Source organism: Oncorhynchus gorbuscha, linkage group LG01 (assembly GCF_021184085.1).
Source record: "Oncorhynchus gorbuscha isolate QuinsamMale2020 ecotype Even-year linkage group LG01, OgorEven_v1.0, whole genome shotgun sequence".
Taxonomy (NCBI): domain Eukaryota; kingdom Metazoa; phylum Chordata; class Actinopteri; order Salmoniformes; family Salmonidae; genus Oncorhynchus; species Oncorhynchus gorbuscha.
The window spans coordinates 41,047,554-41,171,518 of NC_060173.1; the positions used below are offsets into that span (position 1 = coordinate 41,047,554).

Genomic DNA, 123,965 nt, shown 5'->3' on the forward strand with positions numbered 1-123,965 from the left:
ACTCCCAATAAATACAAACCCCAATACGAAATACAACATATAAACCCATGTCACACCCTGGCCTACCCAAACATATAACAAAAGCACAAGATACAATGACCAAGGCGTGACAATCTCTATATCCCTCATATACAATTATCTGTGAGGTCCCACAGTCAAGCAATGAATTTCAAACACAGATTCAACCACACAGACTAGAGAGGTTTTCCAATGCCTTGCAAAGAAGGGCACCAATTGGTATCCACAAATTTCTTGTCAACAAACTATAGTTTTGGCAAGTCGGTTAGGACTTCCAACAATTGTTAACACACAAATGATTTCACTTATAATGCACTGTATCACAATTCCAGTGGGTCAGAAGTCTACATGCACTAAGTTGACTGTGCCTTTAAACAGCTTGGAAAATTCCAGAAAATTATGTCATGGCTTTAGAAGCTTCTGATACACAAATTGACATAATTTGTGTCAATTGGAGCTGTACCTGTGGATGTATTTCAAGGTCTACCTTCAAACTCAGTGCCTCTTTACTTGTCATCATGGGAAAATCAAAAGAAATCAGCCAAGACACAAGTCTGTTTCATCCTTGGGAGTAATTTCCAAACGCCCGAAGGTTCCACATTCATCTGTACAAACAATAGTACGCAAGTATAAAAACCATGGGTACGCAATAGTACGCAAGTATAAAAACCATAAAAACCAACCACGCAGCCGTCATACTGCTCAGGAAGGAGATGCATTCGGTCTCCTTGTCACGACTTCCGCCGAGGTTGGCTCTCCTGCCCGTTCGGGGCGGTGCTCGGCGGTCGTCGTCACCGTCCTACTAGCCACTACCGATCCCTTTTCGTGTATCTGTTGGTTTTGTCTGATTGGTTTCACCTGTGTGTTGTTTAGTTAATTAGTGTCTGTATATAATGTAGGTTGTCCCGCCCTTGTTTTGTGCGGGATTGTTTATTTTGTCATTCATTTCGTCTGTCGGTGTTATTGTATTTCTTGTTCTCCGGTTACCCTGTTATCCTGTGTTGGATAATTTCACCCTGTGTGTATTTGGGTTGTCCGTGTTTATTTTGTTCACCGGAGAATAAACTATATTATCGCTATCTGCTCTCTGCGCCTGATTCCACCCACCTTGACTAGACGTGACACTCCTAGAGATGAACATACAAAAAAAGTGCAAATCAATCCCAGAACAACAGCAAAGGACCTTGTGAAGATGCTGGAGGAAACAGGTACAAAAGTATCTATTTCCACAGTAAAACGAGTCTTATTTAGAGTCCATTTCAGCTGCTCAGCAAGGAAGAAGTCACTGCCAATAAAATTGCCATAAAAAAAGCCAGACTACAGTTTGCAATTGTACATGGGGATAAAGATCATACTTTTTGGAGAAATGTCCTCTGGTCTGATGAAAACAAATAGAACTGTTTAGTCATAATGACCATGTTTGGAGGAAAAAGGGGGAGACTTGACGCACGGGGGTGGCAGCACCATGTTGTGGGCGTGCTTTGCTGCAGAAGGGACTGGTGCACTTCACAAAATAAATGGTAACATGAGAGAGGAAAATGATGTGGATATATTGAAGCAACATCTCAAGACATCAGATCAGATGTTAAAGCTTGGTCGCAAATGGGTCTTCCAAATGGTCATTGATCACAAGCATACTTTCAAAGTTGTGGCAAAATGGCTTAAGGACAACAAAGTGAAAGTATTGGAGTGGCCTTCACAAAGCCTTGACCTCAATCCTATAGAAAATTTGTGGGCAGAACTGAAAAAGCATGTGTGAGCAAGGAGGCCTACAAACCTGACTCAGTTACACCAGCTCTGTCAGGAGGAATGGGCCAAATTTCACCCAACTTATTGTGGGAAGCTTGTGGAAGGCTTCCCAAAAGGTTTGACCCAAGTTAAACAATTTGAAGGCAATGCTACCAAATACTAATTGAGTGTATGTAAACCTCTGACCCACTGGGAATGTGATGAAATTAATAAAAGCTGAAATAAATCATTCTCTACTATTATTCTGACATTTCACATTTTTAAAATGAAGTGGTGATCCTAACTGACCTAAAACAGGGGACTTTTACTAGGATTAAATGTCAGGAATTGTGAAAAACTGGGTTTAAATGTATTTGGCTAAGGTGTATGTAACTTCAACTGTATGTATGTGTATATATATATATATATATATATATATATATATATATATATATATATATATTAACATTAATTATACTTTCGGTGGTGTATCAATACACCAAGTCACTACAAAGATAAAGGCATCCTTCCTAACTCATTTGCAGGAGAGGAAGGAATCTGCTCAGGGATTTCACTATGGACAAAATCCTATGTCTCGGATCCCCCTGGTACTGATGCTCATTCTGTTCACCAGTTCCAGAGGTCTACGTCACTTTCTAGGCTTCACTGAATGGGATTCATTATCATCAACCCCGGACTGTCTTGTCTGATCACACACACCTGGTTCCCATTTTCCCTGGTTAGTATGTTATATATGTGCCCTCTGTTCCCTCTTGTCTTTGTTGGTTATTGTTCCCATGTCCGTTGGTGGTGTGAATACCTATGCATTGATGCAGCTGTTATCCTACGTACTTTATTTATTGTGTATTACGGATATCGTCCCATGTCAGTCAACAAGGTTTACCCTTGCTCTTTTGTTTGGGAACAGCCCAGTGTTTTTGTATGCGTGTCTGTTTTGGGTGTATTAAAAACACCTATTGTGTATTCCTGCACCTGTCTCCAAAATCCTTTATACCAGCATGACATCCTAAAGGAAAACCTGGTTCAGTCTGCTTTCCAACAAACACTAGGAGATGAATTCCCCTTTCAGAAAGAAAACAACCTAAAACACAAGGTCAAATCTATGCCGGAGTCGCTAATCAAGACGACATTAAATGATCCTAAGTGGCCTAGTTACAGTTTTGACTTAAATCGACTTGAAAATCTATTGCAAGACATGAAAAATGTCATGTTTTGTCATTGATTATCATGCCTTGTCCCTGTTCTTCTCCTTCTATTCGTTTCCCTCTGCTGGTCTTATTAGGTTCTTTCCCTCTTTCTATCCCTCTCTCTCCCCCTCCCTCTCTCACTCTCCCGCTCTCTCTTCTCTCTATCGTTCCGTTCCTGCTCCCAGCTGTTCCTATTCCCCTAATCAATCATTTAGTCTTCCCACACCTGTTCCCGATCCTTTTCCCTGATTAGAGTCCCTATTTCTCTCCTTGTTATTCGTTTCTGCCCTGTCGGTTCCTTGTCTAGAATTCACCGTGCTGTGTTTGTGTATCGCCCTGTCGTGTCGTGTTTTCCTCAGATGCTGCGTGGTGAGCAGGTGTCTGAGTCTGTTTGGTTCAAGTGCCTTCCCGAGGCAACCTGCTGTTCACCTGCTGTTCAAGATCGAGTCTCCAGTTTGTCCTCGTCATTTCGAGTGAAAGTTGTGTTTTTTGATTGTATTTACTTTACTGGATTAAAGACTCTGTTTTCGCCAAGTCGCTTTTGGGTCCTCTTTCACCTGCATGACAGAAGGAACCGACCAAGGAATGGACCCAGCGACTTCAGACGCTCGTTACACTGCCGTCGAGATCCAAGGAGCCATGCTCGGCAGACACGAGCAGGAATTGTCTGCTGCTCGCCATGCCGTGGAGAACCTGGCCGCTCAGGTTTCCGACCTCTCTGGACAGTTCCAGAGTCTTCGTCTCGTGCCACCTGTTACTTCCTGGCCTGCCGAGCCTCCAGAACCTAGGGTTAATAACCCACCTTGCTACTCCGGGCAGCCCACTGAGTGCCGCTCCTTTCTCACGCAGTGTGAGATTGTGTTCTCTCTCCAACCCAACACATACTCTAGAGAGAGAGCTCGGGTTGCTTACGTCATTTCACTCCTTACTGGCCGGGCTCGAGAATGGGGCACAGCTATCTGGGAGGCAAGGGCTGATTGCTCTAACAAGTACCAGAACTTTAAAGAGGAGATGATTCGGGTTTTTGACCGTTCAGTTTTTGGTAGGGAGGCTTCTAGGGCCCTGGCTTCCCTATGCCAAGGTGAACGGTCCATAACGGATTATTCTATTGAGTTTCGCACTCTTGCTGCCTCTAGTGAGTGGAACGAGCCGGCGCTGCTCGCTCGTTTTCTGGAGGGACTCCACGCAGTGGTTAAGGATGAGATTCTCTCCCGGGAGGTTCCTTCAGATGTGGACTCTTTGATTGCTCTCGCCATCCGCATAGAACGACGGGTAGATCTTCGTCACCGGGCTCGTGGAAGAGAGCTCGCATCAACGGTGTTTCCCTGCTCCGCATCGCAACCATCTCCCTCCTCTGGCTCAGAGACTGAGCCCATGCAGCTGGGAGGGATTCGCATCTCGACTAAGGAGAGGGAACGGAGGATCACCAACTGCCTGTGCCTCTATTGCGGAGTTGCTGGACATTTTGTTAATTCATGTCCAGTAAAAGCCAGAGCTCATCTGTAAGCGGAGGGCTACAGGTGAGCGCAACTACTCAAGTCTCTCCATCAAAATCCTGTACTACCTTGTCGGTCCATCTACGCTGGACCGGTTCGGGTGCTACATGTAGTGCCTTGATAGACTCTGGGGCTGAGGGTTGTTTCATGGACGAAGCATGGGTTCGGAAACATGACATTCCTTTCAGAGAGTTAGAGAAGCCTACGCCCATGTTCGCCTTAGATGGTAGTCATCTTCCCAGTATCAGATTTGAGACACTACCTTTAACCCTCACAGTATCTGGTAACCACAGTGAGACTATTTCTTTTTTGATTTTTCGTTCACCGTTTACACCTGTTGTTTTGGGTCATCCCTGGCTAGTATGTCATAATCCTTCTATTAATTGGTCTAGTAATTCTATCCTATCCTGGAACGTTTCTTGTCATGTGAAGTGTTTAATGTCTGCCATCCCTCCCGTTTCTTCTGTCCCTACTTCTCAGGAGGAACCTGGCGATTTGACAGGAGTGCCGGAGGAATATCATGATCTGCGCACGGTCTTCAGTCGGTCCCGAGCCAACTCCCTTCCTCCTCACCGGTCGTATGATTGTAGTATTGATCTCCTTCCGGGGACCACTCCTCCTCGGGGTAGACTATACTCTCTGTCGGCTCCCGAACGTAAGGCTCTCGAGGATTATTTGTCTGTGTCTCTTGACGCCGGTACCATAGTGCCTTCTTCCTCTCCGGCCGGGGCGGGGTTCTTTTTTGTTAAGAAGAAGGACGGTACTCTGCGCCCCTGCGTGGATTATCGAGGGCTGAATGACATAACGGTTAAGAATCGTTATCCGCTTCCCCTTATGTCATCAGCCTTCGAGATTCTGCAGGGAGCCAGGTGCTTTACTAAGTTGGACCTTCGTAACGCTTACCATCTCGTGCGCATCAGAGAGGGGGACGAGTGGAAAACGGCGTTTAACACTCCGTTAGGGCATTTTGAGTACCGGGTTCTGCCGTTTGGTCTCGCCAATGCGCCAGCTGTTTTTCAGGCATTAGTTAATGATGTTCTGAGAGACATGCTGAACATCTTTGTTTTTGTCTATCTTGACGATATCCTGATTTTTTCTCCGTCACTCGAGATTCATGTTCAGCACGTTCGACGTGTTCTACAGCGCCTTTTAGAGAATTGTCTCTACGTAAAGGCTGAGAAGTGCTCTTTTCATGTCTCCTCCGTTACTTTTCTCGGTTCCGTTATTTCCGCTGAAGGCATTCAGATGGATTCCGCTAAGGTCCAAGCTGTCAGTGATTGGCCCGTTCCAAGGTCACGTGTCGAGTTGCAGCGTTTTTAGGTTTCGCTAATTTCTATCGGCGTTTCATTCGTAATTTCGGTCAAGTTGCTGCCCCTCTCACAGCTCTTACTTCTGTCAAGACGTGTTTTAAGTGGTCCGGTTCCGCCCAGGGAGCTTTTGATCTTCTAAAAGAACGTTTTACGTCCGCTCCTATCCTTGTTACTCCTGACGTCACTAGACAATTCATTGTCGAGGTTGACGCTTCAGAGGTAGGCGTGGGAGCCATTCTATCCCAGCGCTTCCAGTCTGACGATAAGGTTCATCCTTGCGCTTATTTTTCTCATCGCCTGTCGCCATCTGAGCGCAACTATGATATGGGTAACCGTGAACTGCTCGCCATCCGCTTAGCCCTAGGCGAATGGCGACAGTGGTTGGAGGGGGCGACCGTTCCTTTTGTCGTTTGGACAGACCATAAGAACCTTGAGTACATCCGTTCTGCCAAACGACTTAATGCCCGTCAAGCTCGTTGGGCGTTGTTTTTCGCTCGTTTCGAGTTTGTGATTTCTTACCGTCCGGGTAGCAAGAACACCAAGCCTGATGCCTTATCCCGTCTGTTTAGTTCTTCTGTGGCTTCTACTGATCCCGAGGGATTCTTCCTTATGGGCGTGTTGTCGGGTTAACAGTCTGGGGAATTGAAAGACAGGTTAAGCAAGCACTCACGCACACTGCGTCGCCGCGCGCTTGTCCTAGTAACCTCCTTTTCGTTCCTGTTTCCACTCGTCTGGCTGTTCTTCAGTGGGCTCACTCTGCCAAGTTAGCTGGTCATCCCGGTGTTCGAGGCACTCTTGCGTCTATTCGCCAGCGCTTTTGGTGGCCGACTCAGGAGCGTGACACGCGCCGTTTCGTGGCTGCTTGTTCGGACTGCGCGCAGACTAAGTCGGGTAACTCTCCTCCTGCCGGTCGTCTCAGACCGCTCCCCATTCCTTCTCGACCATGGTCTCACATCGCCCTAGACTTCATTACCGGTCTGCCTTTGTCTGCGGGGAAGACTGTGATTCTTACGGTTGTCGATAGGTTCTCTAAGGCGGCACATTTCATTCCCCTCGCTAAACTTCCTTCCGCTAAGGAGACGGCACAAATCATTATCGAGAATGTATTCAGAATTCATGGCCTCCCGTTAGACGCCGTTTCAGACAGAGGCCCGCAATTCACGTCACAGTTTTGGAGGGAGTTCTGTCGTTTGATTGGTGCGTCCGTCAGTCTCTCTTCCGGGTTTCATCCCCAGTCTAACGGTCAAGCAGAGAGGGCCAATCAGACGATTGGTCGCATACTACGCAGCCTTTCTTTCAGAAACCCTGCGTCTTGGGCAGAACAGCTCCCCTGGGCAGAATACGCTCACAATTCGCTTCCTTCGTCTGCTACCGGGTTATCTCCGTTTCAGAGTAGTCTGGGTTACCAGCCTCCTCTGTTCTCATCCCAGCTTGCCGAGTCCAGCGTTCCCTCCGCTCAAGCGTTTGTCCAACGTTGTGAGCGCACCTGGAGGAGGGTGAGGTCTGCACTTTGCCGTTACAGGGCACAGACTGTGAGAGCCGCCAATAAACGCAGGATTAAGAGTCCTAGGTATTGTTGCGGCCAGAGAGTGTGGCTTTCCACTCGCAACCTTCCTCTTACGACAGCTTCTCGTAAGTTGACTCCGCGGTTCATTGGTCCGTTCCGTGTCTCCCAGGTCGTCAATCCTGTCGCTGTGCGACTGCTTCTTCCGCGACATCTTCGTCGCGTCCATCCTGTCTTCCATGTCTCCTGTGTCAAGCCCTTTCTTCGCACTCCCGTTCGTCTTCCCTCCCCCTCCCGTCCTTGTCGAGAGCGCACCTATTTACAAGGTACATAAGATCATGGACATGCGTCCTCGGGGACGGGGTCACCAATACTTAGTGGATTGGGAGGGTTACGGTCCTGAGGAGAGGAGTTGGGTTCCGTCTCGGGACGTGCTGGACCGTTCACTCATTGATGATTTCCTCCGTTGCCGCCAGGATTCCTCCTCGAGTGCGCCAGGAGGCGCTCGGTGAGTGGGGGGTACTGTCATGTTTTGTCATTGATTATCATGCCTTGTCCCTGTTCTTCTCCTTCTATTCGTTTCCCTCTGCTGGTCTTATTAGGTTCTTTCCCTCTTTCTATCCCTCTCTCTCCCCCTCCCTCTCTCACTCTCCCGCTCTCTCTTCTCTCTATCGTTCCGTTCCTGCTCCCAGCTGTTCCTATTCCCCTAATCAATCATTTAGTCTTCCCACACCTGTTCCCGATCCTTTTCCCTGATTAGAGTCCCTATTTCTCTCCTTGTTATTCGTTTCTGCCCTGTCGGTTCCTTGTCTAGAATTCACCGTGCTGTGTTTGTGTATCGCCCTGTCGTGTCGTGTTTTCCTCAGATGCTGCGTGGTGAGCAGGTGTCTGAGTCTGTTTGGTTCAAGTGCCTTCCCGAGGCAACCTGCTGTTCACCTGCTGTTCAAGATCGAGTCTCCAGTTTGTCCTCGTCATTTCGAGTGAAAGTTGTGTTTTTTGATTGTATTTACTTTACTGGATTAAAGACTCTGTTTTCGCCAAGTCGCTTTTGGGTCCTCTTTCACCTGCATGACAGAAAAAGATCAGCAATCAACTTGATAGAGCTTGAAGATTGTTTGAAAGAATAATGGGCAAATACTGTACAATCCAGGTGTGCAAAGCTCATAGAGACTCACCCAAAAAGACTCACATCTGTAATCTGCTTCTACTGTCATGCCTGCGCCTGTGCTCCCCCCCACCCCTGGAGCTCGAGGGCGCCAGGCTCCCCAGCATTACTCACTCCTGCCACCATCATTACGCACACCTGCCTTCCCCGGCATGCGCATCAGCGATTATTGGACTGACCTGAACTCACCTGGACTCAATCACCTCTGTCATTACCTCCCTTATATCTGTATGTTCCCCCACTCTGTTCCCCGCTTCAGTATTGATTGTCATATGTCCTTGTATACCCGTGTGTTGGCACTGTTCCCCTGTCTTGTTTCATGTCTGTTCTTGATTAAATGTTTGGTGGTGATGTCTGGTCCGGGGGCCGCCACTGATGGAACCGGGGGTGCCTAAGCCAGCTCGTCGGGCTGTCACTCCCTACTGGCTCGAGAGGTTTCATGCCCCGGTTGGCTCGGAAGGTGCCCATCCCGCATCAAGCCTCAGCCTAATTTTCAGGTTTTTACGCCCAGCTGGCTCGTCAGGCTACCACGCCTCCGCCTGACCAATGGGCTCCCACACCTCAGCGGGATCGACAGGCCTTCATGCCTCTGCCGGATTGTCAGGCTCCTATGCCTCAGCCGGCTCGCCATCCTCTCACTCCTCTGCCGGTTCATCGGGATTTCACGCCCAGCCGGCTTGTCCAGCGCCTGTGCCTCGGCCAGCCCATCAGGCTCCCGCTCTTCCCCCCTGGCGCTTGAGGGCACCAGGCTCCCCAGCATTACACACCTGCCTTCCCCAGTACCTACCAGATAATTGCATGTTCAGATAGTAATTACATAATAGTTACCTCATAATTACCCATTCTTTATATAGACCTCATTAGATGAAGTATCATTGTGTAAAAGATTTAGCTATAGCTAGAGCATTAGTTAGTTAAAGTTCATTATGTCCCATTTGTCACGCAATGTTGTATTTATTACCTTTGAACTGAATCATCTGTTCTCTGAATTAATAAAGATAACTACATGGCCTCCGGCTAGCAGGGCTCCTGCAGTAGCCTGTTTCCACCGGTCACCTGCCCACCAGCCTCCATCCTCTTAATCTGAGTAATGACACATCTGCTTTGAGGGCAATTAGCCTGATCAGAACATGCAGAGGGATCAAATGTATGCCAGTCAGAGTGTGGGTCTTTGGGCTGCCAAAGGCTTTTCAGAGATTACTGCACTCATACACAGTGCCTCATGGCTCATCAGACCCCTGCTGTTCCAGCATGCTTGCTGTTGCGATCTCATCTCCCCGCTGCTGGGGATTAGGGCCTAATCCCTAGGATGATTTTATCTATCAAACCGAGGATCTCTGTTTTGCCGGCGTCACTGGCTACCGTCCCTCTAATGAGGACACCCACAATGCACGGCTGAGAGAGCAGGGGGCCAGAGTGGACCCCTGGAACATCACCATTTAGGTGTGTGTGTGTGTGTGTGTGTGTGTGTGTGTGTGTGTGTGTGTGTGTGTGTGTGTGTGTGTGTGTGTGTGTGTGTGTGTGTGTGTGTGTGTGTGTGTGTGTGTGTGTGTGTGTGTGTGTGTGTGTGTGTGTGTGTGTGTATGTGTGTGTATGTCTGCCTATATATCTCTCTGTAGGTATATGGAGCTACCATCCAGTTCTATGAGCCATACCGAGTGGATGTCTGAGTGTGTATGAGTCTGTTTGTTTGTGTTTGGTGGATGGGCAGAACGGTGGAGATTGCATAATCTGTTTCCCTCTCTCTCTCTCGCTCTCTCTCTGCCGCACCTGTTGTCTCGATCTCTGAATGCTTGGCTATGAAAAGTCAAATGACATTTACTCCTGAGGTGCTGACCTGTTGCACCCTCTATAACCACTGTGATTATTATTTGACCCTTCTGGTCATCTCTGAATGTTTGAACATCTTAAAGAACGATCTGGCCTTAATGGTCATGTACTCTTGAAATGTCCACCGGGCACAGCCAGATGAGGACTGGCCACCCCTTAGAGCCTGGTTCCCCTCAAGGTTTCTTCTTAGATTCCTGCTTTTCTAGGGAGTTTTTCCTAGCAGCCATGCTTCTACGTCTGCATTGCTTGCTCTTCAGGGTTTTAGGCTGTGTTTCTGCATAAGCACTTTGTGACATCTGCTGATGTAAAAAAGGGCATTATAAATACATTTGATTGATTGATTGATAATGGTCAGACAGAATGAAAAGGAGAGGTATTGTGAGGCATACAATCTATTTAACTGTGTGTTATTTGCATAGCTCTTTTCCTTTGTCACAAAACACTGACATGAAACTTACAGTGTATGTGTGATTAGTCTTGTGTTTCCTATACTAACCCCCCGGACACATGGAGGGGACAATAAGGTGTGCCTGGGTCACTGTCTGTCTTCCCCACTCTCACTTCTCATCTCCCCCACTAATGTCTCCACTCCCCAGCTCAGCCTGTCAGCCATGAGAATTTATAAAAATGGTTTGCTTGTTTTAGCATTTCCTCAGGCATTCACAACCTAATGAGCCCTCTCAAAGACAAAGTGGGTGTGGGCACAATTTCCCCTGCAACACTTTGTTTGTACAACTGCACCTTGTGCATGCATAGACTACTATACTAAACAAAATTATAAACATAACATGTAAAGTGTTGGTCCAATGTTTCATGACCTGAAATAAAAGATCCCAAAAATGTTCCATATGCACAAAAAAACGTATTTCTCTAAAATGTTGTGCAGAAATTTGTTTACATCCCTGTTAGTTAGCAATTCTCCTTTGCCAAGATAATTCATCCACTTGACAGGTGTGGCATATCAAGAAGCTGATTAAACAGCATGATCATTACACAGGTGTACCTTCTGCTGGGGAAAATAAAAGGCCACTCTAAGATATGCAGTTTTGTCAACAACACAATACCACAGATCTCTCAAGTTTTGAGGGAGTGTGCAATTGGCATGCTGACTGCAGGAATGTCCACCAGATCTGTTGCCAGATAATTTAATGTTAATTTCTCTACCATAAACCGCCTCCAACGCCATCTTAGAGAATTTGTCAGTACATCCAACCGGTCTGACAACCGCAGATCACGTGTAACCCCGCCAGCCCAGGACCTCCATATCCGTCTTCTTCACCTGCGGGATCGTCCAGAGACCAGCCCCCCCGGACAGCTGATGAAACTGTGGGTTTTCACAACCAAAGAATTTCTGCACAAAATGTCTCAGGAAGCTCATCTGCGTGCAGTTCAATGTCGTAACCAACTTCAGTGGGCAAATGCTCACGCTGGAGAAGTGTGCTCTTCATCGATAAATCCCAGTTTCAACTGTACCGAGCAGATGGCAGACAGCGTGCATGGCGCAGTGTTGGCGAGTGGTTTGCTGATGTCAATGTTGTGAACAGAGTGCCCCATTGTGTGGTTTATGGTATGGGCAGGCAGGCATAAGTTACGGGCAGTGAACACAATTGCATTTTAAAAATGGCAATTTGAATGCACAGAGATACCGTGACGAGATCCTGAGGCCCATTGTCCTGTCATTCATCCGCCACCATCACCTCATGTTTCAGAATGATAATGCACTGCCCCATGTCGCAAGGATCTGTACACAATTTCTGGAAGCTGAAAATGTCCCAGTTCATCCATGGCCTGCATACTCACCAGACATGTCACCACCCATTGAGCATGTTAGGGATGCTCTGGATCGACATGTGTTCCAGTTCCTGCCGATATCCAATAACTTTGCACAGCCAATGAATGGGAATGGGATAACATTCCACAGGCCACAATCAACAGCCTGATCAACTCTATGCGAAGGAGATGTGTCGCGCTGAATGGGGCAAATGGTGGTCACACCAGATACTGACTGGTTTTCTGATCTACATCCCTACCTTTTCTTAAGGTATCTGTGACCAACAGATGCATATCTGTATTCCCAGTTATGTGAAATCCATAGATTAGGGTCTAATGAATTTATTTCAATTGACTGATTTACTTATCTGAACTGTAACTCAGTAAAATCTTTGAAATTGTTGCATGTTGCATTTATATTTTTGTCCTTGGTGAGTGAGGATGTGACGTTTGCATAATGCTGATAAAGGTAAGATAAAAAAAAAAAGGTGTACTGTACATCACAATGAGTGTCTGGATTGTATTTTGTACTTTTAGGTGTATGATAGCAACATGATGAGGTGTGTGTGTGGTTGGCTAGATGACTGTAGCACATGCACATAGGCTTAGCTATCCATAATATAGGTTTCTGTGAATAAATAATTGTTAGGCTATTGACTTCTTGCTGTTGGTGATGATCATGCAATGTTTCCTGGATCTGCCTGCCAGGTACAGTAGGTGATGGTTTTCGTGTTCTTTCTGTTCTGTTGGGGAGCAGTGCTGATGTTGATACACTGACAAGTGACTAAACTAACTGTATAACCCATGTTGACTGTAATAAAGACACATCCTAAACATAGGTGGTAAGACATGATGAAACCCTTTACCAGAACTCACCACATTGACCATTCCTTTAGAATGATTTGATGATCATAGGCTACCTCATACTCCTGCTAAATATGTTACATTTGATATGAGCTTATCTGTACCTATAGGTCTATATCAGATTAATGCCTAGTATTATCAGACTAAGGACCTTATTTCCCACTGCGACCATGATCCACCGCTGCATAAAAACATTATTGGGATCGAAATGATCCGCGCTCCCCAGTGTGAGGTATGAAGAGTAACAAAGCAGCAGAACCGCTTGCTGGCTACGGGATGGGAAATGTTAGCTTGGCGCCGGAGTTTGTCAGTCGATGGAATTACCCTATTGCCCGCAGAACAAGACTAGCATAGGCAGTGCTGCACTGAAAACCAAACACTACATCAGGATAGCCTACATTTGTTTTTTTGTTGTTGCTGGGGCTGTATGGTACGAGGGGGTCCATCGAATCTATCGCATTGTATTGTCGTAGCAATTAGCAGTAAAGGGAAAGGCAAAATGTGGTACTCAAAGTTAGGCTTTATGAGGTGACTTAACTGGTAAGGGAAAGGCACTTAAGCTACTCACGACACTCACCTACTCTTCGCAAACTTGGGGTAAGCTATACCCTACCCGTGCTCATCTGTGGAGCGCGCGCATCGCAACGCCTCTGCAGTACGGATCTTGTAACGGGACACTCCGCTTGTCTCATTTTCTCTCTTCGTATTTTGAAGACTTTTTAATCGCGTTTACAGGTTGGGACACTGTGGATCCCGTGGATACAACATGTAGCATCTGGTATTTTTCGGTGAGAGTGACTGATGTTGAATGATCAAACGGACTGAGAACTAGAGAGCTCTTCTCTTCACTAATATGGTACGTGACAAGTTTATTCAGTCTTCATTCTTATTATTCAACGTTCACGGTCAAATAATGTAGGCCTATTTGTCATGGTCATTGTGCTTATTGGAGTTTAATGTCAACTACAAATCTGATCATATCTTGGAAATAATAACATGAATATGATAGAATAGTAAATAGCTTAGATGTTATATAAAGTACAATCACCTTTACACTCCTCCTTTGATAAATTGCAATAACCAAAACAGCTGTTTGATCTGTTTAAAAATAAATAACCAATAGTCTATATGATATATAGTGAGAGCAGCCTCCGCTGTTTAACATGATGTAGCCTACAGTATTGTACAGTGACAGCCAATGATTTAGTGGGACGTTCAAGACAATAAGACAAGGCATTCAACACATACGGATAAGCTTTATAATAAAACATTAAAAGACGATTAGGCTATGGGTTTCATAAAATAGGCTACTTGTTATAATAGTCTGTAATAGCCTATTATTGTCGCCATGTAGCTTTGTAACTTGACGTAGAAATTCCTTGACTTTTTAAAGATTACTTCTATGCAGAATCACCCGTGTGTGTGTGTGTGTGTGTGTGTGTGTGTGTGTGTGTGTGTGTGTGTGTGTGTGTGTGTGTGTGTGTGTGTGTGTGTGTGTGTGTGTGTGTGTGTGTGTGTGTGTGTGTGTGTGTGTGTGTGTGTGTGTGTGTGTGTGTGTGTGTGTGTGTGTTCTGGGGGCCCATGCGCCTGTCATCGTTGTACATTTATTTTACATAGGCTATATATAAATAATTTTGATAGTAACCCTCCAAAAACGAATTCATAAACCTTTTTATTTTCCATATGTAGGCTACTAGGAAAATAAGTGTTTGTTTCTTGGGCTTCAGGGATGTGACTGAAAAAGTGACTCGGGCCTTTCAAAAGAAACAATTCAACAGTTTGAAAGAATAGGGGGATATCGGTGAAGAAATGCCGTGGTCAAGGTTATGACGGCGCCAGTGCAATGAGCGGAGCTTACTCACGTGGTCAAAGTACATATCAGACTGATAGACTCGTCCTTTTTAGGTAGGCCTAGTTCTTTATGAGTTTTAGTTTATAAAACGATCAGTTCGCAGAAGCGACAGTTACGGTGATGTAAGAACAGCTTGATTGCCATAGCAACTTCAGGTAAACTGGGTTGTGCTTCAAATGCAGCATCTCATTCTCCTTAATTGCCGGCCTCAACACGTTACAGAAAGAGATTACATGCATAGGAAGCTCTGGGGTCAGGTCGTCTGGATTCTGGACAGCCATTAAATTGGCAGATGCAAACAGATTATATTTAGCGGACAACAGTTCTTGAGGGCTTGAACAAAAAAAGTGGTTTGTGCTTTCGTGCTACTGGTGAATCGGAGTTTGAGTTGTGTGGTTGCAGTATCAACAGTCTATGCTACATCTTAGCATGCATCATGCAATTTACATTTTGCGCAGCGCAATGGACATATAATGCACAATGTCTCAGGAAAGACTGTCTGGGTCTACATTATTGCCACCTGCCCACAGTCTAAAATTTGCAGCATTGTCAGACAGTTTCGTGAAATGTTAGGCTTAACATTAGAAAATGTTGACCAAATAGGCCTGCCAATAAACATGTATCCATTTAGTAAAGCAAGTATATACCTGCAGTGGCAACACAGAAAGCCTATAATCCATTCAATTTCAGAACCATGAACAGCGATTGGTGGTCTATACGGGCCTAACTTCGTCCTCACAGGATTCCAGAGAAACTGCGTTATGCCGGTGGTGTGTGTGTGTGTATGTGTGTGTCTCTCAGGCTACATGGTTCTTAGGCTATTTCATGAAATGGCACGCAATGGATTTGTAATGGACCTATAGCAGATGGGAACTTGTGTCTCCTGTGTCTGTCACTAGTGAGCGCAGTGGAGGGAATGTTCCTGATAATGCCACTGCGCCGCTAAAACACTTATTTCAATTAACTTTCCACTCGGCAAAGCAACCAACCATCAGACGGGAATACTGTATTGCCAGTTATTCTATTAATAAATAGTGTATAATTCTCTCCCACCACGATGGAAATGAAACACCTTGACAGGAGTGATTTATTGAATCCCCTATGCAGAACTAGAGGAGTTACATTATGTAGCCCACCGCTGATTTAAACTGTAATTATCCACCAACTATTATCCACCTCCCTAATGTTCTCGAAGGTATATGCTAATAGCCCCACATGCTAAATTGACGGTGGCATTTTATATCACAATTCAAATGTGCAGTAGTAGAGGTGTGAAAAGCACTCCACTGTGCAACAAATCTAAGTAGTAGTCAGATCAGTTGGAGTCATAAACATCTTGAGAAAAGAGTAGCCCTGTTAGATATCTGTCACTATACCATATGGCATAAACATGACCACGCATTTCAAGCTTAATCCTCAGCTTTACTCATCCTCACAGGTAGAGATTCATACCCATTCATTTTGACAGGAAGAGTAATTACTCTGATGAGGATAGTCAGTGACTCTACTGACCATTTTCTTACATTTTTTATTTTATTTATTTAACTAGGCAAGTCAGTTAAGAACAAATTCTTATTTTCAATGATGCCCTAGGAACAGTGGGTTAACTGCCTGTTCAGGGGCAGAATGAGAGATTTGTACATTGTCAGCTCAGGGATTTGAACTTGCAACCTTTCAATTACTAGTCCAACACTCTAACCACTAGGCTACACTGCCGCCCCGCACCATACTACTGTACTGTACTGTACTACAGAGCATACCGCCATCCACATTGTCAGTGCTATAATGGAGCGCGTCAAGAGTTTCAAGTTCCTCGATGTCCACATCACTAAGGAATGGTCCACACACACCACCACAGTAGTGAAGAAGGCACGACAACGCCTCTTCCCCCTCAGGAGGCTGAAAAGATTTGGCATGTGCCCTCAGATCCTCAAACAGTTCTACATTGAGAGCATCTTGACTGGCTGCATCATCGCTTGGTATGCAACTGCTTGGCATCCTACCACAAGGCGCTACAGAGGGTAGTGGGGATGGCCCAATAAATCACGGGGGCTGAGCTCCCTGCCATCGAGGACTTCTATACCAGGCGGTGTCAGGGAAAGGTCCTAAAAATTGTCACCCAAGTCACAGACTGTTCTTTCTGCTCCCGCATGGCAAGTGATACTGATGCACCAAGTCTAGAACCAACAGGATCCTGAGCTTCTACCCCCAAGACTACTAAATAGCTAACCAAATAGCTACCCGGACCCCCTGCATTGACCCTCTTTGCACTCGTTTGACTCATCACATACGCTGCTGCAACTGTTTATTATCTATCATTATCTAGCATAGTCACTTTACCCTTACCTATATGTACATATCTACCACAATTACCTTGTACCCCTGCACCTCAACTTGGTACTGGTACCCCGTGTATACAGCCAAGTTATAATTACTCATTGTGTATTTATCCCTTGTGTTATTAATATATTTTTTTCTTCTGAACTTTGGAAAGTAAGTAAGCCTTTCACTGTTAGTCTACACCTATTGTTTACGAAGCATGTGACAAGTACAATTGTATTTTATTTGACAGTGCAGTACTGAGCTCTGATCCATTATGGAGTCACTGATGTCAGTGTCTGGACTAGGGATGTACTATAGATGAGGAGGAGCCTCTACACCACTGCAGAGATTTAATGGCCTTCTTCTCTTCTCTCTCTCTTTCAGTGTCTGCATGACACCACCAGCCTGGGACCCACTTGATCCTTCTGCAGAGCCTGAAGGGACTCACCTGATCCCCAGCCCCGGGATGCCCAACACCAAGACCAGCCACTGAGCCCCAAGTGTGACCAGCCCAGCCGGCCACCCACCCCGATGCCGCCATGCCTATCATCAGCAATGCAAACCACGACTTCAGCAACCTCTCGGCCAGCGATGATAGCAGCCTCGATGCCATCTTCACCCAGATCCCTGAGACGGAGACGGTCAAGGGTGTCTACTACCAGAGGGCCCAGTTCATCAGACGACCAGAGGACCTACTGTCGGTGGACCACGGTCTACTAGCGGTCATCAACGTGGGAGGCAACCGCTACACTTTTCCCTGGAGCACGCTGGAGCAGTTTCCCTTGACCCGGCTGGGACGGCTCTGTGGCCTCAGCAGCCCAGAGGAGATTGCCGGCGTGTGTGACGACTACGACGAGACACGGCGAGAGTTCTTCTTTGACCGCAGCCCCTCGGCCTTCCGCGTCATCCTCAACTTCCTGGCGGCAGGGAAGCTGCGCATGCTAAGGGAGATGTGTGTGCTGTCGCTAAATGATGAGCTGCTCTACTGGGGCGTAGAGATGACCTACATGGAGCGCTGCTGCAAGAGGAAGATGTACACGCGCATCGAGGAGATGAAGGAACACGAGCGGCAGGAGGAAGAGCAAAGGCAGAGGCACGCCATGCTGCGCCCCCCAGTTGAGGAGACACGCTATCGCAAGTTCATGAACCAGCTGAGGGATATGGTGGAGAATCCCCAGTCTGGCCTGCCAGGAAAGATCTTTGCCTGCCTGTCCGTGGTGATGGTAGCAGTGACCGTCATCAGCCTGTGTATCAGCACCATGCCAGACCTCAGGGAGGAGGAGGACAGGGTGAGTGAGGCCAATCCCCCGCAACCCCCAAAACATTAACAATGACCTCCATAGTGCCATTAAGGCTGTAGCTTTAGAAATATCCACCAAGGTAACTTACATTTGTCACCCTCACTGGAGTGTGTCTCGTTTATGTGTGTGTGTGTGTGTGTGTGTGTGTGTGTGTGTGTGTGTGTGTGTGTGTGTGTGTGTGTGTGTGTGTGTGTGTGTGTGTGTGTGTGTGTGTGTGTGTGTGTGTGTGTGTGTGTGTGTGTGTGTGTGTGTGTGTGTGTGTGTGTTTGGGGCCTCCTCGACAGGTTAGTTTTCCTTGGACTCGTGATTCCTTGTGATTAAGGACATTGCTTTAAGCCACAGTGATTCATCCTCACATCAGATTTATTCTGAAAGACAGTATGTCCATTAACAACAATTATCAATATGCTGGCAATAGCACAAACAGGGCATGAACAAGCTCCGAAATTACTTCTCACTTTATTACCCTGCACCCAATGTCAGGTGTGTGTGTGTGTGCGTATGTGTGCGCGTGTGTGTATGCATGCATGCGTGTGTGTGTGCAATATGTGTATAGTTTTTGTCGTGTTTGTGTGCATTTCAACTGATTCATATTCTTCTCAGTTGGCTGCATACAGTATAATGCAGCTAAATTGGTCTTTCAGTCACTGACCATCAAAAGTTGCATGCAGGACACGCTTTCCTTCACGCACACACAGACACACACTCTCCCTCTCACACACACATTGACACATGCTCTCCCGCACACACACACACACACACACACACACACACACACACACACACACACACACACACACACACACACACACACACACACACACACACACACACACACACACACACACACACACACACACACACACACGGACTGGGATATGTTCCGGGTTGCCTCTAAGAATAACATTGACGTACACACTGACACGGTGACTGAGTTCATCAGGAAGTGTATAGGGGATGTTGGCAGGGAGTCCAGACAATCAGGGATTACAAGTGGAAAACCAGCAACGTCGCGGACACCGACGTCTTGCACCCAGAAAGGCTAAACACCTTTTATTGAGGATAACACAGTGCCAACAACGCGGGCCGCTCCCGAGGACTGTGGGCTCTTGTTCTCTGTGGCTGAATTGAGTAAGACGTTCAAGCGTGTTAACCCTTGCAAGGCTGCTGGTCCAGACAGCATCCCTAGCCGCGTCCTCAGAGCATGTGCAAACCATCTGGCTGTAGTGTTTACGGAGATTATAAATCTCTCCCTATCCCAGTCTACTTGCTTCAAGATGTCCTCCATTGTTCCTGTCACAAAGAAAGCGAAGGTAACTGAACTAAATGACCATCGCCTCGTAGCACTCACTTCTGTCAACATGAAGTGCTTTGAAAGACTAGTTAAAGATCATATCACTTTGTCGTGACTTTACTTTCATTAATCTGATGACTATTATTTATCATATCAACTAACTATGTTTAATTGTTACCTGATTAACTTGTTGAGTGTAGGGGGGGCAGTATTTTGATGTTTGGATGAAAAACGTACCCAAATGAAACTGCCTATTTCTCAGGCCCAGAATCTAGAATATGCATCTAATTGTCAGATTAGGATAGAAAACACTCTAAAACTGTCAAAATATTGTCTGTGAGTATAACAGACCTGATATTGCCGGTCGAAAACCTGAGGAAAATCCAACCAGGAAGTGTTTTTTTCCTGAAAGTTCTCTGTTCAGACATAGTTTCAGGCTTTTATTCTGAAAAAATTAGAGAGAAAGATCACAATTGCATCATTGGATGGCTGGGTGCCAGCAGCGTTTTGCATGCGCCAACAGAGTAGAGCAGACATTTTCTCTCTCTCTCCTGTTGAAGAAGCTACAGTCCGGTTGAAATATGATCGATTATATATTGTAAAAACAACCTGAGGATTGATTATAAAAAACGTTTGACATGTTTCTACGAACTTTACGGATACTATTTGGAGTTTTCGTCTGCCCGGTCGTGACTGCTCGAGCCTATGGATTTCTGAACATAACGCGCCAACCAAATGGAGGTATTTTGGATATAAAAATAATCTTTATTGAACAAAAGGAACATTTATTGTGTAACTGGGAGTCTCGTGAGTGCAAACATCCGAAGATCATCAAAGGTAAGCGATTCATTTTATTGCTTTTCTGAATTTTGTGACCAATCTACTTTGCTGCTAGCTGTTTGTAATGTTTTGTCTGCTGAGAGAGATGTCCTTACATAAACGCTTGGCATGCTTTCGCCGAAAATCTTTTTTGAAATCTGACATGCCAGGTGGATTAACAACAAGCTAAGCTGTGTTTTGCTATATTGCACTTGTGATTTCATGAAATGTAAATATTTTTAGTAATTTAATTTGAATTTGGCGCTCTGCAATTCAGCGGATGTTGACGAAAATGATCCCGCTAACGGGATGGGTGCGTCAAGAAGTTCAATTAATCATGTAACAATTAACTCATTAGGAATTTGGGGCACTTACAAGAGCGATTCTTTAAAGAGTTACCCATCTCCCAAATTAAACTCTAAAGGTCTTTACCTATCACATCCATCAAACAGTCAAGGTATTAAATCATAATCTCTTATCATATCATCCTGAACAGTCGTAATCTTCTAGGATCTGCAAAATCCCCAGACTTACTCATGATTCAGTACTACACAAATCGGTTTAATTATTTATTTACTAGCTAACTAAATAATAACACACAATAAACATACACACATAATACTTGAGAAATAGGTCCCAAATAGACGGACAACATATGGCGGCTTGTTACATAGAAAATGAAGAGGGGGGAAAGAGAGAGAAAAAAGGACACTCATTGTTGATAGATTTTAGAACTATTCCCACAGTAATCATATACTTTGCACACGAACCGCCGCCCATTTTAAGTATGAAATCATTCATGTATTTAACGTTAAGTGTGAATGCCTTCGTTCGCCGTTTATCTCTGTCGGAACCAGCCCTCCTTAGGAAGGTTGTTGGTCTTTCAGCGGCAAGCTTGTATGGCTCCGAATGTCCGAAAGGGGTCTCCCCTTTTCTACTGTTGTTCACTCTGGAAGATAGCTAGCCAGCCATGTCGACGGTTCCCATTGGTGATGAGTGTAGTAAGATACTGTGATTTAAGAAGAGTAATACAGTAGGATGATTTGAAGAGTAGTAGGATGGTCCAACTTAGATTTGCTTTTCTAGATATTTGACTTAGGAACAGCTGATCAGCCGTACCAGTGATTGTCTGTTCTAATGTTAATCTCTGTTGGCAATCCTTTTATGCACTCTGGCCAAAGGGGACATCTCCGTCAGTCTGACACGCTCTCTGACCTCACTCGGGGTGCGGCTACTTACTATGCACAGTTTTTAAGAGATAGATTCTCTTATGGCTCCTAAAATCACATTCATATCTTAACAAAACTACTTTCTACATTTTTCATATTTCATGTACAGTATTTCCTTTATAACCTTTTAAAAGATATCACAAAATAAAAACCAATAGGACATTATTTTTCTTCAGATCCCCTCTGAACATTCCCCACATTCTTATGTTAGAAATATTTTTCCAGTATTCACTTTTTGAACGTGTTAGAGTTTCAGCGTGAACAGCCAAAGTCATTCCTTTGGATCACACTGGAGGGGAAAGAGAGGGCCTGGCTACTGTCATCCACCGCCAAGCTGATCTGACCCATCCTGATCCTCACAGGACAGTCATTATAGTCCTCCTCTGGTGGGTTCAATCTTGGAAGGATTCTGCAAGTTGCAACTTACCATAAAAATGATCACGGGATGTCCTGGTTTGTGGATCATCGTAGCAGTCCCCCTCTGCTGGTTTACCTTGGTAGGATTTCTGCAAGCTGCAGACCCCCACAAGAATGGCCACGGGATGTCAAGGTTGTGGATTGTCGTTCCGGACCCGTCGTCCGGTTGTCCAGGCTGGTGGATCTAGGCAGTAACTTACTTAGACAGACGTTATTAACACACAACATTAACATTGGGGCAGCATTGGGGATGCAGGTAGCCTAATGGTTAGAGCGTTGGGCCAGTAACCAAAAGGTTGTTAGATCAAATCCCTGAGCTGACAAGGTAAAAATCTGTCATTCTACCCCTGAACAAGGGACTTAACCCACTGTTCCTAGGCCATCATTGTAAAAATGATTTGTTCTTAAACCTGTTATGGCTGCAATCCTGATACTGGGGTCAATATGACAACTACCAGTGAAAATAGAGGGCGCCAAATTCATTTCTTTGTATTTTCTTCTACCAGATCTATCGTGTTATATTCTCCTACATTCAATTCACATTTCCACGAAATTCAGAGTGTTTCCTGTCAAATGATACCAAGAATATGCATATCCTTGCTTCTGGGCCTGAGCTACATGTCATGGAGGTGAAAGAGGACCCAAAAGCGACTTGGCGAAAACAGAGTCTTTAATCCAGTAAAGTAAATACAAACAAAAAAACACAACTTTCACTCGATATGACGAGGACAAACTGGAGACTCGAACTTGAACAGCAGGTGAACAGCAGGTTGCCTCGGGAAGGCACTTGAACCAGACAGACTCAGACACCTGCTCACCACGCAGCATCTGAGGAAAACACGACACGACAGGGCGATACACAAACACAGCACGGTGAATACTAAACAAGGAACCGACAGGACAGGAACGGAACACAAAGGAAGAAATAGGGACTCTAATCAGGGGAAAGGATCGGGAACAGGTGTGGGAAGACTAAATGATTGATTAGGGGAATAGGAACAGCTGGGAGCAGGAACGGAACGATAGAGAGAAGAGAGAGCGAGAGAGTGAGAGAGGGAGGGGAGAGAGAGGGATAGAAAGAGGGAAAGAACCTAATAAGACCAGCAGAGGGAAACGAATAGAATGGGAAGCACAGGGACAAGACAAGATAATAAATGACAAAACATGACAGTACCCCCCACTCACCGAGCGCCTCCTGGCGCACTCGAGGAGGAATCCTGGCGGCAACGGAGGAAATCATCAATGAGTGAACGGTCCAGCACGTCCCGAGACGGAACCCAACTCCTCTCCTCAGGACCGTAACCCTCCCAATCCACTAAGTATTGGTGACCCCGTCCCCGAGAACGCATGTCCATGATCTTATGTACCTTGTAAATAGGTGCGCTCTCGACAAGGACGGGAGGGGGAGGGAAGACGAACGGGGTGCGAAGAAAGGGCTTAACACAGGAGACATGGAAGACAGGATGGACGCGACGAAGATGTCGCGGAAGAAGCAGTCGCACAGCGACAGGATTGACGACCTGGGAGACACGGAACGGACCAATGAACCGCGGAGTCAACTTACGAGAAGCTGTCGTAAGAGGAAGGTTGCGAGTGGAAAGCCACACTCTCTGGCCGCAACAATACCTTGGACTCTTAATCCTGCGTTTATTGGCGGCTCTCACAGTCTGTGCCCTGTAACGGCAAAGTGCAGACCTCACCCTCCTCCAGGTGCGCTCACAACGTTGGACAAACGCTTGAGCGGAGGGAACGCTGGACTCGGCAAGCTGGGATGAGAACAGAGGAGGCTGGTAACCCAGACTACTCTGAAACGGAGATAACCCGGTAGCAGACGAAGGAAGCGAATTGTGAGCGTATTCTGCCCAGGGGAGCTGTTCTGCCCAAGACGCAGGGTTTCTGAAAGAAAGGCTGCGTAGTATGCGACCAATCGTCTGATTGGCCCTCTCTGCTTGCCCGTTAGACTGGGGATGAAACCCGGAAGAGAGACTGACGGACGCACCAATCAAATGACAGAACTCCCTCCAAAACTGTGACGTGAATTGCGGGCCTCTGTCTGAAACGGCGTCTAACGGGAGGCCATGAATTCTGAATACATTCTCGATAATGATTTGTGCCGTCTCCTTAGCGGAAGGAAGTTTAGCGAGGGGAATGAAATGTGCCGCCTTAGAGAACCTATCGACAACCGTAAGAATCACAGTCTTCCCCGCAGACAAAGGCAGACCGGTAATGAAGTCTAGGGCGATGTGAGACCATGGTCGAGAAGGAATGGGGAGCGGTCTGAGACGACCGGCAGGAGGAGAGTTACCCGACTTAGTCTGCGCGCAGTCCGAACAAGCAGCCACGAAACGGCGCGTGTCACGCTCCTGAGTCGGCCACCAAAAGCGCTGGCGAATAGACGCAAGAGTGCCTCGAACACCGGGATGACCAGCTAACTTGGCAGAGTGAGCCCACTGAAGAACAGCCAGACGAGTGGAAACAGGAACGAAAAGGAGGTTACTAGGACAAGCGCGCGGCGACGCAGTGTGCGTGAGTGCTTGCTTAACCTGTCTTTCAATTCCCCAGACTGTTAACCCGACAACACGCCCATAAGGAAGAATCCCCTCGGGATCAGTAGAAGCCACAGAAGAACTAAACAGACGGGATAAGGCATCAGGCTTGGTGTTCTTGCTACCCGGACGGTAAGAAATCACAAACTCGAAACGAGCGAAAAACAACGCCCAACGAGCTTGACGGGCATTAAGTCGTTTGGCAGAACGGATGTACTCAAGGTTCTTATGGTCTGTCCAAACGACAAAAGGAACGGTCGCCCCCTCCAACCACTGTCGCCATTCGCCTAGGGCTAAGCGAATGGCGAGCAGTTCACGGTTACCCACATCATAGTTGCGCTCAGATGGCGACAGGCGATGAGAAAAATAAGCGCAAGGATGAACCTTATCGTCAGACTGGAAGCGCTGGGATAGAATGGCTCCCACGCCTACCTCTGAAGCGTCAACCTCGACAATGAATTGTCTAGTGACGTCAGGAGTAACGAGGATAGGAGCGGACGTAAAACGTTCTTTTAGAAGATCAAAAGCTCCCTGGGCGGAACCGGACCACTTAAAACACGTCTTGACAGAAGTAAGAGCTGTGAGAGGGGCAGCAACTTGACCGAAATTACGAATGAAATGCCGATAGAAATTAGCGAAACCTAAAAAGCGCTGCAACTCGACACGTGACCTTGGAACGGGCCAATCACTGACAGCTTGGACCTTAGCGGAATCCATCTGAATGCCTTCAGCGGAAATAACGGAACCGAGAAAAGTAACGGAGGAGACATGAAAAGAGCACTTCTCAGACTTTACGTAGAGACAATTCTCTAAAAGGCGCTGTAGAACACGTCGAACGTGCTGAACATGAATCTCGAGTGACGGAGAAAAAATCAGGATATCGTCAAGATAGACAAAAACAAAGATGTTCAGCATGTCTCTCAGAACATCATTAACTAATGCCTGAAAAACAGCTGGCGCATTGGCGAGACCAAACGGCAGAACCCGGTACTCAAAATGCCCTAACGGAGTGTTAAACGCCGTTTTCCACTCGTCCCCCTCTCTGATGCGCACGAGATGGTAAGCGTTACGAAGGTCCAACTTAGTAAAGCACCTGGCTCCCTGCAGAATCTCGAAGGCTGATGACATAAGGGGAAGCGGATAACGATTCTTAACCGTTATGTCATTCAGCCCTCGATAATCCACGCAGGGGCGCAGAGTACCGTCCTTCTTCTTAACAAAAAGAACCCCGCCCCGGCCGGAGAGGAAGAAGGCACTATGGTACCGGCGTCAAGAGACACAGACAAATAATCCTCGAGAGCCTTACGTTCGGGAGCCGACAGAGAGTATAGTCTACCCCGAGGAGGAGTGGTCCCCGGAAGGAGATCAATACTACAATCATACGACCGGTGAGGAGGAAGGGAGTTGGCTCGGGACCGACTGAAGACCGTGCGCAGATCATGATATTCCTCCGGCACTCCTGTCAAATCGCCAGGTTCCTCCTGAGAAGTAGGGACAGAAGAAACGGGAGGGATGGCAGACATTAAACACTTCACATGACAAGAAACGTTCCAGGATAGGATAGAATTACTAGACCAATTAATTGAAGGATTATGACATACTAACCAGGGATGACCCAAAACAACAGGTGTAAACGGTGAACGAAAAATCAAAAAAGAAATAGTCTCACTGTGGTTACCAGATACTGTGAGGGTTAAAGGTAGTGTCTCAAATCTGATACTGGGAAGATGACTACCATCTAAGGCGAACATGGGCGTAGGCTTCTCTAACTCTCTGAAAGGAATGTCATGTTCCCGAACCCATGCTTCGTCCATGAAACAACCCTCAGCCCCAGAGTCTATCAAGGCACTACATGTAGCACCCGAACCGGTCCAGCGTAGATGGACCGACAAAGTAGTACAGGATCTTGATGGAGAGACTTGAGTAGTTGCGCTCACCTGTAGCCCTCCGCTTACAGATGAGCTCTGGCTTTTACTGGACATGAATTAACAAAATGTCCAGCAACTCCGCAATAGAGGCACAGGCGGTTGGTGATCCTCCGTTCCCTCTCCTTAGTCGAGATGCGAATCCCTCCCAGCTGCATGGGCTCAGACTCTGAGCCAGAGGAGGGAGATGGTTGCGATGCGGAGCAGGGAAACACCGTTGATGCGAGCTCTCTTCCACGAGCCCGGTGACGAAGATCTACCCGTCGTTCTATGCGGATGGCGAGAGCAATCAAAGAGTCCACATCTGAAGGAACCTCCCGGGAGAGAATCTCATCCTTAACCACTGCGTGGAGTCCCTCCAGAAAACGAGCGAGCAGCGCCGGCTCGTTCCACTCACTAGAGGCAGCAAGAGTGCGAAACTCAATAGAATAATCCGTTATGGACCGTTCACCTTGGCATAAGGAAGCCAGGGCCCTAGAAGCCTCCCTACCAAAAACTGAACGGTCAAAAACCCGAATCATCTCCTCTTTAAAGTTCTGGAACTTGTTAGAGCAATCAGCCCTTGCCTCCCAGATAGCTGTGCCCCATTCTCGAGCCCGGCCAGTAAGGAGTGAAATGACGTAAGCAACCCGAGCTCTCTCTCTAGAGTATGTGTTGGGTTGGAGAGAGAACACAATCTCACACTGCGTGAGAAAGGAGCGGCACTCAGTGGGCTGCCCGGAGTAGCAAGGTGGGTTATTAACCCTAGGTTCTGGAGGCTCGGCAGGCCAGGAAGTAACAGGTGGCACGAGACGTAGACTCTGGAACTGTCCAGAGAGGTCGGAAACCTGAGCGGCCAGGTTCTCCACGGCATGGCGAGCAGCAGACAATTCCTGCTCGTGTCTGCCGAGCATGGCTCCTTGGATCTTGACGGCAGTGTAACGAGCGTCTGAAGTCGCTGGGTCCATTCCTTGGTCGGTTCCTTCTGTCATGGTGGTGAAAGAGGACCCAAAAGCGACTTGGCGAAAACAGAGTCTTTAATCCAGTAAAGTAAATACAAACAAAAAAACACAACTTTCACTCGATATGACGAGGACAAACTGGAGACTCGAACTTGAACAGCAGGTGAACAGCAGGTTGCCTCGGGAAGGCACTTGAACCAGACAGACTCAGACACCTGCTCACCACGCAGCATCTGAGGAAAACACGACACGACAGGGCGATACACAAACACAGCACGGTGAATACTAAACAAGGAACCGACAGGACAGGAACGGAACACAAAGGAAGAAATAGGGACTCTAATCAGGGGAAAGGATCGGGAACAGGTGTGGGAAGACTAAATGATTGATTAGGGGAATAGGAACAGCTGGGAGCAGGAACGGAACGATAGAGAGAAGAGAGAGCGAGAGAGTGAGAGAGGGAGGGGGAGAGAGAGGGATAGAAAGAGGGAAAGAACCTAATAAGACCAGCAGAGGGAAACGAATAGAATGGGAAGCACAGGGACAAGACAAGATAATAAATGACAAAACATGACACTACAGGCAGTTAGATTAGATTAGGGTATGTATTTAGGCGGAAATTGAGAAGAAGGGGGGTACCCCAAAGCAGTTAATTATAAATAGTAATTGCTATTAGCATATTGTAGTTCCATGTCAGCTGAGTGTTCTAAAAATATGACTGCTTGTGTTGTCAACCTTTCCTCAGTTAGCGCTAGGACAAATGTAGCCTACATATTTCCGGTTTGGATGATTGTGTTATGCTGAAGCTACTGCTGTGAATGTCTGAACATTGCATCCAAAAATAAACTGCTCACATTCTGGATATAACTTTGTAAGGACTGTGTTTGTGCAAAATGTTTCTGAAAAAACAGTGTGGCCAGCTCAAATGCTGATTGTTGAGTCATTCGAAACTGGACGTTCTAATCACACCGGTTTGATCTTACGCTACAGGGACCACTGTAGAATGATTACACCCATGTGTTGGTACTTGAGAAACGGTTAACCATCAGAAGAGTGTTTTGGAGATTCCCTTCTATGTGTTGCAATCTGAGTGACTACTACCTCCTCTGTCGCTGTTATCAAGGGCAATTTGTTCGGTCTCTAACCTTCTTACTGACTGTGGCCGGACTGACCATTGCTGGCATTGGTACTGGTACCCAAGGGGACCAGATATCCTACCAATTCATTCAGAAATGTTATCCTATCGGAACACATGATTAGAGCATTTTACTAGTTACATTATAGTTGACACTACGCATGGCAAGGAACGATTATTGTTACCATTTGGTTTTGGAGGTGGAAAGTCCACTGGACTTCTTTTACGACCAGTGTGGTACACATCAGTAATATCTCAGGTATATTCTAAGGTTATCCCCGTTGAGGGACTTGTCGGCCCGCTCCTCTCTGTTCTCCTGGGGAAGTTTACAACTGGATTTGTTTCCTGATCGGGTGGCCTCGTGAAGTGTTGCACATAGTCTCGAACCCCCCCACCTCCACTGGCCTAGTATCCCCCCCAAAAGTAGAAATCAAAATAATGGGGTGCAAAGGAGCTAAATAAATTAAATACAGAAGGGACAGAGGTAGTTGTTTGGGCTAAATTATAGGTGGGCTATGTACAGGTGTAGTAATCTGTGAGCTGCTCTGACAGTTGGTGCTTAAAACTAGTGAGGGAGATAAGTGTTTCCAGTTTCAGAGATTTTTGTAGTTCGTTCCAGTCATTGGCAGCAGAGAACTGGAAGGAGAGGCGGCCAAAGAAAGAATTGGTTTTGGGGGTGACTAGAGAGATATACCTACTGGAGCGTGTGCTACAGGTGGGAGATGCTATGGTGACCAGTGAGCTGAGATAAGGGGGGACTTTACCTAGCAGGGTCTTGTAGATGACATGGAGCCAGTGGGTTTGGCGACGAGTATGAAGCGAGGGCCAGCCAACGAGAGCGTACAGGTCGCAATGGTGGGTAGTATATGGGGCTTTGGTGATAAAACGGATTGCACTGTGATAGACTGCATCCAATTTGTTGAGTAGGGTATTGGAGGCTATTTTGTAAATGACATCGCCAAAGTCGAGGATTGGTAGGATGGTCAGTTTTACAAGGGTATGTTTGGCAGCATGAGTGAAGGATGCTTTGTTGCAAAATAGGAAGCCAATTCTAGATTTAACTTTGGATTGGAGATGTTTGATATGGGTCTGGAAGGAGAGTTTACCGTATAACCAGACACCTAAGTATTTGTAGTTGTCCACGTATTCTAAGTCAGAGCCGTCCAGAGTAGTGATGTTGGACAGGCGGGCAGGTGCAGGTAGCGATCGTTTGAAGAGCATGCATTTAGTTTGACTTGTATTTAAGAGCAATTGGAGGCCACGGAAGGAGAGTTGTTTGGCATTGAAGCTTGCCTGGAGGGTTGTTAACACAGTGTCCAAAGAAGGGCCAGAAGTATACAGAATGGTGTCGTCTGCGTAGAGGTGGATCAGAGACTCACCAGCAGCAAGAGCGACCTCATTGATGTATACAGAGAAGAGAGTCGGTCCAAGAATTGAACCCTGTCGCACCCCCATAGAGACTGCCAGAGGTCCCGGACAGCTGACCCTCCGATTTGACACACTGAACTCTATCAGAGAAGTAGTTGGTGAACCAGGCGAGGCAATCATTTGAGAAACCAGGGCTGTCGAATCTGCCGATGAGGATGTGGTGATTGACAGAGTCGAAAGCCTTGGCCAGATCAATGAATACGGCTGCACAGTAATGTTTCTTATCAATGGCGGTTAAGATAACGTTTAGGACCTTGAGTGTGGCTGAGGTGCACCCATGACCAGCTCTGAAACCAGATTGCATAGCAGAGAAGGTATGGTGAGATTCGAAATGGTCGGTAATCTGTTTGTTGACTTGGCTTTTGAAGACCTTAGAAAGGCATGGTAGGATAGATATAGGTCTGTAGCAGTTTGGGTCAAGAGGGTCCCCCCCTTCGAAGAGGGGGATGACCGCAGCTGCTTTCCAATCTTTGGGAATCTCATACAACACGAAAGAGAGGTTGAAGAGGCTAGTAATAGGGGTGGCAACAATTTCGGCAGATAATTTTAGAAAGAAAGGGTCCAGATTGTCTAGCCTGGCTTATTTGTAGGGGTCCAGATTTTGCAGCTCTTTCAGAACATCAGCTGAACGGATTTGGGAGAAGGAGAAATGGGGAAGGCTTGGGAGAGTTGCTGTGGGGCAAAGTAAAGGTATTGGAGTGGCCATCACGAAGCCCTGACCTTAATCCTATAGAAAATTTGTGGGCAGAACAGAACAAGCGTGTGCGAGCAAGGAGGCCTAAAAAAGCTGACTCAGTTACACCAGCTGTCAGGAGGAATGGTCCAGAATTCACCCAACTTATTGTGGGAAGCTTGCGGAAGGCTACCCAAAACATTTGACCCAAGTTAAACAATTTAAAGGCAATGCTACCAAATACTAATTGAGTGTATGTCAACTTCTGACCCACTGGGAATGTGATGAAAGAAATAAAAGCTGAAATAAATCATTCTCTCTACTATTATTCTGACATTTCACATTCTTAAAATAAGGTGGTGATCCTAACTGACCTAAGACAGAGAATTTTTACTAGGATTAAATGTCAGAAATGGTGAAAAACTGAGTTTAAATGTAGTTGGCTAAGGTGTATGTAAACTTCCGACTTCAACTGTATATACACACAGTGCATTCGGAAAGTATTCAGACCCCTTCCCTTTTCCACATTTTGATAAGTAACAGCCTTACCCTATAATGGATTTAATAAAAAATAAACATCATAAATAGACACACAATACCCCATAATGACAAAGCAAAAACAGGTTTTTAGATTTTTTTTGCAAAAGTATAAATAAAAAAAACTGAAATATCACATTGACATGAATATTCACACTTTACTCAGTACTTTGATGAAGCACTTTTGGCAGCGATCTTCTTGGGTACAAGCTTAGCACACCTGTGTTTGGGGATATTCTCCCATTCTTCTCTGCAGATCCTCTCAAACTCTGTCAGGTTTGATGGGGAGCGTTGCTGTACAGCTATTTTCAGGTCTCTCCAGAGATGTTAGATTGGGCTCAAGTCCAGGCTCTGGCTTGACCCAAAGCCACTCCTGCCTTGTCTTGGCTTTGTGTTTGTCCTGTTGAAAGGTGAACCTTTGCCCCAGTCTGAAGTCTTGAGTGCTCTGGAGCAGGTTTTCATCAAGGATGTCTCTGAACTTTGCTCCGTTCACTTTTCCCTCAATTGTGACTAGTCTCCCAGTCCCTGCCACTGAAAAACATCCCCACAGCATGATTCTGCCACCACCATGTTTCGCCGTAGTGATGGTGCCAGGTTTCCTCCAGACGTGGCGCTTGGCATTCAGGCCAAAGAGTTCAATCTTGGTTTCAGCAGACCAGAGAATCTGGTTTCTCATGGTCTGAGAGTCCTTTAGGTGCCTTTTGGCAAACTCCAAGCGGTCTGTCATGTGCCTTTTACTGAGGAGAGTCTTCCATCTGGCCACTCTACCATAAAGGCCTGATTAGTGCTGCAGAGATGGTTGTCCTTGTGGAAGGTTCTCCCATCTACACAGAGGAACTCTGAAGTGCTGTCAGAGTGACCATCGGGTCACATCCCTGACCAAGACCCTTTCCCCAGATTGATCAGTTTGGCCGGGCGGCCAGCTCTAGGAAGAGTCTTGGTGGTTCCAATCTTCTTAAATTTAATAATGATGGAGGCCACTGTGTTCTTAATGACGTTTAACCTCTTGCTCCTACCTGGCACGCAGGCGTCCCATCTAGAGCTCTGGAAATGCAAATGCGCTACGCTAAATGCTAATAGTATTAGTTAAAACTCAAACGTTCATTAAAATACACATGCAGGGTATTGAATTAAAGCTACACTCGTTGTGAATCCAGGCAACAAGTCAGATTTTTAAAATGCTTTTCAGCGAAAGCATTGGAGAAGCTATTATCTGATAGCATGTAACACCCCAAAAGACCCGCAGGGGACGTAAACCAAATAATTAGCATAGTCGGCGCTACACAAACCGCACAAATAAAATATAAAACATTCATTACCTTTGACCATCTTCTTTGTTGGTACTCCTAGATGTCCCATAATCACTATTGGGTCTTTTTTTCGATTAAATCGGTCCATATATAGCCTAGATATCGATCTATGAAGACTGTGTGATAAACGGAAAAAAATAGCGTCTTATAACGTAACGTAATTTTTTAAAATTAAAAAAGTCGATGATAAACTTTCACAAAACACTTCGAAATACTTTTGTAATGCAACTTTAGGTATTAGTAAACGTTAATAAGCGATCAAATTAATCACGAGACGAAGTGTTTTCTATAGGGGTCCGTCTGGAAATAATGTCCGTGTATTTCTCAACCAAAATATCTGGTCGGAGACCTGAAGAAAAAGCCTGTCTCTTGTTCGTTTGACCAAGAAACAAAGAATTGGCAAATGACAAGACTGTTGACATCGTGTGGAAGCTGTAGGTACTGCAACCTCAGCCCTATTTAATGTCGTTCGCCCATAACAATGGGTTGAAGCGGCGGATGGATATATTTTTCCACTTTCAGTGATCAGATTTTCCTGCACTTTTCGATGAAACGCACGTTCTGTTATAGTCACAGCCGTGATTTAACCAGTTTTATAAACGTCTGAGTGTTTTCTATCCACACATACTAATCATATGCATATACTATATTCCTGGCCTGAGTAACAGGGCGCTGAAATGTTGCGCGATTTTTAACAGAATGTTCGAAAAAGTAGGGGGTAGGAGTAACAGGTTAATGCTGCAGAATTGTTTTGGTACCCTTCCCCGGATTTGTGCCTCGACACAATTCCTTCAACCTCATGGCTTGTTTTTTGCCTTTCCGGATCATGCTCAATCAATTGAAATTACCGTTGACTCCAATCACGTTGTGGAAACATCTCAAGGATGATCAATTTAATTTTTAGAAACGGGCTGTAACGTAACAAAATGTGGAAAAAGTCAAGGAGTCTGAATACTTTCCGAAGGCACTGTATATACTCCGGACTCTGACACTGCTCGTGCTAATATTTATATATTTCTTAATACCTTTCTTTTACTTTTAGACTTATGTGAATTGTTAGATATTACTGCACTGTGGAGCTAGGAATACAAGCATTTCGATACACCTGCAATAACATCTGCTAAATATGTGTATGCGACCAATAAAATGGAATTTCATTTTGACACACACGCCACTCTAATGCCCCAGCAAGATTGCCTGTGGAGGTCTGTTCCCTAGCTTAGCGTGTGCTCCCATCTGTGTCTGCTCATAGCAGCAGGGAATAATAAAGTCAGCCCAGCGAGACCTCCCCAATGTCAGTCAACAGTGGGAAGTAATGAACTGGGCCCAGCCAGACCTTCCAATGTCAGCTAACACACACACGGCTAATAATGAACTCGCTGCATTGTAACCACAGCGGGTGCTGACACACTGTGGTTTCCTCAGACACTGGAGCTCTATGGGCAAAACTATCACATCATCACGGCAGAAGTCACATTCACAATCATATCATAGTATTCTCTGGCAGTGTCGCCAGTATTGGGCAGAGAGCGAGAGAGAGAGAAAGAGAGAATGTTCAAAGTTTGTGTGTGGTGTGTATGCTTGTGTGCCAGCGGGGTGTGACGTACAATTGAGGGAAGCTAGAGAAGGTCCAGCCGCAATTGGTCTTGCAGGAGCTGCCGGCATGTAATATTTAATTCACACAGTAGGGCTGTTAGTCACTGTCTCTGGCTGGCGTGGTGGCATGGGCCGAACTACCCTAATCACTCAGGCATCTCTACTCTGTGTGTATGTGTGAGTGTGCTATTGAGGGTAGTGCATGTGAGAGAGAGAGAGAGAGAGAGAGAGAGAGAGAGAGAGAGAGAGAGAGAGAGAGAGAGAGGGGGAGAAATCCATACACAGAATTATTAACTATTCACAGGCATCTCTACTCTGTGTGTATGTGTGAGTGTGCTATTGAGGGTAGTGCGTGTGTGAGAGAGAGAGAGAGAGAGAGAGAGAGAGAGAGAGAGAGAGAGAGAGAGAGAGAGAGAGAGAGAGAGAGAGAGAGGGAGATAGAGAGGGGGAGAAATCCATACACAGAATTAATAACTATTCACTCAGGCATCTCTACTCTGTGTGTATGTGTGAGTGTGCTATTGAGGGTAGTGTGTGTGTGTGAGAGAGAGAGAGAGAGAGAGAGAGAGAGAGAGAGAGAGAGAGAGAGAGAGAGAGAGAGAGAGAGAGAGAGAGAGAGAGAGAGAGAGAGAGAGAGAGAGAGAGAGAGAGAGAGAGGGAGAAATCCATATACAAAATTATTAATCATTTGACCAAATATTTAGGAAACCATATGGAAAATGTGGTAAGCAAGTAATGTCGAAAAAAATGATTTTCAAATGAATGTATTGTGTTAAGAGTTTTGATCATGCTTGCATCTAAACCAAAGTAGATACTTTTAAGTTTGTTATATCAATCATTTGGAGTCTCTATAAGCTTGAATATGAGGTCCTAAACCTAGCATGAAAGTGCATCCTTGTATTCTTTGGGGCTAATATAGTCCAACTGTTTGCCTTGGGGTAAGTTGAGCCCACTGGAGGCTCCTCGGAGGAAGAAGGGGAGAACCATCCACCTCAGTAAATTTCATAAAATTACAAAGAGTGAAACATTAAAAAAGTTATCCTTTCTAGATAAAACTATACTAAATATATTCACATCACCAAATAATTGATTAAAACACACTGTTTTGCAATGAAGGTCTACAGTAGCCTCAACAGCACTCTGTGTGGCAGCACCATGGTGTAGGCAGAGGACAGCTAGCTTCTGTCCTTCTCTGGATTCATTGACTTCATTACAAAACCTAGGAGGCTCATGGTTCTCACCCCCTTCCATAGACTTACACAATAATGATGACAACTTCCAGTGGTCCACCCAATCAAAGGATCAAAGAATGAATCTAGTACTGAAAACATAAGCTACAGCTAGCTAGCACTGCAGTGCAAAAACTGTGAGTAGAGTGTGTACCTAAGTGTATGTAAACTCCCGACTTTAACTGTAGCTAGCAAATGCAGCTAGCTAGTTTAGCCTACTCAAACACCCGGCGCAAAGAGCGGGATGCTATGTTAGCTAGCTGGCTATGGCTATGCAACACTGGAACTCTTCCAAGGCAAGGTAAGCTTTTGGTTTATTTATAAAACGGGCCCGCCGGTATAACTGCTAAACTGCACACTGTACCACATGATTGTAGCGGGTTTACTAACACATTAGTTATATTTGCTATGTTGACTATAATGTTACTTTAGCTAATATGGTGACAACAATGTAGGCTGTGTGTAGCGTTCAGCTGTTATGATATGGTTTGGCTTGGAAAGGTTTTTTGCCTTGTGTTGTGCATTGAAGTCCACAAGTGAAGGGAAAAGGTGAGTGGAGAAGAGCGCGTAGATGTGAGAAGGAATACAACATGGCTGCTATGAAAGTGAACTGTGCTTACGTGTAATCCGGGGGGGGTATTCATTCCACCGATTCTGTTGAAAAACATTTCTTAATTGGAAGGAAACGGAACAAAACGGGGATAGACATAGCTGAATTTGGCCAATAGAAACTGTCGTTTGTAACTGTTGGTCTAATGATTACACCCTTGATCAGCTAGATTCAGGCAAGAGTGTGCAAGGTGAATGTGTCACTGTTTGACCATGTGTCACTGTCTTTCACCTCAACTTTTTCTCTCAACCTGTGTGCACCTACGTTCATAGGCTAGGTTGTAGCAACCTCATGATGGGATGGAGACAATTTGAGTATCATGTTGCAGTCTAAAGCTTTCGATGTAACATTGAACTGGATGAATGGACTATGAATGACAGTCATCTAGTATGCTATAATAGAAATAAAGCCATATTCATAAAACAATTATCGTCCTCCCTCAACTTAAAAGGTGCCGACCTCAACTGGTTGAGCCAATGGCCAAGTTGAGACAATGGTTTAGCCAATGGCAAGTTGAGCAAATGTTCTCTTCCCAGGCGTAATGCAAGGCATTATCTCTGGGATATGAGGTAACAACAGGGCCTGACCAATATTAGGTGTTAAACAAAGGTACAAAGTGTTAAAATATGCTCAAAATTATTTAAAGACAAAAAAGTGATTGTGTTGAATTGTGTTTGCGAAATAAAGATAGGCATGAAAAAGGTAGTAGAAATATTTAATTCAGTACAGAAATGTACAGACACTTTTTCTGGACAAGCTGTTTTCAAAACTAATGTTAACATGAATTCGGATTATTTCAGGGAAAAATAACATCCTCAAATATATACAGATATGTTTGTTAGGAAAAAAATCCTACATTTCCCTTGAAAAAATGATGCTGAATTTAAATAATTGCTCAATTTAACCTTTATTTAACTAGGCAAGTCAGTTAAGAACAAATTCTTATTTACAATGACAGCCTACTCCGGACAACGCTGGGTCAATTGTGTACTGCCCTATGGGACTCCCAATCACTGCCAGATGGGATACAGCGTGGAATCGAACCAGGGACTGTAGTGACGCGTCTTGCACTGAGATGCAGGGGACTGTAGTGACGCGTCTTGCACTGAGATGCAGTGTCTTAGACCGCTGCGCCACTCGGGAGCCCAGAAATTCAACATAGTAAGACTTTGAGGAAAAGGCGGGCATTCCCTGATGTATTTATTAAATGCAAATGCATAGCGTATAAATTCAGGGAGAGTCAATTGAGTGTGGTTGTGTAAACCCCCAGTGAGTCCGTAGCAGCTAAATAAAAAATCCCAACAACACCCACAGGGCCAGAATGCTTAACCACGCTCTGACCCCAACAACACCCACAGGGCCAGAATGCTTAACCACGCTCTGACCCCAACAACACCCACAGGGCCAGAATGCTTAACCACGCTCTGACCCCAACAACACCCACAGGGCCAGAATGCTTAACCACGCTCTGACCCCAACAACACCCACAGGGCCAGAATGCTTAACCACGCTCTGACCCCAACAACACCCACAGGCCCAGAATGCTTAACCACGCTCTGACCCCAACAACACCCACAGGGCCAGAATGCTTAACCACACTCTGACCCCAACAACACCCACAGGGCCAGAATGCTTAACCACACTCTGACCCCAACAACACCCACAGGGCCAGAATGCTTAACCACGCTCTGACCCCAACAACACAAACCTTGATTGAATCCCACTTTGTCAGACAATGTTGGAATGCTTTGGATTATATTGAAAAACTATTATAATTTGATCACACAGACAAAGAACTATGTCTATTCTCAGCATGTCCAAGTGAACATTTTATTTCCTATGTCAGACAACTATTGGCCTTTTCTCAAGTTATTTATATTTTTGCAGGCCAGTGTGTGTAGGACACTAAAGTATCTCTCTGATTCATGTCTCCTAACTGCATGGCCTTGTAGCACCAGAAAAGCTCCTAAAATATGCTCCTGTATTTAATTCAGCAACTCAGACAGAGGGAGTAATTGAATGGTGGTTTATGTTCTTATTTGCAGTATATTTGAGTGGGATTATATGTGAAGTTTAATAGCATTTAATAGCATCCCAGGACATTAATCAGAAGAGGCCAAGTGTAAACCAGACCTGCATCTCTCCATCTCCGCAGAGCTGTTTTTTTTAACGACTGTCTCTATCAGAAATAGCCTTCTATCACCTGTGCACCACAAGCTCTATGGTAGTAACTCTGACCTGAGCGAGAAGCAAGCGTCGAAGCACACTTACAGTCACTGAACAAAAACATAAACGCAACCGTTTCAAAGATTTTACTGAGTTACAGTTCATTTCAAGAAATCATTCAATTGAAATAAATTAATTTGGCCCTAATCTATGGATTTCACATGACTGAGAATACAGATATGCATCGCTTGATTGCAGATACCTTGGAAAAAAGGTAGGGGCTTGGATCAGAAAGCCAGTCAGTATCTGTTAGGACCACCATTTGCCTCATGCAGCGCGACACATCTCCTTCCCATAGAGTTGATCAGGCTGTTGATTGTGGTCTGTGGTATGTTGTCCCACACCTCTTTGCTGTGCTTAGTTGATGGATATCGTCAGGAACTGGAACATGTTGATCCAGAGCATCCTTAACATGCTCAGGGAAGTCAGGAACCAGTACACACAGTCGGTTAGGAAAGCAAAGGCTAGCTTATTCAAACAGAAATGTGCATACTGTAGCTCTAACTCCGAAACGTTTTTGGACACTAAAGCCCATGAAGAGTAAGAGCACCTTCTCCCAGCTGCCCACTGCTCTGAAGCTAGGTAATCGAGAATTTCAATAAGAATTTCTCTACGGCTGGCCATGCATTCCTCCTGGCTACCCCAACCCTGGCCAACAGCTCCGCACCCCCCGCAGCTATTCGCCCAAGCCTCCCCAGCTTTTCCTTCACCCAAATCCAGATAGCAGATGTTCTGAGCTGCAAAACCTGGACCCATACAAATCAGCTGGGCAAGACAATCTGGACCCTCTCTTTCTAAAATTATCCGCCGCCATTGTTGCAACCCCTATTACCAGTCTGTTCAAACTCTCTTTCATATCGTCCGAGATCCCTAAAGATTGGAAAGCTTCCGCAGTCATCCCCCTCTTCAAAGGGGGTGACACTCTAGACTCAAACTGTTATAGACCTATATCCATCCTTCCCTGCCTTTCTAAAGTCTTCAAAAGCCAAGTTAATAAGCAGATCACTGACCATTTCGAATTCCATCGTAGCTTTCCACTGTGCAATCCGGTTTCCGAGCTGGTCACGGTTGCACCTCAGCCACGCTCAAGGTGCTAAACAATGTCATAACCGCCATCGATAAAAGACAATACTGTGCAGACGTCTTCATTGACCTTCATTGACCTGGTATTCTTATCGGCAGACTCAACTGCCTTGGTTTCTCAAATGACTGCCTCGCCTGGTTCACCAACTACTTCTCAGACAGAGCTCAGTTTGTCAAATTGGAGGGCCTGTTGTCCGGACCTCTGGCAGTCTATATGGGGGTACCACAGGGTTCAATTCTGTATACATCTGGCCCTTCTTTGGACACTGTGTTAACTAACCTCCAAACGAGCTTCAATGCCATACAACACTCCTTCCGTGGCCTAGTGCTAGTAAAACCAAATGCATGCTTTTCAAGCGTTCGCTGCCCGCACCAGCCCGCCCGACAAGCATCACTACTCTGGACGGTTCTGACTTAGAATATGTGGACAACTATAAATACCTAGGTGTCTGGCTAGACTGTAAACTCTCCTTCCAGACTCATATTAAACATCTCCAATCCAAAATTAATCTAAAATTAATCTAATTCATCTAGAATCGGCTTCCTATTTCACAAACAAAGCATCCTTCACTCACGCCGACAAACATACCCTCGTAAAACTGACTATCCTACCGATCCTCGACTTCGGTAATGTCATTTACAAATAGCTTTCAATACTCTACTTTTCCCTACTGTGTTATTGAGTGTACGCTTGCTTATTCCATGTGTAACTCTGTGTTGTTGTTTGTGTCACACTCCTTTGCTTTATCTTGGCCAGGTCGCAGTTGTAAATGAGAACTTGATCTCAACTAGCCTACCTGGTTAAATAAAAGTGAAATAAATACAAAAAAATACATAAAACACACAAACAGTAAACCCTCCATATGATCTCATAGGACTTATAGTAGAACTCTTTTTACTTGCAAACAATATAAAAAATATTTAAAAAACATCCTCACTGTCAACTGCGTTTATTTTCAGCAAACTTACCATGTGTAATTATTTGTATAAACATAAAAAGATCAACAACTGAGACATAAACTGAACAAGTTCCACAAACATGTGACAAACAGAAATGGAATAATGTGTCCCTGAACAAAGGGGGCGTCCAAATCAAAAGTAACAGTCAGTATCTGGTCTGGCCACCAGCTCTTCCACCAAGGCACCTGTAAGTTCCCGGACATCACCCTCCGAGACCAACAGGTCCCAGACGTGCTCAATGGGCTCGAGATCCGGGCTCTTCGCTGGCCATGGCAGAACACTGACATTCCTGTCTTGCAGGAAATCATGCACAGAACGAGCAGTATGGCTGGTGGCATTGTCATACTGGAGGGTCATGTCAGGATGAGCCTGCAGGAAGGTTATCACATGAGGGAGGAAGATGTCTTCAATGTAACACAGTATTGAGATTGCCTGCAATGACAACAAGCTCAGTCCGATTATGCTGTGAGACACCGCCCCAGACCATGGCGGACACTCCACCTTCGATCCCGCTCCAGAGTACAGGCCTCTGTGTAACGCTCATTCCGTCGACAATAAAGGCGAATCCGACCATCACCCCTGGTGAGACAAAACCGTGACTCGTCAGTGAAGAGCACTTTTTGCAGGTCCTGTCTGGTCCAGTGACGGTGGGTTTGTGCCCATAGGTGACGTTGTTGCCGGTGATGTCTGGTGAGGACCTGCCTTACAACAGGCCTACAAGCCCTCAGTCCAGCCTCTCTCAGCCTATTGCGGACAGACTGAGCACTGATCGAGGGATTGTGCGTTCCTGGTGTAACTTGGGCAGTTGTTGTTGCCACCCTGTACCAACCTGTGATGTTTGGATGTTCAGATCCTTTGCCGGTGTTGTTACACGTGGTCTGCCACTGCGAGGGCGATCAGCTGTCCGTCCTGTCTCATTGTAGCGCTGTCTTAAGCATCTCACAGTACAGACATTGCAATTTATTGCCCTGGCCACATCTGCAGTCCTTATGCCTCCTTGCAGCATGCCTAAGGCACATTCACACAGATGAGCAGGGACCCTGTGCATCTTTCTTTTTGTGTTTTTCAGAATCAGTAGAAATGCCTCTTTAGTGTCCTAAGTTTTCATAACTGCGACTTTAATTGCCTACTGTCTGTAAGCTGATAGTGTCTTAACGACCATTCCACAGGCGCATGTTCATCCATTGTTTATGGTTCATTGAACAAGCATGGGAAACCGTGTTTAAACCCTTTACAATGAAGATCTGTGAAGTTATCTTTGAAAGACAGGGTCCTGAAAAGGGGACTTTTCTCTTTTTGCTGAGTTTAGATGGGTCGCCCTGTCCTGTCCCTCGGGGTCCAACACCCTGCAGCGCCCAAACCCAACACACCCCACTCAGCTTAAGGATCTTATCGAAACATTCATTATTGGTTCGGGTGTGTTAGGCCAAGGCCAGAGTGACAACACAGAGGACGGCAGAACTCCAGGGCCAGGACCGAGCAGCCCAGCAGCTAGGTATCTCCGCTGACGTGGGCATGTTTTCAATACAGACTTCTTTAGTCGTACTGTATTCCATATAAGGTATCCAGACCTTATGAATATTGCCCAGTATACCTTTAATCTTGTAACAAATAAAATCTAGTCATACATAACTTGACATTGTGGAAGGATAACCAATCTTCCATTTAATGGCAATATCTGTTAATTTAACCTATTTCTTAAGATATTTTTGTGCATTTGATATTGCCTATAGGGTGCAACATTTCTGGGACCATGGCTTCGTCACATACACCTAAAAAAGAACATTGCAGGACTGCGGTCTGGTTTGGGCGGACAGAAAGCCAGAAGGTGGGGTGTAGCGGGATGAAGAAATTGGTCCAGCTTAGACCTCTACTGTGCACCATGACAGTGAAGACTGTAAAGTTAGAGCTGTTTATTACGGTGTCAGTGTGAAAAGTAGGGAATTAGCTTGGGAAACTGCCAGATCAACAATGTTACATTGCCATACTGACTCATAAACTCACATTGCACTGAAAAAACATCATAATATCTAATTTTTGGGCGATGGTTTCATCATTTGATTCAGGTCTATTGTGATTGAGGCAAAAAGAATAGCTAACGAATAGCCAACTTTTGACCAGAACTCTCTCTAATGGTACATCAATGGTACATCAACTGGCGAAAGCTAGCCAAGACAAAACATTTCCATACAAACAACAGCTGTTAGATAGCGATATGAGGTGGCTATTATTACTATCTGACAGATAACTAGAGGCTAGAGCTGACCTGGATGAAGTAGCTACTAGCTAGTGTAGCTTATTCATTCACCTCAGTCGAGAGATGAAACATTAGCTAATGTTACATGTCAGTTACAATACTAGCTCAGCACTACAAATAAAATGTTGTTTATCTCTGTTAAATTAAACAGCAGTTACTTTGCCAGCTACATCAGTCAACTAAATAGTAGCCATATTTTTTCTCTGCTTTCTATTACAACTCGTTGAAAGAGCGCAACACACACACACTGAATTATGCTCAACTCTCCCATTCTGGTCCAGCCAGTATCACATGCGTTGAAATGAGCAGACCAAGCAGCGTGTGTAGAGTTCCACATATTTTAATAAATCGAAACTCACCAAACAAAACAAACAAGCACAAACGAAACGTGACGTTCTGGGCTGCTCACAGGCAGCTACACAAAAACAAGACCCCACAATCTAAGGTGGGAAAAAGGGCTGCCTAAGTATGATCCCCAATCAGAGACAATGATAAACAGCTGCCTCTGATTGGGAACCATACTAGGCCAACAAAGAAATAGAAACATAGATTTGCCCACCCAAGTCACACCCTGACCTAACCAAATAGAGAAATAAAAAGTCTCTCTAAGGTCAGGGCGTAACAGCCAGCCTTCCAGAAGCTTTGCCCTCACACAGCCTGTCATCCTGCTCTGTGTTGTCTATGGTCCTAAATCCAGCTGACTGAACACTTCAAACAGCCTACCTGTCCGCTCTGAGGTGTCCGCATGGTCCTAAAGCACACGGTTGTGTCACGACTTCTCCAGAAGTCGTTGCCTCTCCTTGTTCGGGCGGTGCTCGGCGGTCGACGTCACTGGTCTTCTAGCCATCATCGATCCATTTTCCATTGGTTTTGTCTTGTCTTCCCACACACCTGTTTTCAATCCCAGCCATTACCTGTTGTGTATTTAACCCTCTGTTTCCCCTCATGTCTTTGTCAGAGATTGTTTATTGTCAGTGTAGTGTAATTTGTATAGGTGCCCGACGGGGTCTTCGTACCCATATTTGTTTATATTCATTTTTTTCTTAATAGTCTTTTACACTCCGTTTGACTCTCCTGCGCCTGACTTCCCTGCCACCTATAACCAAGTCTCTGACAGAATCTCGGACCAAAATATATGAAGTCAGCAGGAGAGGACACTACTCTCATGGAGCTGCATTGTCCAGAATATGGACCGCTGGGAGAGACAGGGAGTTTCTCCAGCGCCTCCACCACCACAACCGGAATCTCCCTTGAACGCTTTTTCCCCTCCCGAACCGAACAAAATCCATTTACCCCTACCCATGGGATGCAACGGAGATACTGCCGGCTGCCAGGGTTTCTCCTTAAACTGAGTTTGTATCTGGCTATGGTCTCCCCAGTACCATCGGACCGTGAGAAGAGTTGCACCCACGTCTCATGCTTCACCGGGAAAGCCCGGGAGTGGGCCAGCGCTGTGTGAAGAGAGGAGGATGCGGCGTTGGACCATTTTGAGGAGTTCACCCGCCATTTCCGGATAGTATTCGACCACCCACCCAAAGGCAAAGTGGCGGGTGAGCGCCTCTATCATCTGAGGCAGGAGACGAGGAGTGCACAGGAGTTTGCTTTGGAGTTTAGGACCTTGGCTGCTGGCGCTGGATGGAGCGACAGGGCCCTGATCGACCATTACCATTGTAGTCTAAGCGAGGACGTCTGTCGGGAACTGGCCTGTAGAGACACCACCCTCAACTTTGACCAGCTGGTGGACATGTCCATCAGGCTGGACAACATGCTGGCTACTCATGGACGTCTAGATCGGGGTTGTTCCATCCTCCCGCACCCTCTCTCCCGAACCTATGGAATTGGGAGGGATGGTGCGCAGGGAGACCGGAGGGGGTTCCCGCTCGAGCACCATCTATGGACGCAGAGATCACACTGCTGGTTGGTGCCGGGTTGGTTCCTCTGGGAATAGAGAAGGCAGGCAGGGCACTCTGGCATCACCCCAGGTGAGTAGGCACCATTCTCATTCAGAACCCTCTGTTGCACTAATGTTTGTCTCTGTCACTCTTCCGGATTATTCCCTGCATTCCCAGTATAAGGCGCTAGTAGATTCAGGCGGCTGGGAATTTCATTAATAAACATTTTGCTCATAGTTTAGAGATCCCTATTGTTTCTGTGGATATGCCTTTCCCTATTCATGCCTTAGATAGTCAACCATTAGGGTCAGGGTTTATATCAGGGAGGTCACCGCAACTTTGTGTATGATAACACAGAATGGTCACAAGGAGAAGATGAGTCTTTTCCTTATTGATTCTCCTACGTATTCTGTGGTGCTAGGCCTACTCTGGTTAACTTGTCATAACCCCACTGTTTTTTGGCCACAGAGGGATCTCACGGGGTGGTCGCGAGAGTGCTCAGGTAGGTGTTTAGGGGTTTCCGTTGGTGCTACTATGGTGGAGAGTTCAGACCATGTCTCCACCGTGCGCATTCCCCCCGAATATGCCGATTTGGCTCTCGCCTTCTGTAAAAAAAGAAGGCGACTCAATTGCCACCCCATCGACGAGGGGATTGTGCGATAGATCTCCTGGTAGATGCTGCATATCCCAAGAGTCACGTGTTATCCCCTGTCGCAAGCGGAGACGGTGGCTATGGATACATATGTTTCTGAATCCCTGCATCAGGGGTACATTCAGCCATCCATTTCACCCGTCTCTTCATGTTTCTTTTTTGTGAAGAAGGATGGCAGGTTACTCCCGTGCGCTGATTATCGAGGTCTAAATAAAATCACGATGAAATATAGTTACCCGCTATCTCTGAATATGGTTATTGAGTCAATGCACGGGGCACGCTTCTTCACAAAATTGGATCTCAGGAGTGTGTACAATCTGGTGCGTATTCGGAAGGGTGATGAGTGGAAGACGGCATTTAGCACCACTTCAGGTCATTATGAGTACCGTGTCATGCCATATGGGTTGATGAATGCTCCATCAGTCTTCCAATCATTTGTAGATGAGATCTTCAGGGACCTGCACGGGCAGGGTGTAGTGGTGTATATCGATGATATTCTGATATACTCCGCTACACGCGCGGAGCATGTGTCCCTGGTGCGCAGGGTGCTTGGTCGCCTGTTGGAGCATGATCTATATGTCAAGGCTGAGAAATGCTTGTTCTTCCAACAATCCATCTCCTTCCTAGGGCATCGGATTTCCACTTCAGGAGTGGAAATGGAGAGCGACCGCATTACAGCCATGCGGAATTGGCCGACTCCAACCACGGTAAAGGAGGTGCAGCGTTTTTTTAGGGTTTGCCAATTACTACCTGAGGTTTATCCGGGGTTTTGGTTAGGTTGCTGCTCCCATTACCCTACTACTAAAGGAGGGCCCGGTGCGCTTGCAGTGGTCGGCTGAGGCGAACAGGGCTTTTGGACACCTGAAGACTCTGTTTACCTCGGTACCTGTGTTGGCTCATCCGGCTCCCTCTTTGCCATTCATAGTGGAGGTGGACGCATCCGAAGCTGGGATAGGAGCAGTGCTCTCTCAGCATTCGGGTGTTCCACTGAAGCTTCACCCCTGTGCTTTCTTTACTGTCACGACTTCGGCACCTCTCCTTGTTCGGACGGTGCTTGGCGGTCGACGTCACCGGTCTTCTAGCCATCATCGATCCATTTTTTATTTTCCATTGGTTTTGTCTTCCCACACACCTGTTTTCTATCCCACCCATAACCTGTTGTGTATTTAACCCTCTGTATCCCCTCATGTCTTTTTCAGAGATTGTTTATTGTCAGTGTAGTGTTATTTGTGTAGGTGCGCGACGGGTCTTCGTACCCATATTTGTTTATATTCATTTTTGTCTTAAGTGTTATGGAGCATGTTAATTGGACATTTATTAAAAGACTCCATTTTACACTCCATTTGACTCTCCTGCACCTGACTTCCCTGCCACCTATACACACGTCACAATGCAATGATAAAACTGTGGGGGGGAAACTTCAGAATGTGTGAAAGTTGCGCCCCTGCTAAACAGTGCCAAAGTGGAAAAAGCAACATGCTGGGAGCTCGACTGTGGTTTAATTTCCTCATTGAACAGTGATGATTCGCTAACTGAACATCAATATGCATGCAATATGATAACATAATCTATAGCAAGACGCGTGGTCAAATAAAAAAAAATGCATGGATAAAAGCGACAATCGATAAAGCACAAAGGAAAATGCATTTTTTTTAGCAAATTGTTTTATGAATTAATAAAGTGTCACTATCCTGTAAAAGTAGCCTAAAGAGTATTTTGTATTGAAGCCTACATTATATTGGGCATTGGCTTCGCTCATGCTTACAGAAAGCCATGTGCCTTTATTTACAGTTTGGACGTCTTCTGCACTTTATTGATAGCTCTGCAAATGCTAAAATATTCACAGAATATAATGGAATAAAATCGAAAAGGATTGCATTATGTATTATTTTCATATCTGATATAGCAACTGAAAGACTATTTCACCAGCCGCCCACTGTTCATAATGGCTAGATCTAATGGTAGGCTACAGGTGAAAATTAGGCCTATGCATTATACCTTGCCATACACTTGTCATGCACTGCGCTCTATAGTCCGTCCCATGCATCCACAATACATTTGTAGTTTATTTTAAATTTTGCTATTAGTCCTTGGCCTTTCTTTAGCCTACAATGTTTTCAAATATTTGATTTTGCGCAGGCATTGGAGGGAACTGGAGAACCCTTTTCCTATCATTTGGGACAATATCTCTTCACAGATATCTTTATTTCTACTATGTATGCCTATTTTATTCAGAGTCAGACGTGGTATTGCACTGTGGCATTCAATCACAGTGCCAGTAGGCACTTGGTTTCTAATGAACTATGATCTTAACTCAAATTGCCAATCTGATTGTTTTGATAGGACTTGCCAACTGTGACATTGGTCAAATATACAGTTGAAGTCAGAAGTTTACATACACTTACGTTGGAGCCATTAAAACTAATTTTTCAACCTCTTCACAAATTTCTTGTCAACAAACTATAGTTTTAGCAAGTCGGTTAGGACATCTACTTTGTGCAAGACACAAGTCATTTTTCCAACAATTGGTTAGACAGATTATTTCACTTATAATTCACTGTATCACAATTCCAGTGGGTCAGAAGTTTACATACACAGCTTACATATTAAAGTATGCCTTTAAACAGCTTGGAAAATTCCATAAAATTATGTCAAGGCTTTAGAAGCTTCTGAAAGGCTAATTGACATAACTTGAGTCAATTGGAGGAGTACCTGTGGATGTATGTAATGCCCGGGTTGAGGTGGAGGAAGAAGTCAGGCGCAGGAAACGGAGAGTTCAGGGTAGCGATACTTTTAATTCACCACACAGGTGAAATCAACGCCAACCCAAACAAATGCTAAAACACATGGGGAACTAAACAGTCCAGAAAATACACACATACACGGACAACCGTGACCTACAGTCGTGCACAAAATGTACACAGTGAATAATCCCGCACACCTAGTAGGCGGGCCGGCTGGATAATAAAGCCCCACCAATAAACCTAATTAATAATAATAATAATATATGCCATTTAGCGGACGCTTTTATCCAAAGCGACTTACAGTCATGTGTGCATACATTCTACGTATGGGTGGTCCCGGGAATCGAACCCACTACCCTGGCATTACAAGCGCCATGCTCTACCAACTGAGCTACAGAAGGACCATAGGTGTAACACAGGTGTAACTAATAAACAGACAAGGGGGAAAAAAGGATCAGTGGCAGCTAGTAGGCCGGTGACGACGACCGCCGAGTGCCACCCGAACGGGAAGGGGAGCCACCTTCGGTAGGAGTCATGGACGCGCAGCTCCCACAGCGTGCCGACACCGGCCTTCGAGGGCGAGGCGCAGGGTGATCCGGATGGAGGCGATGGAAATCCCTCAACATTGACGGATCCAAGATGTCCCCCACCGGTACCCAGCACCTCTCCTCCGGACAGTACCACTCCCAGTCCACCAGGTACTGCAGGCCCCTCACCCGGCATCTCAAGTCCAGAATGGCCCGTATTGTGTACTCCGGGGACCCCTCGATGTCCAGAGGGGGAACAGGGACCTCCGGCACCTCATTGTCCTGCAGGGGACCAGCTACCACTGGCCTGAAGAGAGACACATGAAACAAGGGGTTAATACGATAATAGGAAGGGAGTTGTAATCGATAACACACCTCATTTATCCTCCTCAGGACTTTGAAGGGCCCCACACACTGCTGCCCCAGCTTCCGGCAGGGCAAGTGGAGAGGTAGGTTTCGGTTCAAGAGCCAGACCCTGTCCCCCGGTACAAACACGGGGGCCTCACTGCAGTGGCGGTCAGCACTCCTCTTCTGCCATTCACTGACTTAGAAAACTGATCCACAACCACCAAAACCGTAGTGTTCCCCTGAGACGGGGTAAGATCGGTCAGGAAATCCACTGATAAGAGAGACCATGGTCGTTGTGAAACGGGGAGGGGGTGTAACTTCCCTCTAGGAAGGTGCCTAGGAGCACACTGAACAGGAAGAGAGATAAACCCTAACGTCCCTAGCCAAAGTGGGCCACCAATACTTCCCCCGGAGGCCCCGCATTGTCCTCGCCACCCCAGGATGACCCGAGGAGGGTAGGGTGTGAGCCCACCGAATCAGTTGGTCCTGAACACCAAGCGACACGTACTTACGCCCAGCCGAACACTGAGGAGGCGCAGGCTCCGCCCGTAACGCCCGCTCGATGTCCGAGTCCACCTCCCATACCACTGGTGCCATGGAAGGATGGGAGTAGGCTCGGTGGACTGCTCCTCCATGTCATAAAGACGGGACAGTGTGTCAGCCTTTACGTTCAGGGAGCCTGGTCTATACGAAAGAGTAAACCTGAATCGGGTGAAGTACATGGCCCACCTTGCCTGACGTGGATTCAGTCTCCTAGCTGCCCGAATATACTCCAGATTCTGGTGGTCGGTCCAGATGAGAAAGGGGTGCTTAGCCCCCTCAAGCCAGTGTCTCCGCACCCTCAGGGCCTTGACCACCGCTAACAACTCCCGGTCCCCCACATCATAGTTAAGCTTGTGGCGTACCAGAGCGCTGTGATAGCACGGCAACCACCCCAGCCTCGGACGCATCCACCTCCACTATGAATGCTAGAGAGGTGTCCGGGTGTGCCAACACAACCATCAACCTATTGGAGGCTCTGTCCACCTCTGCCGACCACCGCAAACGCACCGCCCCCCCCCCCTCCTTCAGCAGTGAGGTAATGGGGGTTGCTACCTGGCAAACACACCGGATAAACCTCCGGTAGAAATTGGCAAACCCCAAAAACCGCTGCACCTCCTTCACCGTGGTCGGCCAAATACGCACAGCCTTTAATGTGGTCACACTCCATCACCACCCCCGAGGTGGAAATGCGATAACCCAGTAAGGAGACGGCTCGTTTGGAGAACACACACTTCTCAGCCTTGATGGATACGTCATGCTCCAGCAGTCTACCAAGCACCTTGTGTACCAGAGACACATGCGCGGCGCGGGTGGCGGAATAGATCAGAATATCATCGATATAAACAACCACGCCCTGCCCGTGCAGGTCCTTGAGAATCTTGTCTACAAACGATTGAAAGATGGCTGGAGCATTCTTTAACCCATATGGCATCACGGGGTACTCATAGTGGCACGATGTGGTACTAAACCCGGTTTTCCACTCGTCTCCATCCCGAATGCGCACCAGACTGACTATACGTGCTCCTGAGATCCAGTTTTGTGAAAAACTGTGCTCCATGAAATGATTCCACCGCCGTAGTGATGAGAGGTAGTGGGTAACTAAACCCCACTGTGATGGCATTTAGACCTCTATAATCAATGCACAGACGCAGACCTCCCTCCTTTTTCTTCACAAAAAAAGAAACTCGAGAAGACGGGTGAGATGGAGGGCCGAATGAGGGCCCTGTCCCAGAGATTCCGTGACATATGTCTCCATAGCCAAAGTCTCCTCCTGGGACAATGGGTACACATGACTCTTGGGAAGCGCAGCGTTTACCTGGAGATCTGTCGCACAACCCCCCCCCCCCCCCCTCCGGTCGATGAGGTGGTAGTTTAATCGCACTCTTTTTACTGAAAGCGATGAAAGGGGATGCGCACCGTGGAACCCTGGTCTGGACTCTGGCACCGATGGAAACTCCCAGACACCTTCCAGAACACTTCTCTGACCACCCCTGGAGAACCCCCCTGACTCCACGAAATCTTAGGATTGTGACTAGCCAGCCAGGGAATCCCCAGCACCACTGGAAACGCAGGCGAATCGATAATGAAAAGACTAATTCTCTCCCTATGATTCCCCTGCGTCACCATGTCCAGTGGAACCATGGCCTCCCTGACCAACCCTGACCCTAATGGCCAGCTATCTAGGGATTGCAGTTTAAGTGTAGTATTTGTCTAAGGTGTATGTAAACTTCCGACTTCAACTGTATATGCTTTCATTGTCCAGATTTGTTTTCACTTCAAGGATATACATGCAAGATGTGTCTTCGACTACCTCCGGAAGATCTCATTACAATCATATCACAATGCATCTTTTGAATGTCTACACCTGTCAACCAATGTGGGCACAATCAGAATGTGGACGAGATCAGTACAACAGACATGTTAGAACCAGGTATAAACAGGGCTTAACAATAAGACCCTGATTAGGGCCCTGTCCACCTCCCATGCTATCATTTTCCATTCTCCAAATGTAGAAATACTCACTGAAGCAAACAGTATCATCAATCAACAGTCTCATTTTACATGTAAAAACAGCACCTAATTAAAGATGCATGTTTAAATTTTACATGAAATTGGGTATAAACAAGTCTCCCTCTTAACTTTCTGTGCCGTGCTGGGATGTGGGAGTCAAGCAGACTAAACTGGTGGATGGGACGGCTGATAGGACAGAGTAAACACACACTGGGCTGACCTCTTCTACCTCTCCTCCACAGAGGTGTTTATGAGTCATTCTCTTATGAGTCACACATGCATACACACACGCACACCTACAGAGGCACTCAGGCCTGCTCGGTGTCTGCATGTCTGGGTTTAAGAGCTGAGATGGAGCTGGAACAGGGGATTTAACCCTCTATAGAGCCGTGGAGAGCCACAGAGGAGTAGAGGGATGAGGTGCCTTAGAGAGAGGCAGAGCTGTATGGAAGGACTATTATGTATATTACAGCCTGTCTGGTCATACATTCAGTATGTAAATGTGTTTTACGGTTGTCAAGTTGTGTTTAGATAAAGCATAGTAGCACATGATGTGTCTATTCACAAACAGTACAGGCACTGCACATATTTCTGCAGACAAGCAGTCATACACAGACAGACACTATAGAAGTAATAGTGGATGTAGTGTGGTTTGAAGGTGACCCTGGTCGTGGAGGCCCAGGTTCACGTAGGTGTATTACACTTGTGTTCACTGAGACAGATAGGGTAGACAATGAGAGAGTTGTTCCCCATGTCGCCTTCTCTCCCTCGGGCCATACTCAACAGCAGGCAGCCCCCCTGTAGTGCTGCTGTCCCCAGCTAACCAGAGCAGCACATTAGAATCCCATTCCGCCAGGAGCTAGACCGAACAACCGCAACCAAGCGCCTCCTCAATCTGCCAGCAGGGCGCCCTAATGCCCCTGTGGTGATGTAGTGTGTGTGTGCAATTGCTCAAGGGTGTGTGTGTGTGTGTGTGCGTATGTGCACTTGCGTAAGTGTGCGCATGTGTGTGATTGTGTTGAGAAAAAAAATCCACGTGCCTGATGAGTGTTTGGTAAAAAATATTTTAAAAAGATAACTTCCAGAAGTGTGCTTCTATTTGAGGAGATTGTACATAAAAGAGAACAGAAGTTTCAGGTAAGGCACCTGCTACTGCTGTTGCTACTGCTTCTGCCGCTGCTGCTGCGTGACTGAGTGTCAAAACAGAAATAGAGACTTATGTGTGAAGGGGACCACATGCTTTCCATGTCACCTCATCTTTATCCATCCCCTCATCCCACTTCTCATCCTGAACGAGCCATTTCTCTCCATTAAGACACAAAAGACTGTTGTTAAGGGGAATGCTGTTCTCTCCTGTGGGAGCCAGGATGCTCTCCAGCCTCCCAAACAAGGAAGATTGAGATGAATGCCTATGAGGCTGGGCTACTATACGCTACGCTCCAGGTTAACATAAAGTCTACACTACACTGACAGACAGGAAAGTATAGAGGCATTAGTGTCGGTCTGCCTCATCTACTGTACACTGCGTTAAGGCGGGATTATGAATATTTAAGATTTTAAGATGGGTATGTGTTTGCTCAGTCTCTCAGTGTGTGATGATATGTGTCTGTTGAGTTGGTCATGTACCAGTTTGGCATCTGGCTGTAGTATTTCCTGTGTGTGATGCTAACCTAGGAAGTGAACAGACGAGTGGGGACATGAGACATTAGGGCACTCAAACCCCCTCCTCTTTGTGCTTTGGAGATTGAAAAGAGAGCACAATACAGTGAAGTCTATAGATGACACCCATGATAAAAACGAGCAAAAACAGACAGTGTAAAATAAATCATTCAAAAACGGAGCTATTGTATGCTATACTAATACAATTGCTCAGAGAATGAGATTTTGTTTAATGTATCCTATTTCTTTAAAAATAACACACGCAGCGCTAATATTAACATGCGTCAGTCAATCTATAAGAATGTAAAACATTTCGGTAACCACTTTCCTATCGCCATTCTCTCCCCGCTATCATTTAGAATGTCTTTAACTTAGGTAACTGTCTTCTCTATTGATACAGTAATTGAAATACGACCCAATTCTCAATACATTATTCTAGCAGATCATTTATTGAACAGACATCGTCTTGCATCAGAATTCGCTTCGTTATTATTTTAAATTGAATTAGCCTATCAATTTAACGTAAACAATCTATTGAAAACGTTCAATTTATCTCTTATACAAACACTAGCGACCATAACTTTCCAGGCAAACATTCAAATAGGTTATTTACAATCAAAACCTCTGAATTCAGCCAGCGACATGACTGGAAATGGAACTCGGGCCTCCCGCGTTGCAGGCGAGAATTCTACCACTGAACCACTAATGCTATTGCAAAAAACTAAAATTACTCCGGATATAAACCCCATTTACAAAGTCAAATCAAAACACGTCATAATCGGTAATTCCCAGAAGAATAATAGCCCAATTTTAATAGTACAAACGTTACTCCAGCTATGATTCTCAAATTCCAGTCATGATTCTCAAATTCCAAATTACACATATTAGCAATCAAAGAATAAAATCGACACTAATGACTAGGAAGCCGATATTGCGCCTTTTAATTAAAAGTAGATTGTTTACTTATGCAACGTATTTCAATTACTTTACTACATCACATTAATCACACAATGATAATTAGCTTGATGGAAAACCTTAGGCTTTGTACAACATTGCTCAGTTGGTAGAGCATGGCGCTTGTAACGCCAGGGTTGTGGGTTCGATTCCCGGGATCACCCATACGTAGAATGTATGCACACATGACTGTAAGTCGCTTTGGATAAAAGCGTCTGCTAAATGGCATATATTATTATTATTATTATTATAAATTACATCGAGCATCCCTCGAATTCTCTTTAACTTTATGGAAAACAGTTTATTCAATAAATCCCGCAACTTCTCTCATACTGGGAAGAAAAATTATAACATGTTCAGACCTTAAGGGCAGTTTAAATTAACATGTTTCACCCAGACGGAGATAATCCAATATGCGTTCTATAGTTACATCGTTAGGGTAAAATACCCAAAAGTGGACACACTCTAATCAGTTTCTAGAGCTCAATTTCCCGGATTTTGTAGATTATTTTAATAGTGCTTAAAACCTGTTAAGACTCTAGGGGCAGTATTTCATTTTTGGATAAAAAGACATGCCCGTTTTAAGCGCAATATTTTGTCACGAAAAGATGCTCGACTATGCTTGGAATTGATAGTTTTGGAAAGAAGACACTCTGACGTTTCCAGAACTGTAAAGATTTTCACTGTGAGTGCCATAGAACAAAATCTACAGGCAAAACCAAGATGTTTGAGTGACCAGGAAATCAACAGGATTTCTGGCGGCACGTTTTCCATGATCTCCTTATATGGCTGTGAATGCGACAGGAATGAACGGACACTTCCTATCGTTTCCCCCAGGTGTCTGCAGCATTGTGACGTATTTGTAGGCATATCATTGGAAGATTGACCATAAGAGCCTACAATTACCAAGTGTCCCGCACGGTGTCTGCGTGGAAATTGGTGCGCAAAAGTCAGGTACCAGTATTTTTCCATCCGAATCAGAGAAGAATGCACGCTTCCAGGGAAGGGATTTCAATGAAGAGATATATGACAAAACACCTTGAGGATTGATTCAAACAACGTTTTCCATGTTTCAGTCGATATTATGGAGTTAATTCGGAAAAAAGTTTGACGTTTAGGTGACTGAATTTTCGGTTAGTTTCGGTAGCCAAATGCATAGTAACAAAACGGAACGTTGTGTCCTACACAAGCATCTTTCAGGAAAAACTGGACATCTGCTATGTAACTGAGAGTCTCCTCATTGAAACATCTGAAGTTCTTCAAAGGTAAATTATTTTATTTGATCCCTTTGCTGGTTTTTGTGAATGTTGCGTGCTAAATGCTAACGCTAAATGCTAAGCTAGCTATCACCACTCTTACACAAATTATTGATTTTCTCTGGTTCTAAAGCATATTTTGAAAATCTGAGACGACAGGATTGTTAAGAAAAGGATAAGCTTGAGGATAGGCATATTTATTTCATTTAATTTGCAATTTTCAGAAATCGCTAATTTTGCGTTATGGTAATGAGCTTGAGGCTGTAGTCACGATCCCGGATCCGGGATGGGGCGGACTAAAAACGTAATCTTTATCAAATTATCCATTTAAGATATCAATGCAAAACCTACGTACGTCTACGAATGGGTGGTTTAAATAGTATCTAATCATTCTCCGCATTACTTTATACACACATACCATTTATCATAATTTCAAATAATTCACAGAATCCATATAAAACTTTAAAAATCTTAGGTACTCACACAGAAACTTACAACTTCAGGATCATCCACACAGGATTTGTTCAGATTTTCACATAGAACAGTTTTTTGGCGGCATGAATCTTGTGAAAGCGGGAAAAATCCATAAATTAGCCGCGTCATTGTATAAACCGCGAAGTTCAAAGTGTGGGAATAAAGTAGCGGCTTATAGTCCGGAAATTACGGTAGTTTAAGGTTTGTATCACAACTTAAGTTCCATAAATATTTCTAAATTAACTATATAAGAGGACCTGTTATGCAGGTGAATGAGGACCCAAAAGCGACTTGGCGAAAACAGAGTTTTTAATCCAGTAAAGTTACTTTACAAACAAAAGGCATAATACTACTTGTAATGACGAGAACAGACTGGAGACATGATCAAGAACTGCAGGTTGCCTCGGGAAGGCACTTGAACGTAGCAGACTCAGACACCTGCTCACCACGCAGCATCTGAGGGAAACACGACACGACAGGGCAATACATAGACACAGCACGGTGAATAATAGACAAGGATCCGACAGGGCAGGAACGGAAAACAAGGAGAGAAATAGGGACTCTAATCAGGGAAAAGGATCGGGAACAGGTGTGGGAAGACTAAATGATTGATTAGGGGAATAGGAACAGCTGGGAGCAGGAACGGAACGATAGAGAGAAGAGAGAGCGAGAGAGTGAGAGAGGGAGGGGAGAGAGAGGGATAGAAAGAGGGAAAGAACCTAATAAGACCAGCAGAGGGAAACGAATAGAAGGGGAAGCACAGGGACAAGACATGATAATCAATGACAAAACATGACAGTACCCCCCCACTCACCGAGCGCCTCCTGGCGCACTCGAGGAGGAACCCTGGCTGCAACGGAGGAAATCATCAATAAGCGAACGGTCCAGCACGTCCCGAGACGGAACCCAACTCCTCTCCTCAGGACCGTAACCCTCCCAATCCACTAAGTATTGGTGACCCCGTCCCCGAGAACGCATGTCCATGATCCTACGTACCTTGTAAATAGGTGCGCTCTCGACAAGGACGGGAGGGGGGGAGGGAAGACGAACGGGGGTGCGAAGAAAGGGCTTGACACAGGAGACATGGAAGACAGGATGGACGCGACGAAGATGTCGCGGAAGAAGCAGTCGCACAGCGACAGGATTGACGACCTGGGAGACACGGAACGGACCAATGAACCGCGGAGTCAACTTACGAGAAGCTGTCGTAAGAGGAAGGTTGCGAGTGGAAAGCCACACTCTCTGGCCGCAACAATACCTTGGACTCTTAATCCTGCGTTTATTGGCGGCTCTCACAGTCTGTGCCCTGTAACGGCAAAGTGCAGACCTCACCCTCCTCCAGGTGCGCTCACAACGTTGGACAAACGCTTGAGCGGAGGGAACGCTGGACTCGGCAAGCTGGGATGAGAACAGAGGAGGCTGGTAACCCAGACTACTCTGAAACGGAGATAACCCGGTAGCAGACGAAGGAAGCGAGTTGTGAGCGTATTCTGCCCAGGGGAGCTGTTCTGCCCAAGACGCAGGGTTTCTGAAAGAAAGGCTGCGTAGTATGCGACCAATCGTCTGATTGGCCCTCTCTGCTTGACCGTTAGACTGGGGATGAAACCCGGAAGAGAGACTGACGGACGCACCAATCAAACGACAGAACTCCCTCCAAAACTGTGACGTGAATTGCGGGCCTCTGTCTGAAACGGCGTCTAACGGGAGGCCATGAATTCTGAACACATTCTCGATAATGATTTGTGCCGTCTCCTTAGCGGAAGGAAGTTTAGCGAGGGGAATGAAATGTGCCGCCTTAGAGAACCTATCGACAACCGTAAGAATCACAGTCTTCCCCGCAGACAAAGGCAGACCGGTAATGAAGTCTAGGGCGATGTGAGACCATGGTCGAGAAGGAATGGGGAGCGGTCTGAGACGACCGGCAGGAGGAGAGTTACCCGACTTAGTCTGCGCGCAGTCCGAACAAGCAGCCACGAAACGGCGCGTGTCACGCTCCTGAGTCGGCCACCAAAAGCGCTGGCGAATAGACGCAAGAGTGCCTCGAACACCGGGATGACCAGCTAACTTGGCAGAGTGAGCCCACTGAAGAACAGCCAGACGAGTGGAAACAGGAACGAAAAGGAGGTTACTAGGACAAGCGCGAGGCGACGCAGTGTGCGTGAGTGCTTGCTTAACCTGTCTTTCAATTCCCCAGACTGTCAACCCGACAACACGCCCATAAGGAAGAATCCCCTCGGGATCAGTAGAAGCCACAGAAGAACTAAACAGACGGGATAAGGCATCAGGCTTGGTGTTTTTGCTACCCGGACGGTAAGAAATCACAAACTCGAAACGAGCGAAAAACAACGCCCAACGAGCTTGACGGGCATTAAGTCGTTTGGCAGAACGGATGTACTCAAGGTTCTTATGGTCTGTCCAAACGACAAAAGGAACGGTCGCCCCCTCCAACCACTGTCGCCATTCGCCTAGGGCTAAGCGGATGGCGAGCAGTTCACGGTTACCCACATCATAGTTGCGCTCAGATGGCGACAGGCGATGAGAAAAATAAGCGCAAGGATGAACCTTATCGTCAGACTGGAAGCGCTGGGATAGAATGGCTCCCACGCCTACCTCTGAAGCGTCAACCTCGACAATGAATTGTCTAGTGACGTCAGGAGTAACGAGGATAGGAGCGGACGTAAAACGTTCTTTTAGAAGATCAAAAGCTCCTGGGCGGAACCGGACCACTTAAAACACGTCTTGACAGAAGTAAGAGCTGTGAGAGGGGCAGCAACTTGACCGAAATTACGAATGAAACGCCGATAGAAATTAGCGAAACCTAAAAAGCGCTGCAACTCGACACGTGACCTTGGAACGGGCCAATCACTGACAGCTTGGACCTTAGCGGAATCCATCTGAATGCCTTCAGCGGAAATAACGGAACCGAGAAAAGTAACGGAGGAGACATGAAAAGAGCACTTCTCAGCCTTTACGTAGAGACAATTCTCTAAAAGGCGCTGTAGAACACGTCGAACGTGCTGAACATGAATCTCGAGTGACGGTGAAAAAATCAGGATATCGTCAAGATAGACAAAAACAAAGATGTTCAGCATGTCTCTCAGAACATCATTAACTAATGCCTGAAAAACAGCTGGCGCATTGGCGAGACCAAACGGCAGAACCCGGTACTCAAAATGCCCTAACGGAGTGTTAAACGCCGTTTTCCACTCGTCCCCCTCTCTGATGCGCACGAGATGGTAAGCGTTACGAAGGTCCAACTTAGTAAAGCACCTGGCTCCCTGCAGAATCTCGAAGGCTGATGACATAAGGGGAAGCGGATAACGATTCTTAACCGTTATGTCATTCAGCCCTCGATAATCCACGCAGGGGCGCAGAGTACCGTCCTTCTTCTTAACAAAAAGAACCCCGCCCCGGCCGGAGAGGAAGAAGGCACTATGGTACCGGCGTCAAGAGACACAGATAAATAATCCTCGAGAGCCTTACGTTCGGGAGCCGACAGAGAGTATAGTCTACCCCGAGGAGGAGTGGTCCCCGGAAGGAGATCAATACTACAATCATACGACCGGTGAGGAGGGAGGGAGTTGGCTCGGGACCGACTGAAGACCGTGCGCAGATCATGATATTCCTCCGGCACTCCTGTCAAATCGCCAGGTTCCTCCTGAGAAGTGGGGACAGAAGAAATGGGAGGGATGGCAGACATTAAACACTTCACATGACAAGAAACGTTCCAGGATAGGATAGAATTACTAGACCAATTAATAGAAGGATTATGACATACTAGCCAGGGATGACCCAAAACAACAGGTGTAAAAGGTGAACGAAAAATCAAAAAAGAAATAGTCTCACTGTGGTTACCAGATACTGTGAGAGTTAAAGGTAGTGTCTCAAATCTGATACTGGGAAGATGACTACCATCTAAGGCAAACATGGGCGTAGGCTTGTCTAACTGTCTGAAAGGAATGTCATGTTTCCGAGCCCATGCTTCGTCCATGAAACAACCCTCAGCCCCAGAGTCAATCAAGGCACTGCATGTAGCACCCGAACCGGTCCAGCGTAGATGGACCGACATAGTAGTACAGGATCTAGATGAAGAGACCTGAGTAGTAGCGCTCACCAGTAGCCCTCCGCTTACTGATGAGCTCTGGCCTTTTACTGGACATGAATTGACAAAATGTCCATCAAATCCGCAATAGAGGCACAGGCGGTTGGTGATCCTCCGTTCCCTCTCCTTGGTCGAGATGCGAATACCTCCCAGCTGCATGGGCTCAGTCTCTGAGCCAGAGGAGGGAGATGGTTGCGATGCGGAGCAGGGAAACACCGTTGACGCGAGCTCTCTTCCACAAGCTTGGTGACGAAGATCTACCCGTCGTTCTATGCGGATGGCGAGAGCAATCAAAGAGTCCACACTGGAAGGAACCTCCCGAGAGAGAATCTCATCTTTGACCACTGCGTGGAGTCCCTCCAGAAAACGAGCGAGCAGCGCCGGCTCGTTCCAGTCACTAGAGGCAGCAAGAGTGCGAAACTCTATAGAGTAATCCGTTATGGATCGATCACCTTGGCATAGGGAAGCCAGGGCCCTAGAAGCCTCCCTACCAAAAACTGAACGGTCAAAAACCCGAATCATCTCCTCTTTAAAGTTCTGGTAATTGTTAGAACAATCAGCCCTTGCCTCCCAGATAGCTGTGCCCCACTCTCGAGCCCGGTCAGTAAGGAGTGAAATGACGTAAGCAACCCGAGCTCTCTCGCTAGAGTATGTGTTGGGTTGGAGAGAGAACACAATATCACACTGGGTGAGAAAGGAGCGGCACTCCGTGGGCTGCCCGGAGTAGCAAGGTGGGTTATTAACCCTAGGTTCCGGAGGCTCGGCAGGCCAGGAAGTAACAGGTGGCACGAGACGAAGACTCTGGAACTGTCCAGAGAGGTCGGAAACCTGAGCGGCCAGGCTCTCCACGGCATGGCGAGCAGCAGACAATTCCTGCTCGTGTCTGCCGAGCATGGCTCCTTGGATCTCGACGGCAGTGTTACGAGCATCTGTAGTCGCTGGGTCCATTCCTTGGTCGGATCCTTCTGTTATGCAGGTGAATGAGGACCCAAAAGCGACTTGGCGAAAACAGAGTTTTTAATCCAGTAAAGTTACTTTACAAACAAAAGGCATAATACTACTCGTAATGACGAGAACAGACTGGAGACATGATCAAGAACTGCAGGTTGCCTCGGGAAGGCACTTGAACGTAGCAGACTCAGACACCTGCTCACCACGCAGCATCTGAGGGAAACACGACACGACAGGGCAATACATAGACACAGCACGGTGAATAATAGACAAGGATCCGACAGGGCAGGAACGGAAAACAAGGAGAGAAATAGGGACTCTAATCAGGGAAAAGGATCGGGAACAGGTGTGGGAAGACTAAATGATTGATTAGGGGAATAGGAACAGCTGGGAGCAGGAACGGAACGATAGAGAGAAGAGAGAGCGAGAGAGTGAGAGAGGGAGGGGGAGAGAGAGGGATAGAAAGAGGGAAAGAACCTAATAAGACCAGCAGAGGGAAACGAATAGAAGGGGAAGCACAGGGACAAGACATGATAATCAATGACAAAACATGACAGGACCTGTTTCAAATGATCACTTTGTTAACTGCTCAACACAGAATAGTTACATGCGCACTCCCTCGGAAATCGTTTGTGGAAAAATGTCCTTTCTTTTTTATTCAGCTATTTTCAATTGTATTCTTATTACTATAAAATAATTCCATGGGAATTATAAGAAAATCTTGTCTGCTAAATTAACTAATGTAGTCCACTGCCATATGGCATAGCCAGAACAGGGCCCAACATAAGGAGGAATTCCAGGTCTGTATCAGTGACTTGTAGGCTATGCACTAGCCCGGAGATGCTAAACGTGTTTATGTTAATTAATGGTCAATTACCGTGAGAACAGCAGTTATATTACATGACAGTTACCAGCTGACAAAAAGAGTAGAGGCAGAAGCCAAAGTATAGACATTCTTACAAGACCTTCTTCTAAGATAAAGCAGCAGCCCCTGGTTTGTGATCTATCCACTGTGCTCCTGGCCCTGTCTACTGTCTTCACTTATTTATACTGCAGTCTTACTTCAATAAGAGGAGCTTGCTCTTGTTACTCAGGGTTTCTCTGCACAGAAACACGCACGCACGCACGCACATACACAGCTCTTTGACAATCTGCCCAAATACAGTACTGTATTCACATTCACATACTGTATGTACACAGCCATAGACACAGACAGTTATAATAGCAGACAAAACATAATTTCACTGCAAATTATGGTAATGGGGTTCATCCGGAACAATTTTCTTGTTAGGGCCAGAGAACCTGTGAAGACAAATGATAGAGAGAGAGAGAAATATGGACAGAATCATACAGAAAATCTACATGAGCAATCACAAAATAAATACCTCATAATAATTTCTTTCTCTTACACTACTCAAGCTTCTATTTCAATGGGTAATTACTTTGTGGAAGTCTTGACTGTGACAATGAGACTTGAATGTTTTTACAGGTGTTTTGCAATAGCCGCTTGTGTGAAGTGAACAGAGAAATTAGGCTAGTTTTACCCAATGATTTAAACACATCTTTACACCCAGAACTGAATCAGCTAAGGCTGTCACAAGAGACTATATACAGTTGAAGTCAGAAGTTCACATACACCTTAGCCAAATACATTTAAACTCCGTTTTTCACAATTCCTGACATTTAATCTGAGTAAAAATTCCCTGTTTTAGGTCAGTTAGGATCACCACTTTATTTTAAGAATGTGAAATGTCAGAATAATAGTAGAGAGAATTATTTTATTTCAGCTTTTATTTCTTTCATCACATTTCCAGTGGGTGAGAAGTTTACATACACTCAATTAGTATTTGCCTGTAAATTGTTTACCCTGGGTCAAACCTGTTTCTTCCAGCATCTTCACAAGGTCCTTTGCTGTTGTTCTGGGATTGATTTGCACTTTTCGCACCGGAGTACGTTCATCTCTAAAAGACAGAATGCTTCTCCTTCCTGAGCGGTATGACGGTTGCGTGGTCCCATGGTGTTTATACTTGCGTGGTATTGTTTGTACAGATGAACGTGGTACCTTTAGATGTTTGGAAATTGCTCCCAAGGATGAACCAGACAGTTGGAGGTCTTCAATTTTTTTGTAGGCCCTGGGCAACGTGGACTTTTCATTTGATGCAGAACTTACTCGGAAACATGTGTGCTATGTTCCTGATTGTCAACTTCTGTCTGCAATTGCATTAATAAAGGTTTTTGAATTATTTAGTTAAATATATTGTCGTAATGCTAATTTCACCAATGAGCCAATGATGATTGACAATGATGAAAGGAACGAACCCTAACAGTTGCAAATGTGTCTTCCAAATGGACAATGACCCGAATCATACTTCCAAAGTTGTAGAAAATGGCTTAATGACAACAAAGTCAATGTATTGGAGTGGCCATCACAAAGCCCGGACCTCAAAGGTTTTAAGGAAGAGTTCACCAAGCAGAAGACATTTTTTATTTATTAAAACAATTTAATAATAATTAACCAATGGAGCCTTTATCCTGACTGACGTACAATTAGGTCTTCCAATCTCAGTAGCTAATCCTATTTATTCTCCTCACTCGTTATACTATAGATTCTATAGCCATGTGGATGAAGATTGAATTCATCATCTCTCCATTGCTACCCATCCCGGATCCGGGATCGTGACTACAGGCTCAAGCTCATTAGCATAACACAAAATGCAAAAAATATTCTTAGAAATATTTAACCTCCACACATTAACAAGTCCAATAGCTCAAATGAAAGATAAACACCTTGTTCATCTATCCAGCAAGTCAGATTTCTAAAATGTTTTACGGCGAAAACACACCACATATTTATATTACACCACCACCGAAACAAAGACAAGAGGCAGCCATTTTGTCCCAGAAAATATAAAATTATAAAAGCAGGATTAAAAAATAAATCATTCACTAACCTTTTGAAAATCTTCATCAGATGACAGTAATAGGACATGGTACAAGGTACATTTATGTTTTTTTCAATAATATGCCATTTATATCCATAAATCTCTGTTTACAATGACGACATTTTCAAAAAATGCTACTCAAATGTCCGGAGAAATGATGCTAGCTCCGACAGATAACGTCAGATAACAAGCAATACATATGACTAAATATACATGTTCTACATATAGTTACAAAGATACACTTCTTCTTAATGCAACCGCTGTGTTACATTTACATTTACGTTACAGAATTCGTTCACTAGGCTATAATATGAGACGGCGCTTAGATATTAGCAGTATGTCTCCTCTACGTTTGGAGTCCACAGAAACCCAAAATAACCACATAAATATTCCCTTACCTTTGATGTTCTTCGATCAGAAGACGTAGAAGGAGTCATACTTACCCAATACATCGTTTGGTTTCAAGTTGTGTGTCTCTGTATTAGCATATACTAACAGCTTCAGCTGAAATGCACCCAAAATGACTTCTGGTCCCGCACTCTTGCGCATCAAAACTTCAAAATTACATATTATATGTCGACTAAACTGGTCAAACTAAGTGCAGAATCAAGCTTTAGGATGTTTTAAACGTGTAAAACAAGAATCAGCGCGAACAGACAAACCGACATCAATTGGTGTTTCTTGGAAAAAGAGAGCCCACCAATTCAGACGTGCGTAATAGAGTGCATGTATTGTCGCGTGACCCGAACGTTTTAGCCCGCCAAAAGACGAGGGCGCGTGTGATTCTCACAATGAACACCCCATTTGAAAGCAGACATCGCGCTGAACACATACAAACTGTTCCCAGATCCGTAGCTGCCTGGGAAGGGTGGGGGCGATGACGTCAAAGTTGGCCCAACTTTTCTGTTGACGAGAGAGTTTGGGAGAAAGGCTGCCCTGAGAGTTCTGCTTTACATACAGACATAATTTAAACGGTTTTAGAAACTTTAGAGTGTTTTCTATTCAATAATAATTATTATATGCATATATTAGCAATTTAAAAAATATATATATTTTTACTTTGGGCACGCACTTCCTCCAAAGGGGGCAGTATTCAGCCCGAGTTTTAAGAGGGTATTAAAGGCTTAAAGGCTTAATAAATACATTGAACATGATCAGACTTGTCTCACTGTCTCTTAACCTCAGATGTTAAAAACAGGTTTTCCTGAACAGCAGCTCATCTTGAATTACACAACGTGACAGCAATCCATGCTTTGGTTTAGTTTCCCTGGCAGTGTTTCCACATGCAAACATTTTAGCATTTGTGGCACAAATCCCATTCAAGTCATGGGGCTGATATTACAATCTTTCGCGCATCATGTTCAAATAATTTATAAGTGATTTAAATTTGAGATCATTTTTGATGATGTGGACATGATGCACGAGACATGCTAATATCGGTCCCATGATTTGAATGGGATTTGCGGCACAAATGCTAAAATGTTAGCATGTGGATACAATGCCAGGGAAAATAAACCAAAGCATGAATTGTTGTCATATGTTGTCCATAGACTGCCTACAAGGTAAGGAAACCAATGTGTCATTTTGTCATTTGGGTGAACTATCCCTTTAATTTATTTATTTTAGGTTTGAACCAAAGCCTTGGAAATGAGTAGACACATTTCACACTAGAAATTGTGGTGCCATTGAGTGATACAACACTGCTATTCTGTTAGAAGCATCTCTGAGAATGTTGCTAACCCTTTCTGACTGTAGCCAAATAAGCTGTCATACATGTCAGGCAGTTGGTTGTACACTATGTTATTCCCATTGGCCCTTTTTAATTATTCAATTCCGTCACTACTTGTTAAATTCTGCCTTTGGAATTTGTCAATACCGATCTTGATGATTTGTTTTCCAGTCAGAGGCAAGTTAGCAGTAGCCACATTGAATTGACTGCTGCTGTTAAAATGAGACGTCATTGACATTTGTTACAGAACAAGTCAGTGAGATAAGATTAGAGGGAATGCCTTAGCTCTGAGAAATCAAGCATCATGCAGATGAGTGGGAGAGCATCACTCTGCCTTAATGTGCTCAAAATCCCAGAACACAAGGAATATATATTTACCTCTTAGCCCAGGTCAGCCCTCTGGAAAGAGAGGAGGGGGGAGAATGAGTGAGGGATGAATAGATAGAGTAGAGGTTGAGAAGTCCCAGGGGTTGAGAAATGGCCAAGAGATGGACTGAATGTGAGTGAGAGACAGGAGGAGTAGAGATTACATATCCATTAGTTGGGAAAGATTCCCAGATCCCTTTGGCTTAGGAAAGGTAAAAGTCCTACTGAGAGAAGTACAAATCTCCCCTCCAGTGGCCAAGTGCATGATCGCCTGTAGGAGCTGGAGGGACAGTGAGTAACCTCTCTACATTGAGGCTAATAACCCTACAGCAAGCATCAGGTTAAAGCAGCTCTAACTCTACCACCACTGTACTGACTGAAGAAGGCACGAAGGCACAGAAAGATAACAATGACTCCCGCTCTGAGAGAGTGAGAGAGAGAGGGAAAGAGATTAGGGGGAGGGATGTGTGAGAAGGAGAGAAAGTAGGGGAGGGAGGTGAAAAATGAGGGTGAGAAAACAAGTGTTTGTGTGAGGGATAAAACAGAGAATGTGTGTGTGTGAGAGGGATGGTGGGAGAAAGATGGGTAAGAAGAGAGGAAGAGGGATAGAAGCCAGCCAGGGAGGGAGTGAGGGATGAGAGGGCTGATGGGAGAGGCAGGGACAGGTGAGAGTGAGGAATGAGGCGTGTGTGTGTGTGTGTGTGTGTGTGTGTGTGTGTGTGTGTGTGTGTGTGTGTGTGTGTGTGTGTGTGTGTGTGTGTGTGTGTGTGTGTGTGTGTGTGTGTGTGTGTGTGTGTGTGTGTGTGTGTGTGTGTGTGTGTGTGTGTGATCAGTGGATATAGCTGGTGGCAGTTTCTTTCCATTTGGTCTATGAGTGTTGAATTACCTGCCCCTCTTAAGGCGGTTAAAGGGGATTCTGGCTTTTTTGTCTTTTGGGGTCATGCCCAGTGTGTCGAATTAATCTTTGATCCTGCGTAATGAATTGATTGTGTCCCACTTAGCTAGTAGCATGCAGAGTAGGTGTTAGCTGAGGATTTATTAATTACTAGGGGCCCAGTTATGACTTCTAGGACTTTTTTTATACCATTCTTCAACCCATGGTTATGGTGGACTGTACATTGAATTATAATAGGGAGCATAGTGTACAATAGTATAAATACAGTGCATTTGGAAAGTATTCAGACCCCTTCCCTTTTACCACATTTTGTTACGTTACAGCCTAAAATTGATTAAATTACTAGTTTTCCTCATCAATCTACACACAAATCCCCATAATAAAAGCGAAAACAGTAAACAAATATGTTTAAAAAAATACCTTATTTACATAAGTATTCAGACCCTTTGCTATGAGACTCAAAATTGAGCTCAGTGCATCCTGTTTCCATGACCCTAAGCACAGGGCCAACAAAATGCAGGAGTGGCTTCGGGACAAGTCTCTGTATGTCCTTGAGTGGCCCAGCCAGAGCCCGGACTTGAACCCGATCAAACATCTCTGTAGAGACCTTCAAATAGATGTGCAGCAACACTCCCACTCCAACCTGACAGAGCTTGAGAGGATCTGCAGAAAATAATGTGAAACCCTCCCCAAATACAGGTGTGCCAATCTTGTAGCGCCATACCCAAGAAGACTCGAGGCTGTAATCGCTGCCAAAGGTGCTTCAACAAAGTACTGAGTAGAGGATCAGAATACTTATGTAAATTATATTTCAAATTTTTCTAAAAACCTGTTTTTGCTTCGTCATTGTGTATAGATTGATGAGGGATTTTCTTTTAAATTTTAGAATAAGGCTGTAACGTAGAAAATGCTGTGGAAAAGGTAAAGGGGTCTGAATACTTTCTGAATGCACTACATATACCCTATTGCCCGCACTGATCATGGAACTGTGTAATGACAACCACCAAGTATTGCACCATGCATTAGGTTCAAACTGTAATAACAGTTTGGTTTGCGCTCCATAATGATTTAATATAATTTTTCCATTTAGAAAAAGCTCTTATCTAGAGTGACATACAGTGCACTCATCTTAAGCTAGCTAGGTGGGACAACCACATATCACCGTCATAGTAAGTACACTTTTCCTCAATAAAGTAGCAATCAACAAGGTCAGAGCTAGTAAAGGGGAAAAAAGGGAAGTACGAGTGTTAGTTCACGAAAGGCTTCTTTTTTGGAGGTGGGGGAGGGTAGCTCTTCAAAGAGTTAGGGTTTCAGATGTTTTCGGAAGATGGCCAGGGACTCTGCTGTCCAAGCTTCAGGGGGAAGCTGGTTCCACCGTTGGGGTGCCAGAACAGACAAGAGCTTGGACTGGGATGAGCAGGAACTGCCCTCCCATAGGGGTGGGAGGGCCAAGAGACCAGAGGTGTACTCAGTACTCGGGTTAGGGTGTAGGGTTTGAGCATAGCCTGAAGGCATTGAAGTGCAGTTCTTGTTCCTGCTTCGTAGGCCTTCATGTACAATATTTATTGCATTAAAATATTATCCACTATTACTAGTGATCCTCAGCAACAACCACATGGCTGTGACAGAATTTACAGGGAAGCAAATTAAGTTCAACGAAACATTGAATGGAATGATACTAAATGTAGGCTACTAACTGAATGGGAACTAACACTAAGTTGGCAGTTAAATGTGTGTTTATTACTCACAGTTGCTACTGATAGAGGCGAATAATATTTAGCATGATACAAATAGTAGGAAACAGAATGTCAGGGTATATAATTAGAACATTCAAGGGTGCACAAAGGTTACATTTGGAGCAACATGTGCCCACATTAAAACCACATGTTGTACTTCACTGTGGGAAAGGGGCAGAAATATGTGTCATGTTGATATGCTTTTCAGTTTTCTGCTGTATTACTGGTTTCACAATAGTCTCCAGTGTTCATAAGGAAAAATGATCTAAAACAACTGCTATTGTATTTGCAATCCCTTTCTTCAAGCGGATTACTCATTTAACTCGGGCTTATCAATAGCTCTTATCAATTTATACATTGCAGTGAATGGAGAATGCTGTTATTTCTTTCTGGAAAAGAAAGCAGATGTTTTTCCACTTGAAACCAACAGGGTTTGCTCAATCTTTTTCAGGGTTTCCTTGCACGTAAAGGTGGTGGAATTATTAGGGAATCAAGTCAAGATCAGAATATGCTTATCTGTAGACACACCTCTGCCACATCCCCATTTCTGTGATCTCCACCCCAAATGAATAGCTGACTGACACATGCGTTTCCCCATACTAAAGTTCAAGGTCAGAATGCTCGAAGACAGGAAAGTGCATGAAAAAGGAATGAAGTTCCATTTAGGCACATGTAATTCCTCCCTAGATGATTATCTAACCTGCTGATTTCTGTCCCTCCCCTTGTGTGTGCCTTTCTCTCTCTCTCTTCCTCTTCAACACTCTCTACCTACTCCTCTCTCTGTTTGTCCAAATCCCCCCCCCCTCTCTCTCCCCAATCTCTTAATCTCTCTCTCTGTCTATCTGTGCCACAGGGTGAGTGTTCTCAGAAGTGTCGCCATATGTTCATCGTGGAGACGGTGTGCGTGGCCTGGTTCTCCCTGGAGTGGATCCTGCGCTTCATTCAGGCTCGCAGCAAGCTGGAGTTCATCCGAGGGCCCCTCAACGTCATCGATGCCATGGCCATCCTACCCTACTATGTGTCCCTGGTGGTGGATGAGGATGATCCGGCCCTGGACCATGAGAAGGCCGGGGGGACCAGCTACCTGGACAAGCTGGGCCTGGTGCTCCGGATCCTGAGGGCCCTGAGGATCCTGTATGTGATGAGGCTGGCCCGTCACTCTCTGGGCCTGCAGACCCTGGGCCTGACGGTGAGGAAGAGCACCAGAGAGTTTGGCCTGTTGCTGCTCTTCCTGTGTGTGGCCGTCACCCTCTTCTCCCCGCTGGTTCACCTGGCCGAGAGCGAGCTGACCGGAGCCCAGGACTTCAGCAGCATACCCGCCTCTTATTGGTGGGCCATTATCTCCATGACGACAGTGGGCTATGGCGACATGGTGCCACGCAGCATCCCTGGCCAGGTGGTTGCGCTGAGCAGCATTCTGAGTGGCATCCTCATCATGGCCTTCCCAGCCACCTCCATCTTCCACATGTTCTCCAAGAGCTACCAGGAGCTCAAGCAGGAGCACAACCGCCTGTTCAAAGAGGAGTGTGCGGCTGCAGCGGCCCTGGCGGCAACCAGCAGGGAAGGTCAGGAGGGGAGCGAGGACTTCCCTCCCCCAGGGCTGCGCCACATGTGCCCAGACACGGAGAGCACTCGCTCTCTGGAGTCCCTGTCCCGTCTTGAGAACGGCGGTGTGGTCTCAGGGAATAACCAGCATAGCCAAAGCCCCAGGCTGCCAGCTGGAGCCTTCTAGACAGATAGACAGGCCTCACCTGCCCTGGCCCACAGACCTCACAGCACACTAGGAACAGGGAGGCCTCAGCAGGCTTACTAATCACAGACTTAATAGAAGATGCAGTAAAAGATCCAATCCAAAGTAATTTTTTCCATGGCTGTCTTTATCTCTGAAAATATTGCGTAGCTCACCCACAACATAATTGTTTTAATTTTAGTCTCAATCTCTATCTGAGATCAGAATGTGCAGACCTGGGCCAATGGAAGCCATAGCCATCTGTCTACACTAGACCCATCTGTACTGAGCTCAACTCTGCTGATTTTATTTCTGAGAGGCTTTGAAAGCTGTACTTTAAAAAAATCTCAGATGGAAGCTTCTGACTCTCCCATGCTGAATAAACCCTCTCTCTTTCTCCCTTTGCAACAAATGCAAAGACACACACAGACTAACACTGGATTTGGCTGCTTGAGTGTCTGGAGTCATGGACATGGAGTTATTTTCCACTCCACCACATCTTCCGTCGTGACCGGCAGGAAGAGGATATTGGATGAGCAGTGATCATAGTCCTTTTATAATCTACAGGAGACAGAGAGCCATCGGCATAGAATTAACTTTGTTTGGCTCCAAATAAAAACACAAGTCATCTCAACTACGCAGTTGTCGTAGTTTTTTGTCTTTCTGGGAAGATATGTCCTATCTTATTCCCTGAAAAGATCAATCAGAGAGGGTATGTGCCGGGGTGAAACATTAGTCCGTGTAAGTGAGATAAAGCTGCCAAGACGCAGCATCATATGATGCAAAATGCATCAATACCAGCTGTATTTCTGTGTTTTGAAAGTTATATATCGTGAAAACTTGATTGCTGACATGCAAAACATTTTGGGACTATATCAACAATAGACTAATGAAATAAATACCAAAAGATAGTTGTTGTTTCTTTCTTTAAGGGCCCTACACACCCTACATAAAGAGCCTACGTAAACAGAGTGATGGAGCATCAACAAATCAAACTTTATTTGTCACATGCGCCGAATACAAGTCTAGACCTTACCATGAAATGCTTACTTACAAGCCCTTAAACAACAGTGTAGTTCGAGAAGAGTTAAGAAAATATTTACCAAATAAATTAAAGTTTTAAAAAATGATAAAAAGTAACACAATAACATAACAATAACGAGGCTATATATAGGGGGCACCGGTACTGAGTCAGTGTGCAGGGGTACAGGTTAGTCGAGGTACGTTGTACATGTAAGTAGGGGTGAAGTGACTATGCATAGATAATAAACAGTGAGTAGCAGCAGTGTACAAAACAAACGGAGGGGTGTCAATATAATGGTCCAGTCATATACTGTCCATTCCAAAATCTTTGCCGCACAAAAGTACATACAGTTGAAGTCGGAAGTTTAGGTTGGAGTCATTAAAACTCATTTTTCAACCACTCCACCAATTTCTTGTTAACAAACTATAGTTTTGGCAAGTCGGTTAGGACATCTACTTTGTGCATGACGCAAGTAATTTTTCCAACAATTGTTTACAAACAGATTATTTCACTTATAATTCACTGTAAACTTCCAAAATAATTAACTTTTTACTACTTTAATACACAGTTGAAGTCGAAAGTTTACATACACCTTAGCCAAACACATTTAAACTCAGTTTATCACAATTCCTGACATATAATCCTAGTAAAAATTCCCTGTTTTAGGTCAGTTAGGAATACTACTTTATTTTAAGAATGTGAAATGTCAGAATAATAGTATAGAGAAGGATTTATTTCAGCTTTTATTTCTTTCATCACATTCCCAGTGGGTCAGAAGTTTACATACACTCAATTAGTATTTGGTAGCATTGTCGTTAAATTGTTTATCCTGGGTCAAACGTTTCGGGTATCCTTCCACAAGCTTCCTACAATAAGTTGGGTAAATTTTGGCCCCTTCATCCTGACAGATCTGGTGTAACTGAGTCAGGTTTGTAGGCCTCCTTGCTCGTACACGCTTTTTAGTTCTGCCCACAAATCTTCTATAGAATTGAGGTCAGGGTTTTGTGATGGCCACTCCAATCCCTTGACTTTGTTGTCCTTAAGCCATTTTGACACAACTTTGGAAGTATGCTTGTGGTCATTGACCATTTGGAAGGTCCATTTGTGACCAAGCTTTAACTTCCTGACTGATGTCTTGAGTTGTTGCTTCAGTATATCCACATAAATTTCCTGCCTCATCAAGTCATCTATTTTATGAAGTGCAGCAGTTCCTCCTGCAGCAAAGCACCCCATAACATGATGCTGCCACCCCCATGCTTCATGGTTGGGATGGTGTTCTTCGACTTGCAAGCCTCCCCCTTTTTTTCTCCAAACATAACGATGGTCATTATGGCCTTATCGTTCAATTTTTGTTTCATCAGACCAGAGGACGTTTCTCCAAAAAGTATGATCTTTGTCCCCATGTGCAGTTGCAAACCATAGTCTGGCATTTTTATGGCGGTTTTGGAGCAGTGGCTTCTTCCTTGCTGAACAGCCTTTCAGGTTATGTCGATAAAGGACTCGTTTTACTGTGGATATAGATACTTTTGTACCTGTTTCCTCCAGCATCTTCACAATGTCCTTTGCTGTTGTTCTGGGATTGATTTACACTTTTTGTACCAAAGTACGTACATCTCTAGGAGACAGAACGCGTCTCCTTCCTGAGCTGTATGATGGCTGCGTGGTCCCATGGTGTTTCTACTTGCGTTCTATTGTTTGTACATATGAACGTGGTACCTTAATGCTTTTGGAAATTGCTCCCAAGGATGAACCAGACTTGTGGAGGTCTACAATTGTTTTCTGAGGTCTTGGCTGATTTCTTTTGATTTTCCCATGATGTCAAGCAAAGAGGCACTGAGTTTGAAGGTAGGCCTTGAAATACATCCACAGGTACACCTCCAATTGACTCAAATTATGTCAATTAGCCTATCAGACACTTATAAAGCCATGACATAATTTTCTGGAATTTTCCAAGCTGTTTAAAGGCACAATCAACTTAGTGTATGTCAACATCTGACCCACTGTAATTGTGATACAGTGAATTATAAGTGAAATAATCTGTCTGTAAACAATTGTTGGAAAAATGACTTGTGTCATGCACAAAGTAGATGTTACCGACTTGCCAAACCTATAGTTTGTTCACAAGTATTTGGTGGAGTGGTTGAAAAACGATTTTTAATGACTCCAACCGAAGTGTATGTAAACTTCCGACTTCAACTGTAGACAACGATGCTCCTTCACTGTGTTTGCGTAGTTTACGAAAAGTGTGTCGGGGCCTTTACCTATACAAATCATTAATGTAGCATTACTCTGTTGGCAGACATCCTATGTGGCTTTTCTTAATACCTGTCTTTACATACATAATAAAGATCACATCCTCCAAGCCCTAGGTCATCTAGCATGCATGAAGCAGCATGGCCATAGCTTTGTTTTGACCTCGCTACCACTCTTTAACCTGATCTCTTTGTGGCAGAAAGTATGTCTAGGTTAGGTGACCCTCTTCTCCAAGAACTGAGTCCATGGGTTAAAGGGCCACCAAATCTCCTTAAACCCTGGGTGCGGAGAGCAGAGGGCAGGAGTCAGATAGGGCCCCCTAGACAGCTGTGGCTGTAATCTAGATGATACAGGGGATTAACAGGCAGATCATAAGGACAGGTACTTAGTTACAGTACACTACTGAAATGCACCCTCTGTTGTTTTGAATTGTTTTAGGATCCAATCCACTTCAATCACACGGGAATCTTGTAATCATAGAATTCCTTGTATAGGGTCTATCATTTAGAATGATGTAAGACATGTTATAATGTAACAAACTTGCATAGTTGGCATATTATCCTAATTTTGAGTAATGTCATAATGTAATCATAATGGTTCACTTGGGCTTATTAGATGTCTTTTAACTGCACTGGTAGATGGATGCCTCTCTGCATGCACAAAACCTTGCTCTAAAGATTATTTTAGTGGTATATCTCATGAGGTATTGCTCGATAAGGCTATTGACGTAGCACTTCTTCAGATTATTTGGTCTATCAAACGTAATAATTTACGTCCAAAGCCCCAGTCATTTAGCATATTGTCCCTCTCTACTCCAGACTTGGAACCATTTGATTGTGTCTGCCTCCATTTGACCTATTTCTTAAAAAGGTCATTTTAATGAATCACCTTTAACCGTTTTATTTAATTGGAGTCAACATATAAAGATTGATTGGAAAGTTAGGAAATGAAGGTTGAATGGAGAGGAGAACCCACTAACAGAGGTATGAAGTTGGATTTTAAATGTGAAGTGAAAAGTCAAGCTACTTCGGTATTAATCGATGCATGTAGTTCTGTTGCTTTTAGTGGCACTTCATTAAGTTGAGGTGTGCCGTCTCATAAGGTGGCTGGCATTGATCCAAACTGTACTGTATATAACACCAGATTTATTCAAAAATCAAACTAGGGCATATTCCTAGTTAAATTGCATTCAATTAGGAGAAACTGATTTCTGCAATCCCCAGTGGCATAACATTCTGCGGAGTGGGAGGAGGTCAACCAAATTCCAAGCTCTTTCAACATCTCTACTGTACAGTAGAATAAATGCAATACTTGTTAATGCAATACTTGTACCTCAAATGTAATTGTAATTGTGAGCAGCAGCTTGTATGTATGACGACACAATCGGAAAGCCAAGAAGCTGACACTTTAATGTGTATATTTTATACTTTATACTTAATCTTACAGTAGAGGAGGATGAACTGAGTGAGTGATATACACTGAGCACACAAAACAAGAACACCTTCTTAATAATGAGTTGCACCTTTTGCCCCTCAGAACTGCCTCAATTTGTCGGGGCTTGGACTCTACAAGGTGTCAAAAGCGTTCCACAGGGATGCTGGCCCATGTTGACTCCAATGCTTCCCACAGTTGTGTCAAGTTGGCTGGATGTCCTTTGGGTGGTGGACCGTTCTTGATACACACGGGACACTGTTGAGTGTGAAATACACAGCAGCGTTGCAGTTCTTGACACACCCCGGTGCGCCTGGCACTTACTACCATACCCCGTTCAAAGGCACTTAAATCGTCTGGCCCATTCACCCTCTGAATGGCAGACATACACAATCCATATCTCAATAGTCTAAATTCTTTAACCTGTCTCCTCCCCTTCATCTACACAGATCTAAGTGGATTTAACAAGTGACATCTATAAGGGATCACACTTTTCATCTGGATTCACCTGGTCAGTCTATGTCATGTAAAGAGCAGGTGTTCTTAATGTTTTGTATACTCAGTGTATAAGTGCCAAGTGACTGGTCCACATGCCATGTCATGTTTAGACCAGCTGGGGGTGTTATCATGAAGACAATTTGCCAATGGACTTCTGGTTACTGACAGAAGTAATCAAATGCACCAAAATCAACCAGTAGAAAGCTATTGGAGATATTAGTGGCTCATGCAATAAACAAAAACTGTATTTAGACTCTAGTTATTACTTTGAGTTAGGTCAACTTAATAACTCTACTCAATGGGACTATTTATACATTTGCGCTGAGATTGAAACGTAACCATAACCCTAGCTTCATGCCCACACCCCGGCTGAACCCTAACCATTAACCCTAGCCTGTAACAATGAGTAAATGCAATACTTGTACCTAAACTGTAATTGAAATCTCATTTAAATGTAATTGAGTGCACTATAATGACAGTAGCTTGTTATGATGTGTCCTGATGATAGACTGAGAGGTCTGTACAAGGGATGGAAAGATCCTTGCCAGATCCTGTGAGTGATTACATTTCCCAAAGACAGAGGCAAATAGACAAACAGAGAGACAGGCAATTTATTGCAGTCTACTTCACTTGCTTTGGCAATGTTAACATATGTTTCCCATGCCAATAAAGCCCCTTGAATTGATTTGAATTGAATTGAATTGAATTGATCAGACGTGTGAAACCTCAGCCAGGAAGAGATATTGGAGACATGAGCAGGTTGTAAAGAGAGATTACAGATTTCTGTGAACAATGTCATTGCAAAAGACAGGTAATTAGTTTTAACTCAGAACCCCTGGGTGAGACTTATCAATCAATACTATGTCATTAACTCCTTTGATTGGATATAGGACAGTTCAAACAAGGATATATAGTCAGGCACTGCAATGCAATCCCAGCTGCACATAACGTTCTGAGAACAGAATGTGTTTTAGAACTTGGTGAGAGCGGGGTTGTCCTATGGTTATTTTGCATACAACCTTCCCAAAACTTTCTTGGAATGGTGCAGGATAGTTGATTGACTTTGGAGCATTCTCAGCACATTTATAGAACTTCACAAAAAAAGGTACTTTCTTGGTACAGTGTATTTCATTACTTTAACAGAAAGTTTTCCTATAAGTTCAAATATGGTTACATTTAATTTAAATGTTGGTAATGTTCTAGGAATGTTCTCCAACTGGTTTGACATTGGGAATGTTATCAAATAGTTCTGACAATTGTCTTCTGTTTTAATTGCAGTACTTCAGCATAACCTTTTCTACAGGTTTCATCATGGTTCTATTTCAAGTCATGTCTCAAATTGATCAGATAACTTTAAGAAAACTTTCCATAAAAACCACAAGAAAACTCTATCCTCTATCTTGTTAAGTGTGTTCAGGTGTGTTGGCCCCGAGCCCACTAATTGGCCACACCTGATCTTAATTAGTGCTTGTTTCCTTTGAAATGGGGTCATTTTGAATAGACAAAAATGAGCAGCTTTGTATTAGTAAAAAACATACTATACTGTGTAAGGTTAGAGGTGATTGTTTTAGTGTCAACATAGAATTGCATAAGATACAAGTGTTTCCACGGCTATAAGTGGGGACGCTGATATGTTGAGTAGAACTAATCTTGTTAGCCACAGGTCAGGAAACTGAGAAGAAACCTTCTGTCAGAGTTTGCATCCCAGTTGGTCTGACTGAGGCTGGAGAGGCTTGCCTCTCTCTGTCCCTGCACCACGAAGACTGACTCCAGGCTGTGCATGTTTCTCAACATGCACAGCCTGGTCAACATGCTGATAGACCCAACCAAGCATAAACACAACACTGGGCAGATGGGAATGATCAGACCATTTCTAAAGGACACCAACACTTAATAATATACTATATGTATATACTGTATATATATGCCATTTAGCTGATGCTTTTATTCCTAGCGACTCACAGTCATGCGTGCATACATTTTATGTACAGGTGGTCCCGGGAATCACACCCATTATTGATATAGCTTTTCCGTCAACCTGCCCAAGGTGATTTTATAGGCCTAAAGGACGTATATCTGGGTGTGTATGCCTTAGTCACACAGTATTACGTCGACTGACCCTCCATGTGCCTCTCTGTTCAACACCCGCATCATCTCTTACAGCAGCTGGATAACTGTAGTGAATGACAGAAGACTGGACCACATTGTGTTTTACCACCAGACTTTGGTTTGCTGAAATGTGGTTTCAAAAAACCCTTAAACCTTTTAAAATGTGTTTATGGTCAAAAACATTGACATGTACATGTATTAAATTCCCTTACTCTAGAACTGTTCATGAAACCGCATGAGACCAGCTAGCTATAGAACTCAACCTCTGGACCTCTGCTCTTCTGAAGGTCACCTCTTTTTCTCTCCTGTTTTTTTTCACACAACTATCTGTCTGTTTTCTCTCCTAATTTCCATGATCATCTGTTCTGTCCTATGAGAGATATTATCTCACGGTGTTTACTCTGGCCTGTTTGCCTATGTTGAAAGAATCAAATGAAAATGGCACGGAATCTTGGAGAATCTGTCTATTGGGATTGTGGCTCACTACAGGGATTCATAACTTTGTACATGAAACTACACAACCACAGTTTGAACTGCGACACAATTACAGGAGTAGAGAGATGAATATCAACAAGTTGATTGAACATGTTCTCTACCTTCAGAGATAAAGGTGAAGGAGAGGAAGGGAGAGATACAGAAATAGAGCGAGGGAGAGAGGTGCAGTAAGAAGAGAGAAAAACTGGGCCCAATTGCATCTTAATCAGCTGCAAATTGTTTGAGACGGAGTATTTACCCCTAATGGGGCTCTAATTTCCCATGATGGAAATGCAGAGAAACCCTATCAGTTTACATTAGACTCTCACAGTGTACACACACACACACACACACACACACACACACACACACACACACACACACACACACACACACACACACACACACACACACACACACACACACACACACAAAGCATTGGGGTGAGAAGAGCCACTATGAATTTTCAACGATGTTCCGGTTGATTGCAAGTAGCCTATGGCGACCCACTCAGACAGTGTAGTCCAGGAGTGGGATGGATACAGGATGACAATCAATGTAAACCATCAGGGAGGCTTGCCCCTTTTCTGATATGTTATGAAAATAATGAGAATAACCCATGGCTGACTTTGTCATGAATAATATATACAGAAAAAACACAGCGCCACCCAGTAAAGGAGAAGGGAGAGTACAGTAATATACAATGCATTCGGAAAGTATTCAGACGCCTTGACTTGTTCCACATTTTGTTACGTTAAAGCCTTATTCTAAAATCGATTAAATAAATGTTTTGGCTCATCAATCTACACACAATACCACATAATGAGAAAGCGAAAACAGATTTATAGAAATGTTTGCTAAAGTATTAATCATTAAAAAAAACAGAAATACCTTATTTACACACGTATTCAGACCCTTTGCTATGGAACTCGAAATTGAGCTCAGGTGCATCCTGTTTCCATTGATCATCCTTGAGATGTTTCTACAACTTAATTGGAGTCCACCTGTGGTAAATTCAATTGATAAGACATGATTTGCAAAGGCACACACCTGTCTATATAAGGTCCCACAGATGACCGAGCATGTCAGAGCAAAAACCAAGCCATGAGGTCAAAGGAATTATCCGTAGAGCTTCGAAACAGGATTGGGTCGAAGCACATATCTGGGGAAGGGTAACAAAAACTGTATTCTGAAGATCCCCATAAACACAGTGGCCTCCATCATTCTTAAATGGAAGAAGTTTGTAACACACAAGACTCTTCCTAGAGCTGGCCACCCGCCTGCCCAAACCGAGCTATCGGGGGGAAGGGCCTTGGTCAGGGAGGTGACCAAGAACCCAATGGTCACACTGACAGTTCCTCTGTGGAGATGGGAGAACCTTCCAGAAGGACAACAACCTCTGCAGCACTCCACCAATAAGACCTTTATGATAGAGTGGCCAGATGGAAGCCACTCCTCAATAAAAGGCACATGACAGCCCGCTTGGAGTTTGCCAAAAGCCACCTAAAGGACTCTCAGACCAATAGAAACAATATTATCTGGTCTGGTGAAACCAAGATTGAACTATTTGACCTGAATGCCAATCCTCACATCTGGAGGAAACCCGGCACCATTCCTACGGTGAAGCATGGTGGTGGTGGCAGCATCATGCTGTGTGGATGTTTATCAGTGGCAGGGACTGGGAGACTAGTCAGGATTGAGGGGAAGATGAACGAAGCAAAGTACAGAGAGATCCTTGATGAAAACCTGCTCCAGAGCACTCAGGACCTCAGACTGGGCAAAGGTTCACCTTCCAACAGGTCAACGACCCTAAGCACACAGCCAAGACAGCGCAGGAGTGGCTTCAGGACAAGTCTTTGAATGTCCTTGAGTGGCCCAATCATAGCCCGGACTTGAAACCCATCAAACATCTCTGGAGAGACCTGAAAATAGCTGTGCAGCGACGCTCCTCATCCAGCCTGACAGAGCTTGAGAGGATCTGCATAGAAGAATGGGAGAAACTCCTCAAATACAGGTGTGCCAAGCTTTTGGTGTCATTCTCAAGAAGACTGTAATCGCTGCCAAAGGTGCTTCAACAAAGTACTAAGGGTCTGAATACTTATGGGGACGTGATATTTCAGATTTTCTATTTTTAATAAATGTGCAAGCATTTCTAAAAACCTGTTTTGCTTTGTCATTATGGGGTATTGTGTGTAGATTGATGAGGGGGGGGGGAATTATTGAATCCATTTTAGAATAAGGCTGTAATGTTAAAAAAATGTGGAACAAGTCAAGGGGTCTGAATGCTTTCCGAATGCACTGTACAATGAACATTTAACATTATAACATTTGGCAGTGTTTTATGAAATACATTCTCTAAAATGTGAACCACCTCCGGGCTGAGTGGGATGGAAATGATACTCTGGAATATTACCTCCATTTGTCAACTAGATTTACATTAGATCCCGTTTCCATCAATAAGATGAAATTGAATTGAGGTTCCGTTTGAACGGACATAATGATTCATATTTGCTGCTCTCATAACACTCGGATGGCTTGTCTAAAGTAAAAAGCCAATAGTGGAAAATATGCCTTTTGGGTGGTCAGAAAAGGTCAGACAAACTCATTTTAAATCAAAACGAATGTTTCAGTTGGTGTGCTTCCTACATGGCTGGTTATGTCTTTAAAATGCCATATGCACAATTTAAATGTAAAAGTAATTTCCTATTGAGCCGACATAGGGTAACGTGAGCTTACTAGCCCACCGGGCTAACAATTCTCACAGAAACCACTTTATGTCACCAATTTCTTTTTAAATTCTTTCCCTGACTGCCACTGCTCTTGCTCAGCTAAAAATGTAATCTGTCTCATCTATTAAAAAAACGTCACTCCAACTAAATTATTCTGAGGTAAGTTGAACTGATATTTCCTAATTTGGAAAGTTACTTACATGTATATATACAGTACCAGTCAATGGTTTGTGCACACCTACTCATTCAAGGGTTTTTCTTTATTTGTACTATTTTATACATTGTAGAATAATAGTGAAGACATCAAAACTATGAACTAACACGTATGGAATCATGTAGTAACCAAAGAAGTGTTACACAAATCAAAATATATTTTTGATTTTAGATTCTTCAAAGTAGCCACCTTTTGCATTGATGACAGCTTTGCACACTCTTGGCATTCTCTCCCAAGCTTCACCTGGAATGCTAATCCAACGGTCTTAAAGGAGTTCCTACATATTCTGAGCCCTTGTTGGTTGCTTTTCCTACACTCTGCAGTCCAACACATCTCAAACCATCTCAATTGGGTTGAGGTCGGCTGATTGTGGAGGCCAAGTGATCTGATGCAGCACTCCATCGCTCTCCTTCTAGGTCAAATAGTCCTTACACAGCCTAGAGAGGTGTGTTGGGTCATTGGACTGTTGAAAAACAAATGATAGTCCCACTAAGCGCAAATCAAATGGGATAGCGTATCGCTGCAGAATGCTGTGGTACCCATGCTGGTTAAGTGTGCCTTGAATTCTAAATAAATCACTAACAGTGTCACCAGCATGCATTCCAGGTGACTACCTCCTGAAGCTGGTTAAGAGAATGCCAAGAGTGTGCAAAACTGTCATCAAGGCAAAGGGTGACTACTTTGAAGAATCTCAAATATAAAATATATTTTGTTTTGTTTAACACTTTTTTGATTACTACATGATTCCATGTGTTATTTCATTGCTTTGATGTCTTCACTATTATTCTACACTGTAGAAAACAGTCAAAATAAAGAAAAACCCACCAGTCTCAACATCAACGTTGAAGAGGTGACTCCGGGATGCTGACCTTCGAGGCAGAGTTGCAAAGAAAAAGCCATATCTCAGACTGGCTAATAAGAAGAAAAGATTAAGATGGGCAAAAGAACACAGACAGAGGACCTGTGAGGTGTCTGTTTCTCAAACTAGACATTCCAATGTACTTGTCCTCTTGCTCAGTTGTGCACCGGGGCCTCCCACTCCTTTTTCTATTCTGGTTAGAGCCAGTTTACACTGTTCTGTAAAGGAAGTGGTACAAGATCTTCAGTTTCTTGACAATTTCTCGCATGGAATAGCCTTCATTTCTCAGAACAAGAATAGGCTGATGAGTTTTAGAAGAAAGGCCTTTGTTTCTAGCCATTTTGAGCCTGTAATCGAACCCACAAATGCTTGATGGTGTATATACGCATAGATTGCATTTAGATTACTGATACATTATTATTTGTGCTGTTATTTGGATTTGTTCTACATTCTTGATGACTTGTTTCCAGTTTTTAACTATTTTTTATTTGCGTACTTGTTTGACATTTTACTGCACTGTTAGGAACTAGTTACACAAGCATTTTGCCAGACACACTATAACATCTGCTAAATTGTGTACGCAACCAAAAATCTTTGATTTGACTTGAAGTTAGATCTACAGTGCCTTCAGAAAGTATTCATACCCCTTCACTTATTCCACATTTTGCTGTGTTACAGCCTGAATTCAAAATTGATTAAATAGGTATTTTCTCCCACATCGACACACACTACTCCATAATGACACAGTAAAAACTTTTTTATATGGATTGTTTGCAAATTTATTGCAAATTAAATTTAGAAATTAAATAAGTATTCACACTCATAAGTGAATACTTTGTAGAAGCACTTTTGTTAGGGATTACAGATGTGAGTCTCCTGGGTACGTCCCTAAGAGCTTTCCACACCTGGATTATTCTTTTCAAAATTCTTCAAGCTCTGTCAAATTGGTTATTGATCATTGCTAGACAAATATTTTCAGTAGATCAGTCAAAACTTGAACTTGGCCACTCAGGAACATTCACTGTCTTCTTGGGAAGCAACTCCAGTGTACATTTGGCCTTGTGTTTTAGGTTATTCTCTCCCAAAGTCTGGTGGAAAGAAGACTGAACCAGGTTTTCCTCAAGGATTTTGTCTGTGCTTAGCTCCATTCTGTTTCTTTTTTATCCTGAAAAACTCACAGGTCCTTTAACAATTACACGCATACCCATAACATGATGCAGGCACCGCTATGCTTGAAAATATGGAAAGTGGTACTCAGCAATGTGTTGTATTGGATTTGCCCCAAACCTAACCCTTTGTATTCAGGACAAAAAAATAATTGCTTTGCCACATTACTTTCTGTATTACTTTAGTGCCTTGTTGCAAACAGGATAGGGAATATTTTGATTCTGTACAGGCTTCCTTCTTTTCACTCCATCAATTATGTTAGTATTGTGAAATAACTACAATGTTGTTGATCCTCTTCAGTCTTCTCCTATGACAACAAGTATACTCTGTAACTGTTTTAAAGTCACTAATTGGCCTCATGGTGAAATCCCTGAGTGTTTTCCTTCCTCTTCGGCCACTGAGTTAGGAAGGACACCTGTATCTTTGTAATGACATCCAAAGTGTAATTAACAATATTCAATGTCTGTTTTTTATTTTTATTTTTACCAATAGGTGCCCTTCATTGCGAGGCAATGGAAAACCTCCCTGGTCCTTGTGGTTGAATTATTGTTTGAAATGCACTGCTCCACTAAGGGACCTTAATTGTATGTGTTGGTTACAGAGATGAGGTAGTCATTAAACAAAATGTCCAATCGCTGACACAAAAAAAGCAAAGTTATGCTTTTTCCACATTTTGTTGAGTTACAACCTGAATTGAAAATGGATTAAATGTAGATCTTTTGTCACTGGGCTACACAATAACCCATCATGGCAAAGTGGAATTATGTTTTGTTTTTTTATACAAATTAATAAGAAATAAATAGCTGAAATATCTTGAGTCAATAAGTATTCAACCCCTTTGTTATGGCAAGCCTGTATAGGTTCAGGAGTAAAATTGTGCTTTACAAGTCACATAATAAGTTGCTCACTCTTTCTGCAATAACAGTGTTAAACATTATTTTTGAAGGGGGGCTAGTTGACCCGAACTACCCTATTCAGCGTTTACCGTGAGTGCAGTCTGTGCGAATACGTCAACATTGCCTTTACATTTCAATCATGCTATAGCACTGGACTTCCTCAATATGGATAGAATCAAGCCCGAATGAGTAATATGGCTCATTCAAAGCCCAGTTAACAGTGAGTTATAATCATTATGCACAAGGAAGTTGTTAGTTTAGAAAACCTATTTTGTACCTACCTTGCTATGGGCCCAGACGCCACAACCACTACTCCTGATAAATTTGGTGGTTATGGACAGTGCCAGGATTAAATTCATAGCGCCGGAAAATTAGGTTTACACTTCAAGTTCCCTATTTAGGGGACTTTAAACTGTTCTGGACCGGTTCCGACCAACCTTTTTGTGTAGGACAAAATGTAAACCAATCACCAGTAGATCCAATTTAACGTGTGCTTGAAAAAAAACATTTTTTTCTATTGAGCCGGCAGTGTTTACTGTGAATATGCTCCCCGCAATCGCAGAAACATTGCCTTTAAAATGTGCATCGTCGACAAAGCGTGATCGGTTTGAATCCCAGCCTTATAATGAACTCAGAGCAGAGATCCCCACAGGGACTTTACCCTACCTAAGCCACCCTCATTAGGCTCCTTCCCAACCCCTCTGCTGTTAACCTGTAAACACTCTTCTACCATCAGGACACTTAGTGGGAGGACAACTCTTGAGGATACACCTGGAGGGCAACGGTGAGCATCTACAGGTAAGACTTATTGTCTGAAACATTTACACAGTGTCAATTTGACTCTAATCTAGTCCCAAATTTATTACCATGAGATTTGAAATATAGATTTTCTGGCTCAAAATGAATGGTTTGTTTCTTGGTTCGATTGATAACTAAATAACCATGTACCTTTTCCCCAAAGTTGACATCGTTTGTATTTGAATGTGCATGAATGTTATCTCAACTGATGGAAGTGAATTGTGACTACCTACCCTGATGCTCTTAGACGTGTTTTAATGGAAATCCTGCAACAGATTCAAGAAATGGCAACTGTCACCATGGTCACCAAGAGCTGAGCACCTGCAACAGACACAGACACACGCACACAACCCATCAAAATCCCCTGTGTGCCCACTGTATCTGTGAGCCAATGAGAGAGTGCTAATTAACTTTAGATGGGGGTGAAAAGATCATCATAGAATCTTACAGCGATGCATAGTTTAGGCTAAAATCTCAGACTTCGTTAACGCACCGTGGCCTTGTGTTATGTAAGGACAGATGAAAACACAGTAGGGGGGAAGCAAGACAATTCTCCAGTGTCTGTGTGCTCGACCAACAAAGAAGGGAGATCCACATTTAGACTCCTCATCAACAGCAGCTGGATAACCTTTTCTTTTTGTGTCAAAAGCACATTATCAATTCTTTGAAAATTAAATGTTTCCATATTTCTCATGAGATGAATAGGACTCACTGAGATACATCTTGTTTTTCAGAGTATAAATGCATGGACAATAGATCTGATATACATGTACAGTGCATTCGGAAAGTATTCAGACCCCTTGACTTTCTCCACAGTTTGTTACGTTACAGCCTTATTTTAAAATGGATTAAATAAATGTTTTTCCTCATCAATCAACACACAATACCCATAATGACAAAGCAAAAACAGGTTTTTAGACATTTTAGAAAACACAGTTGAAGTCGGAAGTTTACATACACTTAGGTTGGAGTCATTAAAACTCGTTTTTCAACCACTCCACAAATTTCTTGTTAACAAACTATAGTTTTGGCAAGTCGGTTAGGACATCTACTTTGTGCATGACACAAGTATTTTTTTCAACAATTGTTTACAGATTATTTCACTTATAATTCACTGTATCACAATTCCAGTGGGTCAGAAGTTTACATACACTAAGTTGACTGTGCCTTTAAACAGCCTGGAAAACTCCAGAAAATTATGTCTTGGCTTTAGAAGCTTCTGATGGGCTAATTGACATCATTTGAGTCAATTAGAGGTGTACCTGTGGATGTATTTCAAGGCCGAACTCTGTGTCTCTGCTTGACATCATGGGAAAATCAAAAGAAATCAGCCAAGACCTCAGAAAAAAATGGTAGACCTCCACAAGTCTGGTTCATCCTTGGGAGCGATTTCCAAATGCCTGAAGGTACCACGTTCATCTGTACAGACGCAAGTATAAATAGTACGCAAGTATAAACACCATGGGACCACGCAACCGTCATACCGCTCAGGAAGGAGATGCATTCTGTCTCTTAGAGACGAACATACTTCGGTGCAAAAAGTGCAAATCGATCCCAGAACAACAGCAAAGGACCTTGTGAAGATGCTGGAGGAAACAGGTTTGACCCGAGTTAAACAATTTAAAGGCAATGCTACCAAATACTAATTAAGTGTATGTCAACTTTTGACCCACTGGGAATGATGATGGAAGCTGAAAAAAAAGCTGAAATAAAATCATTCTCTCTACTATTATTCTGACATTTCACATTCTTAAAATAAAGTGGTGATCCTAACTGTCCTAAAACAGGGAATTTTACTCAGATTAAATGTCAGGAATTATTTAAAACTGAGTTTAAATGTATTTGGCTAAGGTATATGTAAAACTTCCGACTTCAACTGTAAGTTTTCAGACCCTTTGTTATGAGACTAGAATTTGTGCTCAGGTGCGTCCTGTTTCCATTGATCATCCTTGAGATGTTTGTACAACTTCATTGGAGTCCACCTGTGGTAAATTCAATTGATTGGACATGATTTGGCAAGGCACACACCTGTATATAAGGTCCCACAGTTGACAGTGTAGGAACAAAAATAAACCTTGAGGTCGAAGGAATTGTCTGTAGAGCTCAGAGACAGGATTGTGTTGAGGCACAGATCTGGGGAAGGGTACCAAAACATTTCCACAGCATTGAAGGTCCCCAGAACACAGTGGCCTCCATCATTCTTAAATGAAAGAAGTTTGGAACCACCAAGACTCTTCCTAGAGCTGCCGCCCAGCCAAACTGGGCAATCAGGGGAGAAGGGCCTTGGTCAGGGAGGTGACCAAGTACCCGATGGTCACTCTGACAGAGCTCTGTGTAGACGGTAGAACCTTCCAGAAGGACAACCATCTTTGCAGCACTCCACCAATCAGGCCTTTATGGCAGTGTCCAGACGGAAGCCACTCCTCAGTAAAAGGCACATGACAGCCCGCTTGGAGTTTACCAAAAGGCACCTAAAGGAGTCAGACCATGAGAAACAAATTTATCTGGTCTGATGAAACTAAGATTGAACTCTTTGTCCTGAATGCATCTAACAGGTCTGAATATTTTCCGAATGCACTGTGTATTTGTCTTTCTATAATCTTGCATTGTAAAACATTGTATGTTAGAGTATTACCAGTCCAACAGCATCTGTCTGGTCCAGCATGATAATAGGGAAAGCTCTTAGATCAGGTACAGACGAACATGACATGACCCTGACAGGTTATCCAAGTTTGTCTGTACTTCTGGTTTTCCTACACAGCATCTAACAGTAGAACCACCTCTATAAACCGGGAGAAACCTGTGCTTTTTGGTATGATGCCACAGGAGTTGAAGGGCTGCCAGACGAGAATGCCCCAGAATGCCCCAGAATGCCCCAGAATGCCCCAGAATATCCAGCTCATTCTCATCCGGAGCGGATAAAATAGTTTATGACAGGACAGACAGAGGCATTAGTTTTACCATTTCAATTTACAATAGTTACAGGTCACGGTTGTGACACATGGCTGCTCTCCCTGTCCACCCCTCCCCTCGGAGGGCACGTTCAAAGTTTTGCCATGGATTAATGGTTAACCGCGTCAAAGGTCAAATCCATTTCCAGAGCCTCAATCCAAGTCTTCCCTGAAGATGCCTGAGTCAGCAGTATTTCTGACAGGGCTGTGGCTGGCGCTGTCAGCAGCCCCGAGCGCTGCAAGTCTTCTCTTCGCTGGCTGGGTGGAATAATTCACACTCTGCTAAAAAACAAATCTGATCTATGAACATACTATGGGTTAGACGAAGCAGAGCGGAAGTATCAGGCTGCTCTGTGTGCTCTGATTATTAAACAGGCATCGGGATGCCGTGGGACCTTCCTGATTGATCAAGGCATTGACTTAGACATTCTGGGGGAGGAAGTGAAAGAGGTGGGGCTCAGATGGATGAGCAGATCAGACTGTAAGCACAAGAACATGGTCATCACAAAGACATTGACTGCCCACTGTAACTGATGGGGTGGGAAGAAATACCCTGCTGTCCAAATCTGTATGTTCCAATAATGAAGGGTAATTATCAGATGCGATTTTTCAGTTACACATTTAGCCTGATTTTCCAATGTAAACACTGGACTGAATCCAATTTGAGAGCTAATCAAGGATTGTGATTGTGGAATAACCTGTGAGTCATTAACACCTCATTGTTCTGTTATCGTGACCTTCTTTTATGAGCCCATGTTCAAAGTTTCCTCGTTGATTGGCTGGAGGTTGGACATTGATGAAGGTTGGACAGCTATTACAATGAGCCTGTCCTCCTATAGCTCCGCCCACCAGCCTCCTCTGTTCTACATGAACAAAGGAGTTGTACCTGGAACCAAAACTAAAAAGGGTTCTTTAAAGGGTTCTCCTATGTGGACAGCTGAAGAAGTATTTTAGGTACTAGATAGCCCCTTTTCTTCTAAGAGTGTAGAAATGAATGTGTAGATTCATGATTGAATAGGGCTCTTAGTGATTAGAGCTGACTAAGCAAACCCAAACAGATATGTAGGAATAATGTAATAACATACATGTTTGCACTGCTGATAGAAGACTGCTGATATTATCCTAAACAAAAAATACATATGACCAAGGGTGATCTTGATGTATCACGCAGTACTATAACATGCATTACATTTGATCCCATGAGAACAGGACACCAGCAACATCTGGATACAGAAAACAACCATTAGTTCACAATAATGAACAATGTAGGGGAATAAGACAGAGCTATCCAGTAGCACACATACAGACAATCGGACACCACCACCGGTCCTTTAGTACAGTATATTGCCTCTCCTCCTCCATATTCACCAGGGGGTCATGGGTTTCACCGACATGGATCCATTATTCAGGGTTCGTCCTGTATATGACCACTATCAATCAACTGTATTATTCATCAGATGTTATCCCCACCATATATGTATAATTCAATAGTGTCTCACCACTATCAACCTTTTAGCATACTGACCAGCAGTTGAGATGTATTATTTACTGTCCCATCACCATGACCAAACAAGCTTTTCTGCAAAAGCTATTACCATGGAGCCACACAGACTTTCGCTTACGAGAAATCGTGTGTAATATTCAGTAATATTTAAAGATATGTTGCCATAATACAGGCAGGGAGATCTGTTCCTTTCTAAATTACTATCCAACTGGGGAAGCAGCAGATGTATTTATTTCTCCATTCAAAGCTTTAAACCCCAAAACAGGAGATTCCAGAATAACTTTTACAAGAATTTAGAGGAGACTATCGAAATCCCTCATAGCTAATTATGACACTACATAAAATGTTTTGTTACCAGAATCCCTTGGAGTGAGAAATTATGCTATTTTAGCACTAGTCTGGCTCAGTGGGTTAAGTAAAAGATGTGAGACAGTGGAACAAAGCAAAGTTCGACAAAAACAAAGTATTCAGCAAAAGCTTCATTAATCAATACTGAAAATACTAACTTTCTCATCCAGTTCAAAGCTGTATGTTTTCTTGGGGACAGATTTGGCCTTCCTTCCCAGCACACCACATCACAGTCCCCCTCTGAGGTACAGGTAAACTGCTAGGGTCTAATCTGTGATTAAATATAGCTGGTCTGACAACTGTACAGTCAGTGCTACCAGTAACCCAGTAACTCAGTCTCTATTGCTCATTTAGCATACAGAACACCATATTATCAGAGGAGAGAGCACCTCTTTCCCTCTGGCGCAAACAGGATAACAGAGTAGAAAAATCTGAAGGCACAGACTTATGCATGCGGCTGTCCTTACACAAAGATATGCTAGGAATGGGTTGAATATGTCTGGCCTGGTTATGAGAGTCCTCTTGTTTGGCTGAGTTACATGAGGTTACAGTTACCGTGCGTAGGGACATGACCAGTGCTTGTGACAGAGGCCCTGGTTTTGTAATCATCAACCTGTGATAACAACACCTTTGGAATCATTGGGTTGAATAACAGAGTAGCATGCACAAGTTATGAAAACACGGGAAAACACTGTACCCATAAAAATACAACAAAATGACTGAACAGGAATGCAAAATGAGACCAATCAATGTCCTTTAGACAGTATACTGACATATTGCATTGCACTTTGGTACTGTGGCAGTCTACACGTGGCCTAGCTAGCAACCATGAACCTGTGATCATAACATGTCTCTCTGCCAAGTTTGTATGAACCTGAGGATGGCAATATCATTTGCCCATACTGATATACATGTACATGTAAATAACGACCGGCATTGGACTCATTTTTACTAGTGTTAGGCAGCAGAGTGAGAGGCTGGTTAAAGGTAATGGTCATACTGGCCTGATAAACCCCTTATTCCTTCTATAATGCAAAGTTGCCAATATTTTATATGAAGTCCTCTGCAGATGATCTTTGCATGCTCAACTATGTTCATGAACTATATTAGTCCAGCTCCTTGTAGAGTGACGTATTGCAACCCCCCCCACCCTGCCCCATCTTTAACCTTTGTATCCTAGCGGAGAATTAATGTGGTGTCTGTGCTAGTGAGTGTCAGTGTGATCTTTCTACCTACAGATCGGGACTGACTGAGCCAACCACTCATCGGACCACTATGACAGCTAAACCATCCATACAGTAGCTCTCATACTGTACTTCTGGTAACGGCAGGTCAGTGACTTTTTCAGGGGGTGTATGTTATCTCATAACACCTGTTGCAACAATTAAAATAAATTGCAATGTAATATTTCAGCTATTTAAAGTTCTGGCAATATCTCTGGAGTTCAGCGAAGCTGGCAACTATTTCAGATGGCAATAATAATGCTGTGCTGAAGGCTGCACTTCACACATCTGTTATACTCTGGTGTAGATTACTTAAAGGTCGTGAACAGTGAAACCGTGATGTATGACAGGACTGGATGTTGCAATTTCAATTTGTTTGAGTTCTTTGTGTATCAGCAAATTTGCTTGAGGCGATCTTACTGCAGCATCGAGCACACATTGCTTGACGTAGGCAATTCAAAGAACTGTCAGTAAAAGTTGAGCTCCCCGCCCATTCAGACTATTTGCTCCCCTCCCACTCTTTTCAGACTTCCTGATAGTTTGACATGAGAGAAAAAAGAAAAAAAAAGTACATAAAAATATTATGGGTGATGTTTTGGTCACTCAAAGGCTAATTTACGTAGGAATCAGCATGACTGTGAGGGAGCTTTAATAACAAGACTGATAATTCCACAAAATGGACATTGTAAGGTGTGATAATGATTCATTCATGTCTTGCTATTGTGAGGCAATAAGTGATGAAACTAAGGTCAAGTTACATGTGTAATAGCACTGAGATCATTGTCTAAGACCACCGTACCTTCTCCGCTATGCAATCTGATTTCCGAGCTGGTCATTGGTGCACCTCAGCCACGCTCAAGGTCCTAAATGATATCATAACCTCTATCGAAAGGTTAGACAATACTGTGCAGCCGTCTTCATCAGCCTGGCCAGGCTTTCGACTCTGTCAATCACCGCATTCTTATCGGCAGACTCAACAGCCTTGGTTTCTCAAATGATTCTCGCCTGGTTCACAAACTTCTTCTCAGATAGAGTTCAGTGTGTCAAATCGGAGGGGCTGTTGTCCGGACCTCTGGCAGTCTCTATGGGGGTGCCACAGGGTTCAAATCTCGGGCCAACTCTTTTATCTGTATACATCAATGATGTCGCTCTTGCTGCTGGTGATTCTCTAATCCACCTCTACGCAGATGACACCATTCTGTATACATCTGGCCCTTTTTTGGATATTGTGTTAACAAACCTCCAGACGAGGTTCAATGCCATACAACACTCCTTCCGTGGCCTCAACTGCTCTTAAATGCAAGTAAAATCAAATGCATGCTCTTTATCCAATCGATGCCTGCACCTGCCTGCCCGACTAGCAACACTACTCTGGAAGGTTCTGATTTAGAATATGTTGACAACTACAAATACCTAGGTGTCTGGTTACACTGTAAACTCTCCTTCCAGACTCACATTAAGCATCTCCAATCCAAAATTAAATCTAGAATATATCCTATTTCGCAACAAAGCCTCCTTCACTCATGCTGCCAAACATACCCTCGTAAAACTGATTATCCTACCGATCCTTGACTTCGGCGATGTCATTTACAAAATAGCCTCCAACACTCTACTCAGCAAATTGGATGCAGTCTATCACAGTGCCATCCGTTTTGTTACCAAAGCCCCAAATACTACCCACCACTGCGACCTGTATGCTCTCGTTGGCTGGCCCTCACATCATATTCATTGCGAAACCCACTGGCTCCAGGTCATCTATAAATCTTTGCTAGGTAAAGCCCCGCCTTATCTCAGCTCCCTGGTCAGGATAGCAGCACCCACCCGTAGCACTCGCTCCAGCAGGTATATTTCATTGGTAATCCCCAAAGCCAACTCCTCCTTTGGCCGCCTTTCCTTCCAGTACTCTGTTGCCAATGACTGGAACGAATTGCAAAAATCACTGACGTTGGAGACATATCTTATTCAATATTATGGTCTATTTATTGCCTTACCTAACCTAATCTTACTACATTTGCACACACTGTATATAGACTTTTCTATTGTTTTTTGACTGTACATTTGTTTATCCCATTTGTAACTGTGTTGTTTTTGTCACACTTCTTTACTTTATCTTGACCAGGTTGCAGTTGTAAATTAGAACTTGTTCTCAACTGGCTTACCTGGTTAAATAAAGGTGAAATCACAACACCTGTTTAAACGGGATTGGCAGATATAAGAACAAATTGATATTATCTTATCTATTACTGTATCTTACCATAGATGCTTGAGAAGAGCATGTCAGCCTAAGCTTGGAGATGGACTCCCCAGTGAAGAGTGGGACTGTGCAGTACCGACAGCAGCTTACAGTGGGCCCCCCTGATGGAGGCTACGGATGGTTCATCCTGCTGGCCTGCTTCCTGGTGTTTGGGCTGACCTTTGGAGTGATCAAGGCCTTCGGAGTGTTCTACATGGAGATCCACGGCTACTTTGAGGCCACAGCAACAGGAACCTCCTGGATTACATCCATTGCTGTGGCAACCATACACTGTGGAGGTGAGAACCTTGATCGAAGGCAATTAAGACATGATTTTCCTTGAATTGTCCTTAACTTGTCCAGTGAAATTGGACTTTCTTTAAAGTGAAATCTGAGTGAGTTAAACTAGTATTATTCAAGGCAAACATGGATCTAAATAAAGGCTCCAACCCTTCTGGACATTTCTTTGACTATTACTACTATACTCATTTCTACTACATGTTTATGTCAGTTTATGTTTATGACATCATAATCGTCATCGATAAAAGACATTACTGTGCAGCCGTCTTCATCGACCTGGCCAAGGCTGTCGACTCTGTCAATCATTGTATTCTTATCAGCAGACTCAAAAGCCTTGGTTTTTCTAATGACTGGCTGGTGTGGTTCACTAACTACTTGTTAGATAGAGTTCAGTGTGTCAAATCAGAGGGCCTGTTGTCCGGACCTCTGGCAGTCTTTATGGGGGTGCCACAGGGTTAAATTCTTGGGCCATCAGTTTTGTCACCAAAGCCCCACATAGTACCCACCACTACAACCTGTATGCTCTTGTTGGCTGGTCCTCTCTACATATTCATTGCCAAACCCTCTGGCTCCAGGTAATCTATAAGTCTTTGCTTGGTAAAGCTCCACCTTATCTCAGCTCATTGGTCACCATAGCAACACCCACCCGTAGCACGCGCTCCAGCAGGTATATTTCACTGGTCATCCCTAAAGCCAACACCTCCTTTGGCTGCCTTTCCTTCTAATTCTCTGCTGCCAATGACTAGAACGAATTGCAAAAACCACTGAAGTTGGAGACATAACTCCCTCACTAACTTCAAGCGTCAGCTGTCAGAGCAGCTTAGTGATCGCTGCAGCTGTACACAGCCCACCTGTAAATAGCCCATCCAACCAACTACCTACCTCATCCCCATATTTGTTTTTGTTTTTCTGCTCTTTTCTACACCAGTAGTTCTACTTGCACATCCTCATCTGCACATATATCCCTGCAGTGTTTAATTGCTAAATTGTAATTACTTTGCCACAATTGGCCTATTTATTGCCTTACCTCCTTCCTTCATTTGCACACACTGTATAGAGATTTTTCTATTGTGTTATTGACTGTACGTCTGTTTAGACCATTTGTAACTCTGTGTTGTTTTTGTTGCACTGTTTTGCTTTATCTTGGCCAAGTCGCAGTTGTAAATTAGAACTTCTCAACTGGCCCACCTGGTTAAATAAAGGTTAAATAAATGTATAAACATTTCATGTCAGTCTTCTGAGATAATAGCCACCAGGTGTCAGTATAGAGTTGTAAGCAGCTGACAGCTTTAGCCAGGGTGATGTAGGGACACCTACAGTACCAGTCAAAAGTTTGGACACACCTACTCATTCAAGGGTTTTTCTTTATTTTTACTGTTTTCTACATTGTATAATAATAGTGTAGACATCACAACTGAAATAACACGTATGGAATCATGTAGTAACCAAAGAAGTGTTAAACAAATCAAAATATATATTTTATATTTGAGATTCTTCAAATAACCACCCATTGCCTTGATGACAGCTTTGCACACTCTTGGCATTCTCTCAACCAGCTTCCCCTGGAATGTTTTTACAACAGTCTTGAAGGAGTTCCCACATATGCTGAGCACTTGTTGGCTGCTTTTCCTTCACTCTGTGGTCCGACTCATCCCAAACCATCTCAATTTGGTTGAGGTTGGGGGATTGTGGAGGCCAGGTCATCTGATGCAGCACTCCATCACTCTTCTTTTTGGTTAAAAAGCCCAATGTAGAAAATAGTACAAATAAAGAAAAACCCTTGAATGAGTAGGTGTTATAAAACCTTTGACCGGTAGTGTAAATATAACTAGGAATAAAGTGACAGAAAATTAACAGTACTAGCAGCGTATATAACGAGTCAAAAAAGCTATTACAAAAAGCGTCAGTGCAGATAGTCAGGGTAGCTATTTGATTAACTATTTAGCAGTCTTATGTATGTTCAGGGTCCTGTTTGATTCCAGACTTCGGTACAGTTTGCCAAACAGTAACAGAGAGAACGGTCTTTGACTTGGGTGGCTGGAGTCGTTGACAATTTTTAGGGACTTCCTCTGACACCGCATGGTATAGTCCTAAATGCCAGGGAGCTTGGACCCCGTGATGTACTGGGCCATCCGCATTACCCTCTATAGCACCTTGCGGTAGGATACCAAGCCGTTGCCATACCATGTGGTGATGCAGCCAGTCAAGATGCTTTCAATGGTGCAGCTGTATAACTTTTTGAGGATCTGAGTGCCCATGCAAAACATTTTCATCATCCTGAGTGGGAAGAGGCGTTGTCATGCCCTCTTCACAATTGTGTTGGTGTGTTTGGACCACGATAGATCCTTAGTGATGTGGAACTTGAAGCTCTCAACCCGCTCCATTGCACCCCTGTCGATGTGAATGGGGGCATGCTCAGCCCTCCATTTCCTGTGCCCACAATCAACTCCTTTGTTTTGCTGACGTTGAGGTAGAGGTTGTTGTCCTGGCACCACACTGCCAGGTCTCTGACCTCCTTCCTATAGGCTGTCTCATCGTCGTCGGTGATCAGGCCTACCACCGTAGTGTCGTTGGGCAAACTTAATAATGGTGTTGGAGTCGTGCTTGGACACGCAGTTGTGGGGTAACAGTACAGGAGGGGATTAAGAATGCACCCTTAAGAGGTCCCCCGTATTGAGGGTCAGCGTGGCGGATAAGTTGTTGCCTACCCTCACCACCTGGGGTTATCCTGTCAGGAAGTCCAGGATCCAGTTGCAGAGGGAGGTTTTCAGTCCCAGGGTCCTTAGCTTATTAATGAGCTTGGAAGGCACTATGGTGTTGAATGTTGAGCTGGATAAGGACATCTTCAACAGACCCAACAATCTGTGTTAATTAAACTAGTTAGTTTTGAAATAGAGTACAAAATGGTTTGTTATTGTTTAACGTTACATTGAAATGCCGGCATGATGCTCTGACAAAGCTAAGATCAGAAAGTGGACATGTGCATATCGATGCATTATGAATATCTGAGTATGCAGTGTTGGAAGATAGAATGTAATCTATTCTGGAGTAGAATTTATGTCTAGCAGAGTAAAAACGAAATTGTCTAGACGTAGGAATATGTCAGTGAGATGTGTGAAAGCCATTTGAGATTGGTGGCCAAAGTTAATAAAATGGCATTCATATCCGCACGTATGGTCAGAGAAAAACCTGTAATATTTGCCACCAACACGGTTAGATTTTTTTATTTTTTAAAGTAGGATCATACTGGGTTGGAGCATATACTGATGTGAAAGTCAATTTCCTACCTAAGATTGCAGTTTTGTTATATGACACAGTGCCTTGTGAAAGTATTCGGCCCCCTTGAACTTTTTCGACCTTTTGACACATTTCAGGCTTCAAACATAAAGATATAAAACTGTATTTTTTTGTGAAGAATCAACAAGAAGTGGGACACAATCATGAAGTGGAACAACATTTATTGGATATTTCAAACTTTTTTAACAAATCAAAAACTGAAAAATTGGGCGTGCAAAATTATTCAGCCCCTTTACTTTCAGTGCAGCAAACTCTCTCCAGAAGTTCAGTGAGGATCTCTGAATGATCCAATGTTGACCTAAATGACTAATGATGATAAATACAATCCACCTGTGTGTAATCAAGTCTCCGTATAAATGCACCTGCACTGTGATAGTCTCAGAGGTCCGTTAAAAGCGCAGAGAGCATCATGAAGAACAAGGAACACACCAGGCAGGTCCGAGATACTGTTGTGAAGAAGTTTAAAGCCAGATTTGGATACAAAAATATTTCCCAAGCTTTAAACATCCCAAGGAGCACTGTGCAAGCGATAATATTGAAATGGAAGCAGTATCAGACCACACTTCAAATCTACCAAGACCTGGCCGTCCCTCTAAACTTTCAGCTCATACAAGGAGAAGACTGATTAGAGATGCAGCCAAGAGGCCCATGATCACTCTGGATGAACTGCAGAGATCTACAGCTGAGGTGGGAGACTCTGTCCATAGGACAACAATCAGTCGTATATTGCACAAATCTGGCCTTTATGGAAGAGAGGCAAGAAGAAAGCCATTTCTTAAAGATATCCATAAAAAGTGTCATTTAAAGTTTGCCACAAGCCACCTGGGAGACACACCAAACATGTGGAAGAAGGTGCTCTGGTCAGATTAAACCAAAATTGAACTTTTTGGCAACAATGCAAAATGTTATGTTTGGCGTAAAAGCAACACAGCACATCACCCTGAACACACCATCCCCATTGTCAAACATGGTGGTGGCAGCATCATGGTTTGGGCCTGCTTTTCTTCAGCAGGGACAGGGAAGATGGTTAAAATTGATGGGAAGATGGATGGAGCCAAATACAGGACCATTCTGGAAGAAAACCTTATGGAGTCTGCAAAAGACCTGAGACTGGGACGGAGATTTGTCTTCCAACAAGACAATGATCCAAAACATAAAGCAAAATCTACAATGGAATGGTTCAAAAATAAACATATCCAGGTGTTAGAATGGCCAAGTCAAAGTCCAGACCTGAATCCAATCGAGAATCTGTGGAAAGAACTGAAAACTGCTGTTCACAAATGCTCTCCATCCAACCTCACTGAGCTTGAGCTGTTTTGCAAGGAGGAATGGGAAAAAATTTCAGTTTCTCGATGTGCAAAACTGATAGACATACCCCAAGCGACTTACAGCTGTAATCGCAGCAAAAGGTGGCGCTACAAAGTATTAACTTAAGGGGGCTGAATAATTTTGCACGCCCAATTTTTCAGTTTTTGATTTGTTAAAAAAGTTTAAAATATCCAATAAATGTCGTTCCACTTCATAATTGTGTCCCACTTATTGTTGATTCTTCACAAAACAATACAGTTTTATATCTTTATGTTTGAAGCCTGAAATGTGGCAAAAGGTCGCAAAGTTCAAGGGGGCCGAATACTTTCGCAAGGCACTGTATATGATTTCCTACCGTCAGCGCTACCATATTTTCCCAGAACAGTCCATGTTACACTACGTCTCATGACAACAAGGGAGCCACGAGTTTTGGGATCTACAGAAGATGACACTGCAATATAATGCCTTTTTGCAAATCTTTGGGCATCAGATTATTTTAGGTGCGACTCTTGAATAAATATAACATAAACGTTATGTCTACAAAAGGAATCTAAGCAGGCCGCTCGTTTATTTTGGCCATTCATCCCATTAACATTCCATCTTGCTAGCTGTAGTGTTGTTAAGTGATATATTAGAAAGTAATCTTGTGCATGAAATTTTAAGAAAAAGCAAAAATAAATCGCCTAGTTACCCCCACTCTAGAAGCACAATGTTTTGCTGAAGCTCACCACTCTCATTTCTGACCTGAGTTTTCGAAGTGTGTAATTGATGCCACCTCAGTCAAAGAGTAAAAACCACAAGAAAACAAATCTATAAGAGAAATGGAGTGTACATGAAGAGCACGTAGATGTGTTGATGAGAAACGGATAAATGAATCAAACTAGTTTCAATCAGATGAGAGCGCAGACTAACAGGATTACAATAGAATATGGAAATGTAATCAGCACTGTAAACTTCACATCAGTTGAGAACTCTTGGCTGCATACATCTTTCACAAAGTGTTGATGCTGAGTCTGACTGTCTGTCCTGTGTTTCCTTGTCTAGCCCCCATGGCGTCTGCTCTGAGTGCTCGCTACAGCCACCGGGCCGTGGTGATGATAGGGGGTCTACTGAGCTGTGTGGGGATGGTGGCTGGGGCTTACACACAGAACCTGGTTCAACTTTACATCACTGTTGGGCTCCTAACCGGTAAGTACAAACACACATAGATCAGGTATGCAAATTATTTAGGACCCAAAAAGTGATAAAACATTTTTTTCACTTTTTTTAGTTTTTTGTTGTTGATGTGAATAACAAGTAGATAATACGCATTTAATTCATCTCAATACTCCTTACTTTCTAAACCGCAATAGATAGAGAAAATAGTGTCCTAGGGCAGGGGGAGTTGGGCTCTTTGGTCTGCGCTTAAGGTTTATCATGACATGTAATGTTAATCTCAGTCTCCCCAGACAGGAATACATAGAACATGGTAATTAACATTATTTATATTTTTTTGCCAAATTCCATTTTCTCAGATTCGTTATTCCAGGCCTGGGATTTTTCCCCATTTTTTTCTGTTTTTCACTCTCAACAACACACTTTTTAAAAATGAAAAAAATAACCACATTTGATATTATAAGGCCACAATAATGTTTACACTAAATCAGGAGAGGGCTGGGGAAAATCATATTTTTTGGGGGGGTAAAGGTGAAGATGACCTTTAATTCAACTGTGCACCAGCTAGAAACCATTGAGTTTGAAGCTAGCGGTTCTTGTAGCGGTGTTTCATGTGATGGGAAGAGTTTGCAAAACAAATGCCCACCCGATGATACAAATACTCATGATATCATTCTGCTAGGTAGGCCTAGTCAACATTTCATTGAGAAGGTTTTCGGGGAAAGCATTTTTAGAAATGACTGTTTAGGCATGCTAACTGGCTACACAATATCACACAGGCGCATTGAAACAGACATTACTTCTTCAGAAAGTTGAAGGAAATACGAATCATTGATGCATTCTGTTCGTGATTTATGAGAATTGACTACAATTTAACTATGTTTCTAATAAGTTCAACCCCCCAATCCCAATCTTTCCTTAAATTAATTATTCCTCCAGTCCCACACACAGTGCTGTGGTCTTTACTTGCCCTGCAGGTTTTGGTTATGCCCTGACCTGGACCCCCACAGTGACCATGGTGGGCTGGTATTTTGAGAAGAGGAGGCCCATGGCCAACGCCTTGGCCAGCGCAGGAGAGTGCATCATCACCTTCCTGTTTACTCCACTGTTCCAGCTGCTGGTGGACCACTACTCCTGGAGGGGGGCCATGTTGGTGCTGGGGGGCCTGCAGCTCAACCTGTGTGTTTGTGGGATGTTACTGCGCCCCCTGAACACCCCCACTAAGCTGCCTCCCAAGGAGGTCAGAGAGGAGGAAGGAGACTTGACGCTGGATGCCTTGCCCCAGACTAAATCCAGCTCTGAGGGGACAGTGGAGCGGACAGGCAAGGTCCAAGCCCAAAAGGCCAGAAAGGCTGAACTATGGAGCAAAGTCCTGCGCTACGTGGACTACACACTCATCACCAACCCCCGCTTCATGGTCTACTCCATGTTCGGGGTGTTTGCTGCTTTGGGCTTTTTTGCCCCGGCCCTCTTCCTTGTGCCCTATGCCCGGAGCCAGGGAGTGGATGAGTATCAGGCGACTGCCCTCATGTCCATCTCAGCAGTTCTGGACCTTACGGGCCGGGTGTTCTTTGGCTGGGTGGCCAACCTGCATCTAGTGGAGATGGTGCAGCAGCTGACTGCCACTGTGATCTTGCTGGGTATAGTCCTGCTGCTGTGTCCCCTCGCCTCCTCCTTCCTTGAGCTGGCTGCCTTCAGTTCAGCCTATGGCCTGGTGTACGGGGCCACCGTCTCCATCCACATCACCGTGCTGGCTGAGGTGGTAGGCGTGCAGCGGCTGGGGAGTGCCCTCGGCTTCTTCATGCTCATCCGCAGCAGCGGTGGCCTCCTGGGGCCGCCCATCGCAGGTGAGCTCATCTGTCATTAGCTCAAGGGTATTCTTTATGACCTTGTCTCTGGTTGTGCAATTCCAAAAGGCATTTGCTTATAGAAAATGTAATCTTAAGTTATGAACCGTGTGATTACTGTAACCATGTTCTGGTTTTAATTGAACATAACTTCATGTAGCTAACCATTGAGGGATTTGAGCTCTTCCTTCTCCTCCAGTAGATGATGGCTTTTACTAACATTCATATACAGAGATTCTATATTCAGAGACAGTGCACAAATATACAGTGGGGAGAACAAGTATTTGATACACTGCCGATTTTGCAGGTTTTCCTACTTATAAAGCATGTAGAGGTCTGTAATTTGTATCATAGGTACATTTCAACTGTGAGAGAGAATCTAAAACAATAATCCAGAAAATCACATTGTATGATTTTTAAGTAATTAATTTGCATTTTATTGTATGACATAAGTATTTGATACATCAGAAAAGCAGAACTTAATATTTGGTACAGAAACCTTTGTTTGCAATTACAGAGATCATACGTTTCCTATAGTTCTTGACCAGGTTTGCACACACTGCAGCAGGGATTTTGGCCCACTCCTCCATACAGACCTTCTCCAGATCCTTTAGGTTTCGGGGCTGTCGCTGGGCAATACGGACTTTCAGCTCCCTCCAAAGATTTTCTATTGAGTTCAGGTCTGGAGACTGGCTAGGCCACTCCAGGACTTTGAGATGCTGTTGCCCTGGCTGTGTGTTTTGGGTCGTTGTCATGCTGGAAGACCCAGCCACAACCCCTCTTCAATGTTCTTACTGAGGGAAGGAGGTTGTTGGCCAAGATCTCGCGATACATGGCCCCATCCATCCTCACCTCAATATGGTGCAGTCGTCCTGTCCCATTTGCAGAAAAGCATCCCCAAAAAATTATATTTCCGCCTCCATGCTTCACGGTTGGGATAGTGTTCTTGGGGTTGTACTCATCCTTCTTCTTCCTCCAAAAATGGCGAGTGGAGTTTGGACCAAAAAGCTCTATTTTTGTCTCATCAGACCACATGACCTCCTCCTATTCCTCCTCTGGATCATCCAGATGGTCATTGGCAAACTTCAGACTGGCCTGGACATGCGCTGGCTTGAGCAGGGGGACCTTGCGTGCGCTGCAGGATTTTAATCCATGATGGCGTAGTGTGTAACTAATGTTTCTTTTTAGACTGTGGTCCCAGCTCTCTTCAGGTCATTGACCAGGTCCTGCCGTGTAGATCTGGGCTGATCCCTCACCTTCCTCATGATCATTGATGCCCCACGAGGTGAGATCTTGCATGGAGCACCAGACCGAGGGTGATTGACCATCATCTTTAACTTCTTCCATTTTCTAATAATTGCGCCAACAGTTGTTACCTTCTCACCAAGCTGCTTGCCTATTGTCCTGTAGCCCATCCCAGCCTTGTGCAGGTCTACAATTTTATCCCTGATGTCCTTACACAGCTTTCTGGTTTTGGCCATTGTGGAGAGGTTGGAATCTGTTTGATTAAGTGTGTGGACAGGTGTCTTTTATACAGGTAACGGGTTCAAACAGGTGCAGTTAATACAGGTAATGAGTGGAGAACAGGAGAGATTCTTAAAGAAAAACGAATAGGTCTGTGAGAGCCGGAATTCTTACTGGTTGGTAGGTGATCAAATACTTATGTCATGCAATAAAATGCTAATTAATTATTTAAAAATCATACAATGTGATTTACCTGATTTTTTTTAGATTCCATCTCTCACAGTTGAAGTGTACCTATGATACAAATTACAGACCTCTACATGCTTTTTAAGTAGGAAAACCTGCAAAATCGGCAGTGTGTCAAATACTTGTTCTCCCCACTGTATATCATTGTGCTTTACATTTAATTTCATGGGCTATTGACCCCATAATAAATGTTTTTCTCTGGGATGGGTTTCCTCTCCATTGACTTCCTCTTCCAGCACACACACTCCACTCCAGCTCTTTGTCTGAATGTAAAATAATGTTTCACAGATCATGATTCTTCAAAGACCTTGTGAACAACTGCATGCACAGCATTGGGTAAAAATATAAATAGCAAAGGTACTCTTAAATGTTAACTCTGTTGGATCACAAACCAAAAACACACAATACAACATAGTGGAAGAATACCAACAGTATAATAGATGTGCTCCACTGCCTTCAGAAAGGCTCTGATAACCATAGCATTTGGGGTTGATTACTAAGGTGTTGATATTTTGCCCCTCTGGTCTAAACAATAGCAGTAAATATAGGCTGCCAAATCAGGTCTTGGCTTTGCACCACACAGTTCATGCCAGAAAGTGTTTTGCCTCAGAGCACCTTCAACACTACATCAGGTGGAAAAACCTCTTATGTCAAACTCTGGCCCGGTCACCAAAGAAAAAACATGACATTAATTGTGGCTATAGCTATTCCAGGAGACAATTAACCGAGTTTATAATTTTCCTGTCAGTAATAGAGAAGAGTTGTGAGTTGTTGAAGTTGGAGAGTCTGGATTTCAGGAGGAAGGAATGTAGTTCTCACTGTATCATAACGATCCGTGTAATTGCTTTGTAAATTAATGTAGGTCTGATCCAGTTTGTAAGGGGGAACCATATTGTTTCTCGGCCAGATTTCAGTTCCAGCCAGTTGCCGGAAGTCCTTTCTCTCTCTCTTTCTCCATTACTCCTTCCTCTGATTAAACACTACTGCTGAGAAAGAGAGGGGGGGGGGCTTAGCAGAGAGACTATAGCCCAGGGATCATTATCAACACAATTAAAGCTCTGGATTAGCACAGTATCAAAATATCAGATCACCAAATTCTGTTTCAAGTTCATTTACAAGGCTATTAAGATACAGAAAATGTAGCTAAATCCAAGTGTTATGTTGATTATCTCTTCCCTTATTTTCCGGGGAAATTTGACCTGGAACAGAATTTGAAATCACTAAAATACTATTTTAAGTAATTTTTCCACCAAATCAAACCAAATTTGATTTGTCACACACACATGGTTTGCAGATGTTAATGTGAGTGTAGCGGAATGCTTGTGCTTCTACTCCCTCTGCTGTTTCCTGAAGTCCACGATCATCTCCTTTGTTTTGTTGATGTTGAGTGTGAGGTTATTTACCTGACACCACACTCCGAGGGCCCTCATCTCCTCCCTGTAGGCCGTCTCGTCGTTGTTGGTAATCAAGCCTACCACTGTAGTATCGTCTGCAAACTTGATGATTGAGTTGGAGGCTTGCATGGCCATGCAGTCATGGGTGAACAGGGAGTACAGGAGAGGGCTGAGAACGCACCATTGTGGGGCCCCAATTTTGAGGATCAGCGGGGTGGAGATGTTGTATCCTACCCTCACCACCTGGGGGCGGCCCGTCAGGAAGTCCTGGACCCAGTTGCACAGGGCGGGGTCGAGACCCTGGGTCTCGAGCTTAATGACGAGTTTGGAGGGTAATATGGTGTTTAAGCATTCTTACATTTTGATTTATTTGTTTATTTCACCTTGATTTAACCAGGAAGGCAATAGCGACCAGGCCAAGATAAAGTAAAGTAGTTCGACACATTCAACAACACAGAGTTACACATGGAGTAACACAAACATAGGTGGTGAGGGTAGGCAACACATCTCCACCCCGCTGATCCTCAACACTGGGGCCCCACAAGGGTGCGTTCTGAGCCCTCTCCTGTACTCCCTGTTCACCCACGACTGCGTGGCCACGCACGCCTCCAACTCAATCATCAAGTTTGCGGACGACACAACAGTGGTAGGCTTGATTACCAACAACGACGAGACGGCCTACAGAGAGTCGGTGGGGGCCCTCGGAGTGTGGTGTCAGGAAAATAACCTCACACTCAACGTCAACAAAACTAAGGAGATGATTGTGGACTTCAAGAAACAGCAGAGGGAACACCCCCCTATCCACATCGATGGAACAGTAGTGGAGAGGGTAGTAAGTTTTAAGTTCCTCGGCATACACATCACAGACAAACTGAATTGGTCCACTCACACAGACAGCAGCGCCTCTTCAACCTCAGGAGGCTGAAGAAATTCGGCTTGTCACCAAAAGCACTCACAAACTTCTACAGATGCACAATCGAGAGCATCCTGGCGGGCTGTATCACCGCCTGGTACGGCAACTGCTCCGCCCACAACCGCAAGGCTCTCCAGAGGGTAGTGAGGTCTGCACAACGCATCACCGGGGGCAAACTATCTGCCCTCCAGGACACCTACACCACCCGATGTTACAGGAAGGCCATAAAGATCATCAAGGACAACTATCACCCGAGCCACTGCCTGTTCACCCCGCTATCATCCAGAAGGAGAGGTCAGTACAGGTGCATCAAAGCTGGGATCGAGAGACTGAAAAACAGCTTCTATCTCAAGGCCATCAGACTGTTAAACAGCCACCACTAACATTGAGTGGCTGCTGCCAACACACTGACACTGACTCTACTCCAGCCACTTTAACAATGGGAATTGATGGGAAATGATGTAAAATATATCACTCGCCACTTTAAACAATGCTACCTAATATAATGTTACATACCCTACATTATTCATCTCATATGCATACGTATATACTGTACTCTATATCATCGACTGCATCCTTATGTAATACATGTATCACTAGCCACTTTAACTATGCCACTTTGTTTACATACTCATCTCATATGCATATACTGTACTCGATACCATCTACTGTATCTTGCCTATGCTGCTCTGTACCATCACTCATTCATCACTCATTCATATATCTTTATGTACATATTCTTTATCCCCTTACACTGTGTATAAGACAGTAGTTTTGGAATTGTTAGTTAGATTACTTGTTGGTTATTACTGCATTGTCGGAACTAGAAGCACAAGCATTTCGCTACACTCGCATTAACATCTGCTAACCATGTGTATGTGACAAATACATTTGATTTGATTTAATTTGATCTTTGAAAGACAGGGTCTTTTATTGCTGAGTTTACTTTCCTAAGTATGTATCTCAAGCTTGTAAAACACATTATATATATATATATATATATATATATATATATATATATATATATATATATATATATATATATATATATATATATATATATATATATATATATATATATATATATATATATATATATATATATATAATATATATACAGTGCCTTGTGAAAGTATTCGGCCCCCTTGAACTTTGCGACCTTTTGCCACATTTCAGGCTTCAAACATAAAGATATAAACTGTATTTTTTGTGAAGAATCAACAACAAGTGGGACACAATCATGAAGTGGAACGACATTTATTGGATATTTCAAACCTTTTTAACAAATCAAAAACGGAAAAATTAGGTGTGCAAAATTATTCAGCCCCTTTACTTTCAGTGCAGCAAACTCTCTCCAGAAGTTCAGTGAGGATCTCTGAATGATCCAATGTTGACCTAAATGACTAATGATGATAAATACAATCCACCTGTGTGTAATCAAGTCTCCGTATAAATGCACCTGCACTGTGATAATCTCAGAGGTTCGTTAAAAGCGCAGAGAGCATCATGAAGATCAAGGAACACACCAGGCAGGTCCGAGATACTGTTGTGAAGAAGTTTAAAGCCGGATTTGGATACAAAAAGATTTTCCCAAGCTTTAAACATCCCAAGGAGCACTGTGCAAGCGATAATATTGAAATGGAAGGAGTATCAGACCACACTTCAAATCTACCAAGACCTGGCCCATGGTGGTGGCAGCATCATGGTTTGGGCCTGCTTTTCTTCAGCAGGGACAGGGAAGATGGTTAAAATTGATGGGAAGATGGATGGAGCCAAATACAGGACCATTCTGGAAGAAAACCTTATGGAGTCTGCAAAAGACCTGAGACTGGGATGGAGATTTGTCTTCCAACAAGACAATGATCCAAAACATAAAGCAAAATCTACAATGGAATGGTTCAAAAATAAACATATCCAGGTGTTAGAATGGCCAAGTCAAAGTCCAGACCTGAATCCAATCGAGAATCTGTGGAAAGAACTGAAAACTGCTGTTCACAAATGCTCTCCATCCAACCTCACTGAGCTCGAGCTGTTTTGCAAGGAGGAATGATGTGCAAAACTGATAGAGACATACCCCAAGCGACTTACAGCTGTAATCACAGCAAAAGGTGGCGCTACAAAGTATTAACTTAAGGGGGCTGAATAATTTTGCACGCCCAATTTTTCAGTTTTTGATTTGTTAAAAAAGTTTGAAATATCCAATAAATGTCGTTCCACTTCATGATTGTGTCCCACTTGTTGTTGATTCTTCACAAAAAAATACAGTTTTATATATTTATGTTTGAAGCCTGAAATGTGGCAAAAGGTCGCAAAGTTCAAGGGGGCCGAATACTTTCGCAAGGCACAGTATGTATACAGTATATATATGTATAAAGTATGTATATGTATACAGTATGTATATTTCTCTATGATGCTCAGAGGTTGAGCAACACAGATTTGAATTTGACCCACAAGTTTACCTTGGTGTACATAACATTTGAGCAGTGTGTCCTAGAAACAAGCTTCTTTCTGAGCAGGAATGTTGCAACCATGCTGATCACATAGAATATGTTTGATTTCCCTATGATGCTCAGAAGCTCAGCAACACTGATCTGAATCCAATTTTAAGTCAATTTGACCTTGACCTTTGTGCTAGAGTCTAACGGTCTTATGTGCAGTAAAGATATATCCATGATTATTAAGTATGTTTCCCTGTGATATTCAAAGGCCGAGGGACAGTGATCTGATGTTTGGCAAAAACATGTGCAAGAAATTACATAGATGTCATAAAATGTTATAATTTGATTATATTATGACTTTGGTACAGTAATCAAACATTTAGGAAAAATAATTGAACAGCTGGTCTATCAACTCAGGGAAAAAAAAGCATATGAAAAAGGACATTCTCAGCTACCGGAAAATACATTTTAGGAGATTAAAATCATACATTTATGAGCTTGATGTACTTACTGTATGGGTCAAATTGACCCGGAACATGAACGGTGTAGGCCGAATCGAACATAAAGGAAGGGTTAGAAGCAAGATATACTCGTTGGCCTGTGGTGTTCTTAAACAGCTTAGTATGTGGCAATAGAAAGCAATCCTTAGTGAGGGGAACACATTCCTTATATCCCATAATTACGGAAGATGACAATACATGCACGGACATGGTAATAATTGTGTCCCATCTTTCATTCACCCAGGATTCCTTATAGACAAGATGAGTGACTATGGGACAGGCTTCATCATGGCAGGCGTGGCCCTCCTCATCTCTGCCCTCTTTCTGCTCCTGCTGCACCAGATGAACCGCAGGGCTCAAGGGTCAGCCAGGACGGGACATGTATGATACGCCTATGGACAGGCAGAAGGGGGAGGAGCTGTGGAAGTGGACGGTAGCACAGAAAAAGGACTGTACAGGAGATGGAGATTGTCTTTGTAACTGTAGGTGAGAGAATGAGGTGGAGAGGAGAGAAGACGGGAGGGGGGGCTAGGTCATAGGGAGCTTCCTGAGTCCTACAATGCTGAACAGACAAGGACCTCAACAGAATAGTGACAATCACATTCCTTCTTCTACTGAGTTATCATCTAAACTGTTTCTGCAGAAACTAGTGCCTTATTCACTCACACAACACTGGCAGACACCTCTTTTCTTCACAGAGTTTAAATGAGCTAATAAGGAAAACTCTACCAGATGGCCTCAAGTATCACAACAACTATGCAGTGATTCACTTTTGACTCATTACAAAACACAAAATGTGATAATGACCAAAAAGGTGCAGTCCTCCACAACAATACTTTGTAGGACATGTGTAGTGCTTCTGATATGACTCATTCAAATAGCTGGGACAAGTTTGATAACACTTACTCCCTCTAGTGGAGATCAGAGGTATTTTAAAATAGAGTCTATGGCTAAACTCAGTGGGGATCATGTCTGAATATATTTATTGCTGGAGCTGGCACTAACTCAAATTAGTTAGATAATGAGTTTAGCAGTTGTAAATAGTTTAGTGGATCAGTAGTAATAGGGGGGAATAACCTTTGCAGCAGTAAATTGTAAAATCTACAGCTGAACAAACATGTACATACACATTAACTCATTGTCATCCTCCCAACATGAGATATTTAAGGGGAAATTAGATTGTGTACTGTGAAACATTGCTCACAAAGGCAACAAATGAAGTGCTTTCCATTTACTCTGCACTACAATGTTTTTTGCAAAATATACATCCAAGATAAGTAAACTCCACAAAACCGCAATAACACAGGCACTCTGATAAAAATCTTACCACTGGAATAATACAAATAAGCCTAAATAAAGTAGTCCCCTTCCATAAACCTGGAATAATAAACTAGAAACGGAGGTTTAGCTAAAGCCAGCTGTTCCATAAACACTTGCTTGGGAATCTCCCACCACATGCAAACAAACACACACATGCATGCACGTACAAAGGCATACCGCCACGTACACATGCACGCACGTACAAAGGCATACCGTCACGTACACATGCACGCACGCACACACACCAGGGCCCTTTGGGTGTGTGAAATGGCCGACTGCCAAGTGATAGAGCCCACCTATTATCTTTTACAGAAGACTACCAGATCAAATAAACAAATTACCACAGCATTTCCATCCCATGGAACTAAAACTCCTATTCTCTGTTGTAAGTGACTGTTAAATCTTTTGATCACTTTCCAGTATAAACTATCTAAACCCACATCTCCCTTTCTTGTTTGAGCATATTGTATGCATTGTAAAAATACATGTTGATACTGTATCAGGCAAACATTCTTCAAGGTCCCACATGTGAAAACTTTTCTGAGCATCCTATTTCCTCATTCAACTACACAAGCCCTCAGTGCTGTTCTGGAAGGCAAATGAAGATAACTGGGAATCCGCTTGAATGCATACAGCCGCTGAAAGACATAGCGTGACACATATGCTTAAGTTATGATGAAGGGATTGTAAAAAGTAGGACAAATAAAGTTCTCACCTACAGGCCTCCTGCCTTGTCATTACAGGGAGAGAGGAGAGAATGATACCTTGGGACATGGGACCTGAGGTGACCTCAGTCTTCAACTCTTATAAAGCAGGAAGACAGAGTCCTTTGGAGTCCTAAAGAACTCAATAGGATCTCCGATCCATTTCCCCTCCCATTCCCCCCAGTCCCTACCACATCCCCAACCCTAATCAACCCCCCTTCACTTTGACCTCACTGTTGGACTCCAGGGAAGAATGTCGCTATAGTAACTACAAGTTTAAATGTTTTCTTTGACCATGCTTTCAGGGGTCACATTGTGGAATTTCGGGCAGCTACCTGAGTTCAAAGGGCCCCCGGCTGTAGCTTTAGGGTGAGGGTAGAGAGGGACAGCTGGAGGCAGAGAGGGGGGGGAGCAGGGGCAGAGTGAGGTTTGAGGAATGAAGGAAAAGTAAAAAACAGACAGAGAAGTTGGTAAGGAGATGAAAGGGAAATGATAGAGTGGAAAAAGGTGCGCAGAAAGTGAGGAAGGTTAATAAGGCGGAGGGTGAAAATTGTAGGTAGAGGCCTAGGTTAAAGGGGGGAAAGGATACTCCTCCAGCCCAGTGTGGATGGCTCCCTCTCTCCCTGGGGGTGGAAGAGCGGCACTGATTGGGGGAGGTCATGGGGAAATGGTCCTAATGAGTTGTGATTGGGCCAGCTGCAGGGGGTAAGGATAACGAGCAGCTACAAGCACAAAGACCCTCCCAGATGAGCAGTTTAAAACCAGCTACAGTGTCTTTCATTAGTCAACTCGGGGGGAGTGTTCTATACAAAGTTGTAAAAATTCTAAAATGCTAAAGTTCAAAATCCTAGACTCAAAGTGAATAAAGACTGAAAACTAAACAATCTAGAAAGCCAAGATGAAAAACTATTATTTTCCTATTTTGTTACATTTACAACCTGTAATTTAAATTGATTTTAATTTGGATTTCATGTAATGGACATACACAAAATAGTCCAAATTGTTGAAGTGATATGAAAAAAAGAACTTGTTAAAAAAAAAAAAAAAAAATAAAGTTCTGGTGCAATCAATTACCTCTAGAAGTCACATAATTAGTTAAATAATGCCCACCTGTGTGCAATCTAAGTGCCACATAGTGTCAGTATATATACACATGTTCTGAAAGAGTCCCAGAGTCTGCAACACCACTAAGCAAGGGGCACCACCAAGCAAGCGGCACCATGACGACCAAGGAGCTCTCCAAACAAGTCAGGGACAAAGTTGTGGAGAAGTACAGATTAGGGTTGGATTATAAAAAAAATCTCACGGAGCACCATTAAATCCTTTATTAAAAAATGGAAAGAATATGGCACCACAACAAACCTGCCAAGAGAGGGCCGCCCACCAAAACCCAGGCAAGGAGGGCATTGATCAGAGGGGCAACAAAGAGACCAAATATAACCCTGAAGGAGCTGCAAATGACAACTTTAAGCTGTACACTCCACAGAGTTGGGATTTATGGAAGAGTGGCCAGAAAAAGACATTGCTTAAAGAAAAAAATAAGCAAATACATTTGGTGTTCGCCAAAAGGCATGTGGGAGACTCCCCAAAAATATGGTAGAAGGTACTCTGGTCAGATAAGACTAAAATTGAGCTTTTTGGCCATCAAGGAAAATGTATGTCTGGCACAAACCCCAAACCTCTCATCCCCCCGAGGGCACCATCCCCACAGTGAAGCATGGTGGTGGCAGCATCATGATGTGGGGATGTTTTTCATTGGCAGGGACTGGGAAACTAGTCAGAATTGAAGGAATGATGGATGGTGCTAAATACAGGGAAATTCTTGAGGGAAACCTGTTTCAGTCTTCAAGCGATTTGAGACTGGGATGGAGGTTCACCTTCCAGCAGGACAATGATCCTGAAGCATACTGCTAGAGCAACACTTGAGTGGTTTAAGGGGAACATTTAAATGTCTTGGAATGGCTTAGTCAAAGCCCAGACCTCAATCCAATTGAGAATCTGTGAAATGACTTAAAGATTGATGTACACCAGCTAAACCCATCCAACTTGAAGGTGCTGAAGCAGTTTTGCCTTGAAGGATGGGCAAAGATCCCAGTGTCTAGATGTGCCAAGCTTATAGAGACTTGTAGCTGTAATTGCTGCAAAATGTGACTCTCATTGGGGGGGGGGGTGAATAGTTATGCACACACAAGTTTTTTTTGTTTTTTTTCTTGTTTATTTCACAAGAAAAAATATTTTGCATCTTAAAAGTGGTAGGCTTGTTGTGTAAATCAAATGATACAACCCCCCCCCCCCAAAAAAAAATATATATATATATATTTTAATTCCAGCTTGTAAGGCAACAAAATAGGAAAAATGCTAAGGGGGGTGAATACTTTCGCAAGCCACTGCATTTTCTAGTTCTCCCAGAAATGAGATGCTAAATGAGTTAATAGACCAATAAGAAAGAGTTCCAAACCTCTCTACTGATAACAGTTTGTTTTCCCCTCCCCACTCCACGACAGTCCTAGCAAAATTCTTGAAGCTATTTCTTTTTTTTCCATTTGAATTGAAAAACATTCAAAGTAAGGTACTTAATTGTCACTCAGAACTGATTTGATATTGAGATAAAAGTGCTGCATTGAACCTTTAAACTGCTTGCTGTGTACTAATTATACTACACACTATTAGAATGTTTAGTACTGTTTAGTACAAACTTATGCAGTAAGCAACAATTATCAACATACATACTGAGAAGGCGTCATCGAATGCACAACCACGCTTGTTCCCTGCCATTCATTCATTCATTCTGATCATCAGCTGTTGTCGAACACACGTGGCTGTGAAAAGAAGATTCTCTTCCTCAAGAGTATGCTGCAATTTCTACTGGATGAAAAGCTGAAATTAGTATGACATCTGATTTTTGACATTTTTGCTCCTGATTTAAAAGGTATTAGAAACAATGTTGGAGTAAGAACCTCCAACACCTGGCTTCTTGACCTGAGGGATCGTCTGAGACCAGCCACCCGGTCAGCTGATGAAACTGTGGGATTGCATAACCAAATCATTTCTGCATAAACTGTCAGAAACCGTCTCAGGGAAGCTGATCTGCTCGTCGTCCTCACCAGGGTCTTGACTCGTAACCGATTTCAGTTACGATGCTCTGGAATGTTCACCTTCGATGGCCACTGGCACACTGGAGAAGTGTACTCTTCAGGATGATTGTGGACTTCAGGAAACAGCAGAGGGAACACCCCCCTATCCACATCGATGGAACAGTAGTGGAGAGGGTAGCAAGTTTTAAGTTCCTCGGCATACACATCACAGACAAACTGAATTGGTCCACTCACACTGACAGCGTCGTGAAGAAGGCGCAGCAGTGCCTCTTCAACCTCAGGAGGCTGAAGAAATTCGGCTTGTCACCAAAAGCACTCACAAACTTCTACAGGTGCACAATCGAGAGCATCCTGGCGGGCTGTATCACCGCCTGGTACGGCAACTGCTCCGCCCTCAACCGTAAGGCTCTCCAGAGGGTAGTGAGGACTGCACAACGCATCACCGGGGGCAAACTACCTGCCCTCCAGGACACCTACACCACCCGATGTTACAGGAAGGCCATAAAGATCATCAAGGACATCAACCACCCGAACCACTGCCTGTTCACCTCACTATCATCCAGAAGGCGAGGTCAGTACAGGTGCATCAAAGCTGGGACCGACAGACTGAAAAACAGCTTCTATCTCAAGGCCATCAGACTGTTAAACAGCCACCACTAACATTGAGTGGCTGCTGCCAACACACTGTCATTGATACTGACCCAACTCCAGCCACTTTAATAATGGGAATTGATGGGAAATGATGTAAATATATCACTAGCCACTTTAAACAATGCTACCTTATATAATGTTACTTACCCTACATTATTCATCTCATATGCATATGTATATACTGTACTCTACATCATCGACTGCATCCTTATGTATCACTAGCCACTTTAACTATGCCACTTTGTTTACTTTGTCTACACACTCATCTCATATGTATATACTGTACTCGATACCATCTACTGTATGCTGCTCTGTACCATCACTCATTCATATATCCTTATGTACATATTCCTTATCCCCTTACACTGTGTATAAGACAGTAGTTTTGGAATTGTTAGTTAGATTACTTGTTGGTTATCACTGCATTGTCGGAACTAGAAGCACAAGCATTTCGCTACACTCGCATTAACATCTGCTAACCATGTGTATGTGACAAATAAAATTTGATTTGATTTGATTTGATTCACGGATGAATCCCGATTTCAACTGTAACAGGCAGATGGCAGACAGCATGTATGGCGTTGTGTGGGCGAGCAGGTTGTTGATGTCAACGTTGTGAACAGTGACCCATGGTGTGCCCCATGGTGGCAGTCGGGTTATGGGATGGGATGGCATAAGCTATGAACAACGAACATTTTATCGATGGCAATTTTAATGCACAGACATACCGTGACGAGATCATGAGGCCCATTGTCGTGCCATTCATCCGCCTCCATCACCTCATGTTTCAGCATGATAATGCACGCCCCTATGTCACAAGGATCTGTACACAATTCCTTCCCAGAAGCTAAATATGTCCCAGTTCTTCCATGGCCTGCACACTAACCAGATATGTCACCCATTGAGCATGTTTGGGATGCTCTGGATTGACATGTAAGACCGTGTGTTCTAGTTCCCGCTCATATCCAGCAACTTTGCACAGCCATTGAAGAGGAATGGGACAACATTCCACAGGTCACAACCAACAGCCAAATCAACTCTATGGAAAGGAGATGTGATTCGCTGCATGAGGCAAATGGTGGTCACAGATACTGACTGGTTAAGGTATCTGTGACCAACAAATGCATATCTATATTCTCAGTCATGAAATCCATAGATTAGGGCCTAATGCATTTATTTCAATTGACTGATTTCCTTATGAATTGTAACTCAGTAGAATCTTTGAAATTGTAGCATGTTGCGTTTATATTTTTTTCCGTGTAGTTTTGCAGAAATGATTTGCCTTCTATAAGTTGAAAAAATATTGCCTAGTGTCTTGTCACTCTGTTACCAACCCCCTCCCCCCTATAGAGTATAGTTAAGTACAGTATACTTGAATAGAGTTCAGTATAGTACAGTAGAGCACACATGAGTAGAGTACAGTAATGTATTATGCTCTATTGTACTGTACTGTGAGGTCCAAACTTGTGAAACATAGACTATGAATTGTATAGATTTCGTCTTGTTAGGGAGCAGAGCTCATTAGAATAATAAAATGTGTAGAATTATATCCAAACATGCAAAGGAGGATATTAAAATATTCTACCTTTGTGTACCTATTTAGGATACATCATCATGAAGAGAAGAACATTAATAATCATGCATTTATGTATAGTCAGAGAGGAAGAGGCGACGTGAGAGGAGTTACTCCGCCCAAAATCTGTCCACGAAAATAAGACCACGAAGTGAGGAATTTTTTTATGGAGGTCAATGAAAGAGTGTTGAATTTGGTCCAGAAAAAAATGAATTGCTTATAGAGCGCAATAGTAATACATCTTTTTGTAGGCACTAACTCCGCCATGGTTCGTTGAACAAAGTGTACGGGGAAATGGATAAATGCTGAAAATAAGGTCTGTGGTAAACACAAGCTTAGGAGATCTTATATGTTTTGTTCTGAGATAATCTTCACTTTTTGTCAAATTTGAAGCGTTTATATAATTTTAAAAAACACAACGCACATACATTCATAAAGGTCATGTTAATTGACTGATACTGTCTCATAAAACAAAATGTATAAGATCTCATAAGCCTGTGTTAACCATATCAGCGTTTATTGTAATTTTGTCAAAAGGAATGGCGGAATGAACCAGAGGTAAATCATTTCAGTTTTTTAAGGACTACAAGCTGGCGAGCTCTATTTGATCAAATGTACGTTTTGTATTGGTTAGGTTGTTACGAATGCACTGATATACAATGAGGGAAATAAGTATTTGACCCCTCAAAACATGACATAGTACTTGGTGGCAAAACCCTTGTTGGCAATCACAGAGGTCAGACGTTTCTTGTAGTTGGCCATCCAGTTTGCACACATCTCAGGAGGGATTTTGTCCCACTCCTCTTGGCAGATCTTCTCCAAGTCATTAAGGTTTCGAGGCTGAAGTTTGGCAACTCGAACCTTCAGCTCCCTCCACATATATTATATGGGTTTAAGGTCTGGAGACTGACTAGACCACTCCAGAACCTTAATGTGCTTCTTCTTGAGCCACTCCTTTGTTGCCTTGGCCGTGTGTTTTGGGTCATTGTCATGCTGGAATACCCATCCATGACCCATTTTCCCATCCACGACCCAGTTGTCCTGTCCACTTAGCAGAAAAACACCCCCAAAGCATAATGTTTCCACCTCCATGTTTGACGGTGGGGATGGTGTTCTTGGGGTCATAGGCAGCATTCCTCCTCCTCCAAACACGGCGAGTTGAGTTGATGCCAAAGAGCTCCATTTTGGTCTCATCTGACCACAACACTTTAACCCAGTTGTCCTCTGAATCATTCAGATGTTCATTCACAATCTTCAGACGTGCTTTCTTGAGCAGGGGGACCTTGCGGGCGCTGCAGGATTTCAGTACTTTACGACATAGTGTGTTACCAATTGTTTTCTTGGTGACTATGGTCCCAGCTGCCTTGAGATCATTGACTAGATCCTCCCGTGTAGTTCTGGGCTGATTCCTCACCGTTTTCGTGATCATTGCAACACCACAAGGTGAATGGAGCCCCAGGCCGAGGGAGATTGAGATTTTGTGTTTCTTACATTTGCGAATAATCACACCAACTGTTGTCACCTTTTCACCAAGCTGCTTGGCGATGGTCTTGTAACCCCTTCCAGCCTTGTGTAGGTCTACAATTCTGTCCCTGACATCTTTGGAGAGCTCTTTGGTCTTGGCCATGGTGGAGAGTTTGGAATATGATTGATTGCTTCTGTGGACAGGTGTCTTTTATACAGGTAACAAGCTGAGATTAGGAGCACTCCCTTTCTCAGCTCATTACCTGTATAAAAGACACCTGGGAGCCAGAAATCTTTCTGATTGAGAGGGGGTCAAATACTTATTTCCCTCATTAAAATGCAAATCAATTTATAACATTTTTGACATGCATTTTTCTGGATCTTTTTGTTGTTATTCTGTCTCTCCCTGTTCAAATAAACCTACCATTAAAATTATAGACTGGTCATTTCTTTGTCAGTGGGCAAACGTGCTAAATCAGCAGGGGATCAAATACTTTTTTCCCTCACTGTAAGTGGATGCACGTGGCATTTCGGTAACTTTGAAAACAACTTTTTTCTTATATTGGAGTTGTGGCTGTCACACACGAATCTTCCCTCTCATTGGCTAGAATGGTCCCATCTGATCTTACCTCCTCCCATCTGGTTTCCATCTTTGAGGACATGTATTTCCATTGTTAGAGTGGTTACAATGTTTTCAATATTATGGATAACCTTTGCTATAGTACAGATCATGTAATTATTTTACTGGGGGGGTTGATCCGCTTCAATTACTGTAGTTCAATAACCAAAAGAGATTTGTTCAAACTCAAGGCATCATATCATAGCAGAGTAGATATTTAACAGAGTTTTTGGAAAACGTGGTCACATAAAAAGCTGAGGGAGATTTTACTGTCCTTCTGGTATGCCCAACAGTTAATGTCAGGGGCTGCAATAGAAGCGGATTGGTTTACCAGTCCATCACTGCTAATCTCTGACCAGTGGGGACCAACCTGATTGGGTCTCCCATTTGGGGAACAATATATTAGACTACTGCTTTAACATCATCCCTTCCTCCCCTGTCTATTTATTATATCACCTCCACCTTACCTGTCAACCTAGAGCCACTTCAATTTGCTGACCCCCCAATAGGTCCGCAGATGATGCAATCGCCATAACACTGCACACTGCCCTATCCAATCTGGACAAGGGAAATACCTATATAAGAATGCTGTTCGTTGACTATAGCTCAGCATTCAACACCATAGTACCCTCCAAGCTCATCATTAAGCTAGAGGCCCTGGGTCTCAACCCGCCCTGTGCAATTGTGTCCTGGACTTCCTGACGGGCTGTCCCCAGGTGGTGAAGGTAGGAAACAACATCTCCACTTCGCTGATCCTCACACTGGGGCCACACAAGGGTACATTCTCAGCCCCCTCCTGTACTCCCTGTTCACCCATGACTTCGTGGCCATGCATGCCTCCAACTCAATCATCAAGTTTGCAGACGACACAACAGTAGTAGGCTTGATTTCCAACAACGATGAGACAGCCTACAGGGAGGAGGTGAGGGCACTTGGAGTGTGGTGTCAGCAAAACAACCTCTCACTCAACGTTAACAAAACAAAGGATATGATCGTGGGCTTCAGGAAACAGCAGAGGGAGCACCCCCCTAACCTCATCGATGGGACAGCAGTGGAGAAGGTGGAAAGTTTTTAATTCATCGGCGTACACATCACGGACAAACTGAAATGGTCCATCCACACAGACAGTGTGGTGAAAAAGGCGCAACAGAGCCTCTTCAACCCTAGGAGGCTGAAGAAATTTGGCTTGTCACCTAAAACCTTCACAAACTTTTACAGATGCACAATTTAGAGGAGTTTCACTAGTCACTTCAATAATGCCACTTTAATAATGTTTCTATATCTTGCATTACTCATCTCATATGTATATAATGTATTTATACCATCTATTGCATCTTGCCTATGCTGCTCTGTCATTGCTCATCCATACATTTATATGTACAGTATATATTCTTATTCCATTCCTTTACTTAGATTTGTATGTATTAGTTAGTTGTTGTAGAATTGTTAGATTACGTTAGATATTGCTGCACTGTCGGAACTAGAAGCACAAGCATTTCGCTACACTCACAATAACATCTGCTAACCATGTGTATGTGACCAATACATTTTGATTTGATTTGTCTCATCACCATACTCAGGTCCCTAATGCCCTGTGACATGGCTATCCACCGTGGTTGTAACTGAGACACAGGGAGTCAGGAAGCAGGTGCAGTTGGTGAGTTTAATAGGCTTGAACATGGAGTGAATACAAAAACAGGAGCAGCGTCTAAACATGAAAACAGGAAACAATACTACCTAATGGGTGAAACAACGGAGCACTAGATAAAGGGGAAGTAATCAGGGAGTGATAAAGTCCAGGTGTGCCTCATGATGGGGCGCAGGTGTGCGTAATGATAGTTGCCAGGACCGGTGGTTACTAGACCGGAGACGTCGAGCGCTGGAGAGTGGGAGCAGGAGTAGACGTGACAGTGGTCCATCTGGGCTGCATTAGAGCAGCAGTACACACTGAGATCTGAAGCATGTGATGTGTGCAAAAAGCCCTCTCTGCTCTAACAGAAACATCCCAATCTCCAGAGAACACTGCCTCAGATCAAAGGAATGTATGCCTCTCTCTCTGTGTGTGTGTGTGTGTGTGTGTGTGTGTGTGTGTGTGTGTGTGTGTGTGTGTGTGTGTGTGTGTGTGTGTGTGTGTGTGTGTGTGTGTGTGTGTGTGTGTGTGTGTGTGTGTGTGTGTGTGTGTGTGTGTGTGTGTGTGTGTGTGTGTGTGTGTGTGTGTGTGTGTGTGTGTTGCCTTGCTTAATCAGCATGCATCACAGAATATCTGTTTGCGATATCTTTCTACACTGCCTGGGAAAACCAACACGGTCACACTGTAACTTCAAACTGCCACCCATATACATACACACGGTGTAACAAGACCGGATAAGAATTAATTTAACGAACACAGTGACACTCAACATAGTCAGGTCCTGTTGCATGTGAAGGGGGCGCCCAGGTTCCGTGTCAAGGTTATCCGAGTCAAGTTTCTCTGTGCCCTTGCTATAGAAGGGGACAAAGAGTTGCGCTGGTGGTTGGGTGGTAGACAGAGTGGAGTGTACTTGGGTTTAGGCTAGCGCAGGGACGGGCAGGTGACGAATGCAGGGGGGTGTGGGGAGGTTGGGCAGTCTGGGGTGATAGGTGACCGTGACAGGGGAAGTGACTCTCTAACCTAACTAGTGCAGAAATGAGAGTGACTGTCATCTGCATGGAGCACAGCCACATGTCTACACTTAGCTGTCTCTAGTCTGGCTATAATCACCATGCCAATAAACACCACTCAACAAGTTTACCACTGCTGTGTTACGTGGTTATGATCAGCTTAAAGCGACAATCAACATGACCCAACCGTCCTGTAATGAATGGTCTGAGCTCCACATATTGTTGCATTATGGTTTTCTGAGGTATGTTATCATAGTTTTAGTTCCTAGCTCCATAATTTTTGGTTTCTGCTGTTATTATTGTAGCTACTGTATCACCTCCGCTATTGATGCAGTACCATTCCAGGCAGGGAACATCCCATGGTTACATCATCAGGGGTCTTTATAGTAAAGCTACTTTCCCCACCCCATGCCCCATCCAGGCCCCGCTGGCGACAGACAGGCATGTCTTTCTCTCGCTATTCTCTCTCTCTTCATTCTCTCTTTTGTGTTACTATAGCTTGGCCCCATTGTGGCATGGGCCTTGCTCCTGTAAAACTAATAATGACGGAGATTTTTGCAGGCTTAGCATTCTTTCCCCCTTTCAATGCAGGATACGGGAATGACGGGGGTTAGGGGGAGTTAGGGAGTGAGAAGGGTGAGGGGATATGTCCTAGTTTGACAGGGAACATGTTTTTTCATAGACAAGTGGCTCCTTCCCTGGAACACGCAACATGCTTTTATTCTTTCTGGTTGACCGTCTACATCATCCTTTCAATATATAACCTTCTCAGGAATTTGCTGACCCCCCAATAGGTCAGTGTCTTCAGATGTTTTTGTCAGATGTTACTATGGAACACTGAAGTATAATTACAAGCATTTCATAAGTGTCAAAGGCTTTTATTGACAATTACATGAAGTTTACATTTTACATTTACATTTAAGTCATTTAGCAGACGCTCTTATCCAGAGCGACTTACAAGTTGATGCAAAGAGTCAATATTTGCAGTGTTAACCCTTCTTTTTCAAGACCTCTGCAATCCGCCCTGGCATGCTGTCAATTAACTTCTGGGCCACATCCTGACTGATGGCAGCCCATTCTTGCATAATCAATGCTTGGAGTTTGTCAGAATTTGTGAGTTTTTGTTTGTCCACCCTTGAGGATTGACCACAAGTTCTCAATGGGATGAAGGTTTTGGGACCCAAAATATCGATGTTTTGTTCCCCGAGCCACTTAGTTATCACTTTAGCCTTATGTCCCAGAGCTCCATCATGCCGGAAAGGGCATTGTTCGTCACCAAACTGTTCCTGGATGGTTGGAAGAAGTTTCTCTTGGAGGATGTGTTGGTACCATTCTTTACTCATGGCTGTGTTCTTAGGCAAAATTGTGAGTGAGCCCACTGCATTGGCTGAGATGCAACCCCACACATGAATGGTCTCAGGATGCTTTACTGTTGGCATGACACAGGACTGATGGTAGTGCTCACCTTGTCTTCTCTGGACAAGCTTTTTTCCGGATGCCCCAAACAATCGGAAAGGGGAGAGAATTACTTTACCCCGGTCCTCAGTAGTACCTTTTGTAGAATATCAGTCTGTCCCTGATGTATTCCTGGAGAGAAGTGGCTTCTTTGCGGCCCTTCTTGACACCGTCCTCCAAAAGTCTTCGCCTCACTGTGCATGCAGATGCACTCATACCTGCCTGCTGCCATTCCTGAGCAAGCTCTGTACTGGTGGTGCCCCGATCCCACAGCTGAATCACCTTTAGGAGACGGTCCTGGCGCTTGCTGGACTTTCTTGGGCGCCCTGAAGCGTTCTTCACAACAATTGAACCACTCTCCTTGAAGTTCTTGATGATCCGATAAATGGTTGATTTAGATGCAATCTTACTGGCAGCAATATCCTTGCCTGTGAAGCCCTTTTTGTGCAAAGCAATGATGACGGCACGTGTTTCCTTGCAGGTAAACATGATTGACAGAGGAAGAACAATGATTCCAAGCACCACCCTCTTTTTGAAGCTTCCAGTCTGTTATTCAAACTCAATCAGCATGACAGAGTGATCTCCAGCCTTGTCCTCGTCAACACTCACACCTGTGTTAACGAGAGAATCACTGACATGATGTCAGCTGGTCCTTTAGTGGCAGGGCTGAAATGCAGTGGAAATGTTTTTTGGGGATTCAGTTCATTTGCATGGCAAATAGGGACTTTGCAATGAATTGCAATTCATCTGATCACTCTTCATAACATTCTGGAGTATATGCAAATTGCCATCGTACAAACTGAGGCAGCAGACTTTGTGAAAATGAATATTTGTGTCATTATCAAAACTTTTGGCCATGACTGTATATCATGCATTTCCTATCTCCACAAATTAAACTCATTATGTAAAATGTATGCAACAATATATACAACAATGTATACAACAATCATAACTGAATACAGGCATACATACACATTAACTGTCACGTTCTGACCATCGTTCGTGTGTGTTTTCCTTGTTTTAGTAACAACCACCACGCTACATTTTGGTCCGCCTCTCTTTCACCAGAAGAAAACCCTTACAGAATCACCCACCAACCAAGGACAAAGCGGCGTGGTAAACAGAGGCAGCAGCAACAGCAGCAGGAGAAGCGACAGGTGCAGCAGGAGCAACAGCAGCAGCAGCAAAGGCAGCAGCAGCAGTAGCAGCAGCAGCAGCAGTGGGAGAGGCTTCACTATTTGGAGAAATGGACTTGGGAGGAGATCCTTGACGGGAAAGGACCCTGGGCAGAGCCAGGGGAATATTGCCGCCCCAAAGCCGAGCTGGAGGCAGCGAAGGCAGAGAGGCGGCATTATGAGGAGCTAGCCCTGTTTATCGTAAGGAGCCATGGATGTTATCGGAGCTATCGGCGAAGCTGAGGGCTGAGTCTGAGAGGGTCAAGGAGTTATTGGACAGAATGGAGGAGAGTGAACGGATGGGAGATGAGGAGACACTCGAGGAGGTGTTAATAGAATTGACAGAGCGTGTCGAGGATTTGATGACACCTGGGTCAGCTCTCCATCCTCGTCCTGAGGTGCGTGCTAGTCGGCTGGTGAAGATGGTTCCAGCCTCACGCACCAGGCCTCCTGTGCACCTCCCTAGCATTGCACGTCCTGTGCCAGCTCAGCGCTACAGTGCGCCTAACAGTGCTAACCGTGGCGGGCGTGGTACTGGTCAGGCACTGTGCTATGCGGTGGAACGCACGGTGTCCCCAGTACGCATGCTTAGCCCGGTACGCTACATCTCAGCTCCTCACATCTGCCGGGCTAGACTGAAGATCCAGCCAGGGTGGTTGGTGCCAGCCCTGCTCTCAAGATCTCCAGTACGCCTTCACAGTCCGGTCCATCCAGTGCCACCTCCACACACCAGCCCTCCGGTGGCAGCTCCCCGCATCAGGCTTCCTGTGCGTCCCGCTTGTCCAGCGCTGCCGGAGCCTTCCTCCTCTCCAGCGCAGCCGAAGTCTCCTGCCTGTTCAGCGCTGCCAGAGATCCCGCCCCTCAGTCCAGAGGCGCAAGAGCCCCTCAGTCCAGAGGCGCAAGAGCCCCTCATTCCAGAGGCGCAAGAGCCCCTCATTCCAGAGGCGCAAGAGCCCCTCATTCCAGAGGGGCCAGAGCTCCTTAGTCCAGCGCTGCCAGAGCCTTCCTCTCCAGCGTTGCCGGAGCTTCCCGTCTGCCCAGCGCCGCCAGTCTGCCCAGCGCCGCAAGTGCCGCCAGTCTGCCCAGCGCCGCCAGTCTGCCAGGATCAGTTAGATCCGCCAGTCAGCCAGGATCTGCCAGAACTGCCAGTCAGCCAGGATCCGCCAGAACTGCCAGTCAGCCAGGATCCGCCAGTCTGCCAGGATCCGCCAGTCAGCCAGGATCTGCCAGAACTGCCAGTCGGCCAGGATCTGCCAGTCAGTCAGGATCCGCCAGTCTGCCAGGATCCGCCAGTCTGCCAGGATCCGCCAGTCTGCCAGGATCTGCCAGTCAGCCAGGATCCGCCAGTCAGCCAGGATATGCCAGAACTGCCAGTCAGCCAGGATCTGCCAGAACTGCCAGTTAACCAGGATCTGCCGGAACTGCCAGTCAGCCAGGATCTGCCGGAACTGCCAGTCAGCCAGGATCTGCCCGAACTGCCAGTCAGCCAGGATCTGCCCGAACTGCCAGTCAGCCAGGATCTGCCCGAACTGCCAGTCAGCCAGGATCTGCCCAAACTGCCAGTCAGCCAGGATCTACCCAAACTGCCAGTCAGCCAGGATCCG

At 44.2% G+C, this 123,965-nt stretch overlaps 2 protein-coding genes across 2 annotated transcripts; both read left to right on the forward strand.

Annotated features, from left to right (window-relative positions):
- Nucleotides 1-13,138: 13,138 nt before the first annotated feature.
- LOC124007154 (potassium voltage-gated channel subfamily G member 4-like) lies at nucleotides 13,139-71,160 on the forward strand. Its single transcript, XM_046317542.1, has 3 exons — nucleotides 13,139-13,749; nucleotides 17,452-18,356; nucleotides 69,217-71,160. The coding sequence occupies exons 2-3, from the start codon at nucleotides 17,607-17,609 to the stop codon at nucleotides 70,093-70,095; spliced, it is 1,629 nt and encodes a 542-aa protein (XP_046173498.1). The 5' UTR covers nucleotides 13,139-13,749; nucleotides 17,452-17,606; the 3' UTR covers nucleotides 70,096-71,160.
- A 19,392-nt stretch (nucleotides 71,161-90,552) lies between these two features.
- Nucleotides 90,553-109,708, forward strand: si:dkey-246g23.4 (uncharacterized protein LOC559426 homolog). The gene is made up of 5 exons (XM_046352574.1): nucleotides 90,553-90,678; nucleotides 92,830-93,102; nucleotides 98,753-98,896; nucleotides 99,841-100,710; nucleotides 107,910-109,708. The coding sequence occupies exons 2-5, from the start codon at nucleotides 92,865-92,867 to the stop codon at nucleotides 108,050-108,052; spliced, it is 1,395 nt and encodes a 464-aa protein (XP_046208530.1). The 5' UTR covers nucleotides 90,553-90,678; nucleotides 92,830-92,864; the 3' UTR covers nucleotides 108,053-109,708.
- The last annotated feature ends 14,257 nt before the right edge of the window (nucleotides 109,709-123,965 follow it).

What these genes read in the sequence shown, in the direction of transcription:
- si:dkey-246g23.4 (XM_046352574.1), top strand. Translation starts at nt 92,865, where the DNA reads ATGGACTCCCCAGTGAAGAGTGGGACTGTGCAGTACCGACAGCAGCTT. An exon ending in CACTGTTGGGCTCCTAACCG is followed by an intron (nt 98,897 to 99,840) that starts GTAAGTACAAAC and finishes CTTGCCCTGCAG; the next exon opens with GTTTTGGTTATGCCCTGACC. An exon ending in CCTGGGGCCGCCCATCGCAG is followed by an intron (nt 100,711 to 107,909) that starts GTGAGCTCATCT and finishes TCATTCACCCAG; the next exon opens with GATTCCTTATAGACAAGATG.
- LOC124007154 (XM_046317542.1), top strand. Translation starts at nt 17,607, where the DNA reads ATGCCTATCATCAGCAATGCAAACCACGACTTCAGCAACCTCTCGGCC. An exon ending in TCAGGGAGGAGGAGGACAGG is followed by an intron (nt 18,357 to 69,216) that starts GTGAGTGAGGCC and finishes TCTGTGCCACAG; the next exon opens with GGTGAGTGTTCTCAGAAGTG.